At 41.6% G+C, this 131624-nt stretch overlaps 9 protein-coding genes across 15 annotated transcripts in view; 4 read left to right on the top strand and 5 right to left on the bottom strand.

Moving 5' to 3' along the window:
• Positions 1–5030, bottom strand: part of abcc1 (ATP-binding cassette, sub-family C (CFTR/MRP), member 1) — a 34548-nt gene extending 29518 nt beyond the window's left edge. Inside the window, exons 1-5 of the mRNA XM_053677886.1 lie at positions 4872–5030; positions 2943–3119; positions 2555–2680; positions 2175–2312; positions 628–753 (exon numbers count right to left, since the gene is read on the bottom strand). Coding sequence (XP_053533861.1) covers positions 628–753; positions 2175–2312; positions 2555–2680; positions 2943–3119; positions 4872–4913 — 609 coding nt within the window. The 5' untranslated portion in view covers positions 4914–5030. The remainder of the gene's footprint in view (positions 1–627; positions 754–2174; positions 2313–2554; positions 2681–2942; positions 3120–4871) is intronic.
• Positions 5031–10236: 5206 nt separating this feature from the next.
• nde1 (nudE neurodevelopment protein 1) lies at positions 10237–20623 on the bottom strand. 2 transcript variants are annotated; one of them, XM_017490328.3, is made up of 9 exons: positions 20349–20623; positions 18887–18997; positions 18561–18714; positions 16491–16639; positions 16231–16367; positions 15449–15643; positions 15186–15271; positions 13932–14074; positions 10237–12751 (listed from the first exon to the last, which is right to left on the bottom strand). In XM_017490328.3, exons 2-9 carry the CDS (start codon positions 18970–18972, stop codon positions 12709–12711), a joined length of 993 nt encoding a protein of 330 aa, XP_017345817.1. In that variant the 5' UTR covers positions 18973–18997; positions 20349–20623; the 3' UTR covers positions 10237–12708. The 2 variants fall into 2 exon arrangements, with proteins under 2 accessions (XP_017345817.1, XP_017345810.1); XM_017490321.3 differs by having other exon boundaries at positions 18887–19000; positions 20349–20622.
• A 2576-nt stretch (positions 20624–23199) lies between these two features.
• On the bottom strand, positions 23200–34799 carry gspt1l (G1 to S phase transition 1, like). Of its 2 annotated transcripts, none has more exons than XM_017458233.3 (14): positions 34347–34799; positions 31772–31813; positions 30626–30826; positions 28892–28925; positions 28340–28417; positions 27281–27461; positions 26728–26882; positions 26125–26265; positions 25899–25992; positions 25596–25676; positions 25207–25380; positions 24523–24612; positions 24255–24423; positions 23200–23956 (listed from the first exon to the last, which is right to left on the bottom strand). In XM_017458233.3, exons 1-14 carry the CDS (start codon positions 34552–34554, stop codon positions 23904–23906), a joined length of 1701 nt encoding a protein of 566 aa, XP_017313722.1. In that variant the 5' UTR covers positions 34555–34799; the 3' UTR covers positions 23200–23903. The 2 variants fall into 2 exon arrangements, with proteins under 2 accessions (XP_017313722.1, XP_017313731.1); XM_017458242.3 differs by having other exon boundaries at positions 30626–30823; positions 34347–34798.
• A 645-nt stretch (positions 34800–35444) lies between these two features.
• On the bottom strand, positions 35445–59782 carry pdxdc1 (pyridoxal-dependent decarboxylase domain containing 1). 4 transcript variants are annotated; one of them, XM_053676512.1, is made up of 24 exons: positions 59596–59782; positions 56487–56557; positions 54923–54991; positions 54697–54771; positions 54313–54462; positions 53708–53897; positions 52018–52086; positions 51847–51925; positions 50139–50223; positions 49815–49863; positions 49270–49371; positions 47646–47771; positions 47220–47270; positions 46704–46748; positions 43928–43988; positions 42707–42777; positions 42397–42502; positions 41750–41921; positions 41145–41263; positions 40089–40210; positions 39725–39817; positions 39347–39443; positions 38111–38209; positions 35445–37952 (listed from the first exon to the last, which is right to left on the bottom strand). In XM_053676512.1, exons 2-24 carry the CDS (start codon positions 56555–56557, stop codon positions 37744–37746), a joined length of 2310 nt encoding a protein of 769 aa, XP_053532487.1. In that variant the 5' UTR covers positions 59596–59782; the 3' UTR covers positions 35445–37743. The 4 variants fall into 4 exon arrangements, with proteins under 4 accessions (XP_053532487.1, XP_053532495.1, XP_017308056.1 ...); XM_053676520.1 differs by having other exon boundaries at positions 54313–54459; XM_017452567.3 differs by lacking the exon at positions 46704–46748.
• A 2575-nt stretch (positions 59783–62357) lies between these two features.
• On the top strand, positions 62358–69105 carry mpv17l (MPV17 mitochondrial membrane protein like). Its single transcript, XM_017452590.3, has 4 exons — positions 62358–62871; positions 66800–66870; positions 67118–67147; positions 67654–69105. The coding sequence occupies exons 1-4, from the start codon at positions 62583–62585 to the stop codon at positions 67837–67839; spliced, it is 576 nt and encodes a 191-aa protein (XP_017308079.1). The 5' UTR covers positions 62358–62582; the 3' UTR covers positions 67840–69105.
• Positions 69106–69837: 732 nt separating this feature from the next.
• On the top strand, positions 69838–74086 carry si:dkeyp-72e1.6 (transmembrane protein 238-like). Its single transcript, XM_017484590.2, has 2 exons — positions 69838–70564; positions 73934–74086. The coding sequence occupies exon 1, from the start codon at positions 70053–70055 to the stop codon at positions 70548–70550; it is 498 nt and encodes a 165-aa protein (XP_017340079.1). The 5' UTR covers positions 69838–70052; the 3' UTR covers positions 70551–70564; positions 73934–74086.
• Positions 74087–75943: 1857 nt separating this feature from the next.
• rrn3 (RRN3 homolog, RNA polymerase I transcription factor) lies at positions 75944–89805 on the top strand. The gene is made up of 17 exons (XM_047161992.2): positions 75944–76320; positions 76424–76480; positions 77326–77415; positions 79773–79902; positions 79985–80044; positions 80635–80698; positions 80968–81037; positions 82175–82273; positions 82526–82618; positions 83216–83336; positions 83535–83665; positions 85371–85501; positions 86717–86901; positions 87663–87771; positions 88031–88183; positions 88424–88508; positions 89615–89805. Exons 1-17 carry the CDS (start codon positions 76228–76230, stop codon positions 89753–89755), a joined length of 1812 nt encoding a protein of 603 aa, XP_047017948.1. The 5' UTR covers positions 75944–76227; the 3' UTR covers positions 89756–89805.
• Positions 89806–93174: 3369 nt separating this feature from the next.
• si:dkeyp-72e1.9 (syntaxin-binding protein 4) lies at positions 93175–112479 on the bottom strand. 2 transcript variants are annotated; one of them, XM_017451779.1, is made up of 22 exons: positions 112369–112479; positions 110835–110908; positions 109247–109342; positions 107783–107852; positions 106897–106971; positions 103521–103600; positions 103230–103353; positions 102985–103126; positions 102715–102821; positions 102492–102627; positions 102308–102374; positions 100234–100325; positions 100057–100153; positions 99854–99981; positions 99669–99761; positions 98407–98472; positions 98101–98289; positions 97429–97545; positions 96920–96969; positions 96719–96828; positions 96210–96267; positions 93175–94447 (listed from the first exon to the last, which is right to left on the bottom strand). In XM_017451779.1, exons 1-22 carry the CDS (start codon positions 112413–112415, stop codon positions 94384–94386), a joined length of 2082 nt encoding a protein of 693 aa, XP_017307268.1. In that variant the 5' UTR covers positions 112416–112479; the 3' UTR covers positions 93175–94383. The 2 variants fall into 2 exon arrangements, with proteins under 2 accessions (XP_017307268.1, XP_017307282.1); XM_017451793.1 differs by having other exon boundaries at positions 103230–103350.
• Positions 112480–125509: 13030 nt separating this feature from the next.
• arf2a (ADP-ribosylation factor 2a) overlaps positions 125510–131624 on the top strand; it is an 8949-nt gene continuing 2834 nt past the window's right edge. Inside the window, exon 1 of the mRNA XM_017451804.3 lies at positions 125510–125618. The gene's annotated coding sequence lies outside the window, so the exon portion shown is untranslated. The remainder of the gene's footprint in view (positions 125619–131624) is intronic.

Here is a 131624-nt window from a genome sequence, read left to right as displayed (position 1 = left end):
CCTGCATTCCAGAATAGGCTCTTCGGGCTTGGTGAACTTCAGGGTGAGGTGGTTGTTGTTGTTTACACACCATTCAATGTCCAATCACAGAGTCCGGTCATCTGCAGATTTTATCAGATGGTTGCTGCTTGTAGACTGGATAAACAGGATGTATATCCGAGGGCTAAAGACACCACCCATGAGGCGTTCCCATGCTCAGTCAGTGTGGATGATGTCTTTTGTTGCCAATCCTCACTGTCCGCAGCCTGTTGGTCAGAAAGTCCAGTATCCGATGGCAACTGGAATTGGACTTGCTTCATGACTAGTTTAGAGGGCGCGGAGTTACAGTCGATGAATAACATCCTGACATAGGTCTTTCTGTTTTCCAGAGGCGTCGGAAGAGCAACTGTAAAGCATCTGAGGTGGCAGGAACACTGCTGTTCGACTACGAGCTGCACGAACGTGATCGTGAAAGCGCCGATGGAGAAGCAAACGCCATCACGTTCAGCTTTACCGGCAGCCTCCACGCCGCAGTCCGACTGGTGCGTAGAGAACCCGTTTGGACTCGGCGCGCGGTACTACGTTTATCTGGCGGTAAATTATAAACACACTGACCTTTAATATTATCATCACCGTCCTTAAACTCACCGGGTCTTTGACGGCCGGGGAGAAGAGCGGCAGCCGGTCAGAGATGCAGGACAGAATGAGGGAGATTAATAGCAGAGCGTAGTAAATGTAGAATGTAGTGTACCTGAAGATGTTGATAGCGGCAGGCTAAAGGGAGGAAAAGAGAATTATAAACTGTTAAAATACTCCAAATGTTCCCTCCCACACACACACACACACACACACACACACACACACACACACACACACACACAGTGTTTACTATGTGTAATAATTTGCATGTGTGCTGCTCGTAAGTCTACAGAGTGATCCGTAGATCTTATTACAGTACAACATTGTGACAAAAATGGAGAGCGTCTCTCTCGTATCCAATTATTTATCGTCATTTACACCAGAATTCTGGATTCTGATTGGTCAGAAGGTGTTGATTAATTTTCTATAACAGCAGCTCTGACTATAGTGCAGCTGCAGATTACAGGTTTATAATTAACGCCCATGTTCTTTTACGTTACCGTTTCTATAGTAACAGCTTACACGGGGAAATGTTTAGCGGACGCACCACGTGAAGGTGTTTTAAAAAAACAACCCGTATTGGAATCTCTTAGAATAACCTCACAGTGACCATCTGGAACACTATAGCAACCACCAGGCAACCACCTGAAATACCATAGCAACAACCTACTAACACCCTACCAACCACACAGCAACAGCCTAGCGACTCCTTGGAATACAACAGCAACCACTTAGCAACATCTGAGCAACCACATAGCAACACCCTAGCAACCACCCAGAATGCCATAGCAACCATGCAGCAACACCCTAGCAACCAACTGGAATACCATAGCAACCACAAAGCTAGCCCCTTAGCAACCTCATGGAATACCATAGCAAACACATAGCAGTACCCTAGCGACCACGTAGGATCCCACAGCCAACACATAGCAACACCCTAGTAACCACCCAGAATACCGCAGCAACCACCCAACTAGCCCTTAGCAACCACATGGGAACCACGTAGCATCACCCTCATGGAACACCATAACAAACACATAGCAGTGCACTAGCAACCATCCGGGATCCAAAAGCAAACACATAGCAACATCCTAGCAACCACCTGATATACCATAGCAACAGCCTAGCAACACCCCAACAACCTCTTGGAATACCAAAGCAACCACCTGAAACATCATAGCAAGCACACAGGTGTACCCTAGAAACCACCTGGGATCCAACAGAAAACAGCAAGCAAAGACCCTAGCAACCCCATAGCAACCACATGGAATACCATAGCAGCCCCCTAGGAAGACCCCCGCAACTGCTTTGCGTGACCGTGAGCCGTGTGTAGTTGTTGGCATGGTGAGGTTTTCTGTAAGGAGATGTTTATTTAACATTCATGGAAGGAGTCTCCAGTGTCAAGTGTTCCTCCACAGGCTGCGAAATGACCGTCTGCCGTCAGTGCACGTGGTCCAGTGTCCAGAACTTTATTACATCAACCTGAGATGGAGCCATCAACAACACAATAAGGATCTAAAGCAAGTGGGCGTGACCGTGTGGGTCCTGATCCTCACCTCATCGAGTGCCTGCAGGATTTTGGAGCGAAACGTGACCGTAGCGCAGACTAAAGCGACGAGCCAGAAGTTCAGCATCACCCCGGAGGACTGGACGCCCTTCATCCGCTCGTACTGGATGAAAAACGTAGCCAGCAACTGTTAAAAAACACAACAACAAAGGGGGGAAAAAAAAAAAGCTCAGTAAGGAATAAAAACACATGGGGGCGTGCTGTTACGGGAAAATAATCAGCGGACGGGCGGAGCGATCACGCGGGAGGTACCGTCACCACCTCGGAGTTTATCACTCTCCGATAACAGCATGTCCTGGAGCGTTTTACGGGTTTATATAAACATGTCCGTGTGCGCGTTTGGTTTTGTACGGGTCTCACAGATCTCACCATGGTGATGCCGAGCAGCGTGGGACTGACCAGGTAAACAGGTGCGACCGCGACCCTGTGACCTCTTTCCCAGAAAGAGTAGAAAACATCTGACCAGCAGATAATCCACAGCAGTAACCCAGTGACCTTGAAGGAGGAGGAAGAAAAACAGCCATAAGAAAGCGTCCGATCCGAAAGAACGATTGCGGAAATTCCCACTTCATGTAAAACCGCACCTTTTGCGTAGAACGACCATGAATAGGGAACTGATTTTAGCTGATTTGCATGTCACACACACACACGTTAAAAGTGTGACACACACACACACACACGCTATTATATTAAACATACCCTGGATCATTTACTTTGACACACACTGTACGTAGTTTTGTCCCGAATTTATACTCACGGTTTTGGCTTTATTCAGGCGGCTCATGCAGATGTAGCCGCGATTGTGGCTTTTGAGGTACAGGAAGTAAAAAGGTGCGAACAGCCAGAGGTAGAAGCATGGGATCCAGATGAGGACGGTGTTCTGAAAACACGGCGTCACGTCCGGGTTTTGAGCGCGCCATGTGCGGTTCCAGTCCTGCAAACACACGCAAATAACAGACGCTCGTTCAGTCAGACCTGTAAACTAAATCATGTTTATTTATTTATTTAATCAGAAATAATAATAATAATAATAATAATAATAATAATAATAATAATAATAATAATGCTGCAGATACAAAACGACGAGAATTAAATCGAACTTAAATCGTGAAACATTGCGAATGAGTTTCACAGAGAGGCAGGTTTTAAAAGAACGCACGAGGACTTTAACATCCGTCGGTCGAGCAAGGTTTGGAAAAACTATTTTTTATCCCCCGTTTGTCCTTTACACATGTCCACCTCTGTCCGTCTGAGACCGTCTGCCCCGGTGTCTCTCTCTGCCCCCGATCACCTCCACCATGGTCTCTATACACCCCCTCCTGTTGCTCTGCCTCGGCCCATCTCAGTCTGGGTCTCTCTACACCATCCACGGCTCTCTGCCCTGGTTCGTCTCGGTCACGGCTCTCGTCGCCTTTCCGCCCCGTCCTTCTTCATGTCTCTCCTCGTCTTTCTACACCTGTCCATCGTTGTCTTTCTGCCCGTGTCCTTCTTCACGTCCCTCTCCGTCTTTCTGCCCCGACCCTCATTGTATTTCTACCTTATCCATTGCTGTCCATCTACGGTCATCCTCACTCAATCATTCTCCCAATCTCTTTTTTTCCTCTATGTACATATATCTGTATAATTAAACTCTAGAAAGAGAAAAAAAAAGACACAACAGCAAACCTATACAAATAAACAACAACAACGAAAAGCTTGCGCCTGGAGCATGTGAGGTTGGTTTAAAACAGGGCTCAGAAATCACCACACAACTCTTTAAGAATGAAACAAGAAACAAAATGAAACAGTAGAGCAGGGTTATAATTAATCACAGATCTGAGCCCAAAGCCATTATTTGTGGCGGAGACGTGAAGAATTACACAACCTGCCAAGCGTGTATACAAGCTCGTTTAAAACCAATTCTCACAAACAGCTCAGAGGAAATGGCTGACTTTGTCTACGAGACAGACTTTCCAAACAAACCAAACCACTTCATTCCTACTTCACACAGGTACTCAGGACAATTTAGACAAACTATATAAAATATACGATAAAGTCTGTATTTTAATTTTATTCATCATCATCATCATCATCACTGCTTACTCCATTACAGCTACAGCCTTAAACAGCATGTGTATTATTAATATTTTTAATAGATTAAATGTATTACACAAGATTATTTTTTTTTTACTTTAGGAGACTCAAGCAAACTCAAGGTTATTTGGTAGCACAAGTGATTTCTGCAATCATGCTTAAAATAATAAACAATCTGGACATTGTCCGTAAACAACAACAACAACTAATAATAATAATAATAATAATAATAATAATAATAATAATAATAATAATGACACATGGCATTAGTAAAATATGAGCGTGACATGCTAATTAGCTAACGAACTATAAGAAAGTTAAGAAGCTAATCTCTGAAAGGTAGAAGCGCAACAGTACGGCTTTAAAACAATAAATAAATAAATAAATAAATAAATAAATTTAAAAAATGTTAATAAGTACACAAATGTGTCACGTGCTGTGGAATACGGCGCCGCCATTTTACATTATCTGCATACAGTATATATACAGCATAAGTGTTAATTAATTAGCTTTAGCATTAGCATTATTTAACCGGCATTCGCAGGTTTGAAAAGCTTAGAAATTTCAGCACAGAAACGCTCCACGGTTTCTCGGAGTTGACACACGGACTCACCCATACGGGGTCGGAGGAATCCACGCTGCAGAAGCGGTTCATGTTCGAGAGCTGCGTGTGAGTGCCTCCGCTTTCCCTGAACACCTCCCCGGCTTCGGGTTCATCACTACACCGCTCGCTCTTATGGGCTGACGCAAAACGGGCGCAATGATTCACCCGGGTTGTTTCCCCAACCGTTTTCCGGGTGAAGCCACGCCTTTTTTCTGAGCAATCTGCGCTGTGATTGGTCTTTTTCTTCCTCTTCTTGTTCTGCGCTGTGATTGGGCGGCGGTCGTGCGCTCTAAAGGCGTTTTGTGTTTGTTTGTTTTTTTTTCTTCTTTTTCTGACGAGCTGCAATAACAAACTTCTGAGCGCGTGCGTCCGTTCGTGCTTCCGGCCAGAGTTCAATTCAATAAATAAAAAAAGGCAGTAATGTAAATTATCAAAGGATAAAATAACAAGAACGGTAATCATTTTAAGAGTAGTACAACCCTAATTCTGAAAAAGTTGGGACAGGATGGAAAATGCTAATCAAAACAAAGAGGAGTGATTTTGTAAATGTACTTTGACTTGTATTTACACACACACACACACACACACACACACACACACACACAAAACGTATAAAGACAAGGTATTTGATGTTTTATCTAATCAACAGCATAGTTTTTGGAAGCCGAACGTTTATTTTGAAGTTGATGCATGCAACACGTTCCAAGTAAGTTGGGACAGAGGCGATTTAGGACTAATGTGAAGTTGAAATAAGAAAGTGATGTGAAACAAGTGAGGCAATCGTCTAATAACAATATAATTAAAAGATTCAAGGAATCCGGTCAAATCTCGGTGCGTAAAGGGCGAGGCCGAAAACCACCCGAGTCTGTAATGGAGATCCTGACATGGATTTGGGAATTCTTTGGTAAACCTTTGTCGCTCGACACCATCCGCCGCTGCATCCACAGATGCAAGTTAAGGCTTTACTATGGAAAGCAGAAGCCGTACATCAACACTGTCCAGAAGCTCCGCCCACTTCTCTGGACTCGGTCTCATCTGGGATGGACAGTAGCACAGTGGAATCGTGTTTTGTGGTCCAATGAGTCGACATTTCAAATAGTTTTTGGACTAAACAGCCGTCGTGTTCTCCGGGCCAAAGAGGAAATGGACCGTCCAAGCTGTTATTAGGGTCCAAAAACCAGCATCTGTCATGGTATGAGGGCGTGTCTTTGCCTATGGCATGGGGGTAACCTGCACATCTGTGAGGGCAGCATTAATGCAGAAAGATATGTAGACATTTGGAGCAACACATGCTGCCATCCAGAGCAGGACAACGCCAAACCACGTTCTGCCCGGATTACAAGCGCAAGGTTGCGTAAGCAGAGAGTTCGGGTGCTAGCATGGCCTGCTGCAGTCCTGACCTGTCTCCGATTGAGAACGCATCATGAAGCGCAAAATAAGGCGACGAAGGCCCTGTACAGTTGCGCATCCTCTTCACTCAAACGCAAAGTGTTCTTAAAAGAAAAGGTGCTGTTACACAGCGGCGACCCGTCGACTGTCCCAACTTTTTTGTTGGTGTGTCGCCGTCATCCGATTTGAGATGAGTGTACATTTTCAAAAATAACTCAAATTCACAAAGTAAAACATCAAATAATGTGTTTTCAATATAGTACAGCGTGAACTGAGGTTTCAAATCCCTCTTTGTGTTTGTTTTTTTTTTTGCATTTCCCATACCGTCCCAACTTTTTCGGAAATGGGGTTGTATCTAAGTACCATACCAGTTCAGCCAGATTAGATGTGAATGATCATTTCACTTAAGTAAATTTGTTGCTTGTATAATAAATTAATCAATTTACATCTTTAAATTAGTATACACACATATATATATATATATATACACACACACACAGGTGCATTTAAATAAATTAGAATATCGTGGAAAAGTTCATTTTTTTCCGTAATTTTTTTCCAAAAGTGGAACTTTCATATATTTTGGATTCATTACATAAAAAGTGGAATATTTCGTGCCTTTTTTTTTTATTTTGATGATTACAGCTCACGAAAAGCAAAAATCCAGTATCTCAATATATATATATATATATATATATATATATATATATATATATATATATATATACGCTCTAATATACACACATGACATAAAACTGACAATTTGTTGTAATTTTCACAATTTAAATGAATAAAAACAAATCAGTCACATGGTAAAGTAAGTACACCCCTACATCTATCACGCCTTCAATAAAATCCATAAAATTAGAATCAGGTGTTGAGGATCAGCTGCCAGTGAATTCGAACCTGCTCAGGGAGTGCAGGTGGAACCGGTCTTATTTATACCCCTCTCATATCTAGTGTCTGGTGTTCCCGTTGCTATATTGAGGTGTCATCACGCCAAGCTTTAACGAGTTCTGTAACGAGAGCCTTTGGAAAAAAGCTTGCGGATGCCGAGGAGTCTGGCAAGGGGTTGGAAAAGATCTCCAAATGATTTGAACTACATCGTTCCACTGTAAGGAAAATCATCTACAAATGGCACAGGTTTCAAACGACCGTCACTTCGTCCAGGACCGGCCGTCCCGGCGAATTCAGCCCCGGAGTGGCCCGTCGGATGCAAAAGGGAGTCTCCAAGAACCCCTAAAACTTCCTAAAATTTCAAAATGTCAAAGCCTGGATTTGAATCCCATTGAAATGTTGTGTGGGGGTGGATTTTAAACGGGCAGAACGTGCTAGAAAACCCTCAAACATCTTCCGGCTGAAAGAATATCGCAGGAGTGGAAGAGCGGTCAAAAACTCCAGCAAGCCTGGTCGACAATTCTGCAAAACACCTACAAGGAGTTATTACTGCTAAACAGGGAAATATTAGCTTCTGAGGCCGAGGGTGTACTTACTTTCTCCAAGGACGAATATCACATCTATTGATATTTCCGTTTGATTGAAAAGGCTCATTTTCCTCGTGGTTTTGTTCATCACCTTCCTTAATAGACACTGTTTAGTAACAAACGATTAGAACTGTTTTAATGTTTAAAAAAAAAAACCCTACTTTTAAGACTTAATGATTAAACAACAACAACAACAACAATAATAATAACGTCTGCGCTTTATGTTGATACCACAATCGCCTGCAAGTGTATCAGCCTGAGATATGCAATGAAATAAAATCTGTTCAGCGCTCAGTGGAAATGATGAAGAGGCTCGTCCTTCTGGATCCCAAAGCACGGTGAATATTCACGTTTTGTTTCATCCCCTCCATCCTCCAATCCGAGCACTATATGACGTGTTATTCCTTATACATTATTACATTTGTCAGAAATAAAATGTATTTACAGGTCAATCATTTGTACTTGTGTAACACAAAGAATATCATTTCTGTGTACGGTTATTTAAAAAAAAAAATTGATATATTAGGAAAGTATGATGAATCCTTTGGCCCAGGTTGTATATAAATACATTTCGGAAGTCCTTTTCTTTCCAGAATGTGTTTGGTGGAGAAACATTTTAACCCCCGTATTCCCTTAAACGGTATCTTGGAGGTCCGGTGTTGGGGGTCCGAATCCTGACTCCGCCCTGTGTGCGTGGCGTTTGCATGTTCTTCGCTTCAGGGGTTCTCCTCGCTGCGTGTTTCCTCCGAGTACTTCAGCTTCCTCTCCCAGGCCAAAAACATATCTCGTAGGCTAACTGGCATTTCAAATTGTCCGTAGTGTGTAAACGTGATGACTTGGTACCACATCCAGTGTGTCCCCCCCCCCAACCCCCCCCCCCCCCCGCCTTGTACCCAGAGTTCCCTGGGATAGAACCCAGACTCCCATGCACACCCTGGGTAGGATAAGCGGTACAGATGTAATGATGTGTAATGATAATATCTAAACGTGAAGAAGGGTTTGGGAGAATGTTTTTCGAACTGACAGTAAATCTCACCGACAGGTTAAAAGTAATAGTATAAACTGATGAACATTGTGGTCACAGTGACATCTAGTGGTGAGAGCCGGTATGGCTTTATCTCTTCTGTGTGAAGCATTTTGTGTGTGTTTGAGAGCTGGGGAAATTAGAGTGAATGTTGCTAATTGCTCATTTCTCCACAGTTTTCCTGAACATTGGTGAAAATGGTGGACATGGTAAAGGACATCGTGAATGCAGGAGCGCAATTGAGTGTTTCAGGTGCATGCAGTCCATGTAGGACACACACACACACACACACACACACACACACACACACACACACACACACAGAGAGAGCAAGTGGAGAACTTCAGATCATCCAGCCCGTCCTTCAGATTAGGGGATACATGATTGCACTACAACATTTCACAGACAGTAGTTAGACAATAAAAAGGGATCGCTCGAGGCCCAGTGTTTAGTCCTGAGGAACTTTATAATACGGAAGGTTGTAGTTTTTAATCCGGGACGCATTTAACACAATAAACAGTACAAAACTGTCCAATTATAACATTTCTATAAGCGTACATTCATGTAATTACTCTGTAGCCCTAACTGAGGATTTGACTCCATGGACGCCCAGCTACACGTATCAACCTGATCATGGCGACCTGGATGAGTTGGACAGGGTGACGTTTCCTGGCCCTCTTATGAGGTGTCTAACGATATCCCCGTTCTCCTCGTCACCGCTAACGGACGAAAGTAGCCGCGCCACGGCCTTGCTACTTAGACCGGCTATGTACAACCCTAATTCTCAAAAAAGTTGGGACAGGATGGAAAACGCTAATAAAAGCAAAGAGGAGTGATTTTGTAAATGTACTTTTTTTTTTTTTTTTTTGTATTTCTTTTGACCCTTTCTCAGTACACTGCAGTGAAAGGTGAAAGTGTACTCGTTGAGACAGCAAACCATCAGATTTTGTTTACTCTAAACTCCAAACGGCTGAACTAATGTGGCGCTCTTTTGTGGTCAAATCACACAACTGCATTTCTAAAATAAACAAACAAACAAACAAACAAACTGTACTGGGGGGGGGGGGGGGGTAAATATGATCAATATGTCCAGGTATTGTGACTTTTGAGAACGGTAAAATATTTAGCCTAGTCATATGCGAGTGAGCACACACTTCGTCCACAACATTCAAAATGAAAACTCTCTCACAAATAGAATTATTTATTGATAGAAATAACAGTAGGTGTTTTGTTTGTTTTTTTAAAATGTTAAACATTAACCCATTTTCAAAATATAACTAGACAGTCATGAAATATGCCTTTCACCTCTGGGATACAACATTCCACAGATAAAAGTCGTTAAAAACGTTAAGTTTTGAGCCTTAGGGCTTTCCATAGTACGTCAGTAGTACGGCCACAGCATCTCAGGGGGTCGGGGGGTTAGTTTAGTTTAGTTTTGTTTTGTTTAGTTTAGTTCGCGCACTAAACTTTTCCAGAATTGAGGTTGTATTATATATTTTTATTATTAAATATATTTTTCAGAATTTATTCACAGATTATTTGAGATATAAACAAGTATAATAGTTATTATATACACACACACACTTCCCCGTGCAGGAAGGAGACTCGAGCCGTTTTTGTTTAGTAAGATGTTTATTCTGCACATCTGCTGATGGAACATTTGTTTTACGTGAACATGAGAATCTGCTGCGTTCAACCCAAACTACGCCTCAAAACTCAACTGGGCTCTCACCGACCGTCTGATTTAAACACCGGAAAAAAAAAAAAGGCAAAGAGACAAAACTGTAACGAGCCTTTAGTGATTAATGGTTAATGTAAATACGTAGCTATGTCCTTGATCTATCTATCTATCTATCTATCTTATATATTCATCATCCATCCATTACAACTCCCGTATTAGTAGAGAAACAGCACGTACGAGCTCTTCTTTACGTTTCTAATTTTAACATAAAACACTTGTAGCCTTCACTGAAGTATTTAACTTGAATTCGTCTTAATTACACTACAGAGATTCTTCAAAATTTACGTCTCCGGACAAAACACGCGCGACAGGGGAAAAAAACCCCCAAAAAAACCCAAAACGGGAAGGCTCCGGACTCGTTTACTAGAACGCCGGCCATTTTATAAAGAAACGTCGGCTTCCCGTTATCGCTCGCGCCAGCTTTAAAACTGCCCAATGGCTATGTTTGTCCTACAGCGCTACTGAATTCTGATTGGTCAGAAGGTGATTCATTTTCTAGAACGCCGTCTCGTTTTGTCGTCGTGTCACGACATTATGACGCGGTATTCTTTAATAGATGGAAGAAGAAGAAGAAGAGTCACTGTTGGCGAATCGCTGTGGTATAAGAGGAATAAAACTCGTAAAGTACAACAGTGCACCCACAAGTGTTTTATTCCTTATACAGACCTACTTCTCCCGGAGAACGCGACCCGACACTAAGCCTAAGGCGCGGGTTCGTCAAATTGCAGCGAGGACACAAACACCTCAAAGGTTCACATCGGCAAAAGCTCTTTGAAATAGAAAATTAGTGTCACGTCAGTCACCCAAAAGCCATAACTTTACAGTGTATGCTTAAGAAAAAACAAACAAAAAACAAATTCAAATAAAATCCAACATGTAAAGGGTTCCAAGTGGAACCCCGATCCTCTACTAAGCGAGCGAGAACCTAATAATCAATCCTTACACGTGTGCAATATGACAATGTGATAAATTTACACAATAATTTACCTTTTCTATATTTTAAACGCATCCTGAGTCTCCTTAGTGCTTTTATAGTACTTACATAGTTGCTGTAACGACAAAATAAATTCTGTTTTTTTTTTCTTTCCCCCTCGTGTTACATCTCAGACAGATTATTTTGTAAACTGTAACGAAATCATCATAATAATAATAATAATAATAATAATTTTTTTCCTTAACCTGCCACTCAATGTGAAAATTCTGTTCAGATTCGTTATCCGGTTACAGAAAATTGAATTATCTTGACGTCACCGCTAAAGTACAGCTACGAGGATCGGCTACGGGCGCCACCAAAAAGGGCAGGTGTGTCACTCACGCAAAGCGACAGCGTTTATCTAGAACGGTTTGTACCAAACATCTAACTGTTCCTTAGAAGACGTTATGCACACACACATACGGCAATATCGCAGTCCTCGAGTCTGAGCTGCACTGCACAGTTTAGTGTTTCCTGTGCTCTCTCTCTCTCACACACACACACACACACACACACACCTGTCTCACTTCATTTGCATGAAGACTTGTGCTCACCTACAAGGTAACAAGTAAAGGAAGCGTATAGATTTGATCGTTGTCTCAAGTTTTTTTGATTAAATAGACGAGGACGGACTCACGAGAACTCGGTTACAAAAAGGAAATACTGATTCGGGTGTAAGATCCTTCCAAAACGTAACGGTTAAAAAAAAAAAAGAAGATACAACTTCAAAGCCAGGTTTAAACGTACGGCTATAATCCTCCCTTCACCTTGTAGCTCCAGTCCAGAATTAAAGAAGCAAAACTACAGACACCCGTCTGTAGTTATTAAACGTGCTGTATCAGGTGCGTCAGAGCGTTTTTCACACTTATCAGGTCACGAAGCGGACCATCGTCCGATAAAGACGTGAACCGAGACGCATCGATGACAGGAAACTCCTGAACTGTGCAGCGCTAATATCCACAACAGACACTTTCATTGCCAAAATAATAAAACAAACAAACAAACAAACAAACAAAAAAGTGAAAAAATATATGTACATAATATCAGGCTGTAAATATAGACAAAGTTTACAAAAAAAAAAATTGGAAAGAAAAAAGAAAAAAAAAGGTGGGGATTAACCCTCGGTTAACAGTAGTAATAAATCAGAGACGAGATCACACACTCCGAGTGCAAGAAGCAGACATGAGAGAGAAAGAGACGGAGAGAAAGACAGAGAGACCGAGACAGAAAGACAGTCACACCACCATTTTGGGTCCAAAATCCAGCCGCTTCACCATCCTGTAAAATCACAAGAAGAAAAGTATTAGGAAGAGACAAAGAGAGAGAGAGAGAGAGAGAGAGAGAGAGAGAGAGAGAGAGAGAGAGAGAGAGAGGGAGATGACAGCCAAGGTATCAATAATTCTTGCTTTGGTGTAAAGTTACATCTTTCCCTCTGACAATGGAGACTCCTTCCATAAATGTTTATTTAAAGTGCACCTGTGATGGTTTTTCAGATATTCCCTTTCATGTAGTGTGTGATATACGTAGCTGTTTGTGAATGTAAAAAGTCTGCAAGGTTTCAAAAATCAAAGCGCACGACAAACGGAGTCATCGACTCCCAAAAGAAGGAATCGATTCTGAACAGCCGAATCGACTCGTTAGTGATTCCATACTTTACTTCCTGTACTAACCTACGTAGGTTTGTAACAATAAACCCCGCCTCTGGTCTTCATCAGCTGCTCGCTGACAGACGGAGCTGATACTCGTTACGGTAGTGGGCGTTTCCTTTTTGAAACACGCTGACAGCGGTAGACCAATCACAACAGACTGGGACGTCTGACTGATCAGAGAAGAGTATACTCTCTGAAAGGAGGAGTTTAGAATGAATCCTTTAGAACGGATCATTTAACGAGTCGTTTGTGACACTGGGGGGGGGGGGAACGCTGCAGTTTAAATGATGAGCACGTTAAAGTGTTTTTTGATCTCGGATGCACGTGAATCTATCGTATGAGATTTTTAAAACAAAATTAGACCCGTTTCAAATCCATAATAGGTGCGCTTTAATAAACGTGTCCTCACAGAAAACGTCGCCGTATCTTACATGGAGCGTCCGCCGTACAAATGTCCGTGACCGTGTCGTTACCATAGAAACGATAACGTATTAGAACGAGCGCATTGATAAACAGCTACGGGAGATTTAGAAGACAACGTGTAAAACATTAGCTGAGGGAATATCGTGTTCCAGAAATGTTTAGAGTAATCTTTGGCGTATGACGGGCCTCGTTTATGGAGATGAATACGAACGGATTTATACGGAAATCGTCTGTACGGGCGTTTACGCGGGAAATGATGGTGTTCGTGAAAATCCTGTATGTTCGGAATAACCTACTCGTGCTCCGGAGTGTGTTTATGGAGACTAGCTGTCTTGTGTAAACCTCAGTGTGATCGACTTCAAATCACGAGTGTGCGTCTCACTCACCCCTCAAACAGACCGTTAGTGCTCGGCTGGTTCTCTAGCGCTTCTCTCGGCGTGCCGTGCGAGCTCTGAGCCGCTACCGAGCGGCTCGGCGTTCGCTCCTGGACCTGCAGCTCTCTGCACGACGCCAGCTTCGACTCCAAGTTCTGAAACGCGCAAACAAAAACAAACAAAATAAAAACCAGAGGAACAGTACTGACCCATGATGGGCTGAGCAGTTAGTCATTACATTCATTCACCTCCTTCACACTAGGGATGTCACCAAGAACATTCTTAAAACGTGACGGTACTTGTTTTTCTGCAGCAGCGTCAGTTCCGTTTGTAACGAAAGTACCGGGGTTGCGGATATTCCGGACCTGATGGGGCAGCAAATACGCGCAAGTGTTTTAGTCGGTCCACAAGTGGTGAAGAAGGAAAAACTACAGAAGATTAGCTTAGCTTAACAAGTTTAGCTCCGCCCCGACTCGTTGAGAGGAAAGTTAGTAAGCTAATATATGCTATCGTTCATTTCAAACAAAGCGAGGAAACACCTGGAATTTAGCGAAGCACCTGAAAGACGGTCCCTATATTATATTTGTTTGACGCAGCTGTCATTGGAGCCATGAAACCAGCTAACGTTACGCTCCATGTGATGTTAGCGATAGCCAGTTATTTGTTAACGACGCTAATGCGTTGCGATGTTATAAACTACCTCCTAATGAGCCACCATGCATCGCCATTCAGCCCGTGTCCTGTCAGATAAATGTAGCCTAATGTCACTGTGTGTGTGTGCGCGCGCTTAGGAGTGCACCTCCAGAGACTCATTGTCAGACAGTGTTTGATAACTAAAATGCCCTCACCCCCCTCTCTCCCCCTGTCCCGTTCTTTGCCAGTATCAGCCAGAGGAGGATGTCCTCCAGGAGAGTTTTTTTATTTTATTTTTTAAATTTTATTTTGATACCACGCCGTGGTATCGACTTTGGTATCGAGTATCGTCTACTTTTGGTGGTATCGGTACCGACTACTAGATTTTTGGTATCGTGACATCCCTACTTCACACAAAACCTAAATATACACACAGTAGAGACACAGAGAGAGCGAGCGAGCGAGAGAGACACACACACACACACACAGAGAGAGCTACAGAGGCAGACTTTTTACAATCTGCACAAACTCAGATCAAAATCAGTCATCACTTAATAAAATGTCTATGAATTATTATTATTATTATTATTATTATTATTATTATTATTATTATTATGAAGCTAGTGGACTTACGCCGACTTTCCTCAGCAGCTCCCCTACGATGTTGAGAGCGGAAATCCGTGCTGATGTCGTCAACGGCGTCCCAGTAAGACCTTCAACTGGATCACACACACACACACACACACACACGTCACCACGAATAATTGTTAAATCAATCGTATGTTTTTGTTCTAAAAAATGTCCTCATTAAACATGGGAAGATTAATACTCTGATACTGTGATTCAGAGTGTGTGTGTGTGTGTGTGTGTGTGTGTGTGTGTGTGTGAGGTCTCACTTCTGCTGTAGGAGGACGGCGGTGTGTGAAACGCGCTCCCGGGGCCCGCTGCTGTTCTGGGCGGTGTAGTGAGGAGAGAGGCATAAGTGGGCGGAGTGTGAGACAGCGTCGACTCCACCTTCTCTGCGTCCACTGAAAGGCTGAGGGACGGTTTACGGTCCTGCTTCTGTTTCACGGCCAGCTCCTGCCTCAGATCTACACACACACACACACACACACACACACACAAACACAGTCACAAAAACTCACAACTATTAAAATAATTTGCTAAAAGTGGAGCTAATTAAAACAAAACTACGGATATAAATTTCCATATCGATACCAGATGTTTTATTTCTTTAAAAAAAAAAAATTAAATGACAATTGTTTACATTTTTTAAGCTCCTTCACTCACATAGCAAAGGTAAGATATATTTTTTTTAAAAAGTATGGAGTAAAAATATAATAAAAATCAATCCTAACAAAAACAATTGAAAAATACAAATCATGGTCTCTTCATGTGTAAAAGTTTCCAGATCCGACAAGTTGTCCAAATCAAATCCCAATCTTTTACATTTGTTATAAGATCGGATTTAATTTGTTCTTTTTCCCCTCCTCCGATATCCGAGCTCCCCCACCCCCCAATCCGGGGTATTGGATCGGTGTGACGTCTAATTAAAACATGCAGCCTGCGTAAACATGAATTTTAAACGCGACCTAACCTAAGCAAACTCTTTAAAAATTGTCAAAGATTAAAAACACCTGAAACCTGAAAAAGAGCGGGGCGCTAGTCAGGAGCTCACCTCGAGCTTCGTCTTTCAGTCTCTGCACCGACTCCAGCAGGTTCTCCTTCTCGTCCAGCTCGCTCTCCAGGAAAGCGTTTCTCTCGATGACGTGGTTCATCCTCTGCTCGAAGTCCTCCAGTGACATGATGGTGGCCCTGAGAGAGAATAAAACAAACAAACAGACGTTTAAAGAACCACGAACGGTCTCTGATGCTCAAGCACGCCGCCGTAAACAGACAATCAATAGAACTCGGCGTAATGGATCATTCCTCCGGCACCTTTTGGCTCTCTCCAGGTCATCGTTGGCCTGCTCCAGCTCTCTGATGTACTTCTGTAACTGGTCCTTGATGGCGGTGGTCTCGGCCAACTCCCCCTCCAGGGCAGAAACCCGTCTGTACGTGTCCGAGTGCTGCGTCTCGTACTTCTCCTAGAGAGAGACGGGAGACACACACACACACACAAAAAAGCAGCAGCTGTGAACAGGAAGTACAGCCAGTCAGACATACAGTTTGTACCAACACTTTATATGTCACTGAATGTTGTTTTACTGAGAATTGAGATCTGGGATGAACAAAAATATCTCGAGGGGGAGAGGGGAAAAAAAGGAAGAAAAAAAAAAAAAAAAAAAAAAAAAACACACCAAACAAAAACCCTTCCAGATACACACGCAGTTATCAGCTGCTTCTCGGGCGCTCAATCAGCCCTGTTGTTTTCCTCAGACTGTGTGTGTCCCTCTTACTATCCGCCTATGTAATTACAAACACACACACACACACATACTTGAGGTCTACCAGTTTCACTACTGGGGTTATCATGATATCAAAACATTTATACCAATACCAGGAGGTATTAGTATTGCGATTCACAATACTAAAATCCACACACACACACACACACACATTAAAATAATTCCTCAGGACTGAAGATAATTCTGTGCTAAAAGCACAAATGAACTCAGAGCTCACACACACGAAGGCATGAGGGCGTATCGTCCAAAAGGAAAACGGGACAATCGGAGAGCAAACATCAAACAATAGGCCCTTCTTTATCCAAATCTGTATTCACTGCACTTCAAACCGACGCATCGTGTTTCCAGTTTTATTTATTCCACATAAAAACCAAATCGCGTGACTCCGGCAGCCGAAAGGCTCGGGACGCTTTCACACACAGTATTCGGCTGTTTTTCCCCTCCAATGTGCCGTTCGTTTGGGATAATTAAAGAGAAGAGAGAGAGAGCGAGAGAGAGAGAGATAGATAGATAGACAGAGACAAGACAGAAAGGGAGAGATAGATAGACAGAAATAGACCAATAGAGGGAGAGAGAGAGAGAGAGAGAGAGAGAGAGAGAGAGAGAGAATGGAAGAGAGAGAGAGACAGAGAGCGACAAGTCAAAGATGAGAGGGAGGGAGGGAGGGAGATCAACAGACAGAAAGGGGGAGATAGAGATAGATAGACAGAAATAGACCAAAAGAGGAAGAGAGAAATAGACAGAGAGAGAGGGAGAAAAAGAAAGAACCGGACAGAAAAAGAGAGACTGACAGAGAGAAACAAAGAGAGACAGGGATAGACCTGAGACAAGACCGAAAGAGGAGAGAGAGAGAGAGACAGACAGACAAAGTAAGGCAGAGCAATAGAAAGATGGCAACAGAAAGATAAACAGACACAAAAAAGATGGAGGGAGAGGGAGAAAGAGAAAGACAGACAGACAGACTGAGAGAGAGAGACACACACAGAGGAAAGCAGACAGAGAGAATGGAACTGAGTAATAGAGACCGACAGACAGACAGTCTCTGTCTGCTTCCATCAGAACCCCACGGCAGGGTTGTCTGAACGGGTGGGCGGGGAAGGGGCAGTCGCCCAGAGGGGCCGAATGCTGAACTATGCCTCAGCTATAAATATATCTGAACACCAAAGATCTTGTGAGTGTGAAATGCATGTTGAGAAAATGACGCTTTCAGCAAGAAAAACACAGAAGCGCTGTTGAGAACTCTCACCACATGTTCTTCGGAAGGAAATTATTTTGAGTCGCTGCAGGCCAAGCGCTCGTGTCACTCAGCCGTCAGACAAGAAAAACAACAAACGCTTTACTTCAGCCGAGCGCCATGGAGATACGTGCATGTTAAACTGAAGGGGGATTATTATTATTTTTTAAAAAGAGATTTTTCATATTTCCCAGTGGCAGAAAGAGGCACAGAACAGGAAGTGAACGAGTTTTAGTGAAATTTGCTCTGACCGCTGTGTACACCTGTATCGCCGTAGCAAGTTACTGCTCAACTGCAGATCTGGAGCACGTCCGGATTCCTAGAATACCGATAAACCGCGATGGCGATATATCGTCTGAGCCGTACCTTGAAGCTCTCCAGTTCCGTGCGTAGCCGGTTGTTAGTCGCCAGGAGTTCGCGGTTGCGCGCTTCACACTGCTTCAGTTCGGTCTCAAGTTCGGCTTCGTAATCTCGACTCATCTGCTGGAACTCCTGCAGCTCGTCTTGAGCCTCGTCAGCCCTGGAAAATAAATAAATAAATAAATAAAAAATCACCATACATTTTGCCTTTAATGTTATTTTCACTAACTAAAGAACGCTCGGAGTTGATAAAAACACGTAACGTATAAACTAGCGCAGTATTCGAATCGACACACGGGGTAAATCTGAGAAAAACGTTTTCCCTGCAGAACCTCTGCTGGTGCTGAACTGCTCTCTCCTTCCAGTAGTCCCGCTCTTCTTCGACGGATGAAAACGTCAGCGGTTCGGAGTCACTCATCGCTGTCCGGGACGATCAGAGCGTTCTTCTGGAACAGACAGAATAAAAGATGTATTCCGTACAAAGGAAGTGAAATAAAAATCAATAAAATAAAAGTCCCAGCGAAAACGGTTCGAGAGCTGCGGTTTGCTTCTGTACGTCGACGTATTTTCCGTCTGGAACAGGAAGTCGCTAGAGCGACGGTGTGTTACGGTCTTAATAGCGTTCGAGACGAGTCACGCCCCCAACGAAGCCAAGCTGCCTTGACAGTACGTTAGTGAACTAGCTAAACGTGTAGGTGTGCGAAAAGTTTAACAAGAACCGAGAAGGATTTCTCACTTCTGGCATCGCCCGTGCGTTTCCGCAGTCAGGACGTAAAACGTCTGCGCCGAGAACCATAGATAAAAACGATACGGTTGCAATATCCGACGGCGTATAAAAGACGCAATCGTGTTCTCGCTCATTCCGAAGAAGCGGCGTTACGCCATCGAACATCCGCAAGCACCGGGGAAAGCACTCCCACGAAAAGGGTCACATGACGACGAACCCCGTTTGCTGCGAACGAACTGCTACTCTTCAATAAGACACGCCCCCGGGGTGGGGCATCTACGTACTAGAGAGTGTTTCATTGGACGAACGTGAGACTAGTACAGGATGAGTCGTTAGTTAAATAACTGTTCATCGTTTTCCCCATAAATATACAATACATTTAAAACAACAACAACAACAACAACAACAACAACAAAAGTATCTCTGACAATATTTCCAGTCACATTTTCCTAGATATAACATCAAAAATATAGCACGAGAAAACCCCGAAACAACAATTCTGATGATTTATCAGAAATGTTGAAATAAGTGTATATTAAATCAATTCCACTTAATTCCTAAACTCCAGATCCACTTTCACACTATTAAACGATTTTAAACTCATTTCCAATTATAATAATTGTTGTTGTCTTTTTTTTTTTTTTAAAGATGAGGTGTAATACAGTGTTTCTTCACTTAACCACCATTTTAACTCCCTTATAATTTTTGTAAGTTAAACTTCATTTCTCAAATACATCGTCACACATAGTTTAAGCAACTCTGTTTCATTATATATATATATATATATATATATATATATATATATATATATATATATATATATATATATAGTACATTTAAGCGATTTGGAACTTTCTAGATAAAAATATTCACACATGAATTTAAGTCTCAACACTAATTTTTTTTTTTACTTTTTTGATAGTACGCGTAGGTTAACTTTAAGAAGAGGTTATATATCATGTTGTACCACTTTTTAAAATTACAATTGTATTTAGTTAAAAAAAATTTTTTAAACCGCTGCTGTAAAACTGTTAGCCGTCGAAGCTAATGAAGCGCTCGCGACTTACCAAAACTTTACAAACGTTCCCGACTTCTGCTTTTACGCCCAAACCGGATCAAATAACGGAAATCTTTCCTGTCTTTATATTCGTCTATCAGATTTAAGTCTTAATACTGTTTTAGTGATAAGAATAATAATGTAAAAAACCAATTCCGTAAATATCCAGACACTTTTAGACAATAGAGGAAGAAAAAAAAATCCTCTTCGAGTCAATTCTTCTCCCAGAAACTGATGCTTGCTCGTGGAACGACTGAAGGACTGCCTCGTGATTCTGCGATCTTCATGTCATACGCGAGCAACATTACGACAACTCTGCAGCTTGGATATCGGCCAGTGTTCGCGCACTTCCTGGTTGACGTCAAGCACGATTGTCATTGGAGCATTCGTAATGCGGTGTCACTCAGGGAAGAGATTTGATTGGTTAGATCAGTGACAACCCTGCGCAAAGCGGTTACAGGCGTCAGCGATCAGATATCGTAGTTTTATTTATTTATTTGTTTTTAATCAGTTATTAATTATTTATTATTATTTATGCAAAATTGAACAACAAAGCGATAATATACAGCTTAGCAGTGACAGAATAATTTCTTGGAGGGAGATGATATTAAAATATAAAAAGGTTAACATTATAATTGTGTATATTAATTAATTAATTTATTTATTTATTATTTAAATCAGTTATAAGAATGCGATATAATCGGAATTTTAACAGGATCAAAATATTTGACTGCAATAATTAACAGAATCATATATTAGGTTTTCTCCATATGCAATTTAAAACAAAAAAAATCAGTATGACAATTTAAAAAGTTGTTATAACGGTAATAATTGTTAATTTATTACATTTTTATGTATTGATTAATTGTTAATAACATCATGGCAATTATATTCAGAAATTATTTAGCGTTTTATTATTATTTAGCACTTTTGTACATGCAGCTTTAAACCATTCCATGTTATGAATTGAAGTGAAATTTACCTTATTTTTTCAGATAGATTTTTTTCTTTATATTTTACATATATATTTAGATCAAATATAGATTTTCCAGTGTGAAATGTCAGATATATTTATGCGATATAACAAGCAAAACACGGTCACAGACATGAGATTCATTTTGACTTTCATTATTTATACTTCAGAACTCTTGCTCAGATTTAGAAGGCCTTGCTGCTAGTCAGTCTCGTTTCAGTGAGTCAGAACACTTGGTTCAGCTCACCAAGAGTCGACTCTTTTGGCTCCCAAACAGTTTTTTGTTTTTTTAATAAACAGTGATTGTTCTTCTTTGCCTAACCATGGATGTAACGCTACACCCATTGCCTACAGCTACAAAAAAAAGACAAAGAAAACAAACGGCTTACATACAGGAGTCGACTCACACCTAAAGGAACCGACTCAAAGCTCCGAATACAAGAGTCGATTCGTTCTGTTAAAAACGAATTTCCTTTCGCAGCAGCGGATGAAAGCGTTTGTACGTGCAAATACACGTATATACTTCACATTTCACACCTTTAACATTTTCATCGGTTCAGACTGTGTCTCGTGACTCTGACGTCTCAGTCATGGAAATGCATTACTTCACTTTACTTTTTGATATTCAAATAGATTTGCATGGCCTGTGTTCAGTAAGGCAGGTTTGCAGGTTTTGTGTACGCAAAATCCTTTCAAACCTACTGAAGACTGTATAGAGCTGTACGAGAGCAGAAATCCCATGAAATACACAATATGGCCAAAAGTATCTGGACACCCGAACATCACACCCACAAAAAGTCTTTGTACGCTGGTGCAAACCTGTCCCTGAATGACAATGCCCCTGTGCACAAAGCGAGCTCTGGAGACATCGTCTGAGAAGCGTGGAGTGGAAGAACTTGAAAGTCCTGCACAGAGACCTGACCTCAATCCCACTGTACAACATTTGGGATAGACTGGAACGCTGACTGTATGCGCCTGACCTTTTTCACACATATATCTCGCACTTTAGGTCCAGGAGAAACATTATTTCATCTCACTGTGTACTGGACACCGTGTAAGGCTGTGACGAGAATAAAAGATCGACATGACTTGATCTCACTAAGGCTGAATGATCGCAAATCCCCACAGGCACGGTCCAGAATCTAATGAAGAGCCTTCCCAGAAGATCGGAGCTTATTATAACAGCAAAGGGCAAATAAATCTGTGTGATTCAAATGAGCACTACACTTAGATGAGAAAGAGCCATGGTTGGGAAAGATTTCGCTCAAATTTGAGAGAATCAAAGTTTTCAGTGTGCTTACGGGCTAAAGGATTAATAAAATGTGTAATTCCGTATACACCACCAGTCAAAAGTTTATGGACACACCCCTGAAATGTTTCTCATGATCTTAAAAACCTTCTGATCTGAAGGTGCGAGATTAAATGTTTCACATCGACGACGTAGACAAAAATATAATCGTGCCGACGTATTCATTTCTTTCATAAGAAAACTAATATTTTAGCCACAAACCGGTTAAAAAAAAGCGCGTCTACTTTAAAGACGCTAAAATATATTTTTTTTAAAGATTTTTTTTTTTTCCATCACAACATAATTCCCACAGTTCCATTTGTGTTACTCCAGAGGTTTGAGGACTTTATTATTATCCTAAAATGTGGAAAATAAAAAGAATGAGCGCTTATTGACTGGTCGTGTATGTACAATTTCGATAGTAATGCTACAATACGATATTCCACGCACTTCACTATTCCAAGCACCTGCCACTCATCACTTACAACACAACGGTGTTCACCCAATGGGAGTAACACCCCATGATTAAAAAAAATATATATATGAAGGAACATTCCTTACCAAACACTCTGAATCAAAGAAACTCAGTCCATGCAACTGTCATCTTAGAATTTTCCCCAATTTAATATTTTTATTTTCATAGAATTTCGCTTTAATAACATGAGCACGCTCGTGCGCTCTGGAGACCGCTACGAGGAGAGAAACCCATGTGTGTGTGTGTGTGTGCGTGTGCGTATATAAGTGAAGGGAGACAATACGACAGATACCGACGTTCAATTCGTTTTCCAGCTTTGACTGGTTTCGATCTGTTACTGTTACACAAGCGAACTCTGGTCCACACCTTTTTCTTATAATAACGGCGTCTTCGCTGCACGCTATATTCCTCTGGTGGAAGAAAAAAAAAAAAAGAAAAAGGAAGAAGAAGGGAAAAAAAAAAAAGACAATAAACACAATCTTCTGCGAGTCCGGGGGGGAAAAAAAAAAAAAAAAAAAAAAAAATATGGCACTGCTGAGCTCTCAATATGAGAAAGCTGACAACGTGTGGACTCGATTTCTTTTCTTTCTTTCTTTCTTTCTTTAAATTTTTTTCAATTTTATTCTTTGCTTAAAAACGAAAAATTCTTGTCAGACAAGTTGTGTTGCTTTTTGTCAGCTGGTTCTTCGGGAGGACGGGAAGGCCGGGAAACGTGTCTCTCCGGCCGCAACACCCACCTCTCCTCTTGCACGTTCGGCTTCTCCGCGACACACACAAACACGCACACGCGCACGCACACACACACGCACACTCTCACGCATAGAGCTTTTCAGTCTTTCTCAGCGACAAGCTTCAACACTTTCCCAATGGCAATGGTCTTTCCTGCAAGAGACACAAAAAAGGAAAATTCCAGAACGTTCCATGCTAGAGCAAGACAAAATCATTTTGAATTAACCTATATATGTGTACACACACCATACTGTAGTATATACAGTACAGGGGAAGAATAGCTAGCTTTGTTGTTAGCTCATCCAAACTCTAGACATGGCATTTTCGCCCGTGCTCTGATGTCGGACGCGTCATTTCACACCGCGGATCGGATATTTCCGCAAACGAGCAAGTGTTCCTAATAAAGCGGTCGGTGAGCGTACAGTGTGCATGCTACACACGTAGCACTGACCTTCGTCCCTCAGGGTGAAGCGACCCATCTGAGGGAAGTCTTTGAATGTCTCGAGGCAGATGGTCCCGGCGGTTCGGAGGCGAGCGATGCACACTTGGTCCTGTTTGACGAAGCGAGGTCGTGTCTTGCTCTTCTCACCCGTCTTCTTGTCCACCAAACAAATTAAGGCCTGCACCCACAAACACACACACACACACACACAAACACCACGTGAACCATCACTGAACGGTGAAATCAAAAGAGGCTCATGGGTAACGCGGTTTTTTACCGTGATCTGCACTTCCTCGATGCAGGTGTGAATGTGCAGGACTGCGTTGTAGCCCGGGCAGATGATGGACTTGTGTTCGATGATGACGATCTGAAGACACGAGGGAAAAGAACGTTACGGAGATACGGAGTTGATAAAACAACGTGTTCAGTACGACTCTGATGTATTATAACTACTGAGAAACGCGCCCTACTGCTGCGATCGGGAAAAACCCGACCTCCGGCGAGGAATTTAATGATCTATTTCTAAATTCTGAGACTTGACTAGACGAACGCGACCTCGCGCCACGTTTTTCCAAGCTGAAGCGCTCGGGATAATCGACTCGGAACTTCACGAGCGCAACAGATTGCTGCGTATTAACACGCCAGAGCAGCGTTTGAAAATTTAACATAATGTGTTGCACCCTACTCCAGCACTAATGCTAGACAACGTTAAGCCTGGTTTATACTCGACTCCCGAGTTGTATACATGTTCTCGTATTTATAGCTGCATTTTGTTCTAACGTGAAAGTGATAATCTCAAGATTTCCTGGGTTTTATATGATTCTTATACGATTCCTTGTGCGGTAAAAGGGGGCGGGGATACGTTCTGCTGTTTGGGACGTATCCCACGCCCGTGTTCGATGGCTTAAAGATACTTATCGAAAAGACTCATTTGTTTTTTGTATTTATTTATTTTTTAAACCTGAGCGTCGAAGGTGCGTCCCGAGTGACAGAGGTTCTCCGGAGTACACAGGATGAAACCGGGCAGGATCTCCTCTTCCTCGATGCCTTTAAGTCGAAGCTTCAGGTTCTCACCGGGTCCCACGTCGTCCGTCTCGACGTCATCCGAAAGCAGGCTCAGCACCTCCACGATGTGCTACACACACACACACACACGACAGAAGGAGCGTTTATACACGCTCAGCACAATGCACGAGCAAAACAAATATCACCAGCTTTGATTCACAGCATTAACACTACTTAATACTGAGAAATGCTATTCATTAAATACTTAAAAAATATGTAAATATACCGGTGGTCACACTTTCACCACACGCCACGGGAGACGCTTTATCGTGAAGACGAGCTTACCCTGTTAGGCATCATTACGAGTTGCTGCGCTTTGCTGATACACCCGGACTCCAACTTGCCCAAAATCACAGTGCCCATGTCCTAGAGAAGATCAAAATCGGGATATTAGACTACAACACTCGCATACACTGTTCTGTTCTCTATAAACACCTAGACAGCCTCTGAAGGAAGCATCATCATCGTTGCTAATATTATTAGCAACACGTGGTGCCGAGATAAACTGGCTAGCTAACGTCTGTGGTGCTAACGTGTGAATGAACGGTGGATTCTGATGCAAAGTGGGCGGGGCTTGCATACACTCACCTTGTATTTATCTACGATCGGTAACCTGACTGGTCCGTCGCTGGATCTGCTGAAATTTGGCAAACTGTCCAGGTGTGGAATGAACGGTAATCCTCTGCAAACACACAAAGAGATGTTAATAGTTACGTAATAACCGTAATTAGTACCGGCGAATTATGCAACGATAACGCATCGGAAAGAGAGCGTGCGTTAATATAAATCTGTGAAGTATGTGATGTACACTTACGTGTACCAGGAGCAGTGCTCCGCTGGTTCTTTCAGGTTGGCCCCTGTCAGTCCTGAACATGGCATGAAGTGAATGTCTTTTCTGGGGTTGAAGCCCACCTTCTTCAAAAATGGCACCAGTTTCTCCTTGCACTCCTCGTACCTGCGGAGACGAAACGACACGGCTTTAGAAAACGAAACCTTCATTGTCGACTGCACAGAAGTTTACGCTAACATTACACGCGGAAACCCCGCCACGATAGTCACGCTATCGACTTATCGTACGCGGCCGTGACCGTCTTGAGCCGCTTAAGCTGCGCGAGCTGAAGCTGAACGGCACTAAACTGAAGCGCTTTACCAGCGGGTTAATTAATTAACATATATGAATGCGCAATGAAGAACGAAAGCATAACGAGTTCACAATATTGTATTAAAGTCTGAACGACCGAAAGAATTAAAACTCCGTTGAACGGGTTGTACTCGCGCAATTATGCTGTTATGTTATTATATCAGTGGCGTAAAATGGTCTTAAAACGACAATAATATCGTTCATCGCAGTTATTTCTGGGACGATAGATCGTCCAGACTAAAGTAGTGACGGGCCTAGTTCGAGCGGATCCTTCACCTCTCCAAGCTCCAGTTCACAGTGGGGTCGTCCATTTTGTTCACGAGGACGATCAGGTGTTTGACTCCCGCCGTTTTGGCCAGCATGGCGTGCTCTCGCGTCTGGCCTCCTTTTTCGAACCCGGTCTCGAACTCGCCTTTACGCGCTGAAATCACCTGCGGGACATTTCAGAGACTTCACTCGAGTGTCCGAGAGGATCGCGGGGGACACTTTTACAATTAGGGATGGGCGATATGACCAAAAAAAAAAAAAAAAAGGAAAAAAAGAAAAGAAAAAAAAAAAGAATAAATCGTAAATATCGTAAACATGATATTCATAAGACATTCCATAACAGTACACGGAGGGTTAGAAAGAGTTTGCGTTTTGGAAAAAATGGATGAGAATACGGATTTACTTCCTAGACACTAAATTCGCACACAATTTTTTTGTGCCAGACTTGGTACAGATCTTACTACGACGTATTATTATCGACTAAAGACCACAAACTGATCGTCACAATACATTTCCTTTGAAATCTATTCATATCGCGAGCCTGGTGCACCACTCAACTCACCAGCACCGCCAGATCAGCTTGCGACGCACCCCCGATCATGTTAGGGACAAAACTCTTGTGACCCGGCGCGTCCAGGATGGTGAAGTGCTTCTTCTCCGTCTCAAAATACGCGCGGCCCACCTCCACGGTTTTCCCCTTATCTCTCTCCTCCTGATTCGTATCCAGGGCCCAAGACAGGTACCTAAGCAAAGCACAGATTTAACACAAAAAATTATTCGTTTCGAGGCCAATACGACATCAATATATATATATATATATATATATATATATATATATATATATATATATATATATATATATATATATATATATATATATATATATATACACACACACACACACACACACACACATACATATATATCCGGCCTCTCGTCTCCGATCAGTCGGATGGAGATCAACTTCGCATGTTGATGCGCTCGATCGAAAACGTTATCGTTTCTAAGGTAACCACTCGTTCGCAGAGATCCGTACGGCAGACGCTCCGCGTAACCTTAGACTAATATATAGGTGTGTTTTTTTTTTTTTTTTTTTTTAAACCAAACGGATAAAAACACTCGTTAACACGGGACGTTTATTCTGGAGTCATTTCTGGAAGGAGTCTCCAGCGTCAGCACTTTGTAACAGTCGGAGGTAAAGTTGTAGCTAAGTTTTCCGACATCTTTAGGACGGAGTCTCTTGTGGTTCTCTATCTAACATGACAAGCTGCGAGGGTCCACCACACCCCCCCCGGCAGATAAAGAACTAAACAGGACTTAACTAGTTTCGTAGACGCTTCACGACGTTAAATATAACGGGAAAACAAATAAAAAGCACGACGTGTCGTTCTCTAATAAATAAATAAACAAACAAACAAAACTAAACGATGTAACTGGTGTGGTACACGTGGAGTAAAATACTTTGTGACACACTGATACAGAAAAATAATCAGCTTCACAGTGGTACCCATAGTCTCGCTTTGCATCGGGACAAACGACCCCGCCCCGACGTTGATTACGTTCCCATAACTGCACACCCCAGAGTGTTTTACGCCCTACAAAGCGTAATAATTTAACTTACCAAGTTTCCCTGTTCTTTTCCTTGGCCTCCCGTTCGTATTTCTCCAGAGTTCGCTTCTCCACCATGCCTGTTAAATACCTGTACGGTGGAAATGAGAAACGGAGCAAAAGGTCTCGAGAAAATGTTCCAGACAGGAGCCAAGAAAACACAAACACACAGTATAATAACAACTCCGTAAAGATACAGTCAAACAGCGCCATCTACTGACCACTAACACTTATAACCACCGTGCGGAGTGCCTGGAAAGACAATAGAGGAATGTTTCTGCTGAAGGAACCTTTTCAGGAACCAAAGATCAAATGGCTTTCCCTGCTCCAAACACACCTGATCGAATGTATGGCAGGCTTGTGAGCTGGATCAGGAGCATTTAAAGTAGGGAATAATGGAGGGGAAAAAAAAAAAAAAAGAAAAGAAAAAGGTTTAAATCCCAAATCGAGAAAATTTCCAGAGATCGACCTTCCTACCTCGCGTTTTCTCTTCCTTCTAATTTTCTAAAGGGCGCTACGTTAATAAAAAAGTAGTTATACCACGAGAAACAGTGCAGATACTCACATGATCTGTCCGCCGATGGTCGATTTGCCAGCGTCTACAAGGAAAGTTGATGAGAAACAGGGTGAGAAGAGAACGAAGGTTTACTTATTTATTTACTTATTTATTAAACCGTAATGACCATGCAAGAGAACGTTCGGGGGGTGGGGGGAAAAAACTAAACTGACTAAACACAGAAGCCGAGAAAGAGAATAAGCATTAACGCGAGAGTCTGCAGTTTAACGCGAGTTAAGTGTCGTGAATGCAGCACTAACACAGAATTAAAGGTGTACAGTCGATGAAAATTAAAACATTTAAAAAAAAACAAAAAACAATGACACGTTACACTGACACTGTTTGCTCAAATCACACAGTGACGGTTAGGACGTCTGTATAACGACTGTGTGTGTATACGATAACAAACACCCACGCGACCAGCACGTACACGCAGTCTGTAACGTCCGCAAAGCCGCAGCACGTCTCCTCAGGGTATACGCCAGGGACGTAACCGAAGACTAGAGATCGCCGATGTTGTTTTTTTTTTTTTTTTTAAACAACCGATACCGATTATTTGCACGTTTACGCACCCGATAACCGATACGCAGAGCCGATATTTATTGGTTTTACTTCCGTTTTTGACACGATGATAAACACCACCGCTGAACTGAACAAACATAACAATGCCGTCTATTTCACTTCCCCCTTGCACACAAAAATAAACAAACAAAACACACACACTGGTGTGTTTATACGCCAATAAACAGATGGACTGCAGTTTAATTCAGTGCTTTTTCTGCATCCATAAAAAATAATGCATAAAAATAACATATATAATAGAAACTAATATATAAGTTTATATTATATAAGTGTTTATATATGACTTTTTATAAAAGGTAACGTTGACAAACGGTAAACCGAAGAAAGTCAGTTTACTGACGGTCGGTGATCTCACTCACAGCTTCGGGCCCTTTTGTTTAGTAAATGTTATTAAAAACTCCTTCCTCTGCGTCGCCGTCTCCTCGCGCCACCTTCGTTCCTCACCAGAAAGCAGCAAAGAGAGACGTTTCCTCTCGTCCGTCATTCACACAGCCCTTATTATGACACGCGCTCCACAGCAAACACAAACTCCGGCCCCCCCCAAAAAAAGAAGAAAGCCGCTACGAATCTTAACGTCTTTCCCGATGTTTCGCGTAAAAACACGGGTGGAGGGCGACCTCCCGACATCGCGGAGGGACACGAACGACGCCGCAACCCATAAAAAAAACAACACTTAACAAACGCGTGCGGCGTAAACAAACCCGACGCGACCGGTATTCACTTAGCGCCGACGTTCGCGCTCTTCTCTGCGTCCAAGGCCTTGTTTTACTTTTTCTCCAAGTCGCTCGCACCAAAATCGGTTTTCCACAGACCCATCACCAAGTCAGCAAACATACCTTCGGAAAAATCCTCAAAAAAAAAAAAAAAAAAAAAAAAAAAAAAAAAAAAAAAAAAAAAGTCTTCGGCGAAAGCACAACAACGTTAAAGGTTTGTGTGGAAAACAAAACCCAGACTTTTAAAAAATCCTTTAAGACTTACCATACAAATCAATTCTTTTACAGAAGCTTATCCCAAAAATAAATAAATAAATAAATAAATAAATAAATAAGCCTTGAGTGAATTCATTTCCTCTAATAAACCATAGGCATGAGATTAGGGCTGGGCCGATATATCGGTATAATATCGCGACACACTTTTCCGAGATATCACAAGCTCACTCACCCACGTGGCCGATGAAGACCACGTTGACGTGCTCCCTCTTGGGCGCGTCGGGTTGAGCGGGAGTGACTTTCGGCTTCGGCGCTTCTTCGTCCTCCTCCATACCCTCCTCCTGGGGCGAGTCTTCTCCTCCTTTCTGCTCCCAGCTCTCTTCCTCGGCTGCCGTCTCTCCGTCTCCTGAGCCGTTCTCCACGGGCGGAGCTGCTGACGCAACAGACACATTCGCCACATTCGTCAACACTACACACACGCACACGCTTTACTGTTTACACGCTCAACAGATCCGACACCGATCGCTCTCGTTACATCTGCCTGGGTTCGTGCTCCGGGGATTTGCAGTCAAAAGCGTACATCGTGACCGGGTTAAATAACTGGACGGGGACGGCGTGTTTCTGAAAATATTACGTGTACGGTGATACAGCTGCAATAGTTACACTGTGTTAACATTGTGATAGATGAGGTACAGATCACGCCGTACTCCTTGAAAGCTGCTACAAGATTTACGAGATTGAACACAGGGTTGCGTGCCGATTGACGCCGTGATCCACTGGGAAACTTAAACTGAAGACGCAACACGACAATGCCTAAAGAAAATGTAAACGGGATCATTCACCTCTGCTTCAGCAGATGTTTGCCAACCACACCAGAGTTCATTTGAAGTAGAAGTCGACCGATAGTGGCTTTTACCAATAACTACATCGGGCGGAAACTACCTGCTGATAACCGATTACTCAACCGATAGTTCTTAAATGGATACTGAATGAAATCCTTACACACAGAGTAAAATATTTATGAACTTCATTACAAAAATAAACTACCATGAAAATGTACTGTATTTTTTTTTAATGAAATAAATATTAAAGTAGATAGAAGATCTACATCCAAACTGAAACAAAAAGTAACACTCAAAATAGCAAAAAATACAGACATGAATCAAAAAACACTTCAAATAACAACATTGGTCAGCGATTGTTTTTATTTCGCCTCTAGAGGCCGCTCTCGCACCGTACGCCGACAGCAGAGTCCTCTCAACAACTGGGAAAAACAACCTCTCCCCTGATAGTTCCGGCAATCGCTTATCGGTGCCGATTAATCGGCAAAACTGAACAAACTTTTGATTTCAAGTCAAATGAACTAAAACTCACTTACCAGGCGTGTCCGAGACCTCAATACGGCCATCTTTCTCCGGAACTGCGAGGAGAAAAAGAAAGAAATATGTTCGTCAAGAAAAAAAAACTATAATCATCGAGTCTGAAAGCACACGTCGGGTTTTCTCTAAGAAAGCACGCGGGTAGGTGAACTGGTGAATGTAAAGGCCTCGACGTTTAACGCGGAGATGACGTCACAAAAACCAAACCGTCTGCACACGCTTCCGAGCTCATACGGTCTACAGAATACACTTGGACACGTAGCGTGCAAGCTCTCCTGTCCTGAAGGTGGCGCTGTCCTCAAAGTCATCCTTCTTGGAACGAATCGGCTTGCACTTTTAACTCGGGTCAGTCGTCTCAACGGCCTTGTTTACGGAGCGACGTCAAAAGTTCGCTCTCGAGGAGGCGTCCACGTCCCCGTAGCGGAGGCGTTTATCCCGAAGAGACTCACGACCGAGACGGGATTAAAGGGTCAAAGATGCCGTCGAAGGTGGCAGCGCTGAGATTTCGACTCGCGACCTTTGGATCGCAGCCGTTTCGACGTGATTACGTTTACACAAGGTCCTGAGGACATTTCCTATTCTACAGAGGCTCCCGAGTGGTTTTATTTCCATCCAGATCGGCCACGATGGCACTTTCCCACCACACGGTACGGCTCGGCTCGCTTTTTGGAGGTTTTCCACGGTGGATAGTACCGGGTAACCGAGAGAGTAGGGAGCTCTCCTTAACGAGTTGTTCCGTATTGTGCCCGAATAAACGTGCGTCATTTAATACGTACTTTGCGGACCTAACGTAGTCACATCGAGCGCTGCGTAGGTTCTAGACCGCCGTTATTTTACATCCTTAATAGGCTCCGTGTTCAGTGAGCAGGAAAAGCGTTTGGAATACGGGTCCGAGTGTGTATTTGTACAGAGCTTCGATGAGACGACGTTATTCCTGCGTGAAGGCGAGTGGAAGACGGCGTCCGCGTTGAGGCGGCTGTGGAAGAGCAAGCTCAGGAAAGTAAAGCCGGTCGATACGAACCGTGCAGTAGAAAACTGGCTTAAGGAAACGTTTTTTTTTCGCCAAACTCGGCGCTCATATGATCGTTTAAGTCCTGATACGCATGCGCACGTCTACGATTTTCTATAAAGGAAGTCGCATCGGACGAAACGATGTCATGCCGCATTCCGTCTTGTAGCGCGTATTTCAGCGACCCTATCCCAGATATTATACCGTTCCGGGAAAAACGGACGCTTCAGAAGAGGCGCGCCGCGTCCTAAACAGTAACCGAGATAAGAATTAGTGCGTGTTGACGTTCTGGTATCTCCGGTAGACATTCGAAGTGTGGATCCGTCGACACTATTCCAGCTAAAATGACCCGCAACTCCTTGTGTGAGGAAGGAGGAATTTTTCCCCCCGTGACGGTTTGTGTGAAAAGAGTACCTTTTTAACCATTAAAAAAAAATGAAGGGAAATTATATAGTATAAATTACAGGAATAATCAACGAAGAAAAAGCTGAAATGCATCGAGGGGCGCGTTTACGACGCCAGCGAGCGTTCTCTTCCGTCATGTGACGCGTCAGTACTCGCGTACTCTAAAATCGCAGATTTTTCCTTTTACAAATAAATAACGACTCGTCGCGTCACCGCCAAGTCCTGAAATTACAAACGACACACGCAATCGCAAACATCCAGGATTGTACAAAATACAAATAGGACGCCCAATCCGAACGTCAATCAATAAGGGGCGGGGTTTAAATAAATAAGAAACGACACTTCTAATCTCCATTTTGTTTATTTTTCTTCCAGGTTTTATGAGCTGCATTTTTAAAACCATTGAGCAAAACTGGAGTAAAAGTCGACACACATCCAACAGAACAGTGTCCCGACACACACCACCTTTTTTTTTTCTTTAATGGCTTTCCTGCATGCTGGTCACGTGACCAGCATGAATGAATTAATCCCTGTTTGCTCTTTAATCCGGATTTAAACTCCGCACATAACTGGACGCAAAAGTAATGGCACCCACACCCTTTGTAGTGCCTTTTCTGTCCAATAGGGAGCCGTTTACACTACGACTGACTTTTCTTTCTAAAATATATTGCTAATTAACTCACACCACCACTAATGATCAGTTCTCGTACTAACTACCCAGGCAAGTATGGTGTGGTCCAGGTGTGGTGGTAGTAGTATTGGTGGGATAAACCCCCGACATCTTGTCATACAAGAAAAGCTCTTGGTGAATTTTCTTTTAAAGACTCTTGTTGGTGTGTAAAGTACCGCTAGCTAGCTAGCCGACTTCAGCACGTGTGATGATTTGCGGTTGCATTTGTGGAGATTTTTTTTCCCTCCTCCTCTCTTTTAAATAAAACGAAGTGCTGTTTGTTTGTATTTAACTAAACTGGGCAAAGTTAGCATTGATGCTAAGAACGTGCGGTTAGCTTTAGCTTCTGACAAGGTGAGAGAACTTTAAACGGTAATCTCCTTCCTCTTATCGTGGGTTAGCTTAGCTTAGCATAGCATAGAGAGCTAACAGGCGGGACAAAAAACAAGTAGCTTAGCTAAGCTAAACGTGACCGGTAGGGAAAGTTTACCGGCTACAGGGGCGATGGTTTCCGTGGGCGCTTTATGGAAACAGCCGGGAACAAACTCGGCCGCGTTGACGTTCGGGACGAAGGGCTTGGCGTTGACGTTGAGGCCGCCGAAAGAGTCGCTGAGGCCGGTGTGAGCGATGACCGGGGCCTCGCTGCCCTCATCCTCCTGTTCCCACGAATCCGGGGCAGCGTCTCGCGCTGGCTCCATTGGCGCGCGCGGGGGGCTGAAACTGTTCGTCTTGAACGCAAATATTTTATATATATATATTTCTAAACTATATATATGACGAAGAAAGACAACGTGATCTCTTTGTTCGGTTCAAATCGCTCGTTAATAAAGTCACCCCCGTTAAAAACAAAAAACTTCTGCTTATTAAACAGCCCCCCCACGTTATTCTGTACTAAAACAGCCGGTCTCGCTTCACGCGCGAGGGGAGAGGGGGAAGGAAGAAAAAAAAAAAAAAAAAAAAAAACTAAGACTCGACTCAGCAGTAGTTCCGGACGAATCCACGTGTGTGTATGTGGTGACGACATTCTTAATCGACGTAGAAGGGCATTCTGGGGGAAAATGAGTCCTTTTTACGTCGCTTACAGTATGCCTAGCTGTGAATACGTTAATAAAAACTACATTTCCCTATTTTGTGAAATAATTTAGTGTATTCGCTGCTCAAATGGTTCACGTTATAAGGGCACGGTTGGGTTGCTAGGCAACTGGGAAACACAGACACCAGAAACGAGCTAGCTAACGCCCGAGGCTAATAATTTAAGTAGTCATTAATGCTTTTATAAGGACAATGTGAAAGCACAATGAATGTACAAAAGAGACAGACATGTCAGGAATGTTAACATTATCCTCAGATGTGCTGGTAAATGATGAAGAAAAGACTATATAGACTAAAACTACTACTAATTACAAACTTAGCATCGCATGCTAACCTAAATTATATGGTAGTTGTATACAGGTATATACAGTTGCCTTGGTTTTTTTTTTTTTTTTTTAATCTACTTACTAAAGTAGAATTAAAAACTTCCTTAAAACCATTTAGATGTACTCAGTTCAGCGCAAATACCGAAGACAGTAATGAGAACTTTGACATGTTTTGCTTGGCATCATAATCTTTATTATAATTTACAGACTTGCTTTTTGAAAAAGCTTATGTGATTATAAAAACTAATCTAATCTGCTCGTATCACTCAATTTGTTCTGCCACAAGAAAGAAAGGAACAAAAAACAAAAACAAACAAAAATATACCAGTATATTTATTGCACCAAATTAAGACAGTGTAGCTGCTTTTAAAGATCACCCAGTCTTAATTTACATCAGCCTTCAAGAAATCACTGCATTCATTTACATTAATCGTCAACAAATAAATGTGGAAAATCGACAGGTGTCATCTAGATTTGATCAGTTATCCATTTGTGAAAGGAGATTCATTTGTTCATACTTCATACGATTTTTAGATGCTCTTACTAGTAAGCGTGAAAATACGGATTAGACGTTATTAGCTGACAAAAAGGAACAACTTCATCAGTGGCTTTATGGTGACGGCACACAAAAAAAAAAAATTCGCCAGTGTACAGAACATGACAACAGTTGGGCCATTTTACAGTAAACATTAACATGTTAAATTTCCCATTTTAGTAATAATTATTTTTAAAAAACCCCACCCGCTAGTTGGTATGTTACAGTGAGAGCAAAAGAACGTTTGATTTGCACTTTGAAAAGTCTTCCCAGATATCAATCGGTAGAATAAATAAAGATTATTCTGATTAAATTACGGCAATCTGTACAAAAAAAGTGCAATAAGGCTTTAAGCTAATTATTAATAGTATTATATTCAACTTCGTTTTTAGTAATCGTGAGTCTCAGGCTACACACACACACAAAAAAAAAAAAAAAAAAAGCAAGCCCCCTGCCTGGTTTTTCATTTCTTTTGGCAAAGAAACACCACACCAGCCTTTAAAGCAGTAGTTCAGAGAAAAATGAAATGTACAAAATGTCCTGAATACCCCAAATCTAGTCAAAGTGTTTTATTTGTCTTACACCACAGCAATTTGGTATAATTTATGATTACAAATCATATTTTATTAAAACCGTTTATAGTTGCATTTAATGTTGTGGAATTAGTTCCTGTTCTCACTTACGTTATAGCAGCTATAAACGTTATATTCCCTCACCAGCCTCTCTTTTTTCCTCTCTCGAAGTTAGTAAGACATAAAGAAAAAACAACAACAACAACAACAACAACATGCAACTTGTCCTGTTACCGAAATTGTAACCTCCTCTGTCCTGAAGACTTTCCTGTGGTGGAAAACTTACTGACCGTTATAAAGCGCTGACGCTAGAGACTCCTTGCGTAAATGTTTCCTTACGGAAAACGTCACCAAATCAGTGATTAATCACAACGTGGCTTTTGTATATATTTATTATTTGCCTTAGATTACGTAGGGCGAAACTTTAGGCCACGCCTTCAAATTTTTTTTTAGCACACTTCATCCTCGTAGGTCCACTACAGACCCGAAACATTAAACAGACACGAAACACGTGTTATCTGATCGACCAAAGAGCCGGGGGGGTCTGGGGTACGAGGGACACTGAGTACAGCTCACTTTTGGCAGAACTACTCCTTCCAGTGACACAAATTTAAAAAAAAAATAAAAATAAAATAAAAGTGTAGCTGAAAAATTATATAGAAAGTCAACCCACCATCTACAGTGAACAAAACGTGTAATAAAATAAAATGTATAATATAAATGAAATCTCTAACGGAGAAAAAAAAAGTAAAAAAAAAAAAAGAACGCTACGTGGCAGTGCGCATCACACAACCAGAACGGTGATTATTCATCGAATCACAGAAACGGACGGTTATTAATAGGACGGAGAGTAAAGGGTGTGATACGATGTGCACTGATGAAATTTTCTGTTGGTACTTCTATAACAAACCTTCACTTCCTGTCCTGCGTTCCAATACTATTCTAACACACACTCGTCGACTTCCCAGTCATACGAGAGTGCACAAGGGGAGGAGTGTGTACGGGGACGGATTCCTTTCAGATAACCGCCATGACTCCGATGCACCTGAAACTACTGCCGTTAGGTATTTTATTGCTCCTGTTTACGCTTCATCCTCCATTTTGAAAGGAAGCTACATCACGCCAGGTCCCACGATGCTTTCTGGGTAACTTGACGTCTGTCGTTTTAACCCACTTCGTTACAGATAACGAAAGGAACCGAACTCCTTAAGATAGTGGCAGGGTAGAGTAACAGGGGAAAGTGGACGAGCGAGTGTTACTAACAGTATCGGAACGCAGCCCTAATCTGACTTGGTCAAGGCATCGAGGTTGCGCACTTCACAGTGTACAGCCGATTTGGCGTCGCTGATGGATCGGATAGTTCTATCTGATCGAGTCGGACTCCTCCTCGCCCTCGGGAACGCGCTGATCTGACACTTCTACTTCCTGCGTGAGCTCCAGAGGCGTCTCCGACACGCCCGCGAGAGGTTGAGGAACTTCCGCCTCCTTTAGAGACTCGTCGAGGTGGCAGACGGAGCTGGTCTCGCTGCACGACTCCGAACCGGCGGTGGAGCGTCGGAACAGCTTTTGTCCTGCCGGTGAAACATTTCACACTGCGCTTAGACTAGATGGAATTATAAAAAGGACCCATTTTGGTGTTTTTTTTTTACACTGTAGACGGGTATTTTGAAAATTCTGAACGCTCTCTTGTACGATAAACACATTTATAGGGTTACTGTGGAAAATGAACCTGCAAGCCGTTTGGGTGTAGACGTGGGTGTTTCGGGTGAAGCCTCTTTACTTGTCTGAGTCTTCATGGAGTAAATCGGCTCAGTGCTGTCCAGGCAACCTGCAGGAAATAAACAAACAAACAAACAAACAAACAAATAAACAGCAATTTCTCTACACTCTACGGATGAAGTGATGATCAGGTTTCAGCAGTATTTTTCATAAACGTCCTTCTACTGATGGCCATAAGAAATACGTACATAATCTGTATCTATACTATAGTCATATTCCCAAAAAACATCAACTATTTTGCGTGGTCACATGACGTCAGATAAACTCTAATGTGGTTCATCTATAGCTGAAAATTCTCTGCAGCACTTCTCAGGTAGACTGATGAGCTAGTGTTTGTTCCGTTCATTCACACTGCAGCTAGAGATCGACTGATATTGATTGATTGATTGATTTATTTTAATAACAGATACCGATTATTTGCATGTTTACGCATCCGATAACCGAGATGCGGAACCGATATTTATTTACTGTCTTAATTCAATAAAAGTTTAAATAAAAGCTTCGATGAGGTAAACAAACAAGTAAACAAATAATTTTAACAAATAAAAAAAAAAAAAAAAAAAAAAAAAAAAAACCAGACGCAGTGCTGTTACGCAGATCCTGCGTGCAATTCTGAAAACGCCCACAAGACGGCGCCATTTATCGGTGGATCCGATATCCGATTACGGAAACATGCTTAAATATCGGGAATAATATCGGTAAAACCGATTATCGGTCGATCTCTAATTGCAGCACTCGTTCATGAAAAGAACATGACCGATGAAAATTTTCGCACTGTGAACTGTTCATAAAAAGTCCAGCCCTTTCCTTTTTGTGAACGGTTCATAAACCGCGCAGCATCCGTTTATGGAAAGTTCGCGACGAGCACAGCAGCTTCTGCTCGTGAACCGTTCTTGAATTGTGAACGGTCCATCAATGGTGCAGCAGCTGTATTTTCTTAACCAGCCTATAATGTAATATCCTAAACACTGCGAAATAGAATAAGTAAAGACAAATTCCCCTGATTATAAACTCAAACTACTCTTTTATCAACTCTGGACGTTGACTGTTTAATACTGATTATCATACGATTATTTATTTATTTATTTATTTATTTAAAGCAAAAGTCACTACATCTTGTAATTTGTCCTTAGTGACGATGACAGATAATATATAAGAACGTTTACAGTAATTAAGTGTAGCTTACCTGCTGTCAGATCGAACGTTCTGCCTTTCACCGAGCTCTGAATCGGAGAGAGCCAGTTGAGCATGGAGCCGACCAGAGGAATCTGCCGCAGCACCCCCTACAGGAGAGAAGAGGAGAAACAAGGCAAACTGTTTAATAAGCGTTTACGGACTGTTTATTAAGGGTTATTTATGTTTCAGGCATCCAGGTGTTTTTCAGATGTCCAGCAGCATTGAGACAACGTGACGGGACACATGTTTTTAATAGGTCGCCCCACTCTAAATCGAACGCAGCTCCGCACACAGAGACACGCAGACACCAAAAATACAAACACACACATAAAACACAGATATATATCTATACACACACACACACACACACACACACACACACACACACCTCCTCCAAGAGTTTCTCCTCAGCAGATCTCTGAAGCTGCAGCTCGGCCTCCAGGATTCCCTTCCTCACCACCTCGGTCATGTTCTCTAACAACTATAGACAACAACAACAACAATAATAATAATAATAATAATAATAATAATAATTATAAGTAGAAGAAAAAAAAAAGCAATACAAGCAATCCATAATGAATGTAATACAAAAACAAAACAATTATTAAAATAGACTTTAGACAAACATTTATATCTAAAGAATTAAAGTAATCAAATTCCGCTGTTTTATATATATTATTAATCCCCAATCCTTTTTAAAAATGCTTTGCATTAAATCGTCACTGTTTTAACGCCGAGTGTGAACGTGATACCTTCCCGCTCTCCTCGATCTCTCTCCCCGTAGACGCGATGGTTTCGACCAACACCGAAACGTCCAGGTCTTCTGACGCCATCCCGATGAATACACAGTCCTTCTCTTCACCGAATTCAGGCCCTGTACACAAGACAAGATAATACTAGTGTTCAAACAGCACACAAACACACACACAAAAATAACCCCAACAACATTTCATCACATAGTAACGTGATGGTCTTCGGTACATCACCGGGTCCTGCTTACAGTGAGGATGTAACTGATAACGGCCGGCTGTGGCTCAGGTGCTCGAGCGGGTTGTCCATTAATTATAGGGTTGGCGTGCATCTACATGCCGAAGTGTCCTTGGGCAAGACGCTGGACCCCAAATTGCACCTTGCATGGTAGCTCTGCCGCCATCGGTGTGCGCGTGTGTGTGTGCGTGTGAATGGGAGAACGAGAGACAATGTAAACCACTTTGTAGAACCGCTAAGGTTAAAATGCGCTATACAAGTGCAGAGCATTTACCGTAATCAGTACAACGTTAGAGATATCACCTTTCAAAATGTTTTCAAACATCATGTAGCAGATTTTTTATGAAGCAAGTGTGTCTTGTGGTAAATGGTCTGCACTTATAGCGCTTTCATCCAAAGCGCTTTACACTGCGTCTCATTCACACACACTCACACCGATGGTAGCAGAGCTGGTAGCATTCAGGGAGCTAACTTGCCATCAGGAGCAACTTGGGGTTCAGCCCTGACATTGGAGTCCGTTAACAAATAATAAATCTCTACAGATCGCTTCTCCATACTAACGATTACAGATTCTTCTAATTTTATGTTTATTTGTAGCCGTAGATTATTGTAGCTTATCGACCATACATGTCGCACCTAAATGTGCTGTTTAGGTATAGTTCAGGAAAATGAATCGACACCTTCTGACCAATCAGATTCAAGAACGTAGCAGCACTGTTGCACTAGGGCTATTAAGCTTCTATTTGTTCAGCAGTGGTGTGAGAATAGAAATGAATGAAAGGCATTATTATTATTATTATTATTATTTTTCATTTTATGACCTGTTGAGAATTCCAGCTCGGTGTCCATGTCCTTCAGTTTCTTCAGCAGCTCAGCGTTGACCTTCTCCACTTCCAGCCGTCTCTTCGCTCCGTCGATGTCCGTCGTCTTCGGCTCGTACCTGCGGCGACACGCGGGTTTGTTTTCTTATCTGAAATCGCGCTCGGGTGCACAAAAAAAAAAGCTGCAGTCCTGTGTGTTAGACACGGTGCGTTCTCTGCGCCAGTATCGGAAACATTCTTTCTGGAATAAATTTCGAATGAGACTCAAGTTTAACGACTAACGGGCCGCTGTTTAAAAAATAAATAAATAAAATTTGACATATGCGCATATACAGTGCATTATGGGTAATATACTGTGCTTTTCCTGCCTAGAGTATTAACACTGAAGAATATAATAATTATAAAGACTACACAGAAGTCCTGCTATGAATGTTTTCTTAAAATGGCTGCCATTAAGATAATATAGTGACTATTAGTAAATGTACAAGAAGAAAAACGGTGTTCTCTTAAAATGGCCGCCGGTCTAGAACATGACTAGGCTTCAGCTGTAGCGTTTGGGACAGAGCCCGTGTTGGCTTGGGTATGAACTCTCCGTGCCCCCTGACCTCACAGCTCCGAGTCCGGCCCAGCTCAAATCCTCGATGTACGTCAGCGCGGCGTATTGGAGAACTTCCTCTCGGAAATCGTGCCTCAAACGCAGCGTGGAGCTCAACATGGGGATCGTCTCCGCTAACTTCTCCGCCAAAGCTGCTACGTCCGCCTGCTGTGTGCCCAAAGCTTACACACACACACACACAAAACAGATTTTAAAAAACGCATATAATCGAACATATGGTGTGTAAGTTTTCTGTAAGGAGATGTTTGTTTAACATTTATAAGGAGTCTCCAGTGTCGGCGTTTATTATTTTTTATTTATTTATTTATTTATTTATTTTCAACACTCGGGTTTAAAGCTGTAACTTTTAAGTTTTCTGACACCTTCAGGACCGAGGAGTTTACGTTCGACGGTTTCTCGCTAGGATAAAAAGCTGTTTTTGGTCTTATTAACTTCGAGAGAGAAAGAGACGGGAGGCTGGTGAGGGGACGACCGTTTATATTCCGCACGTACTTTCTACAACCTTAAATAAACGGATCAAAAGTACTATCGTGTCATTTTTTAATAAACTAAACTTTGCTGGCAAACTACTGCGTGTACATTTTCGACGCAGGACGAAGTGTGTGAGTGAGTGTGTGTGTGTGTGTGAGTTCTCACCTGCAGCAGTCATTAGAGGGTTAAAGCGAACACACACGCCTTCATCCTCCAGCTCGACCACATCAACGCCACTCTCAGGGACCAGCAGCGCTAACTGCTCGCCGAGCTGGTGATGAAATATAAATATATAGAGATATAAAGTAAACAGTATTTGATTCATTTTTTAAAAAAATATTTCCAATCAGGTGTGGAAGGACTGATATTGTTGTTATTTCAGAACTGCATCCGGTCATTAATAGCTTGTTGTTTGCTAAACGATTCAATAAAAGTGGACATGTTGTGCGATTTCGTGAAGGAGATCTGCGCTTACCCATCTGTTTAGCGCATCCTGTACATCTCTGTCTCCTCCACAGTACCCCTCTGCTGACCCTCCGCTCGACGCTGCGGACACAGACACACACCGTTCCTTCAGTTCCCAAAAGACTAGGCAGTACTCACAGACAGCGTATCTATTGCGTAACCCTTTACCGCATGGTGTTGCCGTGTGGCAACAATGACTTTATCTCAATACTAATACGATACTATACTCATTTATCTCAATACTACAATACAATACAATATAATACTACTATTTTAATACGCAAGTGGAAGAAGGGGGCTTTATCTCCGACATTAAATAAATAAATAAATAAATAAATAAATAAAAAGCCAGTTCACGTTACCAGGAAGTGCTGTTTGCACTTCCTTTTCTGCAAATCACAGATTTGGGTCATCATCGGAGGGCGCTCAAACTTGGCTTAATTTTTCAATATTTAGGCAAAGCTACTTAAAGGACGAAACCGAGACGCTATCTCAGATAAGTCGACGTTCGTTTGGTGTTCTTTGTCACTTCGAGGTGATATGTTTCGAGTATTCTGTGAAATGGTAAGATGTCATCGTTGCCATATGGCAACAACGTGCGATAATGGATCTGTAGTATCGAATAGAGAAAAAAATAAAAATAAATAACGGCAAGGAGTCGTTTGGGAACCAAAAGAGTCGACTCCTATTGGTGAGCTGAGCCAAATGATCCGACTCATTGAAAAGAAACAGAATTCCCATCACCGCTAAGCCGCATGTGACGTTGTATGCAGTATAATTTGAGTTATTTATTACAACGTGTGTAATAATATGAGGCTATTTTTAGGACCTGTGCAGTAAAACTACTTACTGAGTTTCAGTATTGGGATGACTTCTGCGTTGCTTTTGTGACACAAACCTGGCAACCCTGATCTACATTTTTGGCTCGAATGGCATATTCAATAGCACATTTTAAGAGAAAACACCTCACTAAAGTCCATCCATCATGCACACAGTCATTTGTTACAGGTTCTTTTGGAACAGTCGGGTGCAGAATTATTGGCACCCTTGATAAAGATGACGTTATTGGAAAATATGGTTTATCATCTTAATATCCCACCGAAAATATGAGTTTTTTTATTTCTATACAGTATTTACCAAGGGTGCCAATAATTCTGGAGCCGACTGTATTACTCCTGTCGGCATTCATTACTGTCGATAAATAATAAATAAGTGAGAAAACCAAAATCACCTGAACTTGTATCTTGAGAGAACCTGAACACGACCACTGGAGAACTGAGGTCATCCTCGACCTGCAAACCAAAGAGGGAGAGAGAGAGAGAGAGAGAGAGAGAGAGAGAGAGAGAGAGAGAGAGAGAAATAGAGGGAAGGGACGACAGATACAGGAGAAACAGGGAAACAAAGAGAAAGAGAAATGGAACAAGAAGGCCAAAAAAAGAAGAAAACAGAGACAGAAAGACAGAGAGACATAGGAAGAGAGAGAGAGAGAGAGAGAGAGAGAGAGAGAGAGAGAGAGAGAGAGAGCATCTAACGTACCTTTACGACACTTAAATATGAGAATGATACACAGCCAGAGGGCTTGAGGTCATGCACTAAGCAGCACTATGTGACCCGTTTGTGAACACACACTCAGGTTTAGGTCTGGAGTCTCAGCCATTTAGATGTGATGTCATGGAGAGATTTAGGTTAGTTGTTCAACTGAGGTGAAACTGGACTGCATGACCTTTGACCTGAAGTCATGCATAACATCACATCACATCACATCACATCACATCGATGTTGGAATGTCCATGTGATGCTGGAACAATAGTCACTTCCTAAATTTCACAGCACCATTCCCAACACAAACGCTCCTGCTTTATTTGGGAATTTAACACTAAGACTAACACTACTGTTACTTACCCCCACCTTGTGGAGGATCTCAGTTTGTAAAACATCAATGTGTGTGTGAGTGAGAGAGAAAGTGCGAGTATGAGAATGAGTGAATAAGAGTGAGGAAGAGAATGAGAGTGTGTGTGTGTGTGTGTGTGTGTGTGTGTGTGTGTGTGTGTGTGTGTGTGTGAGAGAGAGAGAGAGAGAAAGTGCGAGTATGAGAATGAGTGAGTAAGAGTGAGGAAGAGAATGAGAGTGTGTGTGTGTGTGTGTGTGTGTGTGTGTGTGTGTGTGAGTGTGTGAGAGAGAGAGAGAGAGAAAGTGCGAGTATGAGAATGAGTGAGTAAGAGTGAGGAAGAGAATGAGTGTGTGTGTGTGTGTGTGTGTGTGTGTGTGTGTGTGTGTGTGTGAGAGAGAGAGGGAGAGAGAGAAAGTGCGAGTATGAGAATGAGTGAGTAAGAGTGAGGAAGAGAATGAGAGTGTGTGTGTGTGTGTGTGTGTGTGTGTGTGTGTGTGTGTGAGAGAGAGAGAGAGAGAAAGTGCGAGTATGAGAATGAGTGAGTAAGAGTGAGGAAGAGAATGAGAGAGTGAGTGTGTGTGTGAGAGAGAGAGAGAGAGAGAGAGCATGAATGAGCGAGTTACAGTGAATGAGTGAATCAGTCAGTGCGTTACAAAGTGAGTAAGAGTGAGTCAGTGAGTTAGAGTAAGTCAGTGAATGAGTGAACAAGAGAGAGTGAGACTGAATGAGTGAGTGTCAGTGGGTGAGTGAGTGTGTCAGTGGGTGAATCAGTGTGCGAGTTAGTGAGTGAGTGAATCAGTGAGCAAGCGAATTAGTGGGTGAGTCAATCAGTGAGCAAGTCAGTCAGTGAGCAAATCAGTGAATCAGTGAGTGAAGGAATCAGTCAGTGAGCGAGCGAGTCAATAAACGAGTCAATCAGTGAACGAGCGAGTCCGTGAGCAAGTGAGTGACCAAGTGAGTGAATCAGTGAGTGAGCGAGTCAGTGAGCGAGCGAGTGAATCAGTGAGTGAATGAATCAGTGAGTAAATAACGAGCCCAACTATAACATTACTGAAACCTTCACCCTCTGCTCTTATAAACATAATTCACTTAAACTCGCTACCATTGAAATAAAAAAATTAATACAATTTGTATACTAGAACATCATGTGTGATATTCCGCATGCTGAATTTCCCCAACACAGGTCCAGCGCTGATGCCCTGCGAGTCACCTGAGCTCCATGGGGTGTTTTGTGCACATGCCGTAAGAAGCGGTGGACATGGTGAGGGAGTGAGCGGTGGAGGGGAAACACAGCGGGCGGAGGGAGCGAGGGGGCAAAGGGAACGAGGGAGAATCCCACCTACAATAGAGAGTATGAGAGAGCCCAGCACGTCCCTCAGTGAGGCCGCAGAGAGAGGCGGCACCCGCGAATGAGACACAGCCCCCTGGAACCAAGGTACCCGATTCTCACTAACACACAATACTGAAGAGCTCTGACACACACACACACACACACACACACACACACACACACATAGTTCCCACTCTCCATACACACCACACACACTCTGCATTAGGGGTGTGACGATACTGAATAGAATTAAATCAACTTTAATTAGTTAATGGATAACTATCAGCGTGTGTATACACGTTAGGTCAAATTCACAACATGCCTGGACTTATTAACTAAGTCTTAACTGTTGTTCACGTCACTGAGTGTAACTATAAATGGACAAAAAGTAAACTGTATCTTTGTTTAATCGAAATCTTTTTTTTTTTAAAAAGTATTCGCAAACTGCTTTATACATACAAGGGGAACACAATTCTTCGAGGCGCGCTGTTATGGGAAAATAATCAATGTCGGGGTGGTAAGCACCGACTCACAATCAACGTGCTGTTGATTATTTTCCTACCGCAGCACACCCCCAAAGTGGTTTATTCCGTACAGGACACTGGCGTAATTTAATATCACTGTCCCCGAAAACTGATGTCCTGAAGCAAAATAAATACCACAGTGATCATATCATACCATCCCACCCCTACACACACACACACACACACACACACACACACACACACACACACACACACACACACACACACACACACACACACACACACACACACAGCTCTTTACCATACTCAAAGCCTCCAGGAGAGAGATCTCACTGTCAAGGACATCCTGATGGTGACGACAGGAAGAAAGTGCTCGGTTTTAATCAAGTCTAAGTTTTTAACATTATTCCTTACAGGTCGTTTCGATATGCTATGCTACGCTACCCCCCCCCCCCCCACACACACACACACCCCGCCCCCAAACCTCAACACACAACACACCCACGGGCCACTTTTACGCTATTGTTAAAAATTTCTAATTGTAATGACGAATGTAATTTTTTTTTTTTTTTTTTTTAAATTCACGAATCTAGCAAAAAGTCAATTTGATGATCGCCAATAATCCTGTAATAATTACTAGCAATACGACGAGGTTAGTACTCGCCGTAACATCCGTAATGCTCTCGTCGGACCAATTTGGGAGACGGTGTGTAAACTGAGCGTGTACGATGCAGTAAATCTCACAGAGGCTTTGCCAAAACGCTAAACGATGCTAATAAAAATGTTATTTATTTATTTTTAAAGTGTTTTCACTCACCGACGTCTTTATGGAGGACAAAGTCTTCAGCTGCGCCAGGAGCTGCTGACTCTGCAGAAACACAACACAAGAACGTTCTGAAATTCTCATAACGTCTTCTCTGCGTCTAGGAGCAATCCTAGTCCTGACGCGCACAGAGACTCGAGCCTTTCCCCAGGATTTATTTAACAAGCTGAGAATCGGTCATTTTCCGTCTGTGTTTCGGTGTCGGGTGATTGGTCGGCTCGTCGGCCGCTCCGTACGGCTGTTGCTTGAAGGCGTAACTGATTTGCATGATTAAAATAAATGAATAAAAAGCTATCAAGTGTTACAGGTCTGTTACTGGAGCTGCAGCTGCTGTAGAAAACGAATGGCCAGATGTCACTAGGGACTCTCTCTGTGTGTGTGTGTGTGTGTGTGTGTGTGTGTGTGTTCGCGCTCACTCACAAGCTGAGAGGCGTGCTGGATCTTCTCTACGATCCCATCGTGTCCAAGATACTGCAACGAAAGCCAGAGAGGAAGAGCCCGAAGTTTCTCCACTGGATGGCTGGAAGTGAGACCTGCTGCTAAAGACTGAGAGAGAGGGAGAGAGAGAGAGGGGGGAGATGGAGAGAGAAAAAGACAGAGAAAGTGAGAAAGGAAGACAGAGAAAAAAAAGAGAGAGAGAGACAGGAGAGAGAGAGACAGACAGAGACAAGAAAGACAGAACAAGTGAGAGAGAATGAGTAAGAGACAGTGAGACAAGGAGAGGGGGAGAGAAAGAGTGTGTGTGTGTGAGAGAGAGAGAGTGAGACAGACAGAGAAAGAGACAGAGGGGAAAAGGGGTGCAAGAGAAAGAGACAGAAAGAGAGGGGGGGGGGAGAGAGACAGAGAGAGATAGACAGAGATAGAGGGAGGAAAAGAGTGCAAAAGTCAGACAGGCAGAGAATGAGAAAAAGAGTGAGGGGAAGAAAAAGAGAAAGACAGAGGGAGAAAAAGACAGGAGAGAGAAACCGATATGAGACAGATGGGTGGGGAGTGCAAGAGGAACAGACAGACAGAGAAAGAGAAAAAGAGAAAGGGAGGAAGAGAGAGAGAGAGACAGAGAGATGGCGAGCAAGCAACAGAGAAAGTAAGAGCGCGAGAGAGTGAGAAAAGGAGAGAAAGACAGAAAAAGAGAAAGAGACAGTGTGAAACAGAGAGAGAGAGAGGGGGGGGGGGGGGGAGAAAGACAGAAAAGGAGAAAGAGACAGCGTGAGAGAAAGAGAGAGACCGGTGAACAGAGAGAGAGAGAGAGAGAGAGAGAGAAAGAGAGAGAGAGAGCGACCGGTGAACAGAGAGAGAGAGAGAGAGAGAGAGAGAGAGAAAGAGAGGGGGGGGGGGGGGAGAGAGAGAGAAAGACAGAAAAGGAGAAAGAGACAGCGTGAGAGAAAGAGAGCGACCGGTGAACAGAGAGAGAGAGAGAGAGAGAGAGAGAGAGAGAGAGAGAGAGAGAGAGAGAGAGACAGAGTGAGAGAAAGAGAGCGACCGGTGAACAGAGAGAGAGAGAGAGAGAGAGAGAGAGAGAGAGAGAGAGAGAGCGATTAGACTAGTATAATCATGGGGAAAGTTCCTCATATTCAGAGACTCTCAGGTCGATTTTCTGGGTGTGGCATTTAAATGATGCAAATCACCTGCATGGCGTTCACACCTCAGATGCTGCCAGAACTTTCACTGCACTGCACACTGTATGACCAAAACGTTTGTGCACCCCTCAACATCACACCCATGTGTGTTTAATGATCATCCCTTTCCAGATCGATTCCCCTCTTTGCCGTTATAAAAGCGCCACTCTTCTGGGAAGACTTTCCGCTAGATTTTAGAGAGTAGCTCACTCGAGTGAGCGGTACGAGCAGCTCCGGTATTAAAGCCTCACTGCATGTGCGCAACTCAACACTGAATTTAAACCCTTAGCTTGATTTTACATGTTAATGTTCTTCTGTGGGCGGGGTGGCACGCCGTGGGAGCCTTGCGATTGGTGAGAGGCGTTCTTATGCAAAGTTTATACAAGATTTAGCCCCGCCCATATTAGACTAAAACGGCGCACGCTCACCAGCGCAGGATCCTCGTGTCTGTAAAGAGTCGCGGCAGGAACAGCCGGGAGTCCGAGCCATGGGCCAGGAGTCAACGTCATACTGTCACTCTTAGTGGCTGCCTGGACACACACACACACACACACACACACACACACACACACACACACACCACACCACACGTTAGCATGCGTCCACAGCCAAACGTATAAATACACAGTACACATAAATACACAGGCATAGACACACAGGCACATGTAGATATAGACACACACACACACACACACGTAGGTATAGACACACATGCACACACATACAGGCACATGTAGGCATAGACACACACGCATACACAGACACACAGCATCAGTGAGGAAAAGCTCTAACAAACGCACACAGACTATCAGACTTCATAACGACTTCATACCTAATCAGACTAACTGAATGAGCCACATGGATGACTCACTGATACACAGACACACTGATTTGTTTAAGCAGTGTATACAAATCAGATTTTAGGATTAAAAAAAAAAAAAGAAAGAAAGAAAGAAAGTATTTCACAGCATACCGTGACTGCAGAGGAGACGGTCCCAAGCACCAGGGTTGCCAGATTGACACTAAAAGAAGTGACATGCAGGAGAAACGATTGTCAGTAAAGGAAGGGGGAAAAAAAGTGCAATAAAGACACTAAACATCACTTCCTGTTTTACTCCAGCTTAACGTGCGTTTAAATTCAACACTAGCGAATCACTAACGAGAGTCGGCATGAAACAGTTCTTACGTCGGCATTTTTCTCCGAGGGATAAACGGCACGCTGTAAAAATCTTTTTAAAAAACAAAACCACCTACGACACCGTGGACATGTTTATAGTTCAGATTCGCCGATACACACCCCTCCGCGTGGAGCCACACGCCGTACTGAACACACAACTCTTTCAGACGACTCAGTTTGTCTGTATGACCCGCGCCGGGAGTTCCTGAAAAACAACACAAATAATAAACAGTAATATCAGCAACTGACATTTATACAGATATTTGGAAAATCTGACAATAAAAATATACTATCTATATTACATCTGTATACATAGCGTTGATTTATTTTCTACAAACGGCAGCTCTGACCGTATTTGGAAGTATACTGCATCTCTGCAAGTAGTAATAGTAGTAGTTGTAGTAATTAGTAGTGCTAGGAATAGTAGTAGTAATAGTTACTGTAGTAGTAATAGTAGTAACAGTAATAGTAGTAGTAGTAAAAGTAATAGTAGTAATAGTAATACAGTAGTAGTAGCAGTAATAGTAGTAAAAGTAATAGTAGTAACAGTAGTAGTAATAATAGTAGTAATAGTAATAAAAGTAATAGTAGTAATACAGTAGTAGTAACAGTAGCAGTAATAGTAATAGTAGTAAAAGTAATAGTAGTAATAGTAATACAGTAGTAGTAACAGTAATAGTAGCAATAGTAGTATTAGTAGTAGTAATAGTAGTAATAGTAATAGTACTAATAGTAATAGTAGTAATAGTAATAGTAGCAGTAATAGTAGTAGTAGTAATAGCTATAGTAATAGTAGTAGTAATAGTAGCAATAGTAGAAGTAATAGTAGTAGTAGTAATAGTAGTAGTAATAGTAATAGTAGTAGTAATAGTAGTAGTAGTAATAGTGATAGTAATAGTAGTAATAGTAATAGTAGTAGTAATAGTAGTAATAGTAATAGTAGTAGTAATAGTAATAGTAGTAGTAGTAATAGTAGTAGTAATAGTAGTAGTAATAGTAGTAGTAGTAATAGTAGTAATAGTAGTAGTAATAGTAGTAGTAGTAATAGTGATAGTAATAGTAGTAGTAGTAATAGTAGTAGTAATAGTAGTAATAGTAATAGTAGTAGTAGTAGTAGTAATAGTAATAGTAGTAGTAATAGTAATAATAGTAGTAGTAATAGTAGTAGTAATAGTAATAGTAGTAGTAATAGTAATAGTAGTAGTAGTAATAGTAGTAGTAATAGTAGTAGTAATACTAGTAGTAATAGTAGTAATAGTAATAGTAGTAGTAATACTAGTAGTAATAGTAATAGTAGTAATAGTAGTAGTAGTAGTAGTAATAGTAGACAGAGAGAGAGAGCATGAAGGAACAGACTGTGCTTCTGCAAGCTCCTGAAGGTCTGAAGCTGAGATGTTTGGCGTTCCTTAAGCTGATAAGGAAAGGCAGGAGAGAGATTTTTTTTTCCAGAGATTAAACTGCTCCTGGACGTTTATTCAAGCGCAATCTGTACAAAACTTTGAACTGTTTGGATGGCTGGCTTTACATAATGAATCAAGCAGATATGTTTTGCATGTTTTTTTTTAATGCTAACACTAGCTGAAGTGCTGTAGGTGTTGGGGGCGGAGCTTTGTGTACATAGCCGGGGGGGGGGGGGGGGGGGGGCATTCAAATCTTATTCAACTCCACCTATTTAACCAGTAGAGATCTAATCTTGCCTAACGCACCTTTAACCGGTTAATAACAAACATCATCACACCCTTTTGTCTTATTCTTTAAGCGCTGCTCACGCTAAAGTCCACGACAGCGACTCACAAATGATAAACCTGAACATCAAACATGAACTGACCAGCGTTTGCTACTAAAAGCAGAGGAAGTTTCCCAGCCTCGATGTCCTCTTTGATGAGCTTGTCCAGCAAGGCCACGTCCTGTGAGAACGAGACATGTAAAAATGCAGCTATAACAGGAACAATAAACCATGCAAGAGAAAATCCACGATGGAGAAAACACAGACTCTGACCATTTGGTGCTGAGAGCCGAACATGGTGTTGCACGGCACGGTGCAGACGCTGGACAGAGGCAGACCCAACTGTAGACATAAAAATAAAAATAAATCTGTTTAGTGAATTTCAGCAAATCTCAGAGGGGGAAAAAAATCAAAAGAAAATCATTTTTCTTCCTTTAAACAGTCTCACTTTATAAACATTTAATTCCCTTCCCACTTTCTTTAAGGACACACCTAGTACTCGTATCGCTATAGTAACAGTAGTAGTATTAATAGTAGCAGCAGTAGTATTATTTGCAGTATTATCAGGATCATTGTATCAGTCTTGTAGTATTATTATTGTAGTAGTAGCAAGGATAGTATAAGGTTTAGTATTAGTAACGGTAATAGATGCAGTAGTAGTAATGTTAATAGAATTAGCAGCAGTATCAGTAGTACTATTATTATTAGTAGTAGTAGTATTCATAACAGCAGTAGCTTTAGCAGTTGTAGTAGTAGCAGTATTAGTAATAGAAGCAGTAGTAATGTTAGACTGGAAAGCATTTGCTGAAAATTGAGCCACTCCGCTGAAGACATTTATTTACTTCTCAGGTTGTGTTTACAGTGTTTGTGTTTGTAGTGTTTACAGTGCTTGTGTTTGTAGTGTTTACACTGTGTTTGTAGTGTTTACAGTATTTGTGGTGTTTACAGTGTTTGTGTATGTAGTGTTTACACTGTGTACAGTGTTTGTAGTGTTTAGTGTTTGTAGTGTTTAGTGTTTGTGGTGTTTACACTGTTTGTGTTTGTAGTGTTTACACTGTTTGTATTTGTAGTGTTTACACTGTTTGTGGTGTTTACAGTGTTTGTAGTGTTTACACTGTTTGTATTTGTATTGTTTACAGTGTTTGTAGTGTTTACACTATGTACAGTGTTTGTAGTGTTTACAGTGTTTGTGTTTGTAGTGTTTGCACTGTGTTTGTAGTGTTTAGTGTTTGTAGTGTTTACACTGTTTGTATTTGTAGTGTTTACAGTGTTTGTAGTGTTTACACTGTTTGTAGCGTTTACACTGTTTACACTGTTTGTGTTTGTAGTGTTTACAGTGTTTGTAGTGTTTACACTTTTTGTGTTTGTAGTGTTTACAGTGTTTGTAGTGTTTACACTGTGTTTGTAGTGTTTACAGTGTTTGTAGTGTTTAGTGTCTGTAGTGTTTACAGTGTTTGTAGTGTTTACACTGTTTGTGTTTGTAGTGTTTACAGTGTTTGTAGTGTTTACAGTGTTTGTAGTGTTTACAGTGTTTGTAGTGTTTACAGTGTTTGTGTTTGTAGTGTTTACAGTGTTTGTAGTGTTTACACTGTTTGTGTTTGTAGTGTTTACAGTGTTTGTAGTGTTTACAGTGTTTGTAGTGTTTACAGTGTTTGTGTTTGTAGTGTTTACAGTGTTTGTAGTGTTTACACTGTTTGTATTTGTAGTGTTTACACTGTTTGCATTTGTAGTGTTTACAGTGTTTGTAGTGTTTAGTGTCTGTAGTGTTTACAGTGTTTGTATTTGTAGTGTTTACACTGTTTGTATTTGTAGTGTTTACAGTGTTTGTAGTGTTTACACTGTTTGTATTTGTAGTGTTTACAGTGTTTGTAGTGTTTAGTGTCTGTAGTGTTTAGTGTTTGTAGTGTTTACACTGTTTGTGTTTGTAGTGTTTACAGTGTTCATAGTGTTTGCAGGGTGTTACCTGGCTGCACAGGTGTTCTCCCAGCCCTGGCCTGCAGGCTGCGCTCAGGTAAATGACCGGTGCTCTGACGCTGAACACACTGTATCCCTCTGCAGCGTAATCGTCATAGTGCGTGTGAATGACCAGCCGACACACCTTCAGCAGCCCGTCTCGCTCGTCCTCGTGGTAATACGCCGAGCCGTTCTCATACCTGCAACACCACGCCCCAAATGATCTTCCATCACAATTACAGCCTTAACATTCATTTATTTATTACAAAATACGCCACGTGATTAAATACAGTATTATTTTTATTAAACAAATGAATGCGAAATGACTAAAATAAAGGAAACTCCTCAAATGACTAAATACTGAAGTAAAATTTTTTTTTACATAATATAAAATTACAGTTTACATAATCTAATTTTTCCCCAAACATCAACATTTGAAATAAACAGAAAACGGACATTTCACATCACACACACTTTACACTATGACTACACACGCATGCTTGAATAAAACTAACACATATAATTCACCTAAAAACACAAATAGCTTTAATTAATGTAATAACCAGCCAGCTAACTTTAATTATTATAAAGTATTATTATTATTATTATTCCTACCGGAAGAGTCTGCAGAGCCAGAGCGTGGTGTCTGAGAGGATGCGTGTAGTCAGTTTTCTCACACGTTCTTTATCCAAAATGGAGATGTAAGCAGCCAGGCTGTGACCCAGTAAGGCCATGTGACCCTGCTCTCCAACACACTGCATCCTGCTGAGGAAACACACACACACATATATATAAGCCAAAACATAAGTTTATCATTAAATCAAAAAGATGAAGTAGGGGCAGAGATGGAGTGTGTGTGTGTGTGTGTGTGTGTGTGTGTGTATGGATGGAGCAGGGACAGAAACGGAGAGAGAGTGTGAGAGTGTGTGTGTGTGTGTAATGCATCAGTGCATTAACACATGATATTCCACGTCACAGCTGAATGACCCAGCAGCTTACCGGTGTCCCTGCTTGTCCTCGTCATCATGCATGAGGTTCTGAATGAACTGCAGTATCGTCACGAAGTTCTGTCCGCTGAAACGAGACGGCAGAAAATCAGACCGACCGAGCGAGGACAGACCCGACAACCTGCGGCCGAACCGCAGTCTTTTATTCCGCCAGAGAACAGACCGGAACACGCATCATCAACATTAACGGACAGAACCAGGCGCTCAGGCGGACTTACTCTCCCTGTAAAGGTCCTGGAATGTCTCTCCAGCTGAGCTGCCGTCTCTCTGTGTCCTGCGCCGTCTCTCTGCAGAACACATCGCAAACAAAGTTAAACAACAAAAAAAAAAACAACAACATTGGGTCGTAATATTTATTTTCCATTAACATACGGGACAATTTTCTAGATTTCTGCATCAACGTGACCTAAAACATCAATCAGATTTTCACACAAGTCCTAAAAGTAGATAAAGAGATCCCTATTAAACACATGAGATGAAAAGATTATACTGGGTCTTTATTTATGAGGAAAATGGTCCAATATTCCATATCTGAGTGGGTAAAAGTATGTGAAGGTTTGTTTTCAGTACGTGGTGTGACCCCCTTGTGCAGTAATAACTGCAGATAAACGTTCGGGGGGACTGTTGATCGGTCCTGCACATCGGCTCGGAGGAGTCTCATCCCGTTCCTCGGTACAGAACGGCTTCGACTCTGGGATGTTGGTGGGCTTCCTCACATGAACTGCGTGCTTCAGGTTCTTCCACAACATCTCTACTGGATTACGGTCAGAACTTCCAAAACATTCGCTTTATTCGTCTTGAACCGCTCTTTCTCTTGGGATTCAGTTCAATTCAGAATTCATTGTTCCATGCAGCAAAACAGCCCCGAACCATGACACTACCCCCACCGTGTTTCACAGATGTGATACGGTTCATATGCTGGAGTGCAGTGTTTTCCTTCCTCCAAACAGAACGCTTCTCATTTAAACCAAAATGTTCTATTTTGGTCTCATCCATCCACGAAACGTTTTTCCTTCCATTAGCCGTCTGGCTTGTCCACGTGATCTTTAGAATACTGCAGAAGGGTCTTTTTGGACAGCGGTGGTTCTCTCCTCGCGACCCTGCCATGCACACCGTTGTTGTTCAGAGTTCTCCTGATGATGGACTCCTGAACATTTTCTAATGTTAATGTGTGAGAGGACTTTAGTTGTTTAGAAGTTACCCCGAATTCCTCAGTGACCTCGTGGACTATTACACGTCTTGCTCTTGGAGAGATCTTCGTTGGTCTCCACTCCTGTGGAGGGGAACAGTGGTCTTAAATTCCCTCCATTTGTACACAATCTGTCTGACTGTAGCTCGGTGGAGTCCAAACTCTTCAGAGAGGACTCTGTGACCTTTTCCAACCTGATGAACATCAACAACTCTTCCCTGAGGTCCTCAGAAGTCTCCTTCGTCCGTGCCATGATACACTCCCACAAACACGTGTTGTGAAGATCAGACTTTAATAGATCTGTTCTGTTCTTTAAATAAAACAGATCGCTCACTCACCCGCACCTGATCATCATCATCATCATCCCACTGACCGGAAACACCCGACTCTAATCTCACCTTCAGGTTAAACTGATAATCCTGGAGGTGCACATACTTTTACCCCTCACAGATATGTAATATCGGATCATTTTTCAGTCTGATGTAAGCTTAGTTATACGATACTATACTTTTATGCTGAAAGAACTATTAACTTCTGAACGGAGAGATAAATAAAATAAATAATAATAATAATAATAATAATAATAATCTTACAGCTGGCCACTCTCCAAAATCTTCATGGCATCAGAGAGGTGGCTCCCCATTTCAGCAAGCGTCGGATCCATCTGAAATCACACAGTTAGCTGTACCTGATTCAGCTACGATCATCCGATTAGCACGAGATGTTTGATTTGCTTATGATAAATGTCAATCTGCCGCCCAATTTCTGAGAAGAAATCCTTTAAAAGCTGTTTAAAAGATAGCAGGTGGGAAAAGCAGACTGACGGCGAAAGTTATAAGAGTTTATTTATATATGTACGCATTCAGAACCCTTTCTGACGTTAAAAACGTGTACACTATTTGACCATTTTTCTTGCACGTCATTAACGAAGAAACATCTGTGAAACTCAAAACACAGATATAATAAGGGTGTACAAATTTTCGCCCTGAACCGCTTGTGTTAGTTTGTTTTTATATATATATATTTTTAAAAAAAACGCTATTGGCTATTTAAATGAGGGAGGAGCCACTCGGGAGATAGATATAGATATAGATATATATATATATATATACACACACACACACACACACACTATATATATATATATATATATATTTAAATAGCCAATAGAGTTCAGCTTACGTCACAGCCTGGGCTAAGCTGTACATGACATTTAGTAGCGTGGGCTTTTTTTTTAATGCTGGGGGCGGGACACTCCGGATTCTAGAGCGTGTTTGATTGGGCGGAAAATCTACTGAGCCGCTGAAGTTCAGAATGAGGTCATCGAAATTGTTGATCCGTATTTGGTGGTATATATATATATATATATATATATATATATATATATATATATATATATATATATATATATATATATATATATATATATATATATATATATATAGAGAGAGAGAGAGAGAGAGAGAGAGTACATTTTTGAATCTTCTAAATCTTGAATTTGGATTCAAAGCATTGTTTTGGAGCGTACTAGCTTATAGACGACCTCGACGCAGACGTATTCGTACTAAGAGCCACAAAACTTCCATTTTGATTTCATGGGGACTTTAAAATGACACCGTCTTCACCGGACACAATCGACGCCGCACTAAAGCCAGCACGCTCGGCTTACGGGGGGAAGAAAAAAAAGAAAGAAAATAAGCGGTTACACCCGAAAGCAAACTAGAATTTAGAGTATGGGAGTGGCTGTGTAAAGGGCAGTGAACAAACACCGTCAACCAGGATCTTCTTCACAAATGTTTGTCAGAGCAACAAACGATATCCGTCACGGAGAGCGTACCAGAAAATACAAGTGCGTGTCTGTTTGAGTTTCTCAGCGCAAAAGGTTTGAAAATAAGGCAGACTTTTCCGTTTCGTTTTACAGGCTTAAACCACAACAGCCTACGTTATAAGCAACGCGAGGGGTCCAAGCACCAAAGGTCAAAATACTCAGCGGGAGTCATGTTCTAAACAACATGGCGCCACAACACCCATAAAGGTGTAGTTCGGTTTATTCGAACAGCTGTAACGGCACTGGTTGCTTGAATTCGAACGAAACGTCAATGGCACACAGTTCGTAGAGCAAAAAGGGGCGGGGTTAAATTCAAATCACCATTTCTCAAGATACGCAAACCTACTCAAGCCAATCGGATAACCGCCACAATCGCATGCACTGACCAATCGCCGCACGGTCTCGCTCCGACCGATCCCGTTACGTTTTACGATCAGGACGGGAGCGAAGTCATACTGCGCCGAACTCGCGTACTATGAAGGCTCTCCGACATGGTCGATCAGGAGGAATCACGACAGGAGAACGAACCATCTAACAGCGTCACCGTGACAACGTCTAAAAGAACACAAGCAATGTTATGCGTCATAAATTCTTTATTTTATTTGCGTCGTTCAATTCACGGGCTAATGATTACATTCTCTAAACGAACCGGGCTAAAAGACTTGGGAACCTCAAAGAAGTTTCTGGTTTGAATCAGTCTAACGAATCTTTAATGAATCAGTGAATCAATCATTAGTAATCCATCAGCCCACTCATCTATAATAACAGCGCATTTATGACACATAACGTTGCCGGTTTTCTTTTAGACGATATACGCGAGTTCGGTGCAGTACGTCTCTGCTCCAGTCCTGATTGTAAAACAAAACGTGATTGGTCGGAGCGAGAACGTGCTACGATTGGCCAGTGCAACGTCGCGGTTATCCCATTGGCTTGAGTAGATGGCTTGATCAAGCTGGTCAGAACAGTAGACAATCTTTCTCAGCTGGCCAGCACTTATTGCAGGAATAAACCCGAGTAAGGAGTGTTCCATGATCGTTACTCATTCGCTCACTTTGAGCATGCGCTTCTTCCTGCTCAGGGTCACTGTGAATCCCGGATGGGACGTCAATCCGTCGCTGGACACTGTGCCTACCTACTTCACCAATCCACATCACAAGCCAAGCCAGCATGTTTTTGTAAGAAGAACCCAGAGGAACCCACATGGACAAGTGGAGAGCATGCGTAGAAACTCGGCACAGACAGTTGAACCAGTGACCCTGGAGCTGTGAGGTTACCCAGTGTGCCATTCCACACTGGTAGCAGAGATGGTCTACCAGTTTGACTAGCTCAGGTTACCAGTTTGACCAGTTAGCTTGGCCTGCGTTTTGTCAGCTTTTCAGATCAAGCTGGATTTTTCAGCAGGGTGTATCTTATGGCATAAATCTTACAGCCTGGACCTTACTGCTTCACCATTTTATATATAAATACCGACAATAACTGCGATGTTGTTAGAAAGGCCTACAGTGACGTCACACATCACGATATCTGCATCATATGATTATATCGCCCACCCCCTATCATCATCATCATCATCATCACCCCTGATACTCCATAAACCTACAGCTGAGAGTGATATAACATTACAAGATTATAGCACAACACACACTCAGCTAGATAGCTAGCACGCTAACTGGCTAGCTATCTAGCGTGCGTGCGTGCGTGCGCGCTCTCTCTCTCTCTCTCTCTCTCTCTCTCTCTCTCTCTCTCTCTGGGTCTCTTCCTTAGCCACCTGCATGCTAATGTAATCCAATCCAATCCAATCCAATCTAATGAACCGGACCTTGCAAGTCATGTTCTTGAATGGAATGTCAAGCTCTTCTGCATTATTTTCATACCTTTCGGAATGAGTCCTTCCTCGGAAACGTGGAGAATAATTAAATACGGAAGGGGGGAAAAAATAAATAACGTAAAATAAAAATAAAAAACACAAACTATTCGGCGTGTCCAAGCTCTCTCGCTCTCAAATTTGTGTAGCGAAATTTCAACCTTACTTCCTGGTGTGCTGGCAGCGGTGACGTCAGCGCGTAAAGAACACACCCCCGAGGCGCGCGCCCGTCACAAATGTACACATAAGCGTTTTTTTTTTTTTTTTTTTTTAATGTCTTTAGATTTCTTTTCTAAAAGCAAAACTGATTTCTTTTACTCATATCAAAGTAAAAGTTAACGATACGTCTACACAATAGTTCTATATTGCAAATTGTTTTCTAAAAAGTATGAGCCTATAATATGCTAATTAGTTCACCGATCATTAAATATGCGCTAATTTGCATAATCACAATTTTTTTTACTCGGAATGCTCTTTTTTTTTTGCTTTGTTTTATGATATGCGAATGATTCATATACCCTTTACTTGTAATGTCACAATTAAAGCTAACCGTTAAAATTATAACAACGCAATATTTTTTTTAAATGACAGATTTTACGTGATATGCAAATGAGGTCACTGGTTATTAACTTGACATGATTAAACATGTGCACATTTGCATGTCACATATTTTGTCAAATTTCAAAACAATTTCAAAACTCTTTTTTTTTTGTTCGTCTGTTTGTTTCATTATGATAACACACCTAATGGTTCAAGTTATTTTTATGTCTTTAGATTTGATGGCTTTAGGCCAGGTGTCACACTTGAAAAAATATTTTTACTTTTGCATCTCTGGTTTAAAAGAAATTGAGTTTATATGACATACCTACAGAATCATTTTCGCAGCCTATAAGTACTTAACGCTGTGAATTATTCAACAGATGCTGAAATGAATCGAGTCAAAATAAATGAAGCTGTAACACCATTAGAGGCTTTAAGAGGGACGTATATACAGTCGGGTTGTGTATGTAAGAGATACAAGGATGCCTTCTTAGACTCTCATTATAAACAGGAAGATATTACGTCGCATCCAAGTTTCATGTTTACACAAAATCTCGCCTGTCAGGTGTCTCCTGTACTGCACCTGGCTGCATTTTGAATGTGTCCAAAAAAAACAAAACAATACCTGTGTCTTGTTGAACCTGATCAACAAGGTGTGTCAGACCCATTCCAGTGCAATGACTGATCAAAGTTACAGTGTCTTACTGCTTTATTAAATATAAGAGCCTAATACAGTATGTTCATCCATTCATCTTCAGTTAGTGCTTTATCCTGGTCAGAGTAGATCTTCGAACATACCCTGGATGGGACAGTCCATCACAGAACATCTCTCTCTCTCTCACACACACACACACACACACACACCTAGGAGGTATCGACCTGATATGTTTTTTGGGAGGAAACCCTGCTGTTAGAACGTCAAGGACAGATTCAGAACTCAACACAAGCTCGAACCTGCGAGCTCGAAGATGCGAGGCGGCAAATATCATCAAACCACCATCAAACCACCACGCCATCTCCTGATCATGTCTGAAAAACAATTACTCATGTTCAAAAAAATTCCAACTGAAAATTGCTTTCCTCCTCCCAAATCTTCAGATTCCTGTTCTTGGCTGACAGGACTGGAACCCGACGTGGTCTACCGCTGTTGTAGGCCATCCGCCTACACGTTTCTGCTTTCTGCTCACTGCGGTTGTAAACAACCGTTATTTGAGTTACCGTATAGCCTTTGTGTCAATTCAAACCGGTCTGACCTCTGACCTCACTCATCGGCAAGGCGTTTCCACCTGAAGAACTGTTAGTTAGTTACATATATAGCACTTTTTTGGACACTCAAAGTGCTTTGCATAGTATGGGGGGGTCTCATCAACCACCATCAGTGTGTAGCATCCACCTTAGTGGAGAGGAGAGTGATGTAGCCAATTCAGAGATGGAGATTATTAGCGGGCCATGATAGAGAAGGGCCAATTGGGGAATTTCACCAGGACACTGAGGTTATACCCTTACTCTTTTACTAGAAGTGTCCTGGGATTTTTAACGACCACAGAGAGTCAGGACCTCGGTTTAACGTCTCATGACATACTGTTTTTACAGTATAGCGTCCCCCACACAGACCCCAGGGTGAGCGCCCCCTTCTGGCCTCACTAATACCAGTAGCAACCTTAATTTTCCCCAGGAGATCGCCGTTCCAGGTACTGGCCAAGCCCAACCCTGGCAAGCTTCAATAGGACACCAGGCAAGAACTGCAGGTTGAGATGGCTCTGGCGATACGGCTCTGGCGATACGGCTCTGGCGATACGGCTCTGGCGATACGGCTCTGGCGATACGGCTCTGGCGATACTGCTCTGGCGATACTGCTCTGGCGATACTGCTCTGGCGATACGGCTGACACTCCTTGGAAGTTTTTTGTTTTTCATTCCATTTTGGATGTGAAATCACAGGTGATTAGCAGTTTCTGAAGGACTCAAGCACTCAATCTGGCAACTTCACCCTCACCACTCAGATCACTGAGACCGCCCTTCGATGTGAACATTAACTGCATCTCTTTCTCATGATGCATTTTATGCACTGCGCTGCTGCCACCTGATTGGCTGATTGGATAATTGCATGCATGAGCGAGTCTGCAATACAATGGCTGTGTATTGACAAACGGAGCAGGTGAGTGGCTCTTTAACCCGTGTTTGTTATGCACACAGTATTAATCCAACCTGGCAACCGCTTCGTGACCAAGACAGCAAGGTGACAGGAGGTTATCCTCGGTTTGAGACACACCCACACGCGGGCTTCATTAAGTCGCTCGCTCACGCGCTCGACTCCTTCAGCACAGGTCAAAGCCTAGCAACCGTGCCAAAACTTACCCAGCTCGCGCGAATATCATTTTTATTATTATTATTATTATTATCATCATAATTAAGCCACAATTAGCATATCGTTGTAATTTATTTCTTTTAAAAGAAGATGAGGAAGGTGTTCCCGTGGTTGACCAACGTGTCTCTGTACGGCTGTCTGTTCGCCGGCGGGGATCTGCTCCATCAGCGCGTGACGCACCAGGACGGCACAGAGCTGGACTGGAAGCGCACGAGGAACGTAGCCCTCGTGGCGTTCTGTTTCCATGGCAACTGGAACTACTTTTGGCTGCGTGCGCTGGAGCGCCGGTTCCCGGGAAGGTCCCTCGGCATGGTGCTCTCCAAGTTGGCTCTGGATCAGAGCTTCGCGTCGCCCTTAGCAACCAGCGTTTTCTACACAGGTGAGTCAGGTACAACCCTGACTTTCAGGTGCATTCAAATAATAATAATAATAATAATAATAATAATAACCCGACTTCAGAGTTACTTCAGACCTGTGACGTTGGCTGAATCCTATTACAGTGGTAAATCTCAGTCCACTAAGCATGTTACAAGCAAACACTCTCAGAAATAAAGCTTCCAAACTACACTTTACCTTATGGTTGCTGGTTCCACCAATTGCTACCTCTTTAATACCTTTATTTTGCATCTATATACCTTCTGAAAAATAATTGAAGGCGCATACAGTAATCAGATCTTAGAGGACACTGTAGCTTTAAAGCTTTACTTTAAACCTAATTAAAGGTACACTTACAGAAATGAAGGTACTTTTCTTTTTTTTTTGTTTCCCCTTGTTGCGTCAAGGCTACATCTCGATCTTTCGTACCTGTGCATGTTTTACCTGGGAAGGTGCATGTGGTGTTGCTTAGTTTAGTTCGAAACTAAATGTGCACAATTTCCCAGGTGTATGTGATGGACCAAATTATGTTTGGTGTCTGAAGTTTTAGTACTTTAGTACCTTTTAGTTTGTATTTTTATACGTTAAAAAAAATATTTGAAGGCACATGGACCTTAAAGACCACTGATGTACCTTTAAATCTTCAATTTAAAGCTAATTAAAGGTATACTCCACTGATCTATATACTGTATATACATATATATGAGTACATGTACTGTACCTTTAAGTACAGCTTTAAAGGTACATCAGTGGTTCCTAAGGTCCTTAAGTTTAAACATATAAAGATACGCACCAAAGGTACAAATATATATATATATATATATATATATATATATATATATATATATATATATATATATATATATATAATCAATAAGGAAAAGTACATTTTGGTACCTTTATTTCTGAGAGTGTAGCTTACACGATATTCAGTATCTGAATAAAGGTACAGTTCAGTCGAATCGATGTGCACAGTATCCCAAACGTATGCGATCAACCAAATTACACTACTACAGTTTGGTGTGTTCTCCTTGTTTTCGATGTGGTACCATCAAGGGTTGAACCGTATGTAGGCCTACCTTTAGTATCATTTACCTGGAAATAGTGGTAATAGTATACCTTTTGAAAATATTAATTTAAGGTACATCATTGGACCTCAACGACCACTATTGTACCCTTAAAGCTTTACTCTGGGAGCTAATTAAAGAGACACGTATTTTTACAGAAGATGTTGCTACCCTTTGTTGGTACCACACCAGAAGCAGGGAAAAGTACAGTTTAGTACCGTTATTCCTGAGAGTGTAGCTTACACGTTATTCAGTATCTGATTAGAGAAACACCTTGTTACCCCGAGTTATGTTTGGTCTCTGAAGATTTCTTCTTTAATTTTGCACTCAAGCGACAAAGGAGTAAAGCTAATAGACACCAGTTGAGCATTGCTATAAAACGGCCTCAATCATCAACGTGGACTCGATCAGTACTTGCTGATAGTGGTCTCCGATACCGTATGACGGAGCTAAAGATAAAGACGGCCAAATCGAAGCCGCAGTTCTATCACGTGTTGTCTACGTTAGATGCATATTGTCATTTCTAGAGAAAGAAAAAAATTTGTCTGATCTCATCACATATATCTATACTGTACATTTAAATTTCAGTCGAAGTATCCTTTAAAAGGGATTTTCCGTGCTAAAATCCCCATCAAAAAAGTCAATAGAAAGTCTATAGTAATAAAAAAAAAAAAAAAACAATCCAGGAAATAAAGTCATAAAGTGCTTTCTTGTTGGGCCGCTTTGCTTCCTGTTTCCTTAAAGGTGGTGCTGGAGCGTAAACCTATAATCACGGATTAGTCTTTCACACCCACGCAGGAAGGTCATTCAAACCCAGCGAGCCTTCACAGTGCTGTCAGTGTCTCCGTCACCGGTCTAGCAGCGTCTAAACGTCTCTTCGAGGCTAAAACGGTGGCGCTCAGGGTCAAACGATGTACTTTTACGGACAGAAAAGACGCGTACGCTTGAGCGTACCACCGTACTGACGGGACGGTGCACGTGTGAAACGGAGCGATAACTTTTACATGAAGTGTTACGAGGGCTTCCTCTGCCGAATAGCGTTGTCCCGTCACTATAGTAGAGTATATCGTCAGGCTCGACCGCAGACTGCAACAAGAAATGGTTATGATGATGTCATATCACCTACACCCTTAATTTAAACAATTCTCACAATCAATATTACTTCATAGTCCTTTCTATCTAATTATTTTTCCTCATTGTTTGAGTCATTTCCTTATTTTAACGGTTCTTTTGTTCATTTCTTTCCTTTTTTTAATGGACAGAACGTCTTTATTTATTCTATCAATAGGAGTTTGTTTACGACTCTATTTACCCTGAAACTAAAAACGGTGTCCGTGTGTTCAGTTTCCACATTTAGCTCTTTTCCACCTACTCAGAACCGGTGCCTAATCTGCTTTTTTTCCACCACAAAAGAAATAGGAAGAAATATCAGGTGCTGGAATTCTTGGTGCTGGAATTGCTCTGATTTTGTCTTCCACTGCCGGTAGAATTAAAAATGCATCCCCAAAACTCTATCTGACGTTTCCTCGAGCGCACATCCTTGAGCCCGTGACCCAAAAATCGATCGACGTACTTTGTGTTTAACATACTGACATACCCAAGTCTTCAGCTGCACTCAGAGGAATCACGACTCTAAAGAGATTAAAGAAGCTTCTAGATGAACATTTCCTATATGGAAATCTTAACATAAGCCATACAGTGTCCTCCATCTCGGTTACAATGAATCATGCGGTTATACGATTAATTCATTAAATTAGAAGCAACGTGGATAAAGCTTAATTACACGTGCAAGACTTAACAAAATGCCTGAATGAAAAATGATGCTAGAAGCTTGTACGAGACTAAAACATGTATGTAAACAGTGTTTAAGTGGGTATGTACTGTACGTCTTGCTGTAATATTTTATATCAGATTCATTATGCTCTGTCCATCATCATCATCATCGTCAATAAGAGAAGTCGCTTCAGTAGGGTTGTATTCACCGCCGTCGTCGAGTCCGAGAGCCGAGACCGAGTCTTAAATCAAGATCGAGTCCAAATGAAAGCAAGACCAAGACAAGACCGAGACCACCATATAAACCAGTGGTTTTCAAAGTGGGGGCCCCCTTGGGGGCCACCAGGGGGCGCCCGGTGGGCCTCAACAATTTGGACGGCGCCACCAAGCCCATCCCTCCCACTAGTATGTTTTCTCTTTCTCACTCTCAGACAACCACACACACACACACACACACACACACACACACACACACACACACACACAATCAATTCCTAATGTAATGTAATGTAAAGATGTAAGATGTAATTATTAATAAATTTTTTAAAAAAGGGGGGGATATATTCAGAAGTCTGTATTTTTAATGTGTTTTAAAGACATCTTGTAAAAGGGGGGCCTCGGTCAAATGTTAATGGAATTTGGGGGGCCTTGCCCTGGAAAAGTTTGGGAACCCCTGATATAAACCACTTTTTTGAGGCCAAGCTTCATATACTTCAGCTAGTTGCCTTCATTCATCCATTGTACCAACGATTAGGCTGTTTTCTAGAAGAAGGAATTACTTCTCGTCCAACTTTGTCCATGTGAAATGGAATAAATAAAAAATGTAGATTTTCTTCTATACTTTCAGCCCAAGACTAATACCCAAAGCCGAGACCCAAGCCCAAGCATAAATGCAAATAATCCCAAAGTCAAGTGTGTCGAGACGACACAGAAAGCGTCTCAAGACCGAACTCTGTGCTTCTCTCGACGCTTTTGGGGGACACTTCATTGGACAGACATTGTCCTAGTTCTAGTTCCTCCTGTTCTTATTTCTTTCCCTTGCGTCCTCAGCTGAAGGACGAAGAATGACCGCTCTTTTTTCTTTTCCCACAGGAGTGAGTGTATTGGAGGGCAAAGAGGATGTATTTGAGGACTGGAGGGAAAAATTCTTCAACACATATAAGGCAGGACATCAAAATCAGCCGTTGAAACTAATGATAAAAAAAGATGATATACTGTAGATGACAACAACAACAATAATAATAATAATAATAATAATAAAGATCTGTCCAATGCGTGTTATATAATTACATCATCATCGTGTTAATATAATTATATTATGATGTATAACACTCACTGCAGGTGATGTTTCTGTATTGTATTTCCTTATCTTTTATGAACTTGTGTTGATTTTGTGTTTCTGAATTTCAGACAGGACTCATGTACTGGCCCTTCATGCAGGTATGTTGTGTGTGTTCCTCCCTCTCTCTCTCTCTCTCTCTCTCTCTCTCTCTGTAGATCCATAAACAGTGTTGTTCTTCTGTGTTCAGCTCCTAAGCACACTGACTACTCTTGCTCACTAGGAAGCTTGTATTTTGTTCTAAGCAGTATTATTAGACGTAGTGTTCATTAGGGTTATAGTTATGTAACCCTCATCGACTAATTATGGGTTAGATTATGTGTTGTAATAATACAAGCGGCGAAATTAACAACCATGATGAAAGGGTAAGAGCAACAGGAAATTGTGACCATACTAGGAAAGAGTGACAGGCAAAACAGGACAGTGTGTAGAATATAGAGGGTTAGATTATGCTGGGTCAACGGGGACAGAATCCGGGCGGACCTGACGGTCACGGCTTACTCATGTAGCGTTCAGTCTCCTATTAGGTAAGACATTATAAAATCGTAACGTTGTTTACAGGAACGTCACGGTTTGTTGGTTTGTTTGTTTTTTTCATCGCGCTCAGTTCCTGAACTTCGTGTTGATGCCGCTGTACCTGCGCACCGTGTTCATGGGCTGCTCGGCGTTCCTGTGGGCCGCGTTCCTGTGTTTCTCGCAGCAGAGCGGCGACGGCACCGCGGCCACGGCTCTCGCCTGGATAACCACCTCCGAGAAACGCATCGTGAGCCGTAGCGCTAACGAGGAGAAGTGATGAACGTGAAGGCACTCAGGAACGGCGACCCTGGTGCCTTCGCTCACGCTACAGTACAGTACGCGTACGGACACGCTGTGCGAACCCTTATTCATTTATATATGTGTAACGTCGTGTGTGTATATGTTACTTGACTTGAAATATTTTACCTCGGGCATGTGCTGACAACCGGTACGCAATACACAACACCTGATATTGAGATCTTTGTGCCTTTCATAAGGCTAACAATGCTAACAATGCTCTAAATAGCATTCATTCTGTGGTTTTTAGATGTTTAGGGATTGTTCTCGTGTTGTTTAGCTAGCTGCTGTAACCCGACCTCACGTGCAGCGCGATCAGCTCTTTGCTCAATACTTTTAAAATGTCCATATTGTTATTTTATTTTGTACCAGAAGGTGTTTTCTATGACAGAAGCTCTGACAGTAGTGCAGCTCCGAATCGCAGGTTTATATTAACGCGCTCGCTTTAATAGGCTACGTTATCGTTTCTATAGTAACGTCGATGCCCAGGGATTTGTACGGCGGACGCTGCTTTTTTTTTTTTTTTTTTTTTTTAAATGAGTTGTTGTTGATATGATGTGAAATTTTCTGTAAGGAGACGTGCTTTTATTTAACATTTATGGAAGGAGTCTCCGGTGTCAGCACTTTGTAGCAGTCAGAGGTAAAGCTGTAAGTTTTTGTTTGTTTTATTTTTAATTTTATTTTGCATGATGTAAACATATCATTCGTATATAAAAAAAAAAATGGTTCGTGTTGGTAAATTGTTTTGTGGTGGAATAAAACACTTGGGGATGTGCTGTTAAAGGAAAATAGCTTCAGGATGGAAACACGTCACATATGATTAAGCTGTTTTTTTTTTTTTTGTTGTTGTTGTTGTTGTTTTTTTTGCACTTTTACACAAACAGCAGTGTGATAACGCTCCGTGCCACATTCAGCTCATGCATGAGGAAGAAATCAAGGACAGAAATGAAACAAGACTTTCCTTACACAAGCCATGGTAAAATAGAAACCTTTACAATTTCCGTTTGTATTTGACCTGTTCCTCAAGGTGTGGCCCCGCCCCCTCGCTGCTGTAGGTCCAAGACTCAAATTAAGTTTGTATGAGTCAAAGGACAATGATTAAAATATTATTTATCAATCACACTGTATATTTATCTACATGTACTTTTTAGGTATCGATGTAAAATGTCTAAATTATAGACATTGTACTTTAACATGTTTGTTTTGGGCACGAAATGACACAATGAATACAATTTTTCATACCTCCCCTTCGGTGTGGTTTAAAGATTTATTATGAATGTCGCAATTCATCATATTTTTTATATTATATATTTTTAGTGGTTTTCAATGTATTTTTTTTTCACGTTACACGAATTTAATGATTTAAATAAATCATAAATAAACATACAGTAATAAAACATAACCTTTAACCCGTACATCGAGCGTGTATCATAAAATACTTGATTTATTAATTAACTCGGCAGTTAACGAACAGTGTTAATACATGGTGCATTTATAATCTATGATAATTATTTATCATCGCTATATTATCAATATAATATAATATAAATCAAAAATCAATTTAGACTTGAACCATTTCTGGTTATTCAGGTGTAGAGCGCCACCTGCTGGCTCTGTGTCTTAACGCACACAATTAGGACTCTGTATACCTGTTGATTAACTTGGGATTTAAAAATAAAAAATTTAAAAAAATATATAGGCATATACCTCTTTTATTTTGAGCAATGAATGACAATAATAGTGCAAAATAAAACGAGTAGACATACATTAAAGTGAAAAAGGGAAATATAGAAGTATAAAAGAAGTATAAAAAGGACACACAAGGGTACTGAGGTGTAAACAGGGGACAAAACTTACAGATTAGAGGTGAAAAATAAAGTAAACAAACAAACAAAACAATACTATTGACGTTTTTTTTTGGCCTATTCATGTAGGTATTTCCTTTCTGTTACTTCCTGGTTCTGGAGGTGTGGCCCCGCCCACTTACCGTTTACAGGTAACGGTGTCACACACCTGGATCACCTTTACCTGCGGACACACGGTTTACCTCAGGACACGTTTATTTACGTTACGAAAACGCCTCTCATTTGAGCTAATGACTGTTTAAAAAGAAAGAAAAAAAGAATAGATAAACGACCGAAATTGTTGGTTTATTTGTTTGTTTATTTATAAATATATTTGAGGGACATCCTGATGGAGGAGCCGGTTCTGGGCGGTTTGGGCCGGTGCTCGTGCGCGTTCTGGCTGGCCGTGGCGTTCGACGCGTGCGGCCTCGTCGTGCTTCTACTCGGGGTTTTCGTCGACATCTTCTTCTACGACTTTCTCATCTACGCGGGCGCCATCGTCATCTTCCTCAGCCTGATCTGGTGGGTTTTCTGGTACACGGGGAACATCGAGGTGCCCCCGGAGGAGCTCGAGGACGACGTGGGTCTGCTGAAGAAGAAGGAAAAAGGGCTCGCCGGCGTCCTGAGGAGGTTCTCGAGCCGAATCAGGAGCTCGGTGAGGAGAAACGGGACCGCCATGTCGGGTCAGGGCTCACGGAGCCAACATGGCGGCCGGGGGGCTGTAGTGGTCAACGTGTCCATGACGCCTCCACAACAACAACAACAACAACAACAACAACAACAACAACAACAACAAGAACTGAGCACTGTTTCTGCCACTGTGGCTACAGAAACTTCACCAATATGAGCCTTAAATCCCAGGTTATTATCATTACATTTCATATTTATTACCATAGAATAAACAATCACAATACACACAAATTCATTCATTAACAGGGAACAGGTAAGTCCTCACCATCTCACCCATACATCTACTGAAAATGAACTGAATCCACTTTTAAATCCAAAACAGTCCTGATTTATCACAACCTCTCCGCCAAGTGATGTCAAGGAAAAGGAGCGAAATTCTCACATAGTAGAAATTATATACTTCAAGGACGTCTCTCACTACCTTTAGGGGAAGTTATGGATTATATATATATAAAATTCACACGCCTTTATGGGCTTCATACAGCAGAATTTACAATGCTATTATTAGTATTCATGGGAAACTGCATGTGACCCTGAGATCTCACATTCGGTCCTCAACCTAGGAACAATTTAGAGTAGCTGATTCACCTACAAGCATGTTTTTGGAGGTTTTTGGAAGAAAACCGGGGAACCCCGAAGGAACCCCATGCGGGTTTCTCGTGTGTACGGAGTTTGCATGTTCTCCCCGTGCTGCGGGGATTTTCTCCGGGTTCTCCGGTTTCCTCCAACAGTCCAAAGACATGCATGGGAGGCTGATTGGCGTGTCTGAAGTGTCCGTAGTGTATGAACGGGGGTGTGAGTGTGTGTGTGTGCACCCTGCGATGGATTGGTACCCTGTCCAGGGTGTACCCCGCCTTGTGCCCCATGCTCTCTGTGATAGACTCCAGGTTCCCAGTAGGATAAGTGGTGTAGAAGATGGATGGATGGATGTCTAGCTAGTACAGACTAGTTAAAAAATGCTCGACTTTGCTGCGGCTTTTTTTTTCTTTCCAAAATTTGCAGTGCGGAGTTTTTTGGTGTTTTTTTGTTGTTGCGATAATCATACACTACGGACACTTTATGCTTGTCAATCAGCCTACCGTGCACGTCTTTGGACTCGGGGAGGAAACCGGAGAACCCGGAGGAAACCCCCACAGCACGGGGAGAACACGCAAACTCCACACACACAGGGCCACGGTGGGAATCTGACCCCCGACCCCGGAGGTGTGAGGCGAACACGGTGCGCCCCAGTATACTTTCCAGTTCCGCACATTTTACAGCTTGGAAAAAAGAAACACCTGTTTTAATCCCATGAAAGTTCTGCTGGACTTTGCGCTCGACTAAATATTGACAAACCTAAATTTAACCGCTTTTCCACTGTAAACGTCGTTAAAACGGATTTAAACAGCACTTTATCAGTTAGCATCATTCAGTCGGTGGGCTGCGGATATTACCGGGCTATGCTTATCCAAGGATTTGTTTTAAGGTGTAAGGAGCTAACGACGAAGTGTTACGTCGTTCAAGCGAACAAAAACGTCCGTTTTGCGGGCTCGCTTTAACGAATATGCGGTTTAGGGAGTTTACGGGACGACCGAAGGACAAGTTTGAATCCGTGGAAGCCTGTTTGAGCGTTTCTCAAAAACGATGACTTAGTTTCACCAAGTAATAAGAAGGACTGAAGGGGGCGGGGGAACAGATTTGTATCTTTTCCAGTCACCGGGGAAATGAACTACGACCATTTTTTATTTTTGGGGGGGAAATCCATTCGAAAGCAATTTATTTTTCCTTTATCTGAGTCGAGTCACTGCGGCTTTGTAGCCGTGTAATAGACGTTTTTTTTTTTTTTTTTTTTTTGCAAGGTAGGGACGTGTACAGAAAGGCAGGAGCACCTTATCATTCTGTTAATCGTTAACAGTATTAAACCACACACTAACCCTATTACACACACACACACACACACACACACACACACACACACACACACACTTGTATTGTTTGACACAAAGGGACTTAGTTAAACTGCCAACTCGTTCACACAAATGGGACACGTTGTGTAGTTTGTATACTGTATGAGGAGACGTTGTGTAGTTTGTCTACCGTATGAGGAGACGTTGTGTAGTAGGAGACGTTGTGTAGTTTGTATACTGTATGAGGAGACGTTGTGTAGTCTGTATACTGTACGAGGAGATGTTGTGTAGTTTGCATACTGTATGAGGAGATGTTGTGTAGTTTGCATACTGTACGAGGAGATGTTGTGTAGTTTGCATACTGTATGAGGAGATGTTGTGTAGTTTGTCTACCGTATGAGGAGACGTTGTGTAGTAGGAGACGTTGTGTAGTTTGTATACTGTATGAGGAGACGTTGTGTAGTCTGTATACTGTACGAGGAGATGTTGTGTAGTTTGCATACTGTATGAGGAGATGTTGTGTAGTTTGCATACTGTACGAGGAGATGTTGTGTAGTTTGCATACTGTATGAGGAGATGTTGTGTAGTTTGTCTACCGTATGAGGAGACGTTGTGTAGGAGGAGACATTGTGTAGTCTGTATACTGTACGAGGAGATGTTGTGTATGAGGAGATGTTGTGTAGTTTGTCTACCGTATGAGGAGACGTGTAGGAGGAGACGTTGTGTAGTCTGTATACTGTATGAGGAGATGTTGTGTAGTTTGTCTACCGTATGAGGAGACGTGTAGGAGGAGACGTTGTGTAGTCTGTATACTGTATGAGGAGATGTTGTGTAGTTTCTTTCCTGTATAAGGAGATGTATGAGGAGACTGTATGAGGAGATGTTGTGTAGGAGGAGATGTTGTGTAGTTTGTATACTGTATGAGGAGACGTTGTGTAGTTTGTCTACTGTATGAGGGGATGTTCGTGTAGTCTGTATACTGTATGAGGAGACGTTGTGTAGTTTGTCTACTGTATGAGGAGATGTACGTGTAGTTTGTATACTGTATGAGGAGACGTTGTGTAGTTTGTATACTGTGTGAGGAGATGTATAGTTTGTATACTGTACGAGATGTGTAGTTTGTCTACTGTATGAGGGGATGTTCGTGTAGTCTGTATACTGTATGAGGAGACGTGTAGGAGGAGACGTTGTGTAGTCTGTATACTGTATGAGGAGACGTTGTGTAGTTTCTTTCCTGTATAAGGAGATGTATGAGGAGACTGTATGAGGAGATGTTGTGTAGGAGGAGATGTTGTGTAGTTTGTATACTGTATGAGGAGAAGTTGTGTAGTTTGTATACTGTATGAGGAGACGTTGTGTAGTTTGTATACTGTATGAGGAGACGTTGTGTAGTCTGTATACTGTATGAGGAGACGTTGTGTAGTTTGTATACTGTATGAGGAGACGTTGTGTAGTTTGTATACTGTATGAGGAGACGTTGTGTCGTTTGTATACTGTGTGAGGAGACGTTGTGTAGTTTGTATACTGTATGAGGAGACGTTGTGTAGTTTGTATACTGTATGAGGAGATGTACGTGTAGTTTGTATACTGTATGAGGAGATGTCCGTGTGGGCCTCGTGATTAAAAATGATTTGTGTTTCTTTTCACTCCACAGCGACCAGAAGAGGAAGAATTTCCCAATGGAGCCGAAGTCGCAACTGCCTGTACATTTATAGTTTATTTTGTTAATTTGTTTACGCTTGATTTTACAAACTTGTATTGCTGATTAGTAATTATTGTATTAAAGTCTCTGACATTTTTATGAGGATATATATTTTTGCCTACTATTTCCTCCACAGATTTATTCTCTGAAAGTTCCCACACCATGATTCAGCTCTCAATGTTGCACGTACAGCAGGGGGCGCTGTGTCTTTCTCGGGCATTACAACGTTCAATCGTGAATTTGTGTGCAGCCGATGTCTTCGAACACACCTTATCGGTCTTACACAAGCGTAGCCGTGTGGTCGCAGGCTGATTCGCGTACAGTTCCTCGTGCTGTTTTAACTTCCGCCTCCGTCCTGTTCTCTATAAAATGTCACCTTTGAACAGAGAGGAGTGTCTGACTTCCTCTTATCTGCGTTTGCTCGTCAGGCCGCGTTTACAGAAAGACGCAGATGATGCGATGTGAGGAAGCGTCAGAGGTTCCATTATCCGGGCGTATTGATCTGGGTTTAACTGTTTCGTTCATAGTGGTTACTAAGCAAAATGACCTTTGACCTTGAGCCTGAGTAGACGCACACTGAGACATTATTGTTATGGTTATTTAGGAGGCATTCATACTGTATGTTTTGATAGACTGTAGGACATAATAGCAAGAATAAATGAGGCCACGCACACACAACACGCACACACTAACATGCCTGGTTGTTTATTACACGTGTATAAACAGAGATAGTGTTCAGTTATTTGACTGAGGTGTCTAATCGACTAAAATAATTACAGCCTTGTTTAAAGGAAAACACTTTCCACGTTAATGTTTATAACGAACACATAATCTTTAACCACATCCAGGATCTATTTTGGAATAAAATTCTGTCGACATTTTTATTAGTTATAGTTATTATAGTGGCGCAGGGGGATTTAGCCCCTCGCTTCACCTCTACCTAAAGAGAGCGATACGGATGCAGCGGCGCTTTAGTCTTTTAGTCTGTCCCGCTCTCTCACCTCGTCATCTGTACGCTCACCACAAATGTTTCAGTATAAACAGATTTCATGCGTTTCTGGGTGGAGGATTCTTATAATGGGCCTGGTCTGCCCAGCTGTAGTTAGTTAAGAGTGTAGACATGAGGAGGCGAGAGAGCCGGAAAGACCAAAGGACCAAAGCGCCGCTGCAGCGTTCTCTTCAGGAAGAGATGAAACGACGACTAAATCCCACTGCACCACCATCAACAGGTCGCTGAACGGTATTGTGGGTAATATAGGAAAACATCAATAAAAAGTGCAAATATGGGAAAAACAAACAAACAAACAAAACAGAAAAAAAACCCCAAACCAACCAATAAGTTAATTACAAAATAAATCTTAAGATCACATGTTAATTACTGAAGATTAATATGCAAATCATTCAGGGTGGAGTTTTCCTTTAAGCTTTCAATTCTATTTGAATTTATTTTATTAAAATAAATTCAAAATAGCTTGCCCCCCCCTCGCTAACAGACATGATACAGTAACAGGCAAAATAAACTAATTTATATTTGAATGGTTAAATATTTACATTTTTTCTGAAGAATTTTGAAGCCTTTCAACATTTACACTCCGCGCCAACAGGTCGCACTATCGTTAAACTCACTTCCGGTATACAGGTAACACTTCCGGTAGCACTTCCGCTTCCTTTTATTTTATTGTATCGTAATTTAGGCGTATTTATTTAAACCTGCTTTATTATTATTCTATAAACGTGCTCAAATAAATATATATTTTTTAAAAATACTTTTTTTTGCAACGGAAATGTCCAGACACTTTCGCTTCATGTCCCGCATGGCGTTAGCGTAATTTTTTCCGACCCGTTTTCCGTAAAGCCCCGCCTTCTTTTCTGTGATTCGGCAAGCTCGCGTACGCCGACGGAACTATCCAATTCTGAAAGAGGACGCGTGGTTGATGCGACCCAATCCCCGCTCTGGTGGGCGGGGCGTATCTGAATACGGGTGCGCTCAGAACTCATCCGCATGGCTGTCTCCGGTGTTTACTGACGGCTTGAAATGAACGCAGTTTCTTTATTATCCTCTGGGATGTAGCTGTGTCTGATTGGAGTGGTGTGGACATGTCTCGACTTGTCCCTCGGATTATAAATCGAAATAAATAGAGTTAGCGCTGATAGCACGTGCACCGTGTTGGTCCCGTTAATACCACAGTGAAGGCGTGTTGCTCGAGAGGTTTGTCATTTTTAGTTTAGAAGTTTAGAAATCCAGCATGGAGCTGGAGAGAGATTTCATAAACACTCCTCCACCCAAAAATGTGCGCTTCGGGGACAGTATTGTCAACACTCTGGCCAAACTCAAGCAGGTGAGAGATTTCACTGCATACTTTTCTCTAATAAAGCAACAGACAGACAAACAAGGAGCGATTTTATTTTAATTCTTTGCGTCTTTTCATTTCTGTCCTGAAGGGAGACACGAGTGACTATGAGATGATCAAGCGTCAACTTTCAGACCCTGATATTAAGGTATTTTGTTTATTTGGTTAAAATCACTCACAGATGAATATCTGATCATAAATAATGTCACTATGGACCTGTTGAGTTGTCTCTCAGGAGGGAAAGTTCTGGGTTAAAAAAGCCCCAATCAGTAGACACAAGATTATTGTAAACATTTGAATATTGAGCCTAATATATCAACAGTTCAAGCCCCAGCACTGCCAAGCTACCACTGCTGGACCCTTGAGCAAGATCCTTAATCCTCAAATGCTATATATATATATATATGCTATATAGACTTTTGGGACACACTGTAAACCCGATACTCTATTTTATAGCAAGGTTAGTAGGACCTCACACGTTATGTCGTATAGATCTATACGGAGAAAATGTGACCTTTTAAATTTTTTCGTTGAAAAGTATAGAATGGTATAGCATTGTAAACCCGAGACCCAGTGGAGTCGGTCGGTGTTGTAAATCAAACAAAACAAATCAAAAATCCCAGTTCTCTCGGGTCACGTTAACAATGTGCTGTAGGGAATAAAACACTCAAGAACGCGCTGTTCTGACAGGAGAAGAATCCGCGATGGGGTGGTGTGATGACGCGGCGTTATTATCACCACCCAGAAGTCTCGAACGGCACGCCTCGAAGTGTTTTATTTCTCTTACACCAGTTCGAAATGTGAAAAACGCAGCCCGTGACGTTACAGCGGCGGGAAACACGCTGACGGTCACGAAGCGCCGACACTGGAGACTCCTTCCATGAATCTTAAATACATAATTATGTAGCGTGTCCGGCGTACAAGTCTCTAAGAACGAGCTGTTACTATGGAAACGAGCGCGTTCGTGTAAACCTGTATCCTCCTCCCCTACAGGACGCTCAGATCATCAGCTGGCTGCAGGAGTTCAGGTCGTGCATCACACAACTCGACAAAGAACACGAGCAGCTGATCTACACGGTTCTGGTAAGGAGCGTCACTGCACCGGGGTGAAGGGGTCGTTTCAGCCCGAAATGAAACGTACGCGATGTTCCGTCGTACCCTTATCGCGTTCAGTTTGCATGTTTAAATCATCGCACACTTTCTCTTAGGAGGCGTCGTAGCTTTTACTGTCCACGGTAAGTAATTAGAGAAATGAGTCTGTTTTAAAGAAACGTCTAAATCCAATTGGTTTTTGTATTATTAGCTTTGCACTTTAGGCCACGCCTCCTACCTGATGATAAAGAAAGTGTTTTCAGTCGATAACGGAGCCGCCCGCGGCGGTGTTCTGTGCTCCGTGACGTTTACAGATAAACGTCGTGTCAGGACCCGTGTCACCGCGTCTGTCCGAGACACTGAACATCATTACATTATCGACTTAGCGTACGAGACACACGACCGGTCAAAAGTCTGTGGACACCCGACTGAACCGTTTCTCACGATCTTAAAATCCTTTCGATCTGAAGGCGTGTGATTAAACGTGCGAAATCGGTGTCGTCGACAGAAATATAACCGCGCCGACGTATTCGTTTCCTTTCAGTAGAAAGCGAACATTTTATTCACAAAGAAATATTATTTTGAACGGACGACCCGGGGTGAAATATTTCCAAAAAGCAGCGGATAAAGAGTCCGGCGTCGGTGTGGAGTCCGTTAATACGGTTTAAAAAGCATCCCGGGGAAATTCCTCAAGAAATCGGGTGAGAAAACGCCAAGGACACGTTTCGGGGAATCCTAGGCGGAAAGGGCGTCGACTTTGAAGATGCTGAAACACGAAATTATTTAGATTTATTTTTTTAGTCACGCCGTAATTCCCGTAGTTCCAGTCGTCTTACTCCAGAGATTTAATGACTTTATCATCATTCTAAAATGTTTTGGGGGAATGAATAAATAAATAGATAAATAAATAAATAAAGAATGCGTGTGTCTAAACTTTTGAGCGGTAGCGTATGGACGTGACCTCGATATCGGCCGTCGCGTTTCCACGCGTGTTTGTTTACATAAGAACGAACGTCGCCAGCGTTCTAGGCGTATTATTTACCTCACCCAGACGCATCCTATACATGTATATGAAGGACTAAAGCATAACGAGTTCACAATAACGCATTAAAGTCTGAATAATCGTAAGGATTAAAAGTCCGTTGCTCTTTGAAAAGGTCGCGCTTGCGTAATCATGCCGTTATAGTATTATATCAGCGGCGTGAAATGGTCTTAAAACGACGGTAATATCGTTTATGGCGGTTAGTTCAGGGACGAGTGATTCTGGTGACCGGAACGGCGGTAATCTTCCGTTACCTGTTCGCAACCTCAGGCGTGTATCTCCAGTATAAACCCGACGAAGCCAGCTTCACACCCCGAACTTGTGTCATCGGGGTGACGCGGATGACTCGGCGCTCTGTGCTTTCGCTCAGATTCATCGTTTTAAACGTGTCGAGGGACGTGTTTATGACGTCATTAAAGCGATCCGAGTTTTCCTCGCCGTGACGTAGCTTCACATGAAGAATTGCTAGGAATTGGACTGTATAAAGCCTGCTTTTTTTTTTTCTTTTTTTCTTTTTTCTTTTTAAAGTAGAATTTTTCAGCAGCTGCGTTTCATTTGTTTTTTTTAAAAATCCTTTGACTTTTTTATCGGTTGTATTTCATTTATAAAATATTTCATTTCAGTATTTTTACTTTTATTTTTTTTTTTTATGTTGCTCTGATTGCTCTTTCATTTTTAATGAAAAAAATTAATAAATTTTATATAAAGAACTATGGACATTTTTTCCACGCATTTCACCATATGAAACGTATTTATATATGTGTACGTGTGTGTGTGTATATATATATATATATATGTGTATATATATGTGTGTGTGTGTAAATGTATGTGTATATATATGTATATGTAGATATAGCAATAATAAGAAAAAGAAGAGAAAAAATAATTGCTTATTTTATTTAAAACAAAATCTTTTAATTTTAATGTATTGTATTTTATTTTGTTTATTTTTTTTAATTATAATTAGCATAATTAGCTGTAAAGTGTTTTCACTATTTTAGTTTGTTGTGATAATGTCATATATAATGTATGTATATGTGTATATATATATATATATATATATATATATATATATATATATATATATATATGTATATGTATATATATATGTATATATATATGTATATATATATATATGTATGTGTGTGTGTGTGTGTGTGTGGGGTGTGTTTGTACCTCTTTTTCTTATAATTATTAGTGTAAAAATGTTATGTGTAGAATAGAAATAAAATAGCTGTAACACTATTTTCTTCTTCTTTGTTTGTTTGTTTATGTAATGTAATCCTAAAATAAAATCTCCCGCCAGAGGCTGCCGTGGCTCGGGCGGAGTCACGCCGTGGTGGACGAATACCTGGTGTTCCTCAGCAACCTCATCTCGGCTCAGACCGTGTACCTGAGGTCGTGTCTCAAAACCCTGGTCTCGAATTTGACACCCAGTGAGTGTCGCTCCGCTCTTCGGTTTCTGACTCCGTGTCCTTTCAGTCCGATAAAACCCCGCTGTTTCATCGTCTCTTACAGGGAGGGTGAAAATCCAGGAAGGGAACGTGGACATATCGGATTCGGACGACGACGACGAGAGTGAGTGTGTTCTGCCGGCACGTTAAATGAACATCTCGTGCACACACACACAAACATCGTGTAAATGTTAACATGCAGTGAAGGAGGTCATTAAACGAGGACGTATGAGTGAGGACATGTAGTCCTTGGGGCTGGGCGGTGTATATCGCTATAATATCCGTATTGTGATAAATGATTACGCAATACACTTTTCGGAGATGTTGTTGGTATGGTGATATATTTTTTGTATTTATTAATTACAAATTAAACGGCTGCTGAATTGATTCAGTAATTAATCTTACGACCAATTAATCTTCTTTGTATTCATTAAAGAAAAGTATCATCAAAGTCTTTTGTATGCGATGCGTATGTTTTTTTTTTTGTATGCGAGGTGCTGTATACAGTAGATAATGTGATCTTCTTCATTATTGTTGTTATTATTATTATTATTATTATTACTGTTATTTACAGGTGATGACGAGAAATCCTGTCATATATAACATTCTCCCTGTAAATCATTTCCTGTCTATAATTTCCATGTCGAAAAATGTAAACACGTGATGGATCTCTCTCTAATTTTGCGTCTTTTTTTTGTGTGTGTGTTCATTCAGACCTCCCCAGGATATTCGATCACTGTCACCAAGCCCTGCAGATGATCTCAAGATACGTTCCGTCGTAAGTGACCATAAAACGATCCCAAAAGACGATCGTTATTGTTATTACAGAGCCACCAGGTACGAGGTGTAGCCGGACCGTCCCGTAGACGTAATATAAAACACTTCGGGTGGTGTGATGGAACGGCGTTACCGTCGGAACCTCTGTGGCAACGATGGCGTTTTTTCCAGAACGTCAGAATTAAAGGAGACTCGTGACCTGAGGGAAGTGTATTGAGATCTTTCGTGTTGATTCATTTTGGGAGTGTCTGTTTTTTTTTTTCTGTATAGGACCAGCCGGTTCCTGATGCCGATCCTCAACAGCAACTTCCCTTTCGTACAGAAATCATCCAGAACACTGGTACGTCCTGGTTTCATCTCTTACCGAAGCAGCAGCAGCACTGGGTCTCCTTTCACCAGGGTTCGATTTGAGCTGTAGGAAGGAGGAGGGACTTTAGTTTGAGTTTACTCGAAATTTAGGTTTAACTGCTTTTGACTTTAGTTTGAGTTTATCTTATATTCAAATGCATCTTAATTTAGAGTTTATTCAAATTAACCTTCTTATCGAAATTTGACTTTAGTTTGAGTTTATTCTAAATTTGAGTTGAAGCGAATTTGACTTTAGTTTGAGTTAAACCTACACTAAATTTGAGTTTTTAACCGAATTTGACTTTAGTTTGAGTTAAACCTACACTAAATTTGAGTTTTTAACCGAATTTGACTTTAGTTTGAGTTAAACCTACACTAAATTTGAGTTTACTTGCATTTGACTTTAGTTTGAGTTTATCCTACATTCGAATGCATCTTAATTTAGAGTTTATTCAAATTAACCTTCTTATCGAAATTTGACTTTAGTTCGAGTTTATTCTAAATTTGAGTTGAAGCGAATTTGACTTTAGTTTGAGTTAAACCTACACTAAATTTGAGTTTTTAACCGAATTTGACTTTAGTTCGAGTTTATTCTAAATTTGAGTTAAACCAAATTTGACTTTAGTTCGAGTTTATTCTAAATTTGAGTTAAACCAAATTTGACTTTAGTTCGAGTTTATTCTAAATTTGAGTTAAACCAAATTTGACTTTAGTTCGAGTTTATTCTAAATTTGAGTTAAACCAAATTTGACTTTAGTTCGAGTGAAACCTACACTAAATTTGAGTTAAACCGAATTTGACTTCAGTTTGAGTTTATTCTAAATTTGAGTTAACTCGAATTTGACTTTAGTTTGAGTTAAACCAAATTTGACTTTAGTTTGAGTTCATCCTACATTCGAATGCACCTTAATTTAGAGTTTATCCAAAAAAAAAACCTTTCTTATCTAAATGTGACTTTCGTTTGAGTTTATTCTAAATACGACTTTATTTAGGGTTCATATGGACTCTTCTCGCCTAGCTAAATTTCCCGTGTATGCCCGGGTGAGCCCGCTGCATTCCCCATCATTTAATCCCACCGTTGTCCTTATCACGATAACACGACATATGAAACTTGTTGTTTTTTTTGCAGGAATGTTACGTTCATAACCTGCTTCGGATCACGGTCTACGTTCCGGCTCTGAGACGGGACGTGCTGGAGCTCATCATCAGCAAGATGCTCACTCTAGATGTAGGACGCTAGTGTTCTCCTACTTTCAGTAACAAAATTGTCGTACGAGGGGGCGGAACCTGCCTTAGAACGCTAATGTCTAACACACTTTTAGTGACTTTTTTTTTTTCCCTTCTGTTTATTCAGAATGTATCTGCTGACTTTCTAATTTGAGTTTATAAGTTTAAGTTTGAATTTGAAACAGTATTGGAACGCAGGTTGGGGTTAATATTTGAGTGTTAAGTTGTTGTTGTTGTTGTTTGGGCGTCGTAGGTGAGCGCCCCCCGTGGTGAGATCGAGGAGGTGGAGAGTTCGAGAGAGCAGAACCAAGGCGCAGGGGCTCAGGATGACTTCCTGTTCAACATGGTGAGCTTGTGTGCGACAGATGAAATAATTTATAAAGTAGTAAACACGATATATTACGTGCAATTAATGCAGGAAAAAAAGTGTTTGTTTTTTTTTTCCTTTCTTTTTTCATCATTGTTTCTTTCGGCTGTTTCTCATTCTCATCTTTTTCTGCTATACACACGCTCTCTGTTTCTTCTGCGCTCCTTTTTTTGCTAAGTATTAATATTCACTCTCTCTTCTCTTTTTCAACTTTTTTTTCTTTCTGTTCTCTGATCCCTTATTTTTTTTCCTCCTTCTTTCTCTCCTGTCCAAGTGTTGCTACATTTTCTATTTTCAGATGTTCCCTCTGACGGTTTCTTTCTCCAAGCAGAAACGTTCACACACTCTTTCTCTTAACCGTAAAACACTTAACGGTGTTTCTTTACTCCTCGCTTTCACGTTTAAACGAGCGATCGGCTCTCCGATTCGCAATTCTTTCTATCCGCGTCGTTTTTGAAATTAGCGCTTGTTCTCTTTGCATCCTTTTTTCTCATCGGCACATTTCACCCACATACTCGTACTCCGAAGTGTTAACGCTTTCTCTGAGTGATGATCCCATTCACTTTCCTCTCTGAGGATGAGGACGAGAGCTCTCCGCATGACGGCGGCCCGCTGATGTTGCACGCTGTAGCTGACCGACTGGACACGCTGATGTTAGTGCTGCTGACCTACCTGAAGGATATGAGCCACGTTAATGGTGAGGGTTTATTCACATACAGCCTGGTCTGAATTCACTACCAGGAACGGATTTTATTTCATCAGTCATCGTAGACGAATGCAAGGTGTCGATGTGTTTTTAGCATAATTAAATTTCTCTCTACTGCTTCTGTGTACTGATTTCGTAGACTAGTGTACAGTAAATAAGGTCAGACCTTATTGCTTCCTTCCTGTACAGGTGTGGTGGATGTCGAGAGAGTCAAAACTCTGTACAGAGATCTGGTGTGTGTGTTCGATAAGCTGGTGCTGCCCACGCACGCTTCCTGTCACGTGCAGTTCTGCGTGTTTTACCTGTGCAGCTTCCGCCTGGTGAGTGGCCCATGTTCTAGACACACACACACTTTTTTTGGTATACAGTGAGGGAAAGAAGTATTTGATCCCCTGCTGATTTTGTACGTTTGCCCACTGACAAAGAAATGATCAGTCTATAATTTTAATGGTAGATTCATTTGAACAGTGAGAGACAGAATAACAACAAAAAAATCCAGAAAAACGCACGTCAAAAATGTTATAAATTGATTTGCATTTTAATGAGGGAAATATGTATTTGACCCCCGCTCAATCAGAAAGATTTCTGGCTCCCAGGTGTCTTTTATACAGGTAACGAGCTGAGATTAGGAGCACACTCTTAAAGGGAGTGCTCCTAATCTCAGTTTGTTACCTGTATTAAAGACACCTGTCCACAGAAGCAATCAATCAATCAGATTCCAAACTCTCCACCATGGCCAAGACCAAAGAGCTCTCCAAGGATGTCAGGGACAAGATTGTAGACCTACACAAGTCTGGAATGGGCTACAAGACCATTGCCAAGCAGCTTGGTGAGAAGATGACAACAGTTGGTGCGATTATTCGCAAATGGAAGAAGCACAAAAGAACTGTCGATCTCCCTCGGCCTGGGGCTCCATGCAAGATCTCACCTCGTGGAGTTGCAGTGATCATGAGAACAGTGAGGAATCAGCCCAGAACTACACGGGAGGATCTTGTCAATGATCTCAAGGCAGCTGGGACCATAGTCACCAAGAAAACAATTGGTAACACACTACGCCGTGAAGGACTGAAATCCTGCAGCGTGCGCAAGGTCCCCCTGCTCAAGAAAGCACATATACATGCCCGTCTGAAGTTTGCCAGTGAACATCTGAATGATTCAGAGGACAACTGGGTGAAAGTGTTGAGGTCAGATGAGGCCAAAATGGAGCTCTTTGGCATCAACTCAACTCGCCGTGTTTGGAGGAGGAGGAATGCTGCCTATGACCCCTGGAACACCATCCCCACCGTCAAACATGGAGGTGGAAACATTATGCTCTGGGGGTGTTTTTCTGATAAGGGGACAGGACAACTTCACCGCATCAAAGGGACGATGGACGGGGCCATGTACCGTCAAATCTTGGGTGAGAACCTCCTTCCCTCAGCCAGGGCATTGAAAATGGGTCGTGGATGGGTATTCCAGCATGACGATGCCCCAAAACACACGGCCAAGGCAACAAAGGAGTGGCTCGAGAAGAAGCACATTAAGGTCCTGGAGTGGCCTAGCCAGTCTCCAGACCTTAATCCCATAGAAAATCTGTGGAGGGAGCTGAAGGTTCGAGTTGCCAAACGTCAGCCTCGAAACCTTAATGATTTGGAGAAGATCTGCAAAGAGGAGTGGGACAAAATCCCTCCTGAGATGTGTGCAAACCTGGTGGCCAACTACAAGAAACGTCTGACCTCTGTGATTGCCAACATGGGTTTTGCCACCAAGTACTAAGTCATGTTTTGCAGAGGGGTCAAATACTTATTTCCCTCATTAACATGCAAATCAATTTATAACATTTTTGACCTGCGTTTTTCTGGATTTTCTTGTTGTTATTCTGTCTCTCACTGTTCAAATAAATCTACCATTAAAATTATAGACTGATCATTTCTTTGTCAGTGGGCAAACGTACAAAATCAGCAGGGGATCAAATACTTTTTTTCCCTCACTGTATGTATCCTGTATACTGAATATATACTGTATGTGTACGTCTGATGCGGTTAGGGTTTAGCTGAAGCCTTCCTGGATCACCTGTGGAAGGTGGTACAGAGCCCGTCTCAGCCCGCTGTCCTCCGCCAGGCCGCCGCCAGCTACATGGGCAGCTTCCTCGCCAGAGCCAAGTTCATTCCCATAGCGTACGTATCCATGATATCTGTCTCTCGTCCCTCAGTCTGTTCCTCAGTGTGCTCTCTTTGCTACAAATGCACGTGCATGGGATACTGCCAGAACGCTCCTCTTCCAGCTTCCTTATATGAACTCGGACACGCCCACTTGGATACCCGCTCTCATTGTTATATATGCACTCACACACCCGCATAATCGTCCACGCCCATCTAGAGCTACTCTACTTTTTATATATGCACACACATGCCCACATAATCGTCCACGCCCACTTAGAGCTGCTCTATGCTTTATGTATGCACACACACGCCCACATAATCATCCACGCCCACTTAGGGCTGCTCTACGTTTTATATACGCACACACGCCCACATAATCGTCCACGCCCACTTAGAGCTGCTCTACGTTTTATATATGCACACACACGCCCACATAATCGTCCACGCCCACTTAGAGCTGCTCTACGTTTTATATATGCACACACACGCCCACATAATCGTCCACGCCCACTTAGAGCTGCTCTACGTTTTATATGTGCACACACGCCCACGTAATCGTCCACGCCCACTTAGAGCTGCCCTACGTTTTATATATGCGCACACACGCCCACATAAATGTCCACGCCCACTTAGAGCTGCTCTATGTTTTATATATGCATACACACGCGCACATAATCGTCCACGCCCACTTAGAGCTGCTATACGTTGTATATACGCACACACACGCCCACGTAATCGTCCACGCCCACTTAGAGCTGCTCTACGTTTTATATATGCATACACACGCGCACATAATCGTCCACGCCCACTTAGAGCTGCTATACGTTGTATATACGCACACGCATGCCCACATAATCGTCCACGCCCACTTAGGGCTGCTCTAATTTTTATATATGCATTTAGACACACCCACATAATCGTCCACGCCCACTTAAAGCTGCTCTAATTTTTATATATGGACTCGGACACACTCACTTGGAACTGCCCTCATTGTTATATATGGACTCGGACACGGCCACATAATTGTCCACGCCCACTTAGACCTGTTCTGCTTTTCATATATGGTTTCAGACACGCCCACGTCATCATCCGCAGCCACTTAGAGCGGCTTTAATTTTTTATATATGGACTCAAGACACGCCCGCATTTCCACCTGAAAGACACGCCTTCAGTAGATCTTGTCTGCACACATTTTAGATTAACTGACGGTGTGTGTGTGCGCGTGTGCAGGACGGTGAGGGCGTGTCTGGACCTGCTGGTTCCTTGGCTTCATCTCTACATAGACAGCCAAGATTCGGGGTCTAAAGCGTTCTGCGACGTTTCTGTGCACGGGCCGTTCTACGCCTCCTGCCAGGCCGTGTTTTACACACTCATCTTCAGACACCGAGCCATCCTGGAGGGCAACATGAAGAAAGGTGCGTCACATCTTCCTCCTCATCTTTCTTCATACACACTCCGTCGATGACGTTACAGATTAGTTAGTTCCATCACAATTATCGCTTTGAGATCAATTATTTATTCCAAACAACCCGTTTCCATCACGTCATCTCATTATCCATCTCTTTCATACCACAGCGCTGTTGAGTGCTGGATTCTGAAGGGTCAGAGGCGGTGATTAATTTACTAGAACAGCAGCTCTGACAGTAGTGCAGCTGTCGCAGGTTCATATTAATGACGTCATCCTTTTACGAATAAATAACTGTCGTTTTTGACAAATTGCTGTGGTATACGAGAAGTAAAAGACTTCATGATAAGCTGTTGTAGGAAAGTAATCACCTTTTGGGTGGTAAAGGTAACTCCGCCCTGCACGGGGACACGTCACGCCATCGCAGTGTTGATTATTTTTAATATAATACCCCGTCCCAAAAAAATCCCCATCCGGGTTTTCTTACACGCGTTCGAAATTCACATTAAAACAGCTGTATGGAAACTCGTACTTTTCTAAAATGATCCGTGATTGTGTTTTAATGAAGACGTGAGAATCCTAAAGATCCTCTTTAAGCAGAAACGAATAGTGCGTAAAGATTGTTATTGTGTGGTGTTGGTTTGTTGTTGTTGTTGTTGTTGTTGTTTCTCAGCTTTTTCTCCCTCAGTTTTGACGTGTTACGTTGTGTGGTGTTTTGTGTGTGTGTGTGTGTGTGTGTGTGTGTGTGTGTGTGTGTGTGTGTGTGTGTAGGCTTGGCCTATTTACAGAGTTTGAATCTGGAGCGGATCGTCATGAGTCAGCTGAACCCGCTGAAAGTGTGTCTGCCAGCCGTCACCAACATGTTCGCCGCCATCATGAGGTAAAGCACCGCACCAGTCATACATGTGTGTGTATACGCGCACACACACACACACACGCACAGTTTAGAGCTGTAGTTTACTTTGCCAGCTAGTTGTCAAAGCAGCTAGTAAACCTGCTATCTATCTATCTATCTAGTGAGCATGTGGAAATCTCCACTTTATCTACCTAGGTCATTTTAAATATACTGTTTGAATATAGCAAGTAATTTAATAGTAACATGTTAAGTTTTGTGGCATCTCTTTTTCTGTTCCCTACAGGAAATATCAGCTGGTGTTCTGCTACACGATCATCGAGCGGAACAACCGCCACATGTTGCCTGTAGTGAGGAGCTCAGTGGGCGGAGACTCTGTCTGCACCAGCAACAATCCTCTGGACACGTTTTTCCCCTTTGACCCGTACTTACTAAAGAGGTCTGTGCTAAGAAAATGAGTAAAGTAATAATACGTCCTGAGTGGTCTTCAAGTAACGAATTAAATACAATCTCAAAGCCTTTGAGATATGCCGTGCTGTTACTGAACACGTGACGGGCAACATCCAGGAATCCATCACGTGGCAGTGGGATGAAGTCTAGAGGACGCACGATTGGTCGAAACTTGTGAACTGCACATTTGAGTGTTGTTTGTTAAGTTCTGTGTTGTGTTTGTTCTCAGATCCGGACAGTATTTCGAGTCGATCTATCAGGTGTGGGAGGAGCCGAGCGACTGCATGGCAGCTCCGAAGAAAGAAGTCAAAAAAGTAAATAGGTTTTATGTCGGTAGTAGCGTTTTATGGCGCACGTAGTGTTTAGCGCTCATCCAGAGGAGTCGTTCGTAACGTGTGAAGAATAACACGCGACAGACTTTCTGGTTATGCGAAAACGATCCGTGGTGGGATTCCTTACATGTTACACGACGGCCGTCCTAGGTGAGAGTTCGTCTCGGGTAACCGACTGCGTTCGGGTTCATACGGAGATCGGGCCTCATTTGGCAATCTTTCAGTAAAGTTGTGTGTAAATGTTTGCCTGAGCCAAATCGAAATAAATAAAATATTACGTCTGATTTAGAAAAGGTACAGAAACCCGTACCTGACGCGGCTCGTTTGCATTTAGCGACGCCCACAGAACTCCATAAAAGGTCGCGTGCACGGACCGCTCAGAGCACGAGATGGATGATCGCGGTAAAGGCTGGAAAACGGACGTGGAAGTTATTTCGACCCACTTCTATGTCAATAAAACGATTTAATAACGGTAATAGCAATAAACGAGCGGCGAATCTTCCGTCGGCTGAGGCGTTTGTTTACAGCTCTACGCAGACTGAACCGGCCCGTCCTCCGTTTATATTGTCCGGCGCCATTTCTTTTGTCGTAACTGAATGATTCGGTTTAATGGTCCGCTTTTCACACGATGTTCTAAATTCTACTCTTAGTCCCGGACTTAGTGAACTAACACGAGGATGTGTTTTCGATAGACGAAAGGGCGTCTGCCAAACGATTTGAAGTCGATCGAGTCGAGCTTTTCGTAGTAAGCTAGTCGTCTTGCGCGTAAATTTACACACACTTCTTGTGGAAACGCTCGTGCAAACGATTTACGACTAAATCCGTGCGTATCCAGCTCGGTAGACGAGGCTCGTTTGTGCGTTTGCGCCAGTAAATTCTACGCGAGCCAGCGATTTAAGAACGACTTTTTACACCGCGTATAAAATGGGCCCAAATCCTCAGATAGGACGAAGTTTGAAAAACCTAAACCGCAAAAGTTTTCTATACGGCGTATAAAAGTAGTGCTGTATTAACTGACTACCATCTAGCCTTTTATTTATTTATTCGTTTATTGCTTTTTTCCTTATCTTACACTTTTTCTTTCCCAGAATTCTACAGAAGAAGAAGACGACTTCCTACATGGTGAAACTCCTCAGGCTGACATGGTGATTGGGTCGTACGAGTCGCACGTCCGCAGCCCCAGCAGTGTGGGCTCTCCACCCATCGCCTTCCTCCAACGGCCCTTCTGATACATACATACATATACAAACATATATATATATATATATATATATATATATATATATATATATATATATATATATATATATATATATATATATATATATATATATATATATATATATAATATATAAACAGACTGATGGACTGAGATGATCTGCTTTCCTCAGACCCCCATGAAAGGAACCATCTGTAGCGTTGTCCTATTTTGCACACAATCTCCCAATATAGCTCCTCCAAGAAGATTTGGGGGGGATTTCCAGCATTTTTATAACTTATTAAACAAGGGGTTCGATGATACAGGAATAAAGCAGTGTAAACGACGAGATTTAATATCGTTTTAGATTTAAAACCGCACTCATCTTTTCGGCGTGCCGGAAATTGTGTCGGTCGCCTGATAGGGTGTTTGGGTGGGGTTGTTTGTTTGTTTGTTTGTTTGTTTGTTTTTCAAATGCATTTAAATGTTTATAATTTTCTGTGCTAACTTGAGCTAACCTGACTGGATTTCTGAGAGGATTTTGTACCGTCCATGCCCTTAACGGGTAATGGTACTTAGCTGGTTACTAAGAGTTAATCTGATGCTCAGATGTTCCGCTAGCCCTCAAAATCCAACCTGGAAGGATTTCTGAGAGGACTTTTACATTCACGTTAATAAATGTTCATAATATTCAAGAATACTTGAGTCAGATAGCTAACAGAAGCTAACCTGACAGAAATTCTCAAGATACACTCGAATGTTAGCAATCCCTTAGCGTTAAACTGTAAGAAATCGTCACTCTTGCACCGCTAACCTACGTTAGCTAGCTAGCATGACATGTTTTCTGAGAGGCTTTATAAATGTCCATAACATTCACTGTTTGCCGTGTTCATTCTTCGTAATTTTAACAGCTAATTCTGTTTAAGTGGCTAACAGGACCTAACCTGACAGGATTTCTGAGATAATTTATTCAAATCTTTACTTTTTTTATAATCTTCAGGAAAACTAGCTGGCTAACATGACCTAACCTGACAGGATTTCTCAATTTATATTCCTAAATGGTATTAATCCCCACACCACTAGTACTGGTCAGTTAGTTCACATGAGCTAACCTGTTGGGATTTTAAAAATTTTATTTGTGTAGCGCTTTTAACAGTGGACGTTGTCTCAAAGCAGCTTTACAGAAACATATAAACACAGGATAGAGATTTTAAGTGTGAATTTATCCGTATTGAGCGAGACAGTGGTGAGGGAAACACTCCCTGAGATGATATGAGGAAGAAACCTTGAGAGGAACCGGACTCAGACGGGAACCCGTCCTCATCTGGGGAACGACGGATAGCGTGAGAGTAAGAGAAAGTTCACTATGGTGTTTATATGAAGTCTGGTTGTTGAACTAGTCCACTGTTCACTAAAGGATACCCGAGTGTAAAACCGTATGTGGTAATCGCAGTCCCAAGACCATCGCAGCAACCACAGCGAGAACGTCCATGTGGAATTGAGGTCCAAAACCATCTCCATGGTACTTCAAGCGGTACCGTCCTCAGCAATCTCCAGGCTGTAGCCTCCAGTTGATGAGAGCTCCATCCAGACGTAAGGCATCAGGATGGATCAGGCAGGTCCGGAGAGCAGAAAGGGTCAGGATCACTGGCATCTATAAAATCGTGTGGTTCGAGAGAAGAGATTGTTAGGTAAGACTGTGCTTTCTGTAAAAGAAAGTACTCATGGTAGGCCTAGACTTGAACACTGAGACTGTGTCTGAGTCCTGAACACTACTTGGGAGGCTGTTCCATAACCGTGAGGCTTTGTAAGAGAAGGCACTTCCCCCTGCTGTAGCCTTCACTATTCCAGGTATTGTTAGCACAGTTATTAATATCCTCAACTTTACTAAGCTGCTGTCTGTCCTCTGGCTTCGCTGAAACGTACAACTGTATATCATCAGCATAACAGTGGAAGCTAATCCCATGTTTACGAATAATTTGACCCGGAGGTAGCATATATAAAGTAAAAAGCAGTGGGCCTAAAACAAAACCTTGTGGAACACCAAATTTAACCTCAGTATGTGTGGAGAAGTCTCCATTTACATCTACGAATTGATAACGATCGGTCAAATAAGACCAGAATCAGGAGAGGACTGTTCCCTTAATGCCAACAACGTTTTCTAATCTAAGGAGAATAGTATGATCTGTAGTATCAAAAGCTGCACTAAGGTCAAGAAACACAAGCAGCGAGACACAGCCTTGATCAGAGGCCAGAAGTAGGTCATTTACTACTTTAACCAGCGCAGTCTCTGTGCTATGATGAGGTCTAAATCCTGACTGATACATTTCATGAATGTTGTTCGTATGTAAGTACGAGCATAGCTGCTGTGCTACAACCTTTTCTAAGATCTTGGAGATAAATGGGAGATTTGAAATTGGCCTATAGCTGGAAAGTTGACAGGGGTCAATGTCAGGCTTTTAAGTCAGGGGTTTGATAACCGCTAGTTTAAATGATTTTGGTACATAGCCAGTGCGAAGTAAAGAATTGATTATATTTAGAAGGGGTTCAATTACTCCAGGAAACATCATCTTGCTAGTTCGCTGGCTAAGTTCATGAGCTAATCTGACAGGATTTTCAAGTTAGATATTTATGAATTTGAATAATCCTCACCGCTAGTGCTAGTCAGCTAACATGGGAGGATCATGTACACACAGCTAGGATGCTCTGTATCTGTATCTTTGTGCATCTTTCTTCAGGCTTTAAAAAAAAAAATACTGTAATGACATAAGAAGATTTTGTCTTTAGCACATAGTGGTGTGTAGCTGGACTGTTAGTTACTAAAACTTTAAACTGACATTTGAGTCAAATGAGGCAAGTAGTTCTGGTCATCCTTGTAATATATTTTGCTTATATGTCTGTTTTAAAAAGGCAAACATTACCTGCATAAATCATGCTCAGATTAAATTAATGACATCTCAAAAGTTTTTTTTTTTTTTAAATATATTTTTTTATACAATACCGAGAAAGTCTCCGTTTTAAGAAGAAAAATGCCCATTTAGTACTGTAGTAACAAATTTGACTCAAACACAACTCTATATAATTAATATAATCAATCACCCATCTTTGAAACGTTTTTCCACTGGGACTTGAACATCTATCTAAATATCACAGAAATGTGACCGACGTATATTAGTGTTTCATCACGTACACACTGAAACTCTGGACCGATTATAAAGCTTAAAAATAGTCGTGCTGTTGCGTAACGATTGTTTCTATATATATATATATTTTTTTTTTCCATAGGAGATTTAAAGAGGGAAAAAGCAGAACGTGCGCTTCTTCATGTTTTGCGGTCAGTTAAACAGCCGGGATTTGTTATACAGTAAATCCCCAGGATTTAGGAGTCTCTCTATCCCCCTGCCTCATGCTGGAAACATTCAACACAATATATTTAGTACACACACACACTTCACAGTCTTATACTTCCTTTAATAAAAACAATAAAACCAGCAAAAATACATTTTGGCCACAGATATAGATAGCATAGCATGATTACATATTAGCATTTTTAAAGCACGTGCAATCAGTAATAAATAATAACTTTGAAACACACCCACACACACACACTGTACATTGCACACGTGAACCATAATGGCTGTTACACAGTATCAGGTGTTGAAATGTGTTAAATATGAAACATATTGTTGATTTAGTGCCTTTTTGTTGGTAATCTGGACCATGCATGCTGTGTAGATATAGACGTGCTGGAAAATACTAGAAGTCGTGCGAAGTCAAAATTTAAGTAACACTTTGTATTAAGGTTCCCTCGATGGGCGTCATTCGACACGTTTGTTAACACGAACAAACTCGAAAAAAATTCTGCGTGAAAATTACACCATCGGTAACACGAACGACGGCATTAACAACTGTATTGATTCGTGTTGACAAATAAGTAAATAAATAAACAAACCACACAACGAGCCGAATAATCAGCACCTGAAGCGGACAGGGGAGAGAGATATGATGAACGCTTTTCTGTAGTGCCACTCGCGAGCCCGGACATGATGTAATGAAATTGTTTGCTAATTTATGAACTGAATAATCGGTCAAAGCAGGAGTATTTCATTAACGTTTAAAGAAACGGTAGTTAATACACGTGTTCATTTCTCATTACTTTCGGTGTATTAATGCTATATCTATCCTTTGTTAATGTTCATTAATGCAGCAGATAACGATCGTTAAAGGAACCGTAATGGAAAATGTTATCAGAATCTGTTCTATCAAAACACAGTTGTTGTGTTCAGACAGTGCTGTTCTGGCTGTTCGAGGGAACGTGTTGTATTACTGTAGTATTCATGACGCACGTACTGTAATACGCTGTGTATGTGTGTACGAGACGGTGGTGACGGTGATATTTACATCAAAACCAGTAATAGTGAAGACACTTACAGCTTCTGCTTGCAGTAACGGTTCAGAGTGTAAGATCTCTTAAATATTATAGCACTTTCCAGAATCGTGTGTTGGGGGGGGGACGACAAGGCCCCGCATGGACACCTGATCAAATGTAACACACACTTTAGAATCGAACTGAGTTTAAAGATTAATAATACGTGGATTATTGTTTATCCTCCTCTTGCACTGGTGTTTTGGTGTTTGTGCTTATCTCGCTGAGCTCTTTTAGAGACGTCGAGTCTCTTTAACGTGAAGTCCAGCAAGAGGCGTCTGGGGCTGATGATTCACTCTGTGAGACAAGGACACGACCAATAGTACATGTTAACAACTTCAAATATTAGTTCAGTCAGTAATATTCCCTAAAGAATAGTACAGTCATTGGTATTCCCAATAAAAATAGTATAGTCATTGGTATTCCCAATAAAAAAAAGTACAGTCATTGGTATTCCCAATAAAAAAATAGTACAGTCATTGGTATTCCCAGTAAAAATAGTACAGTCATTGGTATTCCCAGTAAAAAAATAGTACAGTCATTGGTATTCCCAGTAAAAACAGCACAGTCATTGGTATTCCCAGTAAAAATAGTACAGTCATTGGTATTCCCAATAAAAACAGCACAGTCATTGGTATTCCCAGTAAAAATAGTACAGTCATTGGTATTCCCAGTAGAAATAGTACAGTCATTGGTATTCCCAATAAAAAAATAGTACAGTCATTGGTATTCCGAGTAAAAATAGTACAGTCATTGGTATTCCCAATAAAAAAAAAAGTACAGTCATTGGTATTCCCAATAAAAAAATAGTACAGTCATTGGTATTCCCAATAAAAAAATAGTACAGTCATTGGTATTCCCAGTAAAAAAATAGTACAGTCATTGGTATTCCCAATAAAAAAAATAGTACAGTCATTGGTATTCCCAGTAAAAAAATAGTACAGTCATTGGTATTCCCAGTAAAAAAATAGTACAGTCATTGGTATTCCCAATAAAAAAATAGTACAGTCATTGGTATTCCCAATAAAAACAGCACAGTCATTGGTATTCCCAGTAAAAATAGTACAGTCATTGGTATTCCCAGTAAAAAAAATAGTACAGTCATTGGTATTCCCAATAAAAACAGCACAGTCATTGGTATTCCCAGTAGAAATAGTACAGTCATTGGTATTCCCAATAAAAACAGCACAGTCATTGGTATTCCCAATAAAAACAGCACAGTCATTGGTATTCCCAATAAAAACAGCACAGTCATTGGTATTCCCAATAAAAACAGCACAGTCACTGGTATTCCCTAATAATTAATGCATGCACTTGTATTCTTTGTTAAACGTTGTACTCACTTCTATGCCCAGAATAGTGAATACCTCACTAGCATTCCCTAAAAACAGTGCACTTAATGATATTCCCTATCAAACTTGCCACACTCAGTGGTGTTTCTTATAGACATGAATCTTCTCTATGAAGGACTTGTTATAAATATCCAAATGCAGAAATATATTCTGTACTTTCTGATTAGGGGGGAATGAGAAACGCTTAATATAATCCTATTTGCTCGCATTTTATGCGCTTCAGAAATAAGCCTGTCACGGCAGTTTTTAAAGCTTCACTCAGAGCGGCTATGCGGACAGACAGCTCTGCACGCCAGCAGATTATTCTGAGTCTTCTGACAGCGACACGAGCCAAAATGAACCTATTTTTCTCCTCGTCCGGCTGAGTACGCGGCTTCTTCTATAAACTGGCAAGAAAAAATATGAACGTGCTTTTTTCTAAACAAACGGGCCACATAACAAATGACCCGATACTGTAATGAACACTTTATCAAAAACAACTATTCAACAAGTGTTGTTTGCTGTCTAGCTAAGTATTTAGCAGTCACAACAAAGCTTTTGCAGCTGCCATGGCAACCGGCTGCTGCATGAGCTTCTGTCCTACTCCGTATATTAATGTTTAGGTTTACGGCCTAGTCTTTTATGCAGGAAATTAAAAAATGCAGATGTTTATGCAGAAATTCATACAGCACCTGAACACACACTATACAGTACATTGCTGAACTTACTCGACCACACACTCGAACCCTGGACCAGTGATGGATCCTTCTGAGATCTGCGGTAACGCTGCACAGAAAGAAAGATAGATAGATAGATAAATAAATAAATAAATAAAAAGTCACATTCTCTGCTTCATTATTCTTAAAAAAATATTTTATTTGAGAACGCAAACAAGACACTCCATATTTGGGCGTATTGATCTTATTAAAAGGATTGCGTCACCAAAATGTATTTATTTTTTAACCATAGTGCTTTCGATCTCTGGATTCTAACCGATGAACAACAGGAACTTGTTTTGTGGACGTTCCACAACATGTATAATTCGATAGCATTTATGATGCGTCGTTCTTTAATTAAAAACTAAATGTAATGGATGAATAATTATCGTGGTATAAGAGGAATAAAGCACGGACGTTATGGGAAGATAATCATCTCCGGCGTGGTAAAGGTAACTCCGCTGTGCATCGAGTCGCAACACACCACCCCATCATTTTGGTTTTGTGTGTGAGGCACTCACTGTGATCATCTGCACAAAGGGAGCACACCCTCTCCATGAGCTCTCTGGCCTCAGCTATGAGCTGGTGGGTGGAGTCTGAGATTTCCGGACTGTCTGTTGCCGGGGACGACCTGGCGAAAGGGGTGGAGCTCGAAATCAGCACAAGGCGGAGTTTACAGGTTTGAACATTTGTGAACTGTAACTCAATTTCTGGTCACTCACCCGTTCTCCGTCGCAGAGAAACCGCCACTGGTGAGGACTTTATGAACGTTCTGTTTGAAAATGTTTTTTATGAAGATGTATTAACGTATTAAAGAAGCAGTTTTCAATGATTACAGAATTGAAATGAAAATCTTGACGAACAATTCCCTCTGCTCAGCCGGTCCCCTACTATGAACTAAATAAACCTCACAAGTTGCCGTTTAAGGAAAAGGGGCGGAGCTGATTAGTTATTTGGCAAATTTTCCTGCCTGATAAAACTTTAAATAAAGAAACTAGCATTAATGAGAAACTTCCTTTAAGCTATCACTGAAATTATGCTTGCTGGTTTAGAAAAAGTTTGAAATATTACAAAATGCACCTTTAAATTTCATTAACCAATCAGCTTCTTTTTTTCTTTTCTTTCTTTTTTTTTTGCAAGGCATTAGAAATGCCTCTTTTTTTTCCCTCACACAACGATTAATTGTTTGGTGTTAAGCATTATTTACGGTGTGTAATTATGTTTTGTTTACATGAGCAAAGCCCAGCAGCTTTTTATTGGAGATTTCCAGATGTTTCCTCATGAGTTCAGAATTTCGTAGCTGACTGTCGATAATGGAAAGCCTCTTGTTCAGTTCCATCATGTCCTCCTGAAATAATAATAATAATAATAATAATAATAATAATAATAAAAGTCCCATTAATAAAGTGCTTCAGACGTTATACTTAGATATTATATTCAGCAACACTTGGAAGTGTAAATGGTAAAGGAATAAAGTAGGAAAGTATAAAAAAAAAGTGTGGATGGCTGGATGAATGGAGGGACTGAGGGATAGACAGCTGGACAGAAGGATGGATGAATGGAGGGATTGATTGATAGATGAACAAATGGGTAAATAGACAGATGGATGGACTAATGGATGTAGAGATGGATGGAAGGATAGATAAATAAATAGGTAAACTGGCAGATGGAAGGACGGATGGATGATTGGATGGAAGGTTGAATGGAGAAATGGCTGGATGGACAGTTGGAAGGACTGATGGATGAATGAATGGATGGATAATTGGATGGATGGATGGACAGAAGGATGGATGGATAGACAGATGGACATCAGACTACCCCATTGTCTATTATTTTACTATAACAGCTCACCCAGTTGTGTTTTCTTTGCTTTTATTTATATAACTTTAGGCATTTCACTTACGTTTGTCACCTGCAAACTTGTGTGTTTCTTTTCAGCGAGTTGCTCCTTCAGATCTTTGATTTCGGCCTCCAGAAGCCGAATCACCTCCTCATAGTCCTGTTCAGCACTGTTCGCCTGCATCTGAACAGCCTCAGCCTCCTGAAGCATGCTCTTCAACGTCTCATCATCCTCCACTGTGGTTTTGGAGTTCTGAAACAGTAATGGTATACTTGTGTACTTGTGTACTGCATACCTGGATGGAAACCTAGTAGAAATGAGAAGAACTAACATCATACATCAGGAAGACATCATGAACTTTGTGTTTACCTCTGTGGTTTTCTGAATTTCCTCCTCTAGAGATTTTTTACCGGCCTCGGTGTCCTCCAGTAAACCCTGAATAGCAAAATTATCCTTATAAAACATCTCCAGACACCCTCTGCACATAACTTCCACTGTTCCACATACCAAACCAGTTTTATGATGTCATGAAAGTTGGAGGTGTGAACTGGTGGGTAAAGATAGGTGCATCTACTACTATTGTGAGTAGATGATGTAAGTGATGTAATAGATCTTTATTAGCTAAACTGAATGGGCAATAGATAGCTAGATGGATAAATGACGGATGAATGAATGGATGGGTGGATGGATAGATCAATGGACAGGACAGGAAGAGGAATGGACGGAAGGATAAATAACAAATGGGTAGATAGGGTGGAATAAATGGGTGGATAGACAGATGAAGAAATGGATGATAAATAGACAGACAGATAGACAGACAGACACTTATGACAAAGCTGTGTAAATGGTAATGCGTTTAAGTACAGACTGCAAGTAAAGGGATGGATGAAATGATGGATGGACAGACAGATAGATGAACAGGTGGATGGATAGACTGATAGATGGATAGATGGTGGATGGATGGGTGGTTGGATGGATGGATAAATTGGTGGATGTATGTATGTATGGATGGATGTACAGATAGATGCTTGGACTGATGGACTGATGGATAGATGGACAGACAGACAAACAAACAGATGGCTAGAGGGATGGAGGGAAGGACAGATAGATGGATGGATGGACAGACAGACAGACAAACAGACAGATGGCTAGATGGATGGACTGATGGATGGACAGACAGACGGACAAACAGACAGATGGCTAGATGGATGGATGGGTGGACAGTTGGAAGGATGGATGTACTGATGGATGGATGGATGAATGAATGGATGAATGGATGGATGGTTGAATGGGTGGATGAATGGATGGATGGTTGAATGCATGGTTGAATAGATGGATGGTTGAATGGATGGATGAATGAATGGATGGTTGAATTGATGGATGCTTGAATGGATGGATGGATGAATGGATGGTTGAATTGATGGATGGTTGGATGGATGCTTGAATGGATGGATGGATGAATGGATGGTTGAATTGATGGATGGTTGGATGGATGGATGAATGAATGGATGGATGAATGGATGGTTGAATGGATGGTTGTATGGATGGATGGTTGTATGGATGGATGAATGAATGGATGGATGAATGAATGGATGGATGAATGAATGGATGGTTGAATGGATATATCTCACCTTTAGCTGGTGCATCTGTGTTTGCCGTTGCTTCAGCTCAGTCTGAAACGGCTCCATCTCCTCACTGCTGTAACTGCACTCTGATTCACCCGTCTGGACGAGAGAAAATTGTTTCCTCAACAAGTTGTACATGGCTGGAAGTATAAATTCTACTAATAAAAAATCCATCAGCATTATGGACTTACAGGTGAGTGGAAGGCTGACGTGTCCATCAAACTCGCCGCCTCATGATAGGAGAACATGAAGGGTCCCTGCACAAGCCCCGCCTCCTCCAGCTTATCGTGGTACACGTTACGTGTGGCCTCCACAAACTCTGATTAAAGGAGAAAAGCTAGTTGTAGGCACAGAATATCATCAACATTTACCGCATTTATGGGAGAATATTCACCTCCGTAAGACACCGTCCCTTGAGGATCTGTGGACAAACTCTCTCTGATTCTTCTCCTCTTCTCCTCTGTGACGTCCAGCCCGAGGTAAGACAGAGCCTGAAGACAGATCCATAAACAGCGGCCTGTTAGCATCCGTGTTCATATTCTTAAGGTCAAATTCAGCTCTGCAGGCTCACCAGGTCGAGTTTCTCTGATCGCAGTCGTACGTGGGGGTCCAGCGAGACCTTCGGTTTGGACGTGGCGCCGTTGCTCTGTGTGGTCAAGGCTGCTGAGAAATCAGAACACACCGCACAGTCAGAACATCGGCTGTACACAACAGCCACTGGCTAAGAGAGAGAAGAGAGATGAGAGAGATGAGAAGAAAGAGAAAATAACAGGGATAAAGGAGAAAGTGACTGGAGACGAGAACAGCAACAACAGGGCAAAAGAGAAAAAAGAATGAGAGATGAGAGGAAATAAAATAAAAAATGAGCAAAAAGAGGGATTAGAGAGAGAAGGGAGAAAAAGACAAATTTGAACAGAGAAAAAGGGAGGACGGAGGAAAAGTGAGAATAGATTTAAGCTAAAGAGAAGGGAAAGAGTGGAAAATAACCGGAAGGAAAAAGGAAAAACAATAAAAAAAGTCACAAAAATAATAGGGGACTGATGGACGGATGGACAGACAGACAGACAGACAAACAAACAGATGGGTAGATGGATGGATGGATGGAAGAACAGATAGATGGATGGACTGATGGACAGACAGACAAACAGATGGGTAGATGGATGGATGGATGGACAGACAGAAGGACAACAAACGGATGGCTAGATGGATGGATGGATGGATGGAAGGGCAGATAGATGGATGGACTAACGGATAGACGGACGGACAGACAGACAAACCAACAGATGGGTAGATATATGGATGGATGGATGGATGGAAGAACAGATAGATGGATGGACTGATGGATGGATGGATGGATGGAAGAACAGATAGATGGATGGACTGATGGATGGATGGATGGACGGACAGACAGACAGACAGACAGACAAACAGATGGGTAGATGGATGGATGTACAGGCAGACGGACAAATAGACAAAAAAAAAAGAAGAAGAGAAAGAATGAAAAATAACCGTTGGACCAGGAGAGAAAACGAGGGATAAGAGACAAGAACAAAGTCAAGATAAGGAAAACCCTAGACATAAAAAAGGAATAAGAAAGACAAGAACAGAGGAAAAAAAAATACAAAAACATGAACGGAACAAAAAAGGAAGCGGTGAGTCTGAGAGGATGAGAGCAGAGGCACTGAAAACGCTTAAAAGTGCAGAATAAATATTTAATTAGCAGGAATACAGGAAGTGGAGCGCGAAGATGGAATACGCCGTGTCTGAAACTGCGCCACGCACTAGACAGTGCACTATTCTCAGAGTCGGCCATTTTGTCGCGGTGTCGGAAAACAGACATGGCGGATGCTTCTGAACACTGAGCTTGACACTGGTATAAAAAAGAAGTGACTGTGTTTACCTGTTCTCACACACACACCGAACTGAGACGTGTGTGTGTGTGTGTGCTTCTGAAGGACAGCTACTGAGGCGTGGAGAACAGGATTACTATCGAGGAGAATTGCTCATTACTCCGTACCAAGAACAGGACATGAAGAGAGAACCCGAGAGCGTGTCGAGGATTGTCAGCGCAGGTGTATTTAAATCCTTCGGTCCTCCACAGATGATTGATAGTTGTCACGTAGTTGTTTTTTTAATCCATAGAAGTCGCACGACAATTTCTACCGTTAAGATTTTTCATCATACATCACAATGATTTTTTCTTTAAACTTTATAAAAAAAAAAAAAAATAATAAAATAAAAATCTTCATATACCTCTTTTTTCCCCCACCACTATGTCTCTAAATGTTGCTCGTCACGAAGCGTAAGAATCCTACGTCTTGAAGATGTTAAAAAAAAAAAAAAAAAAAAAAAAAAACCCCTGTTACAAAGCACTGACACTGGAGACTCCTTCTCTCCGTCATCTCCTGACAGAAAAATCCACCACATCAACACCTACACACTAATTTCAATCCACGCAGGTGGAGCATCGAGTCCCTGTGAACGATCTACTCCCATAGAACCGTGGTCGAAAGACGGATTCGCCTGAAAACTAAGCAGCACCTTCTGACCCATCGGAATCGGCCACAGATATCGAAGCGCGCCGATACTTCTCCCGCTGGCGCTTTACAACCGGCACTTATTTGATCGTGATGGTGACGTAGTACCTGATGCGTGAATGTCTGCGGGACTGATGTCCGGCGAAGACGACGGTGCCGTGTCCTCCGGTCGAACCTGTGCGAAAACAAACATACGACCGGACGTTAAAACGATCCGGAAAACTCGCACTGTCGTCGTATTTCGCGCCGGAGAAAGGAAAAAAAAAGGGCTGTTCTTTTAACCCGGGCTCACCTCAGGAGAGGTGACGTGCACTTTTAACCTGCCGTATCTGTTCGCCCCGGCTCGCTGAACTCCACTGTGTAACGACGTGCTGCAGGGGAAATGGCCTTTCCCTGGAATGAAGGCGATTTCCACCATCGGCTCACGGCTTCGGGGGAAACACGGGCGGAGAACTCGCTTACGCACGGATCGCTCATAAACAGCTCGTACGCCGTGTCGTGACGTCAACGCTTACCTGAGTTTCGCTCTGTTGATGGCGCTTTTGGCCTCCTCGTGCGTGACTCCGATCAGAGACTCCTTGTTAATAGCGATGAGCTGATCTCCTGCTCGGAGTCGTCCATCCTGCACGCAAACACCTCAAGTTCTAATCCACACGCCCAGCGTAATGTCGGACGCTAAAATGCAAAACCCCTCAGACCTCTACCTCTATGTTACACGTAATGTTGCAGTCTCTGTATTCTCGTTACATATATACTTATTTGAATGTAAATTGAGCGCGTGTTACCCGCTGGCAGTCTCCTCCTGACATCACTTCCTGTATGAACACGGCCGGGCCGTCTGGTCTGTTAGAACCTCCGCTGACTGAGAGACCCAGAGTGCCGGAGCGAACCACTGAGATCAGCTGGATCACACCTTCACCTGGGTGACTGCACACACACACACACACACACACAAACAAAATAATGCATGCATACACACTTTCTCACCGATATGAAACAGTGTGTGTGTGTGAGAGAGAGGTGGAGATACCTGAGAGAGCGCAGTAGCTGTCCCGTGTTATTGTACACATTCTGAGTCGACGCTGGACTAAGCAGCAGAGGACTCTGGGACCTGGACGAAGACCCTGATGACGTGCTGTCCAAATATCTGCCTGCTTTAACACAGGAAACCAAAATGTCCAAACTTGATATGATATCAAACATATCAAATTGTGTGAATTTTTGCGATTGTGCTGAATTAAAAGTAAATAAAAAAAAATAAATGGCTATAGGGTTAAAAGTAGCACAGACTGGGACGTGTGGAGAGAAAGATGAGACGTACTGTGCTGAATGGGGGAGTTCCTCGTGGAGCCAGTACTGCCGTTGGAGCCGTATTTCTCCATCAGCTCGGCAAATTCTTTCCTTGAAAAGAAATAAAGAGAAAATACCATTAAAACTTATTTAGAGCTGTGGGTTATTTAATGTGCAAAGCTGTGGAATGAGTGAATATTTGAACTCCAGGGGGATTCCACAGGACCAAATTGCTGTAAAAATAAATAAATAGATTTTTATTATTTTTTGTACAATCTCAGATTCCAGCTTTTGGAAAATTCTCTTTTCCAAAAATTCTTTTATTATCAGTTACCCGCCATCTAACTGTTTCCATCCAACTACCTTCATCAACCTACCTCCATCCAACCATCTCTATCCATCTCTTTCCTTCCAACTTTATCAAGCTACCTTCATCCAACTGCCTCTACCCAACCACCTGCATCCAACTGTCTCTCTCCAGCAGTTTCAATCCAACAACCTCCATCAGACCATCTCATGCAACTACTTCAGTCCAACTGCCTCCATCCAACCATCTCTTCCTACTACCTCAATCCAACTGTCTGTATCCAACAATCATCCAGCTGTACTGTATCTATCACCTACTTCCATCCAACTGCCTCTATCCAACTGTCTCTATCACCTGCCTCCATCCAAATGCCTCCATCCAACTCTGTCTATCCAATTGTCTTCATCCAGTAGGGTTCACTGCATCCATCCACCTACCTCCTCATTCAACTACTATCTAGACCCCCAACTGGATCCAAATGGAAAAGCCTAAACATAACATCTACCTAGATTCAACTCCCTCCATCCTATTGCAATTGCATTCATTCAACTATCCAACTACTTCCATTCAACCATCTCATCCACCTACCTCAATCCAACTGTCTGTATCCAACTGCCTTCATCTAGCTTTTCTATCACCTACTTCATTCCAATTGCCTCTGGCTAACTACCTCCATCCAACTGTCTCTATCACCTGCCTCCATCCAAATGCCTGCATCCAACTCTGTCTATCCAATTGTCTATCCAATAGGGTTCATTCAACTACACCAATTCAACCATCTCATCCAATTACCTCAATTCAGCTGCATCCATCCACCTACATCCTCATTCAACTAGTATCCGGACCCCCAAATGGATCCAAATGGAAAAGCCTAAACATAACATCTACCTCCATCCAACTCCCTCCATCCAATTCCAATTGCGTTCATTCAACTATCCAACTACTTCCATTCAACCATCTCATCCACCTACCTCAATCCGACTCCCTTCATCTAGCTTTTCTATCACCTACGTGATTCCAATTGCCTCCAGCTAACTACCTCCATCCAACTGTCTCTATCACCTGCCTCCATCCAAATGCTTCCATCCAACTCCCTCCATCCAACATTGTTTCTCATAAAACAGTGAATATGCACGATATATTTAACATTTTTCTTTATTCTGTAAAGTCTGAGGGCTTTTTAATCATACACACAAGTCCTACAGCTGTGTTCATGTCTGTTACCCATCCGTTCACACCAACAAGTGACGAGTGACGCATGACACTTGTCTCTTGTAAGCATGTAGCAGGGCTTAAATATGCAATAAAAATCTGAAACTAAAGTTGTAAGTGTGGAACTGATGAAACGTCAGACCGCACAGACTGATAGGAATAGTGGGTGGGCAGTGGTTAAGACAGTACAGTCCTGATCAGAAGGTCAAGGGTTCAGAAATCCCAGTGCTACCAACCTCCCACTATTGGGCCCTTGAGCACGGCCCTTAACCCTCAACTACCCAGTTGTATAAAATCTGTAAAATGTATATCAAATAGGAATAAAGGTCAGTCGAGGTGACTGGAATTGTATTATCCCGATGACCTTTCTGATTACGTCATTCTGAACGCCTCAAAAGCAAAACATCTTTGAGATGAAAACACGAGTCCTGTCATCTTATTACGCCAAACATTGGGAAATGACCTGGATGGCGGCAAACCTTCATACCACGTGGGAGATCTTTAATCCTCTAAACACAGGTTAAAGACAGAGCACGGATTATAGACTCCGGACTCATCTCATCAGCTTAGTTTCCCTGCAATCTGCTCTCTTTCTCCTGTCATACATACTCCAGAACAGAGAAAGCTCATTCCATTGTAGTGAATGTTGTGGTTTCCTAGGCTGCTTATACGAAAGACACATTTATAATTATTTTTATTACTACAACAATGGGCAACTTCCCTAAAGCTAGCTAGCTTGCATTAGCTTGCTGATAAATACACCAGCTAGAGTTGGAACACGGCGCTGCCGTTGGAGTATGTTAGCTAAACACTGATCTCTAGCTAGCTAATAGCTCCTTAAAGCAAGGTATTAAATATAACTAATAGTATAGGCTAGTGTTACACCAAGGGCTTGTCACTGTAGTTGGTTAATGTAAATAGCTAAATAGTTAGCTAGATTGCTAGTTACCTACAAACTATAATGCTATAAACTTGATATAAGTATAATACCGCGTAGTAACATACAGAGCTCTCAAATGATTGGCCACTGGATTTAAGTCAAGGGAACTGGACGTGGGTCGAATCTCGAAGATGTTTATCATTTGTGCTGATGTAACTGAGGAACCTCGCCACAAACTTAGCGAAAAGGGTTTTCAGTTCATCCCTCTGGGATAAACCTAAAGGGTTTCACGTATGGCAGGCGGAACTCTGTGTTAAGAACTTTTAACCAGCCAAAGAACCCTCGAGGAACGCATTTTAGAGATCAAAAAGAAAATTCAATCCTTCAGAGACGCTCATAAAACAAGGTTTCCGCAGGGGTTCTTTGAATGGCTAACTTTCCCAGCTTTCCAACGAGGTTCAGTTTGAACCCTTTCAGAAAGATGTTCTCATTTCGAAGGTTCTACAGTATATAGAACCTTTAAGGATTCCCTCAGATAGATGGACAAACTGTTTAGAGTGCTAGACGGAACCTTTCTTTCTAGGAATGCAAGGATGATGTTCTGGATTGTTCATCATCGCTTGATTGGCTCACTCATGCCCGCTCGCCACGCCCACTGACCACAGTTTTCACCCTTTGCACCGCCATCTAGCTTGGTGTAATAATTATACATGTCTGTATAGGTTGCACTGTGTTTGGTTGAGACATCATGCTTCTGCTCATGTATGCTTTCCACCAACTGCATATTTGTTTAAAATTATTATTGACAATTATTCTTTGCAAATCAGGGCTCCAGTGTTTAGTAATGGAGTCTTAAACAATAAGGACCAGCTAAGAAAAAGACTAGTGTACTAGTGTTTCATTACTGATGAAATAAAAACAGCTCTTGGTTACATACTCAGACTACTGGATTCATCTGTGTGTGTGTGTGTGTGTGTGTGTGTGTGTGTGTGTGTGTGCGTGTCTTACCGAGCTTCCTCATCTCGCGCTATCAGAAGACGCATGTGGTTTGTGGACGAAGCTGCTCTAAGAATATCCACCGCTCTGGAGGAAAAGCAAAAGTCAGAATTCACAATTCAAGGATGGATAAATCGACAGACGGATGTTGGATGGATAAACAGCTGGATGGATGGATCGATATTGTAGATTTGACTTTTGCGCACACTGCAAAGGCCTTTTAGTTACATTTTATTGATCTGAATTGAAAGATGTTCTACAAATAAAGGTATCGTTTATGTTATCCTTACAAGTAATTATTATGTGATTCATATACAGTTACCGAGTTTAAATCACTGTAATCATTGCCGTAAAACCTTAAAGCGCACCTGTTATGGTTTTTGAAACGTGCCTAATTTTGTTTTAAAGGTCTCATACGATGGATTTACGTGCACCCGAGCTCTGAAAACACTTTAACGTGCTCAGCATTTAAACTGCAGCGTTATCTTTTTCGCCCCGGTGTCACAAACGACTCGTTAAATGATCCGTTCTAAATGATTCGTTCTAAACTCCTCCTTTCAGAGAGCATACTCTGCTCTGATCGGTCAGACGTCCCAGTCTGTCGTGATTGGTCTAACGCTGTTACCGGGCAGCCGATGAAGACAAGAGGTGGGGTTTATTGTTACGAACCTACGTACAGGAAGTAAAGTCTGGAATCACTAACGAGTCGTTTCGGCTGTTCAGAATCGATTCCTTCTTTTAGGAGTCGATAACTCCGTTTGTCGTGCGCTTTGATTTTTGAAACTTTGCAGGCTTTTTACATTCACAAACAGCTACGTATATCACACGCTACATGAAAGGGAATATCTGAAAAACCGCCATAGGTGCACTTTAAAGCTTGGTCTGTAATGAAACTCACCTCTCACTCGTTACACCAATCAAACTTTCTCCATTCACCTCCAAGATCTGATCTCCAGGCTGTAGTTGTCCTAAAAAAACAACAACAACAACAACAACAAAAAACAATGGGTGTGTTTACATGTACTTGATATTGTAATCACATATGATCCTAAATACGTAAAGTATCACCTTCGTAGTCGCAACCCAGCAATTACCTGACCAAACTCTAAAATGTACAGGACTATGCTCTATTCTAGAAACATCTCTCCAGATGTAGGTCAGGTTCACCTCAAGGTGCTCTTTTTATATCGCTTAAGTGAAGCCGTGTCAGAACCGTTCAACATCACTTCGCTCATTTTTAGAGGTGAACAGGAAAAGAGAGCGCTCCACGGATTCCCAGTGTGTAAACATTACGCTGCCATTTGAATCAGTTTTATTCGATCGTTTGTTCTTTGATCGGTTGTGTCAGGTTGTGCAGTCCTGCCTGGCCTCCTCTGAAGCAGCAGAGCAAACAAACTACAGATCAGATGGACAAACACAAGACCCTCAAGCCCATGGCCAATGGGCCGTATTTAGAGTAAGTCCAAAAGTAACGTCTACGCTTACTCCGGGAAAGTTTCTCGTCTTCAGAGTAGGGTTACGCGCCTGCTTATTTTTCAGTTTACTTTCCAGCCTCCTTGTTTCATCGAGTGCGGCTCTCTTTAATTTCATTCAGAACTTATCCAGTCTCCGAGATACGTCATGTAATGTCACCTCGGATATCCTTTGTGCAAAATAAAACATCGACAGACTTTAACGCGACCACACTTTTAATTAATTAATAGTCATATTTTGTATATAGCCACTAAACCATGGTGGCTTAGTGGTTAGCACGATGGCCTCGCATCTCCAGGGTTGGGGGTCGGGCACTCCGGTTTCCTCCCCCAGGTCCAAAGACATACGTAGTAGGCTGAATGGCGTTCCCAAATTGTCCATATGCCCATAATTTGTGAACGTGTGTGCGATTGTGCCCTGTGATGGGCTGGCCCACCATCCAGGGTGTCCCCCGCTTCGAGCCCCAAGTTCCCTGGGATAGCCTCCAGGTTCCTCTGCGACCTTGTGTAGGATAAGCGGTGCATAAAATGGACGGATGGATGGATTTAAGCATATAATATTGGCCTCAAATGGCATTCCAGATTGTATTTCCAGCCTAAAAGCTTCTATTCAGCATGGCATATTGTGTTTACATCAAATAACAGAAAGTCGCACCTGGGTTTAACACAATGCGGTTAAGCTCGGTATCGCACGTGACTGACACACGCATCTGTTTTACTAAAACTCCGCCCTGTCTCCGTCTCTCGTGTAACTTCTGAAGCGCGTTTAAGTATGTACTTACCTCTGAGGTCTGAATTCTGTAATAAAGCATGCTTAACTTAACTGAGGCCAACAAAACTGCAACCACAGACCAGCAATTAGCTTCATTCTAACAGCAGCAATAACATACCATCAGTGGCGGCAAGGCCACCTGGTAAGATCCTCTTCACATAAACTCCAAATTCCTCTCCTGTTACTTCCTTCACACCACCAATGACTTTGATACCTGAAGCAGGAAGAAAGGGTGAGGATTGAAATCGTGGAGAGAACGTTTGTGATATTAGATACTAGCATGTGCTGTGCTGCTCAGTAAGCAACGCGTATAGTAAGTTCCCACTAACTAACACAGCTCAAAACATCTCCAGTATAAATCCACCTCTTACACATAGATGACTTAAACCGTGTCTGAAACGACGCACTATTTTTAAGGCTCTTCCATTTTGTCTTGCCATCCAAATACATATCGTAAAAAATGTCCACATGGGCTTCCGTGTGGTAGCCGTTTTTCAAACCATAGCAAACTCTGATGGCCCCGCCACTTCTGCCATATAGATTGGAGGAGCTTCTAGTACATCGTCTGCGCAGGGACAGTACCGGGGCAGGTGAGTTCGTGGGCCGCACCACCTCCAGGTACCACTTTAAACACAAAGCTCTTTTATATAGTATCTTTAATGGGGAAATAAATACAGGAACTGATTATGTTTACAGAATCCAGGTGTAAGCTGTGCAGAACCTAAACGCCCTTCATCATCATCGTCATCGTCATCCCAAGGTCGACCTTCCAAAGCGAGGATAAACTTCAGAAGTACGCCGATATTTAACAATAATATATCTCATTCCTCTGGCTTATGTTCCTTACACCGGTGCGTCATTTAAGCCTTACGGATTTCCCCTTCTAACATAATTAAAATGCAGACACACCGTAAAAGCTCAAATGTTTCTCTCTGAAAGTTTGTGGATGTCGTATAATGCATTCCGCTGTCTATGTGCATGAGTGTGTGCGATTGCGGTGGGTTTAATACACGGTGATGTTGATGGACTGAGTGTGCGCTGTAAGCAGAACAGTGTTAAGGAGCTTAGTGCTGTCTCTCAGAGCGCCGTATAAATACAACAAAGAGAATGCAAGCCTTCTGGCTTAAAATTGTGTGTGTGTGAGTCAAAATAACTACAGTGTGTGAAACTTTAGAGCACCACGTGCACTGTTAGATGGATGAAATAAAAACAGTTCTTGGTATAGATACAATATATGACCAGTGGGTTGTGGACACCTGTCCATCACGCCCATATGTGTTTGTTGAACATCCCATTCCAGATTTATTCCCCCTTTGCGCTTATAAAAAGCGCCACTAGACTGGGAAGTCTTTTACGCGCTAGATTTTTCGAGCGTGGCTGTGGGGATTTGTGTTCCTTCAGCTGCAAGAGCATTAGTGTTCAAGTAGGGGCCCACGTACCACCTGCGGTAGTCGTGACATTCATATCGGCAGCATGACTTTTCTTTTTTTTTTTTACTGACGTGCACACACACCTCTCGTAATTACGAGATTTCCGACAGGATTTGAAAGCAGCGTCAGGCTTCTAATTACACACACCTGTTTCCCATGCACTTTAATCACTCAGTGTATACAGTATATTCCATTCATTCGGTTCGTCACATCGTTCTTGTTGGTCAACACATGGAGAGAAACCATACTAAGGGCTGTTTCCCCGAATATTCTTACCTAATCCAGTCTCACAGTCTGAAAACTGCATCAGATGCACTGTCCGATCTACTTCATTTGGCCCCATCAGCGTCCTGCACAGAGAGAGCGAGAGGGCGGAGAAATATTTACTCTTGTTATACTGTGGAGAATTCTTTATTCCCATCAAGTCCATTTTTAAAAATCTCTGAACAGTGTCCTTCCTCGCTGACCCGATGTCAACTGCCACCAGCTGTACCATGTCCATCACCACCATAGTGAAATTCTTTTTTAGGGGGTTGAGGTCAGAGCACGGGGTCAGCCATGATACAGCGCCCCCTGGAGCAGAGAAAGTTAAGGGCCTTGCACAAGGGCCCAACAGTGGCAGCTTGGCAGTGCTGGGGCTTGAACCCCCGACCTTCCGATCAGTAACCCCAGCGCCTTAACCACCACGCCACCACTGAAACCCTGACCAGGATAAAGTGCTCACTGAACATGAATTTTAACCACACCTCATCACAAATACATTCACTCAAAGTCCATCATCCAAAGGATAACTGATAAACATTTGAACAATACACTGCAAATCATTACAAAATACACTTACAAAAGGCACTTATCCAAGACTTATCCAAGAACAGTTTGTGGGTGAGACCTGGAACAAAAACCCAGTGAGTGTTGCCCATTGAGTCAGGCACACACGCTACGGTACACCGATTAAAACAAAATATTGTGATAATACTTTTAACTGTGTGACAATTTTATACACCCAATATCCATCTTCAGTTTGGCACAAGTGCGCCCCTACTGTATACTGTACTGTAAATCACTGACAATCATCTTTGAAATATATATATATATATATATATATATATATATAATGATTAATTACAATAGTACAGAAAAATATACAAACATATAAATAAAAGCTGAGGTGGGATGTTAAGCCTCGGTGTGATTACATTTGCACAATTTGTATGATTAATAATTTTTTTGTTTATTTGTTTGTTTTAAAAGAGCGTCTCACTTAAATGTATTACGACTGTATTGAAGTCCAATACCAGCACTGTGAGCTCTGGGCTGCGCACAATTTGCGCAGTCACACGCACACTGATCTGCCGGGAGTTACAGAAACTATATTATATTTGTACAATCCAACCTCTCGCTGTAGATTTAGATAAATCACCACGAATAATGAGCGGACAAAGATTCAACTCCGTTCCTGTGAACATTTTTCTATTAAATGCACTTTGACTAAATTGAGGTTTGCGCTCATGTCTGCGCATTTTTAACGCACAGCTGATGCTCCGCGCGTCGCCACCGACGGTTGAGGGCTGAACTCACCGTTAGTTTTTGAGAAAGACACAAAAACACGTTGTATTTACACGATTTTAAAGTGAAATTGGGTATATCACACGCACGTACATTCATTTCCGGATTTAAAAGCGCATTCTCATAGATATATCTAGATATATCTGCCAGCGTTTAAACCCCACAGTACTCACTGCAAAGCTGCATTCAAACGCATGTGTCTTTTAATGAACTATCACCTCAAACAAGAGTAATCTTACTTTACCTGCTTATGATGACAGCTCCTTTAAACATGACGGAAAACGTGGGCATCTCGGATGAAATAGTGTGTGTGTGCAGGGTACAGCTCTGCTCCAACCTGTTCCAGCCCCTCTAATCCCCCCCCCGCCCAATCATCATCATCATCATCACCATCATCATCATCATCATCCTCAACATCACTTTAAGTTTTATCGCAGATTAACATTTTATACAACAAGGCAAGGAAATTTTTTTGCTATGTTATGAATGTGAAGAATCTCCACATTTGTTGAACATAGTACAAAAGAGGATGAGGGTTGACCATTAAATTAGCCTTCCTTCTGACCGGTCACTCAAATAACCACTCTTTACAGCCGTGATGAGGAGAAAAGCATCTCAGAGGGCCAAAATCAATTCCTTCCTGTTCTTGACAGTTCAAGATTGGAAAAAATACAAATAAACATTGCCTGGTTTTACCTGATTACTTTTCCCAATCTTCTTTTCAATCCTAGAGTATAATATCCTTATAAAACATTACAAGGGAAAAATATTGACATTTTTTGTTTTGTCCCGTCCCCCCCATCATACAACACACAGGACACACCACCTCTTATGTAATTTGGAGATTCGCCAAATCCTCCCAATTTTGAGGAAAAACCTATTTAATCTCCATTCCGCTTGTTTCAACTGTGTGCCCGTCGCTATATCTGTCTCTCTGTCTGTCTGCTTACACACCACGCATTACCCGTACAACATTTAACCCCTGTTGTTCCACTAACAATCTAATATTCACTACATGCTGCGGCTGTACAGTGCACAGACGTCAGCTGTACCCGTACATGTACACAGAGTCTTTGTGTAATGGACAGACAGACAGACAGAATGGCCAGGTGTCCACTATTCAACCTGCACAATGTTACCGAACAACAGAAGGTGTTCATACAGATCACCATCATCGGGCCGACACATGGCAAACACAGGGCATCTCTACTGACCCAAATAGAGACAGCATGACACATTCATTTAAACACTCGTGCAACAACGAGGAGCAAAAAAACCTTCTTTTGCACCAGTCTTTCAGTTTATTAGGTGTTTGCAGAAAATCCTGGCACTGCTCCAGTGGCTCAACTTTAAAAATTTTAACCAAAAGGTTATAATAAGAATGGGGCACGTTCGCCTCACACCTCCAGGGTCAGGGGTTCGATTCCCGCCGTGGCCCTGTGTGTGCGGAGTTTGCATGTTTCCTCCGGGTACTCCGGTTTCCTCCCCCAGTCCAAAGACATGCATGGTAGGATGATTGGCGTGTCTAAAGTGTCCGTAGTGTATGAATGGGTGTGTGAGTGTGTATGTGATTGTGCCCTGCGATGGATTGGCACCCCGTCTAGGGTGTACCCCGCCTCGTGCCCGATGCTCCCTGGGATAGGCTCCAGGTTCCCCGTGACCCTGAAGAAGGATAAGCGGTATAGAAGATGGATGGATGGTTACAATAAGATTTGGAGAGAATGGGACACCATTACTAGCGTCACATTAGTGCTTACAATACGCAAAAAGCAGTTATTTTACACACCGTGTTAATGCTGTTTGGCTTTTGTTTTTGTACACTCATACTTAGTGATGTTTGACTTTACTCTTCTGGACCTCTATACTGTACTGCCATTGTTTATAACGGCGCTATCCGATGTCACCCAGAAGAGTACGGGCTCCATTTTGAGTCAAGGTTTGTTCCTCCTGTCCTCTCAGGGAGTTTTACCTTGTCACTGTCGCTTGCGGTTTGCTTATTAGCGTATGAGTATCTAAACCTACATCCCGATTTCTGTAAAGCTGCTTTGTGACTATTGTTAAAAGTGTTTTAGAGATAAATTTGGATCATTTGGTTATCCTTGTTTATATGGGAAAACTGGACATGACAGTCATACAAGAGCTTCGTAGCTTTAGCCTCTATGTGATCGTGTGTATATAAACGTGACCAATCACACTTTCTCTCTCTCTCTCTCTCTCTCTCTCACACACACACATATAATTTTTCTTCCTCCCACCATGGCAACTATCCACTGCCTCAGAACTTTAATCACTGAATCTGCGCAGTGCTTGGTTATGAGATTATAGGATTAAAATCCAGTCTGCTTTGAGGAGAGTGATTTGTTCTCTCTCTTTCTCTCTCTCTTATCATTCAACCCATTGTCTTATTCAGAACGAAAGCATACAGATGGGTGTATGATGGATGTATCCAGAGAGAAGCTCTCTGTGATTGGTTCCCATCTTACACGACTGGTTAAAGTCTGGTTTGTGCTTTGTCAGAGATGCTCCGAAAAACCACAGGAAACAAACGTCTTAAAGTTTGGATGGTTTTTCAGAAGGACTAAACAGGAAGTAGTACTAGGTAAAAGTTCCCATCATGGTCATATGTCAATTAGTGCCAATCGTGGCCCATGCCTCTATAACTTTGCTTTGCAAAATGCTCTTCTGACCTTCCAGATGTGTGGGAATGGAGGACAAACCAGGTTTGAATATGGTGATTTGATATGGAGAGGCTAAGGAGTTCTGCCCTCTATAGGCAGGTAGAGGAAGTGCACACTGATCCGTCTATTTCAAAACGAGCTCGTTTTCCAGAAGGCCATGCTGGACATTTTTAATGTCTCAGAATCTTTAAGCTTTCTCTGAAGGCCTAGAGGATTTAAAGAAGTATCTTTGGTACTCCTTACACTCCAGCTACTGTGGCATGGATCAATTAAAAGCAACTGCTGTGTACATAGCAGACATTTGTAATGCGAGAACATGTCTGATCTTGATTTGAGGTCAAATAAAAACCTATGTGAAAGCATTGGATTAATGCTGTTATATTATTATTATTATTATTATTATTATTATTATTATTATTATTATTATTATTATTAATATTAAAATATGGAAAAAGTATAAACAGTACAGCAAAATCCTTCAAAAGAACATATCCTTGTGCATTATCTTAATAATAATTATGCTATTTAACATAATTATGCGATTACATTAGTAGGCTAATTAAGTAACTGGTTTACGTTCATGATTTTAGCATCTACCATCCAAGCTGAGATTAATTTTTGCTCTTATCTCTGTGTGAAATTAGAAGTGTTTCAATATAGATACGTATGTCTCAAAACTTTCTGTTGTTTGAAACCATTTAACACTATGTTCCACGTCATAATCTCAACATTTTTCATTCATTCCTCTTTATCGTCCTGGTCATTATGGACCTGGAGTCTATCCTGGGAACACTGGGTGTGAGTCAGGAATACACTCTGAATGGGACACCAAGTGTAACGTAGTACACTGTGCACACACAGACATTCACACACTCATTCAATTTATCCTATACACCTACTGGAATGTTTCTGGGAGATGGGAGGAAACTGGAGAACGGAGACGCAACCCATGCGGAGATGTGAACGTGTGAAACTCAGATTCAGATCTGAGACACAGCTTTGGTTTTCACCCTGCTTGTCTCTCACTGCGTTTCAGCATCGCTACTTCCTGCCAGCTTTGTTTTCCTAATCATCTCTCAGTTTCTGGTTGTGATCTCTCTTTGTGTGTCTGCATTTTGGATGATACATTTACCTCTGACCACCTCAACCACCACCACCACCACAACCACCACCACCACAACCACCATCACAACCACCACCACCACCACAACCACCATCACCACCACCACCTCAACCACCACAACCACCACCACCACCACCTCAACCACCACAACCACCACCACCACCATCACAACCACCACCATCACAACCATCATCATCACCACCACCACCACCTCAACCACCACCACAGCCACTAACATAACCACCACCTCAACCACCACCACCACAACCACCATCACAACCACCATCACCACCACCACCACCATCACCTCAACCACCACCACCACCACAATCACTAACGTAACCACCACAACCACCACCACCATCACAACCACCACCACCACAACCACTAACATAACCACAACAACCACCACCACCACCACAACCACTAACATAACCACAACAACCACCACTACCACCACCACAACCACTAACTTAACCACCATGACCACCACCATCACCACCACCACCACAACCACCACCACCACCACAACCACATCAACCACCACAACCACTAACATAACCACCACCACAACCACCATCACCACCACCACCACCACCACAATCACTAACATAACCACCACGACCACCACCATCACCACCACCACAACAACCTCAACCACCACAACACCACCATAACCACTAACATAACCACCACCACCACCATCACAACCACTAACATAACCACCACCACCACCACAACCACATCAACCACCACAACCACTAACATAACCACCACCACAACCACCATCACCACCACCACCACCACCACAATCACTAACATAACCACCACAACCACCACCACCACAACCACCACCACCACTACACAAACACAACCACCACCACCACCACCACCACCACAACCACCACAACCACTAACATAACCACCACCACAATCACTAACATAACCACCACAACCAGCACCACCACTACACAAACACAACCACCACCACTACACAAACACAACCACACCACCACCTTTCAGAATGTTAGAAAAAAAACATCAGCAGTGTTGAGTATTTTGCAGTGTAGATTATAGTTTGAATATGTTTTGTATGACTTCTGGACTGAAACATATTCAGATTTTTATTTATTTATTATTATTATTATTATTATTATTATTATTATTATTATTATTATTATTTTTATATATCTTTTTAATATCTAAGTGTGTTTCCTGCTGGAACACACCTCCTTCAACTGATCATCTCATTACCCCAACCTCTAAAGAGATTAAAACGAGCGTGTTATCGTGTATAAGAGTGTATTAATGTGTGTATGCAGATAGAACTGTGAGACGATGTTCTCTAGGTCTCAGCCCTGTTACTTTAAGCACTCAGTGCACTCTAAAACACACACACACACACACACACACACACACACACACACACACACACACACACACACACACACACACACACACACACGATGCACAGACCATGTACTTTGTCTGTACTCATTCTCTAGTCATATCTGCTTTTCACCAATAAACCGAGTGAATTCGATTAGAACATGGTGTTTACTTATCCAAAGCTGCGTGTACATACACTCTTAGGGGAATAACGTAAAACTTTGAACCCTTAAAGGTTCCTGCTCCTCTAGGGAACCCGTAACGATTATATCTAAAACTCCAACATAAAGTGTTCCAATCTAGAACCTTCTTAGGAAACCAAGAACCCTTAAATACTTAAATATACAAAGAACCTCTGAAGGAACCTCTTTATCTGAGAGTAATGTGTTTCTAGGGATGAGTTTATGCTTAGAGGTTCTATGTAAAACTCTCAAACAGACAGGGATCCAAACGAGAACATTTTCAGGAACCCAAGAACGCTTAACTATAAGAAAGAACCCCTTTTCTAGGAGTGCAGTGTGTGTTTCTCTGGATGTTTATATGCCGAAAGGTTGAAATGTAGAACCATACAAAAGAACGTACGCCAGACTAGAGCCTTTTGAGGAAACTAAGAATTCCTAATTATACACAGAACCCCTTTGCTAAGAGTGCAGTATGTGTTTCCAGTGGTATACAAGAATAATGGTTCTGTGTAGAACCCTGGAACCTTTTTTTTTAAGGAAACTAAGAACCATTATTTATACACAGAACCCTATTCTACGAGAGTAGTGTGTTTCCAGTGATGTGTACATGTTTAATGGATCTGTACAGTACCCTAGACAGAACCCTATTTGCTGTATGTGTTCTTATCAGATCTTCTCTGATCTTCAGCGATGGTATGATGCGATACACCTATTGCAAAGTAAACCCAGAATTTAAAATGGATCATGTCTAAAGCATCTCAAGTAACAGCTCCATGGACTCCGGTTTGATCCGGAGCTCGGGTTACAGTCTGTGTGGAATTACACATCATCTTCTCCTTGTGTCTGTGTGGGTTTCCTTCTGGGTTCCAGTTTCCTCCGACCGCACCAAAACATGCATGTACTATGCTAAATGGATCCACCACACCCCTGACCACTAGAAACGAATGAATGAATGATGCATTTCTGATATCTCTTCTGTTTGTATCATGTAGAAATTGAGGCTGTACAGATGTGAAGGGAAGAATCTTTAATAGCAGAAACACAGCGTGGTTTAGATCCGTTAAGCCTTTTAAACCAAGAGCTTGCTAGGCTTCTCTTGTGTGCTTTTGCTCAAAACTAAAAAGTAATCATAATAATAAGTATATCCAGCCACCAAGGAGCTGTGTCTGGAAGATCCGCTTTACCTCAGAGGATTTAACAAGAACTTCTGGATCAGAAAATCTTTCAGAAAATCAAAAAAACCTTCAGGTATAAATGAAACGCTTGAGTTGATAATGGTGAAGGATCGAGGTGACATCTAGTGGCCTCACCGGGAATCGATCGTATAAAATACAACATAAAACCAGACATCAATATTGGCAGGATATTTACAAATGTATTCATTATTCAGAGCTGAGAGGGAAATCTGCAGAGAACAAACAGAAACTGTAAATATGGTCCAATGAAAGCCATTAAGACAAACAGTGATCACACGGTATTCATCATCAGTGAAATCATGTGTGTTAGTGTACTGATAGGCTGCCGCAGGGTGTGGAGGAGGTGCTGATGCTTTAAAAACACACCTCACAGTGGAAATCAAAAGTTTACACACCCGCCTGTTCAAATCACCGCAGGGTTTTATGATGAATCATGTCAGATCTTTTTCTACATTTAATGTGACAAAGCAACCAACACATTTCAAATAAAATAAAACATTAAAAAAAATAGAAATGTTTTAGACTGACAATAAGTGTTATTCTGCTACCTTGTTTTGATTTTTTAAAAACCTTTTTTGTTTATTCTTATTTTTGTTTTGTTTTTAAAAAATATTTTAATTTAATCCACTTTTTTGTTTGTTTATTTTTGTATTTATTTTGTTTTATTTAACAAAATTAGTTATATAAAAGTATAAAAGTATATAAAAAGTTATATTTTAATTTAATGTATTTTTAATTTTTATTAATTTTTGTTAATTTTTTTATATTATTTAGTTTTTTAAAAATATTTAAAATGTTTATTTTCGTGTTTATTTCTATTAAATTTTAATATTTGAATGTAATATTTTTATTTGTTGTTTGTTTTTGTGTTTTTTATTTTATTTTGTTTTTGTTTTATTTTATATTTTAATTGAATGTAATTAAAAAAAAATTTTAATTTAATTGGATTTATTTATTTTAATTTAATTCATGTTTTGTTTGTTTATTTTTGTTTTTATTTCTATTTAATGTTTTAAATATGTGAATTTAATATCTTTATTTTTTATGTTTACTTTTGTGTTTTTATTTTTGTTTATTTTTTATTTTAAAATTCTAATTTAATTCTGTTCTTTTGGTTTGTGTTTATTTTTTGTGTTTTTACTTCTATTTCATTTTTCAAATATTTAAATTTAAAATCTTTATTTTTTGTTTATCTTTGTGTTTTTATTTTGTTTTATTTAATTTAATGTAATTTTTCATTTTTATATTTGTTTATTTTTTCAAATATTTTATTTTAATTCAGTTTTTTGTTCGTGTTTATTTTTGTGTTTTTATTTCTATTTATATATATATATATATTTGAATTTGATTAATTTTTTACTTTTTATGTTCATGTTTAGTTTGATTTTTATTTTGTTTTTCAAATATTTGAACTTAAGTCAGTTTTTTGTTTGTTTATTATTTTTTTAAAAATTTGTTTTATTTAATATTTTAATTGAATGTAATTTTTATTATTAGGTTTTTATTTTAGTTTATTTATTATTTTAAATATTTAAATTTAATTAAGTTTTTTGTTTATTTTTGTTTTTACTTCTATTTAATTGTAATATTTGAATTTAATATTTTTTGTTTATTTTTTATTTTATTTTTATTTTGTTTCATTATTTAAATAATTTAATTTAATTAACTTTTTTTTATATGTTATGTGTGTGTGTGTGTGTGTGTGTGTGTGTGTGTGTGTGTGTGTGTGTGTGTGTGTGTGTGTGTTTTATGTGGTCAGGGTGTTGCCACATCTTTGGTTCCAGAAGGGATCTATAAAATAAAACAAACAAACATATTAAAATAGACTAGGATCAGTTTTTTTTTTTTTTTTTTACACTTTGTTTCTTTCATATAGTATAATTTCTATATAGTTGTTAGTTGTTATTATAATTATAGTAGTTGTATATAGTTGTTAGTTGTTATTATAATTATAGTAGTTATATATAGTTGTTAGTAAAATAACATAAACATGTTAATCTATGAAGCAGAACTCAATACTGATCCAGTGCAATCATATAATCTGGACTGTTCCAGCATGCCTTAGCTCATATTAATTAGGTGTAATGTATCCTCGCTCTCTGACCCGGACTCCACCCGTGAACCACTCATGCCTGGTGATGTCCTGGAAAGACGGCCGCAAAGCAGGCTCGAGCTCCAGGCACCACATCATCGGATCGAGGAAATCTGTGCGTGCAGTGACGAGACAGCGGTTAGTCTAGAAGTCCAGTTATTCCGCTATGCTTTATCATACAGGTATAAATGTCGTGCTTCTGTATCGACTCACCTCGAGACACACCAGGACATAAGTCCAGGTCACCGTATTCAAGGTCGATCTTCAATCTAAAGGGGTAGTCTCCACAGACCAAGTCGTACATCAGAATTCCCAGACCCCAGATGGTAGCAGGAACGCCCTCATACATTTCTAACATCGGCCACTCGGGAGGACAGAAAGCACGAGTGCCTGAGTGTAAAGGAGAGAAAAAGCGTCGTTCGCAATGTCACAAGAAAAAATTAGCACGTCAAAAATGCTTCTCACTTCCTGTAAGAAACGTCATTAAGTCACGCACGCACTGTAGGTATTAGGGATGTGACTGAATACGAATAGCACAGCTACTCGATTGATTCTTTTAGGCACTTAGAATTAGAATTCAGAGGATCTTTACGTTCATGAAAAACACATTTGCTCACAAAGTCAAACACCACACGTACCGATCTGTAACACTTACTCCGTTCTGACGGCAGAACGAGTCCTTAATCTGCCAAAGGAAGTAGTCCTGCATTTCGTCAGGTTCTTTAATCTGACTGAGACACTGCTCTGCTTGGCACTTTATAAACTCCAACAGGTCCTCTTTCTGCATCTTATTGCTGCAACAGATGTTGGAACACGGCTGGATTGTGCGGATTACTGCACACGATACGCTTTAAAACATTACTGCTTACAACGAATGTTCCATTTATTTTATATGAGAGGAGAAAGAGAGTGTCACCTCATAAGAGGGCCAGGAAACGTCACCCTGTCCAACTCATCCAGGTCGCCATGATCAGGTTGATACGTGTAGCTGGGCGTCCATGGAGTCAAATCCTCAGTTAGGGCTACAGAGTAATTACATGACTGTACGCTTATAGAAATGTTATAATTGGACAGTTTTGTACTGTTTATTGTGTTAAATGCGTCCCGGATTAAAAACTACAACCTTCCGTATTATAAAGTTCCTCAGGACTAAACACTGGGCCTCGAGCGATCCCTTTTTATTGTCTAACTATTGTCTGTGAAATGTTGTAGTGCAATCATGTATCCCCTAATCTGAAGGACGGGCTGGATGATCTGAAGTTCTCCACTTGCTCTGTGTGTGTGTGTGTGTGTGTGTGTGTCCTACATGGACTGCATGAACCTGAAACACTAAATTGTGCTCCTGCATTCACGATGTCCTTTACCATGTCCACCATTTTCACCAATGTTCAGGAAAACTGTGGAGAAATGAGCAATTAGCAACATTCACTCTAATTTCCCCAGCTCTCAAACACACACAAAATGCTTCACACAGAAGAGATAAAGCCATACCGGCTCTCACCACTAGATGTCACTGTGACCACAATGTTCATCAGTTTATACTATTACTTTTAACCTGTCGGTGAGATTTACTCTCATGAACCTTCTCTATAAATGTCACCATGGTTAAACATTGCGGTTAAAAACAGTGTTTGAGAGTTGAGGAAATATTTCAAGGTGTTATTTGTATTTAGTTAATCTTGGACAGTCTGATATGAAAGTCCTGTTGTGTAATTACGGTGCTTCACAGTAATAAACTACCATAAAGTACACACACTCATTTATATGGACATTTCAAGAAGGCTAATATTATTCATTCTCATATTAAATGTACAATACATGTACATAATACGATGTAAACAAATCCCTTTGTTAGTATGTGTAGACGATGCAAGACTCAGCCGAGACACTGCTGAACACACAGGATGGTCCAAAAAGACAGTGCAAATGGAGTGTAAGAGGATTCACAGTAGATTAGAGAAACACGAATAGGGTGGTAAAAATATTAACTGGTTGGATTCAGTTCCTAACTCAGTTTCTCTAGGTAATAATCATATCCCTCATGGGGTGAAGCTAAAACATTCATCCCTCTGCCAAAAGTGTTTGACCCCTGCAATATATTTGACATTGCTATCCAGTGGGCTGAAGCTATAACGCTGCAATAGTGAAAGCGTGTATATGCTATCTGACAGGGGTTCCCAAACTCTTCCAGGGCAAGGCCCCCCAAATGGCATTAACATTTGACCCCCTTTTCCAAGATGTCTTCAAAACACATTAAAAATACAGACTTCTGAATACATCCCCCTTATATAACATGTTATAGTAATAAAAATAACAAACAAAACAGAAATTTCCACTGACTAAATGTATTAGGTCCAGTCTATATTATTCGAGTTATTTGGATTTAACCCATTCAATTCAAGTGCCCAGTCAAACTACACTATATGTCCAAAAGTTTGTGGACACCTGACCATCAGACCAATATGTAGGCCATTCCTGAACTGTTGCCACAAAGTTGGACACACAAAAGTCCAAGAAGACATGATTTGCCAACGTTGGAGTGGAAGAACTCGAGCCCTGTACTCAATCCCACTGAAGACTTTTGGGATGAACTGTGATGCCGACTGCACCCCAGTGAACCCCACAGTGAGCAAATCCACACAGCCATGCGACAAAATCTAGTAGAAAGCCTTCCCAGAAGACTGGAGGTTATTATAAGAGCAAACGGGGACTAAATCTGGAAAGGGATGTTGAAAAATGGGCAGGTGTGATGGGCAGGTGTCCAGTACATACTGTTGGCCATACCGTGTACTTCATGACTACTCACCTTTCACTACTACACACAATCACGGCTTCTTTTTGTCTGTGTTCTTGATAGAAAGTACAGTGTTTTGTTAAGAGTAGTTTGTGGTGCCATGTCAGAAGATAACTTCTTTTATTTAGATAACTAAATGATATAAGAAATATGTTAGAAACCCTCGAGGTTGGCCGAAGCTGTGTTCCTTCTTCTTCTTCTTCTTCTTCTTCTTCTTCTTCTTCTTCTTCTCGGGAAGCTCGTCTTCTTCAACAAAAGGCTCAAAGTCATCCTCATAATCTTAACCATTTTCTTGAGCTTCAGGATGAGCGACTTCCTGGAGAAAGATGCTTCCACTTCTGATTCTTCAGGGAATTCCTTGTCGTCAAAGACATTTGTGAGCGTCATTGTACCATTAAGACAAACAACTTTTACACATATGCCATTAGAAAGCAGGAACACTTACCAATGATCAGAAGAAATTCATAATCATCATCATCATCAGTCTTATTCATGTCCCTTTCCTGTCCAGCAGGAACATCCTCATGGATCCTCGATAGATGACTGGACCCAGCTCATACACACCAGTGGGTGATTTGGGGAGTAGCTGTTTGATTATTTATTTATTTGTTTATTTTTTAAATCCCTGGGCTTGATGAGTAAGTGCACCCTAGTGGACTCTAGAAATCAAATCAACATTGGAATTTCTTTATTGTTCGATTATGCTCCTATTATGCTTAGACCATCAAACCCTCGTTATATTGTACTTTGTTCTATTATACAGTCATTTGAAAAAATAAGTACACCCCATGGAAATTGCTGGCTTTTTTGACGTATTTAGCCAAGGAAGCATTTGATTATCTTGGAAACAGTGTCTATTAACGAAGATGATATACTTGAACAAAACCACAAGGAAAATGAGCTTTTTCAATCATTTATTCAGCAGAAATATCAATAGATGTGATATTCGTCTGTGGAAAAAGTAAGTACACCCTTGGACTCACAAGCTAGTATTGCCCCCTTAACAGAAATAACTTCTTGTAGGTGTTTTGCATAATTATCCACCAGACTTGCTGGAGTTTTTGACCACTCTTCCACTAGACCACTTTTCCACTAGACCCTATTGAGCATCTGTGGGGCATCCTCAAACGGAAGGTGGAGGAGCACAAGGTCTCTAACATCCACCAGCTCCGTGATGTCGTCATGGAGGAGTGGAAGAGGACTCCAGTGGCAACCTGTGAAGCTCTGGTGAACTCCATGCCCAAGAGGGTTAAGGCAGTGCTGGAAAATAATGGTGGCCACACAAAATATTGACACTTTGGGCCCAGTTTGGAAATTTTCACTTAGGGGTGTACTCAATTTTGTTGCCAGCGGTTTAGACATTAATGTCTGTGTGTTGAGTTATTTTGAGGGAACAGCAAATTTACACTGTTACACAAGCTGTACACTCACTACTTTACATTGTAGCAGAGTGTCATTTCTTCAGTGTTGTCACATGAAAAGATATAATCAAATATTTACAAAAATGTGAGGGGTGTACTCACTTTTGTGAGATACTGTAGTATATGAAGTATATAGTATATAAATAAAACATTTATTTTTTGTAATAAATATATAAATATATGCATTTACTTTTTTTATATATATCTACTTAAGTGAAATATATTTTATCATAATTATATATTATATTTTATAAATATATTTACTGAAGTGAAATGATCATCCACATCTAATCTGACTTCGTCTTCTATACTTGCCTACTTGCATACTACATAGCCAGTCTAAGTAGTATAGTAGTATGTATACTGTTCCGGATACAGTCGTGGTAGCTGGTGCGGGTTTCGTTTATCCACACCCACAAAAAATCCGGGTCGTCGCATTTGATTGGATGACATTGATTGTAGGCGGGATGACTTGACTACTTTGGACGATTTGATTGGCTAGAATCTTACTTTGGACAACGCCCATGGCGCGGCTGCTTTCTGTCCGGTAAAAGACGCCATTTTGTCGTTAGCGGTGACGAGGAGAACAGGGATATTGTTGGAAAGCAGCACTGAAAAGGTAAAAAAAAAAAAATAAACAACAATAAGCGGCGATATTACAATTTTCCTCGCCTAATTTCTTATTCGTGATATAATTTACGAAAGACTATTTTTTTAACGGAAAATTAAAACGCCGTTGCGTTTTCAAGCTGATATAATAGCTACGTTAGGAAAGGTATTTTGCTAACCTTTTAGCTAAGCTAATATTTGCCTTGCTAAACCTATAGCACAGACAGCTAATACGTCATGTGTGTCGGTATAACATAGGTCTTATTTCTTTCCCGATGTGTTTTGTATGTTTATTTGCTTAGTACGAGTTAAATTAAGCAGACGGCTAACTAGCTGCCCTGATTAGCTCCGGCGCTAGGCTTATGGAGAGATATTACTAGCTAGCTAGTCGGATATGTACGGAAAAAAAGCAACAGGAAATGCGTTTACGTTGTTCAGGCGGCGCTTATTTCACAACAAAGAGTCGAATAAGTTGGCTTAATAAATATATAAGGTGATAAAAACAGTCCCAGATGTGTAGGCTGGTTTAATTAGTCAGCGAGGTGTAGGCCTTGTGCTGTTGTAGCGACGTCGGTTTCACAGAGACATTGTGGAATGCTACAGCTAGATAAATTGGTATTTTTTTAAATGATTAAATAAGTAAAATGTAACACCAAACGAATAGAAAATGTCGGCGTGTGTGTCTTTGAAATTATTCCGACGTTATACATCAGTGGATGTTGGTGCCGGTTTGAGATCAGTGTTGAATATTAAAGCGTAACTTCACTTTAAATATATTTATACTGAAATATTTTGTGAGGGATTTTTGTTGGTAGTTAGTTTGTTGGTGCTGCTTGTTTTTTTTTTTTTTTTTTTTAAAAAGTATTTTTATTCCTGTGAGAAGCTACCTGTATGTCCCGTGGTGACGTCACACGGTGGTCATACACAAGTGGACAGGATAAACATTTAGTTGATCTCGGAGTGATGCCGGTCAGGATTTGCTCCTCGAAAAGCACAGGAGCGGGTTTTCTTCCCTCGGAGATGTTCAGACGTTGGGAGTCGAAGTCCCAGAATGCAGTGCACCGATACGATACGGCGAAGTCGTGACGAGTTCGACGAAGCCGATCGGACAGACGGGCTCCTTTTCCGAACGGCGTACGAAGCCCGTGACCCGACGCGAGTCTGTCGACGAAACAAGTTCAAACTCGTTTGATCACGTAATAACGTAGTTTTCTTTCTAAAACTGAGCGTCATATCGCCATTATAAATTGTGGGTTTTTTCCGTCGAAGTGCCTCAGTGTTCAAGAAGAACTAGTACGTGTATATGTATATTTATTTATGTACTGGTTCGATATCGAGTATGGTTGGGGTGACGTGATCAGAAAAATATCATCTCGCGATATATGAGGACGTTCCTACGATACACGATGTGCACCGATATGTATAATTTAGCTAAGAAACTGCAAAACAATAGATAAACAACAACGAAAAAAACAATGTTAATCTGAGTTCGACGACACTTTTCTTTAATACCTACAAAGGCGAAGAAGATTGAGTAAAAAATAAACAAATAATCAAATCACCGGCTTCTATTCAGTACGAATTATTAAAAACGTTAAATATATATCACCATACCGACGATATCTCGGAAAAGTGTATCGCGTAATCGTTTATCGTGATATCGATATTGTATTGATATATCGCCCAGCCCTGATATTGAGTATTGGATTACCCTGGAGGTATCAGATTTTATCTACAAAAGGTGTGTGATTTAAAAAAATATATATATTTTTTTTGCTTGAAAACGCGAACACGCTGCCATGAACGCATTGCATTGCTTAGCAACGGTTGCTCGGTTCACACACCAGTATCGGATCAGTCTAACGCGCTGGCGTTCAAGTAAAAAACGGTAAGTGGTAAAGGTCCTGCTGTGAAAGTCCTTTCCCACAATGAGAAGCAGCTGATCTGAGCGAATTAGAAAAAACCCGTTAATTCCAACGTTAGGTATTTACATTGACCCCTTGCTCTGACGTATCGATCGATACTCAACTCTAATATTGTATATCTAGTATTGTATCGCCGTTGGAAAAGTCCGAGTCCTTACATTTCTTAAACGGGGCTCGTTGCGTCACGCACGGCTTGGAACGCTACTCGATACGCCGGTCTTAGTCTGTCTTAGTCTCCGAGTGTGATGCAACCTCGACGTTGTGGGCGAGATCGAGTGGTGTCATGCGTTTGGCTCGAAGCTCTGAGTTTCGGCCACGTCGCACATGGTTTTGTTTACTCTGATGTGATCACGCGGGATGCCTGGAAACATGCCCTGTAGCTCTAGCGCAGGTGCAGCTTACACGGACGATTACCGATCATCACGGGTATTCGTACCGATTTTACCCACAAACGGTTTTCTGAGCGGTCGGAGTCCTTTGAGAGAGTTGTCTGTTCAGGAGCGCTGACTCTTATCAGTCCCGTGATAAATCCCTGAACTTTTAGACTTATCTTAATAGCACGATTTCAGTCTATCTATCTTATCTTGTCTTTTCTAACCATCTCATTGGAGAGCACGAGAGGCTTAAAGTTCATACGATGGATCAGCCGGACGTCTGCGTGTCTGCCGCTCGCTCGACCGGATCGCAGAAGACCGGATCAGATCATTCTTGATCCGGTTAACTTGTCCGGGGATCATCGGACGTTTCTTTCCGATCGGAAATCCGTACACGAGAGGGAAAGACGAGCGGTCGGGTTGTCTGTAGGTCATGTGAGCGTTGTCGTGGTTGTCATGGGAGGAGGTCAGCCTTGTTTTCTTTCGCAGGACCGACCGTTTGCGGAAGACTCGTTATTACCTGCCGCGCCTCCCTTCTCTTGTCCTTTACCAGTCAATAATTAATCCTTGGTGGACCTCGTGAATTACTCATGAGGCTCAGTTTGTCGCGGCCGTTGATGATTTTAAAGGCGCGCTGGGCGACAACAGGGTGAACGGTCGGCTTTTCTAGTAAACTATCAGAGATGGTGGAAGATGCGTCTTCCTTAAAACATCACTGTCAGGTGGTACACAGAACGTCGGTACAGATATCTTCACACGCACTTTTATATTACAGACACTGACGTCCATGACTGTTAAGTGTCGTAAGAATGACGCCTCGTTGTAGAAACCCTTTTGGAAACGTGCTCATTTCCGTAATGAATACGAGAGGATTCTTCTCTTTAGTTGAAGTAAATTAGGTTCTATATAAGAAAGCGAGAAATCAAGATATTATTTATATTTTAACAAGACCGTGCGCCACGTCGGCAACGCCTCGTTCGGTACTTTACGTAATTTCCCTTTGCAAAACATAACAGCACATCTGGACCCGGTTGTATACGGCTGCTTATTAAGTTGGCGATACGGCTAAAGTTATAGTCCGTGTCATCGTCTTTATTGAGGTCTAGCGCTGATTTGATCTGTCTCACTTCTGAGTGTATAAACGAACTCTATCGCTCTTACTCGGTCCTCTCCGTTTCACACGTGCTCGTAGTGTGTGGACCGACGTGTAGGCCGCGTCTCTTAGCGTTCGCGGGTCCGCGTGCGGTAAAACACATCTACACGTCTCGCACTCCTCTCGCCCCTGTCTCCGTTTGTGCGTGTGTGTTTCCAGTATGAGTCAACGTTCCGGCGCACTTCCTCATCGCCGTGCTGCCGTCGTGACCCGGCGATGTATGAATAAGTGCAAGGTTTAGTCATTTAAGCGCCGTTTTGCCTGCTGACCCAGACGGCACCCGTCACCGCGTGGGTCGGGAGCGTGAAACCGGGCGTTTTTTTTCCGTCATCAGGACCAGAAAATAACCGTCTACGATCGCGACGAGAAACGGCGACTGTTTTTTGTTAATCGTTAACCGCAATTATCCGTTTTGTAATTTCAAAATAAACAGGAAACCCTTTGTTTCGCTTTTATAATCGCCGAGCGTATTCCCGCATATGTTACCACGGTGTCTAATCGTGGCCTTCCTGTGACTCGTTTAAGCAAAAATGAAAGCGCCGTCGTCGGCGTTTTCGTAGCGTCCCGTGATTGGCCGGACGCTCGAAGGACGATGACAGGCTCGCGATTTAGCGCACTAGTCATTTCGAGAACAGTATATACAATGTTAGCTACTTTCTGATGGTTGACATTTAGACATGTTGACTATTAAAGGAGAGTCCGAGTGCCGAGGCACGTATCAGCAGGGTCCATCGTTCCGGCCGCCCAGAAACGTGCGATTATTTGACCGTCTGGCCGCTTACTTATTTACTCAGCCGTCCTAACTGGCGTTGCAGCCTAATCTAATCTCGCCTTTGTGTAGGTATGAAGTGTGACTTTTAAAGGTGCTTCCGGAAAAAGAAAACGGAAAGGTCTAGGCCGTGGGTTATAGTAGATAATAGACAGTGTGCTTTTTAGTGGCGATACAGACTGTGGTGACTGTAGTGGTTTAGGTTCTCTGTGTGGAGACGGAAAAGATATCTTTGCAACTTTCGAATCTAATTTTAAACTGTGCGTGTGTGTTCAGTCTCACTTCTTGTTCGGTTTCTTCCGAATGCATAACCCTGATTTACACAGGGAAAAGGATGACCGGAGCCTTGGTCACATGATCGTCCGTATGTAGATGTTCGAGTAGGGTTCTTACGGCGTAGGGAAGACCTAATCAGTGGGTGAGAATTGGCCAATACTAAATTAGCAGGGAGGGGGAGGGGTGGTTGTAACCTGCACTTCACTGTACTTTTTATCCCGTGTGTTTTACCTCATTGTTTATATTTTAATAGTTTATATTGATTCATTCTTTGTCTCCTCTAGCAGCTTGCCTCGCCTTGTATATGTGATGTGCCATGTAAACGAATCTGCCTTGCCTTACTACCCCCTCATCTCAGAACTTAAAAAAATAAAAGCCAGACAGACAGTCCGTGCCCAAGAAAATGCGTGCGAAGTGAGCGACTAGTCGCTCATGTAAATGCAGCGTACCCTTTAAACGGTACAGTCAGATTTAATTCCTCCAGATTTAATTTAATTTAGCACCCGATAATAAAAACCAGGTCACTATGTAGGGAGTAGGGCACCGTTTCGGACGGAGCTCTCGCTCTCGTGCTTCCTGTGCTGGCACTTCCTGTTTACACGCAGAGGCTTATATGTGCATGTCTTCTCGCCCGAGTAAGAGAAACAGAAGAAAGCAGCGATCTGCTGGTTTCACCATGTTCTCCGGTGTGGTTTAGACACCGACTAAAAATCCGGTGGTGTTTTCTTTTTTGTACTGAGCACCGGAGGTTATTTTTACATACGAGTAGATTCGTTGCCGTGGCCGATCAGACGATCTGTCCGGTCCTTTAAATCGCACGGGATTCATAACGTGGTCGTCGGAAGATAAGCGATCCCTCTCTCTGATTAATTCAGAGCGCCCGTGTCTCCTTTTACAGGCTGGTCGGGTTTCTGGTTACCTGCAGTGGCCTACATTCTCCACATCGCTGACCTCATTGTTCCCTCCCGTCAGAGCACAGATGCGGCGCCGAGCTGTCGTTTTTTAAATCATTTATTTATTTTCTAACCACAGCATGGGGTGTTTGACACTCGGCAGTCTTCTTGCTTTGCGTATCGAAAGCAAACAGGTTTGACCTTCGCCTAATTTGCGAGGAAAGCTGTAGCTTAGCTTTGGTCAACGCTCAGTAGCACTAAGCAGGTAAAAGCGACGTGCCGCTAAGAAGCCGCAGTGGAGAAGCGGTCAATTAAACCAACCCATCACACCGAGTCCGATGAAGACGTGACGTGGCGTCAGCTATAAGGTCTGTCAGCGGGCACGCGCATCATGTTAACGCGTTCGAGAGTACGAGTGTTCACGTTATAATAACCTAATAAAAATTTCATGGTATTAGTTCAGCGTTTAAAAATACAATCGTTTAATTGTTGTTCTTTACAGAGATACGTTTGAGAATGATTTCCATGTGCAATGCTGCTTAACTAAAGACGGATAGGTCTTTGGTTTAGTTTTCGGTTTAGCGGACGCACCGCGTGCTTCTCGTGTACGATCACGTTACGGAAAT

The sequence above is a fragment of the Ictalurus punctatus genome, chromosome 2 (genome assembly GCF_001660625.3).
Source record: "Ictalurus punctatus breed USDA103 chromosome 2, Coco_2.0, whole genome shotgun sequence".
NCBI lineage: Eukaryota > Metazoa > Chordata > Actinopteri > Siluriformes > Ictaluridae > Ictalurus > Ictalurus punctatus.
The sequence above is the reverse complement of the archived record's forward strand: the minus strand, read 5'-3'. Positions and strand labels throughout refer to the sequence as shown.

What these genes read in the sequence shown, in the direction of transcription:
- nde1 (XM_017490328.3), bottom strand. Translation starts at nt 18,972, where the DNA reads ATGAGTGACTCCGAACCGCTGACGTTTTCATCCGTCGAAGAAGAGCGG. An exon ending in GCAGTTCAGCACCAGCAGAG is followed by an intron (nt 18,715 to 18,886) that starts GTTCTGCAGGGA and finishes TTTATTTTCCAG; the next exon opens with GGCTGACGAGGCTCAAGACG. An exon ending in ACTAACGGTCTGTTTGAGGG is followed by an intron (nt 12,752 to 13,931) that starts GTGAGTGAGACG and finishes GTGATTTTACAG; the next exon opens with GATGGTGAAGCGGCTGGATT.
- gspt1l (XM_017458233.3), bottom strand. Translation starts at nt 34,554, where the DNA reads ATGGAGCCAGCGCGAGACGCTGCCCCGGATTCGTGGGAACAGGAGGAT. An exon ending in ACCATCGGCGGACAGATCAT is followed by an intron (nt 28,418 to 28,891) that starts GTGAGTATCTGC and finishes TCCACCGTACAG; the next exon opens with GTATTTAACAGGCATGGTGG. An exon ending in GTGAACTGGAGCTTGGAGAG is followed by an intron (nt 26,266 to 26,727) that starts GTGAAGGATCCG and finishes TCGTCTCCGCAG; the next exon opens with GTACGAGGAGTGCAAGGAGA.
- pdxdc1 (XM_053676512.1), bottom strand. Translation starts at nt 56,557, where the DNA reads ATGGATCCGACGCTTGCTGAAATGGGGAGCCACCTCTCTGATGCCATG. An exon ending in TGTCCTCCATAAAGACGTCG is followed by an intron (nt 46,749 to 47,219) that starts GTGAGTGAAAAC and finishes CGTCACCATCAG; the next exon opens with GATGTCCTTGACAGTGAGAT. An exon ending in CGAGCTGGAATTCTCAACAG is followed by an intron (nt 40,211 to 41,144) that starts GTCATAAAATGA and finishes TCTTGTGTACAG; the next exon opens with GGCCTGAATTCGGTGAAGAG.
- mpv17l (XM_017452590.3), top strand. Translation starts at nt 62,583, where the DNA reads ATGAGGAAGGTGTTCCCGTGGTTGACCAACGTGTCTCTGTACGGCTGT. An exon ending in AATTCTTCAACACATATAAG is followed by an intron (nt 66,871 to 67,117) that starts GCAGGACATCAA and finishes TCTGAATTTCAG; the next exon opens with ACAGGACTCATGTACTGGCC. An exon ending in TGTACTGGCCCTTCATGCAG is followed by an intron (nt 67,148 to 67,653) that starts GTATGTTGTGTG and finishes CATCGCGCTCAG; the next exon opens with TTCCTGAACTTCGTGTTGAT.
- si:dkeyp-72e1.6 (XM_017484590.2), top strand. Translation starts at nt 70,053, where the DNA reads ATGGAGGAGCCGGTTCTGGGCGGTTTGGGCCGGTGCTCGTGCGCGTTC.
- rrn3 (XM_047161992.2), top strand. Translation starts at nt 76,228, where the DNA reads ATGGAGCTGGAGAGAGATTTCATAAACACTCCTCCACCCAAAAATGTG. An exon ending in CTCTGGCCAAACTCAAGCAG is followed by an intron (nt 76,321 to 76,423) that starts GTGAGAGATTTC and finishes TCTGTCCTGAAG; the next exon opens with GGAGACACGAGTGACTATGA. An exon ending in AGCTGATCTACACGGTTCTG is followed by an intron (nt 77,416 to 79,772) that starts GTAAGGAGCGTC and finishes ATCTCCCGCCAG; the next exon opens with AGGCTGCCGTGGCTCGGGCG.
- si:dkeyp-72e1.9 (XM_017451779.1), bottom strand. Translation starts at nt 112,415, where the DNA reads ATGCCCACGTTTTCCGTCATGTTTAAAGGAGCTGTCATCATAAGCAG. An exon ending in ATCAACAGAGCGAAACTCAG is followed by an intron (nt 102,628 to 102,714) that starts GTAAGCGTTGAC and finishes TTTCCCCCGAAG; the next exon opens with CCGTGAGCCGATGGTGGAAA. An exon ending in GATCAGAGAAACTCGACCTG is followed by an intron (nt 100,154 to 100,233) that starts GTGAGCCTGCAG and finishes ATCTGTCTTCAG; the next exon opens with GCTCTGTCTTACCTCGGGCT.